The 121,896-nt window shown below is 44.0% G+C and overlaps 2 protein-coding genes across 2 annotated transcripts; both read right to left on the bottom strand.

The window, feature by feature from the left end:
- Window positions 1-43,717: 43,717 nt before the first annotated feature.
- Window positions 43,718-114,228, bottom strand: MAP3K9 (mitogen-activated protein kinase kinase kinase 9). The gene is made up of 10 exons (XM_077820254.1): window positions 113,955-114,228; window positions 83,433-83,613; window positions 73,296-73,444; window positions 66,076-66,251; window positions 58,448-58,688; window positions 57,050-57,172; window positions 55,870-56,023; window positions 48,374-48,486; window positions 46,434-47,231; window positions 43,718-44,733 (listed from the first exon to the last, which is right to left on the bottom strand). Exons 1-10 carry the CDS (start codon window positions 114,184-114,186, stop codon window positions 44,252-44,254), a joined length of 2,649 nt encoding a protein of 882 aa, XP_077676380.1. The 5' UTR covers window positions 114,187-114,228; the 3' UTR covers window positions 43,718-44,251.
- A 1,878-nt stretch (window positions 114,229-116,106) lies between these two features.
- LOC144266541 (mitogen-activated protein kinase kinase kinase 9-like) lies at window positions 116,107-121,312 on the bottom strand. Its single transcript, XM_077819975.1, has 2 exons — window positions 120,961-121,312; window positions 116,107-116,151 (listed from the first exon to the last, which is right to left on the bottom strand). Exons 1-2 carry the CDS (start codon window positions 121,310-121,312, stop codon window positions 116,126-116,128), a joined length of 378 nt encoding a protein of 125 aa, XP_077676101.1. The 3' UTR covers window positions 116,107-116,125.
- Between the last annotated feature and the right edge of the window lie 584 nt (window positions 121,313-121,896).

Below are 121,896 nucleotides of genomic sequence, written 5' to 3' on the forward strand. Positions count from 1 at the left end.
TATTTCCACTAACAGGAGGTTTTGTGGGAGGGCGGAGAGTGGCCCCATGTGGGATGCCTCGGGTGGTGCTCCCTGTCATCAAGAGCCCATCCATTGCTTCAGAGTTCATTAGCAAAGCTATTACTATCATCACAGGCTTAATGTTACTCTATGAGGCTCATGTTTGTGTCACTGCAACCAACGTTAGATCCTAAAGAAATGCCCGTTTGGATTCTCTTAGGGTTCCTAGGTTTCTAAATGCTCTGGGTTATGTAAGGTCTGGCACATTAGGTTCTGCAGGCTTGTCCTTACCTGGGTGATGGTGGTGAAAAGAGAGGTCACCTTCCTGTCTGCATGAATCCCTGCAAATCTGCAACTTAAGCCAGGTGAATTCATAGCGGCTTGATAAGAATATAGTACCCAGTCATCAAGCACAGTGGGGCCACTCAGGACTCTGTAGAGAAAGTGGGGAAAGACCTCAGAACCAAAACGCTTCCAGAACCAGAGGCTCTTGTCACTTGAGCTAAAAGAGACTCTTCTTCAGCTGTTGCAGTAATGGGCCCACCCAGCTGAGTATTTCAGATTCAGTCCAACTGTAGGCAGTGGTACATACAAACATCCTTTCATTACAGTGATGGTTGTGGAGAGAGGATTCCTTTGGTGTGGAAGCAAGATACAACTGTGCACCAACAAGGAAATTAATTGGTTGGCCTAGTTTGTCTTATCCTCACTCTTGGCTGCCTGCATTCCCTGGCTTAGGGAAAAATTGTGCCCTGCATTGCACAGGTGAGCTGGGGGGGGAAGGGTATAGCAAACTGATTCCCTTCCTCACCCCACCAGCGCCTTGCACAACTGCATGGGAGCAGAGACTGATACACTGAACACTCCCAAGCATTGATTGCTAGACTGGGGACCCAGCTAACAGGCTTGCTGGTCTTCCACAGACTGGAGCAAAGAAGCAGGGCCTCCAGATTTCCTCCGTCCATACAGCAATGAGTAGCAGGCAGTAGGGCTATGGAGCAGTGCTCACTGCAGAGTGCCTTGCCTCAGGACCTCTGCCATGCTAGCAGGATGTTTACTGGAGCTAAAGCCAGGCTACTACAGCTCTGCTACCCTTGTCCCCTGAGCATGCCTTTGGTGAGTTGGGGCAGGATCTAAGGAAGAGAGCTCCAATCCACGCTCAGAGGCTAGTGCGAGGCTGCATGTTTTCCATGCAGCAAAGTGGCTCTGCTGAATGCAGGTTAGAAGGGAACAAAGAAAAGTACCAGGTGGCTGCCTGTTCGATGTGCTGTAGCCTAGGGAGTGAGGGTGCATTACAGGAAGGGAAGACTTCATAGGAACTATTCCCAGCATTCCTTGTTCCCTGGGCATCAGCCAAGCTTTACAGATGGTAGCAACTCTGCAATAACCAGAATTATCCAATAAGCCTGCTGCTTCCCCCCTGCCCCTACTGATTCTCACTAGTTTCCTGAGTCTGCCTGGGAAGGGCTGAATCTTGGCCAGCTACCCAGCCCTTCTGACAACCGCTATAGGTGGGGAAATGGAGCGTACCATTGGAGCAGCACAGGGTATTTTGGGAGGCAGAGTGTGATACTTGAATTGGAACTTGTCCAGGATATTGGGCTTAGCAACCATCCTCATGTGAAAAGTACCAATGGATCTTCAATGACCACAAGTGGCCAGGACCTTGGTTTTATATCTCATTTGAAGCTCAGTGCCCCCCTAGCACCATGCTCGTGCACTGGTGCAGGACTGACTCAGAGGGAAGAGTGAATCACCAGTGTCACTCCCTGTATTCTCCTTGAGAGCTGAGTGAGGCCAAATATATGTTGCCTTGTGTCTTGTCAGCTCCACTATTCACAATCACGCCTCATGACGAGTTGGCTGTTACTCACGTTAGACCCAAATTTACCTCAGGCCATGCAGACTGGTATTTATTACTGTGAAATTTCAACATCAGAAATGCAAAATCTGGACACAGAGATCATAGAAAACTTCATACACATCTGAAGGATTCTGTCAAGATAAAACTCCTATAGTTAATAAACCTGATCTAGGTTATGATTACCATAAACTGGAATTAAAATGGAAACCACTTTAACTGGCTGTTCTGTTTCATCATTTATGGCAGTGTTCCCTACCTTGTGTGTGCGCGTGCACCAAACAATTCCATGAGGATGCCGGGGTGAGAAGAAGGGGAGTGGGAGGCCCATTCTCTACAGCCGCAGGTAAAGCAGCAGGTGACTGTTTGACTGCCTCCTGTCATCTCTCCCGGCTCCTGAAAGGGTCCCCAACGCAGCTGACCCTCAGGAAGCATCCTGCTGAGCCAGGCATCTTTCTGCCCCTGCAGCACAGAGCCCCCATACTCCCACTCAGCACACTGGTCTCACAAGCTGCAGTTGGATGCACCACCTGGAGCAGCTGTGTGGCGAGCAGGGAGGAAGAGCTTCCAGCCGGGAGGCAGAAAAACAAGAAAGACCAAGCACGAATCCAATAAAACTGACCATGGGGAGAAGAGGAAAAGAAAACAGACAGAAAAGGCCAGGAGAGAGAAAGAGAATGTGCAAAATAAGGGAAGTGACAACTATAGGTATTGGGGGGTGAGGCAGGAGGATCGGCTGCAGAGTGGGATCAACCATCTGCCAATTCCTTGTCAGGGGAGGCTCAAACAAAAAAAAAGGGGGGGGTTGGTAATTAATTGATTTACGCTGTTTGTTTATTTTTTGCCTTTCACTCAGCTTGGACAGTGAAACTAGCCTGGTCAGTTCGCTTTGTATTTATGGCCAATTTCAGTTTTCATGCATTAGTCAGTGCTCTAGTGCCTGAGTTTTTGAAATAACAGGACTAGGTTTACATCCAGTAATCCAACAGTTTGCACTGAAATTAACTGAGAGAAACTATATGAACCCATTTCTGTTCATACTGAGTTTTGTTTAAAAAAAATAACCCCACCACACATCTTTGGAGGTGGGGACTAAACTACTTGATCATGTCCCTTCATAGAAAAAAGCTCACCCCCTCTTCCAAATGACCTGAGCTGTCTGATATTAAACATACACATTTGTTTGCCTGTCCCACTTTAAAAAGGCCAATATTACATATTTGAATCTTGGGGATTTGCAAGCCATGATGAAATCTCAATAGCTTGATCATAAGCAGCTTCGCTTTCACTGTCTGTTTCACTCACACACACATTCTTGACATGAACAGACCTCAGAAGAGTAGAAAAGGCCTCCTCTCTCTCCACCTGGCATGACAACATTTTAGATACAAAAGGCAGCAAGAAGAAAAATCCCACACTCTAACTGGAAGGATACTGAATGTATTAAAAATCTCAACAGGACTGTGCTTTTGCTATTTGTAATTACTGTTGATGGAGAAGAAAGAGCACCTGCAAACGTGAAATGATTTTGTCTACTTCAGCTGAACTGACAGGTAGAAATTCCTTGCTAGGGACCTTCATTTTGTGTGTGTGTTTGCACATACTGCAGGCTGGAAACTTAGCCTCACTGGCTTGCCAGAGGTAAATGGAAAATCATTTTTGCTGCGAAAAGGAGGGGAGCTGCCTCTGAAGGGCTGGGGAGCCTGTTTAGCACTTAACCAATGTAGTGTCAGACCCTGCAAGGTGAGGAGCACCCTCAATTCCCATTGATTTGAATGAAATTAAGGGCACGTCATGCTGGATTTACACTGCTTCAACAGGGTTTCTATCTAGAACAAGAGGTACAGGTCCCACTGCAGAAGAGGAAGAGTAGAACTATAATGTGGGTTTGAACGGCTGCTGAAACTACATCAGGTCACTTACGCTGCTTCATGCAGAGAGGGCTGAAGGGGAGCAGTGCACAAGACATGATTGGGCTTGTCAATAAGAACAAGAGTGAAGGTGATACACTGAAAATTAGGGCTGGGCAGATGGCTAGTTACTGATGTACTGGGTCTCCCAAGGTTTAATTTTTGTATGGCAATCAAGCTGCACTGGGCACAAATGTGTTATTTAAAATGGGGCTCTCTGTTTGGGGTTGGTTTTTTGTTTTTTGGTTTAGTGTTAAAATGTTTTCAAACTGCATGTTGAAATTTCAATCTGCTCATCAATGAAACAAGGAGAAAACCAAAGGGGAACATGAGTATCTAAGAACCTGAAAACCAGCATCTCTGCCTGGCTCAGGTGAAGGAGAGACAATGGGCATGGGGCTTGCTGAACATGTGTGAGAGACATAGCAGAGGAGGTGCCTCTATGGGCTAGAGAGGAGTCTTAAGGAGCCAATCCTTGGAGCGGGGGTGGGGAGAGAGAGAGAGAGTGATGTTTGCTGCCCTGAAAGCTAGGGAGAGGCTAATGGCAGTGTCATGAGAGCCCTTGTGGGAAGAGGGAGAGGTGGTCTGGGAGGTACTGAGCAAAGAAGATATGGTAGGAGGGTAAGAAAGATGGAGGAGCCACCACCTGATCTGTTTCTGGGCCCCAGCTTCTAGCTTTTTCTGGATGACTCAGCCATCTAGGGCATTTGTGCTACATCTAAGGGTCAAAATGTAGGAGGGAGTAGTCAGACAGACAGCTGCCTCCTTAGGGGAATGGGGGAGATCAGCTGGAGGAGGTAATAGGCTGCTAAGTTTCTGCCCCAGGAAGAATTATTACAGCAAGTAAATATGGGTAGAGTAACAGTTTGGTCCCAGCCATCTCTTCCAGGAAGGAAGGGTTGTGCAGGTAGGTATGTAACAAAGCTGAAGTAAATTTGGACAATAAGACATTTCTGGTCTGCCACTGGTGATTGACTGTTTAGGGTGGGGGTGACCTGTAACATTTTTGGAGCGGACTTTCCCCTTCCTAGTCTGGATAAGCAGCTAAGCTTGGTTTGCTTTATCTGAACCAAACCTTTGAGTATAGTTTTTTTCTGTGCTTATACATCCCTTTGCCTATTTTGCTGCTTTTTATTTCTGTCAACACACACACCAATTAGCATACTGGACTATTTTTAACCCAACAGCCAGCTGCAGGAGATCACCAATAGGGATATAGAGCTTTTCCCTGTACTGTGGGTCATCAATTTGAATCCAGAGCAGGTGGTGGGAAGTGACAGGGGAGCTTTTAGCACCTGTTTTTCTGGTGGCTGTTTGGGGGTCTACAGGAAATGAGCTGCTGGGTCTCAGTCCGGTTCCCAGGAGTGAGAAGGGAGTTTAGTCTCCTTGATCAATTCAAATTGCCACCACAGGGAACAATTAGTGCCAAGTGTGGGGGTTGGTTTTGGCGATGGGGATGCTTATCCTCAAGGAAGTGACCCAATGCAGTTTGAGCAGCTGTTCAAACCCACATTATAGTTCTACTCTTCCTCTTCTGCAGTGGGACCCGTACCTCTGGTTCTAGATAGAAACCCTGTTGATATTTCCATGTGGGCTGCTGGGGAGAGCTATGAGACACTACTCTTATACATGTAGCTTAATTGCTGGTAGATTTTTGGTGTTCTCTAGCTTACCCAGAAAGAAACATATTGACAAACAGGGCTAGCTCTTGGATTTTTGCCGCCCCAAGCAAAAAAATGTTTGGCTGTCCCCGCTTTTTTTTCCATGCCCCGCCCCAGGCTCCACCCCAACTCCGCCCCTTCCCAATCCCTTCCCCAAATATCCAGCCCCGCCTCCTCCCCCGGGCATGCCACATTTACCCCCCCCATTGCTTCCTGTGGCTTCCCCCCCCGCAACCCCCTGCCCTAGCTCACCTCCGCTCCACTTCTCCCCCCCTCCCTCTCAGGCGAGGGAGAGGCAGCGCGTTCAGGGGAGCAGGCGGAGTGGAGGTGGGGGGGGGAGCGCAGGAAGTAACGGGGGGGAGGGTAGAGGAACCGCTCCCCGCCCCAGCTCACCTCCGCTCCACCACCACCGCCGCCTCCCATGAGCGTGCCGCTGCTCGGCTTCTCCCGCCTCCCTCCCATCCAGGCTTGCCACGCCAAACAGCTGTTTGGCGTGCGGCAAACCTGGGAGGGAGGGGGGAGAGGCGGAGCGGCGGCGGCGTGCTCAGGGGAGCAGGTGGAGGCGAGCTGGGGCACATTTCTAGGGACGGCATGGCCGGCGCCGGAATGCCGCTGCCCCTAGAAATGTGCCGCCCCAAGCACCTGCTTGTTTTGCTGGTGCCTAGAGCCGGCCCTGTGGACAAAGCTCTCCTCGGACTTTGCAAAGCAAAGCCAGCTGTGGGCTTTGCAGTGGGGAAGTAGCTGCTGAGCGCACACATTTTCTCATCTTTCAAGCAACATTGGCTGGACTGCAACTGATTTGTCAGCCAGTCTTATCCCTCGCTGGGTTCTGACAACCTGAGCCAGGCAGCTGGCTGGATAAATTGTTGCAAGCAGCTCAGGAAACCCTCATGGAAGTAAAGATTTAGCATTGCTTCACACAGCCCCATAGCACTGGGTTACAGTGAAGCTTGCTGCAGATTATGAAAACCTTAGTATTACATCACAAAGTACTTTACCTCCTGCCCAGAGCTGCTCCCTGTGGATGTTCATAGGAATTTAAGCACTTCCATGCCTGATTAGTCCAATAATCCATCTAGTGGAGTCCTCTCTGCACCTTGTTGTCATGAGCCAGGGAGTTCACAGAGGCCCATGCCTTGAAATCAGCCTAGCAAGCTACAGCTGCTGAGCCCTTTCCCAGGATCCTGCCCCATGTCATCAGCTAAGCAATGATGCTGAGCCGGTCCCATGGCAAAGGCCAGCGCCTTGGCACCAGCGGAGCAAGCAGGGAACGGTGACTCACAAAGACTTGTATGCTGATTTCAGCTGAACGTGTCGGCGTTGCCACCTCTCCCCATGGCATCGCATTGTGATATTCGGTGCTTTGCTTAAAGCCTTGGCTGCTGGAATCCAGTTGTTACCCCCCCAAAAAGTCAGCGTCTAGCCCTCATGGAATGTGAAGGAAAACTTTAAAATGTGACCCTTGAACATGCCAACATCAGGAGGCCAATGACCAGAAGGAAAAACGTTCTTTTTACCATCTTCTGATTTTTGGAATTGGGGGAGTTTGCTCATGATGTTTGAATGTTGGGGCTGGCAGCGCTGCATGCTGACGCATCTGAGCTAGTGATCTCACAGGTCTGTGCCTTGCATCCACCCTGAAAACCGGAGTACCGAGCCAGTCACCTGCTGTGCCCTGGCTTCAGCCCAACAAGCTAGAGGCTCTGACCAAGAGACTGCACCAAAGCCTGTGCTGCTCAGACCCCATCACACCAACGTAAAGGTGCTGAGGCAACAACATCACAAAGGCCCACCCTTGAAATCGCCCTAGCAAGCTGGAGGTGCTCAGCAAGTGATCTCACAGTGGACTGTCCTCTGACAGACCAACAAACTTCAGTCACTGAGTCAATAAGCTCATAAGGCTGGTCTCTTGACATCAGATCAGCAAGCTGAGCTAGTGAGCTCACAAGGCCTGTATTTAGGCATCATCCCATGGCATTACTACTTTTTACCCTTGCTAGCCCTGCAGAGTCACCATACCTTTGGGAGAGCTCTATCTATTTTATTTTGACTTGGCATCAATATCGTTGTTTCAGGGACAAGAGAATGGGATTTCCCAGGTGTAAATGAGGGTAGAACATGGACTGCAGATTGCAAACAATAATGCAGCTTGACTCAGCCCTGAAGTTGAGTTTGTGTTGCTGTCAGTTAGAAAAGTCATCTTTTTCACTTGGAGTGTGAGCACATCTGAATGAGAATCAGTTAGAAAATAAGCAAGGAGTCCCACCATGCCATTTTTTATAGAGTCACGTTGCAAAGCAGAATCTTGGTTTGCCTGCTCAAGAAAGGGAGCTTTCTCTAACTAGGATTCAGGCAGTCCTAGGCAAAACGTGTCTCAGTTTTGGTTATCAGGGACACAGCTACCCTTTCTGGTTTCACCAGTGACTCACTGCGTGACTTTAGCATGTCATTGAATTTCTCTGAGTTTCCTCATGTGTATGTGGGCATAACAATAGTAGCATAATTCACAGGTGCATTGAAGAATTTAGTAACAAATGTTTGCAGAGTACTTTTGAAGGATTATATGAACATAAGGTACTAGTACTGTCAAAGTCAAGAACGCAATCTGCTGCTGAATAATTCATTTGATGTGAGAAACAACCAACAAGTTGTTGAAGAAAATTGCTGTACAATGAAACATAATTGCAAAGTGGCTACAGAGAGTGGGATACAGATGGAGCTTTCAGACTGGCTGCTACTGATGTCATAGCCAGAACAATAATGCCAAGTGAATGCGTCTGTTTTCATACTTTGTATTCAATACAATTATAATGCTGTGCCCTTCGCTAGCCTTTCATCTGAGAATCTTAGTGCACTTTACAGATGTTAATTACACTTCACAACACACCTGCAAAATTGGTATTGTAATTCCCATTTTACAGATAAGTAAACTGATGAATAGAGAAATTAGGTGATTGGCCCAAGGCCACATAGGTGAGTCAGTGGCTGGGAACAGAACTCCAGATTCTGGCTTCTAGTCTCTTGGTCTAACAAGAGAACACACCTTCCTCCCTTCCATGGCAGCAGTTAGATCACCTTAAGCCACTATGAACTTCTAGAAGATGACTGCACATTGTAATCATTTGCCCTCTGCCTCGGGTCTTACAACACACATGGCAGGTTATAGTCATCCAAAAGCTGCTATACCCTGCTGCTTCAGCACGCAGTGAATTTAGTACTTTGAATGAGAGCTCGTTGAAAGCCATAACATCTGAAGTCCTCTGTTTATGCACCGAAGTAGTACGGCTTGAGCAGCAGCAACATCCGCTTCCTCTTCTCAGTTCCACTGGTGTGACTCAGTCCTGACCGAGAGGGGCCATCTCTCAGGACGAGAGAGGATTTCAGACTCCATGGTCTATTTAGTCCTTAACCTCTCTGATGAGCCTGCCAAGAGAGGAACTAATTAGTGCTGACTGTGGTGTGATGTTACTTAGGTAGTAAGCTCTTTGAAGCACAGCTGAAATGCTAAGGACTGTTTAATGGCTTTGGTAATGGTATTGATCTCCCATCCTTTTAAAAAGGGACTGGAAGCTTAATCTGATCTGTAAGAGAGTGTCTCTTATTATTTACTTTGCCAAAGAAGATGATTAGATATCAAGAGGAACAGAAGGTACTATAGAAGCATGTGTTTGCACTGCAGGATAAATGCACATCCACTTAGGTAGCCATAAATATGTTTAAAAGAGAACAATTCCCAAGAACTCTCCAGGAGGTTTTGGTTTAAAGAAATAAGACAACAGCAATAAATAAAGGGGAACCCAGTGATACAGTGAACTGGCTTTTAACCTCTAGAGACACTAGTTCAGATCAACAACAATATTTTCACCTAAATTCCACCTGCAGAATCTTTATTACGTGTTACAGCATACGAGGCAGATTGAACAAATTTTCACAGCCTCGGTTGGATCTGTAGGGCTAGGAGAAAAATTAATTTTTACTTGTAAGCTGAGCAAACATGAGCTGGAAAAGTCACTGAGAAAAAATAAATGAGAAACTCCATGATGGCATTTTGACAGTCACTTTTCACACCACAGAAACTGTTGGTCAGTGCTGCTTAATCTGCAATGCCCTCTTAGAAATATTCAGGTTTCTTTTTCTTGCCACTTTGAGCTATAATTTTCTCACCCATATTTCAAATGGATCATGTGAAAGTAGAATGAATTATATTGAAATTATAATTCATTAAAGAAATGCTGCTTGAAGAGTTTGTTGAAATATAGTTGTCAGGAAGAAAAACATTAAGGAGTGTGAGACAATGGGTCCTCAAACTAATTAACTTAGAGCTCCTACTTAGCTAGGAGATTGGTAAATGTTAGTATGCAAATAAGATATATATGTATATTTGTCAGTTTCTGCTTCCTTTTGTCTCCTATGTTAAATTGGCTTGGCTTCTGTATAAATAAGTTAGCTTGAGCTTTTGCAGGGGGCTCACATATATCTGGGTGCATTGGCAAAGCGCTTTGCTAATAAACAGAGTGGTCTGACAAATTCTGTGAGCCTTGAATCTGACTTTGACAATCACAAGGCATGCAACTTGTTTGTGAATCAGCACTTTTGAAGCAATGTTAGCACAACTCAGGGATTGGAGAGTTTGTTAGCCAAGGTATGCTGGCTTTGCAATAGGAGTGAACAAAACATTGCAGGCTGACCAGTGACTTTTCTGGGTGATTTTTTTTTTTTAATGTTTCAGCATCTCTTACAAATCAGCAATACCTTCAGGGCTACATATACATACACACAGAATTGATGTAATGAATAATCTGTGTGTATTCAGCTTGCAGAAAATACCTAAAATGGCCACTGTAATTCCATTCAAACTGCATTCTAAGACTGCCCCACTATTTCTGCCTCAAAGTCCCACCATAGTACAAAAGGAAAGTTCCAGAAGCCACTGACTTGCATATGTCCCAATCACTGGGTGCCTCCTTCCCATTGTTCCTTCCAATAACTGTTTGTTCAAAAAAATCTTTTCTTTTGAAGTCAGTCTTTCTTGAATTAATATTTATCCATGTCAGACAATACTGCCATCCTCTCTGTCAACCCTGATCTGGAGCTGCAGTTGGTCAGAGGTTTGCAACTGCCCTGCTAGTTTTGCAGAGATAATTATGGTACATTGTCTTGGGTCTGGAGGTTTCTGGTCAGCCCCTCCTCAAATGTCCTGTTCTGAAATGAGGAAGAATCTAAGAAGGGATTAATCCCTCCATTTTCTATCTTTAAATACTCTTCCCTAACATGCCAGATGGGCAGCAGGGTGAAGCTCACTCTAGCCATTATGTGGGAAATTTTCATTTTGGATTTCAAATTATATGCATCAGGGGTTGGTGTGAGAGAGTTCAGGGACACAAGGTGGGTGAGTCATAGCTTTTATTGGACTCACTCCTGCTGGTGCGAGAGACAGGCTTTTGAGCTTACCCAGCCCTGAAGAAGAGATCTGGGTAAGTTTGAAAGCTCATCTCTCTCACCAACAGAGGTGGGTCCAATAAAAGCTATGACTTCACCCACCTTGTCTCTCTCTAAGAGCCTGGGCCAACCCAGCTCCAACAACATTGCAGCCAGAGCTCAGGAAATTAGACAGCCCTTTAGACTGTTTAGAAAGCTACAGCGCAGTTGTAAGAGAAGCCTGAGAGCAGCTGTTGTGGCTGTAGCTTGTGGATTTACAGAGTGATCCCAGACTGACTCCAAGACCCCAAGGCTGGCACTTGGGGAGGGGGGAATATCCCAACTTGTAAAACAAGCAGATTTCACCCAGAAATCATTGAAAGACAATAAACATAGCAGCCTGCAATGCCATGTTTACAGTTCCTATTAAGTAGGGGACAGCAGTGGAAGGATATTATTTATTACTGATATGCTGCAGTGTAAGTATTGTAGTTTCGTGTTAGAGGCTGGGTACTGAGAAATGACTCTGGGTATTCATAAAGAGAGGAAAGTAAGGGATTCACCTACAATCCTGGGTGTATTCAGGAGGCTTCTACCTTTGCTGTTCTGATGCAGATGCTGAAGGCAATTGGCAAACTGAGGCAGGCAGCTACTTTGAACGTATTTGCTGGTTGCAACAGTCCCCAGTGAAGAGCAGCTTGATCTAATAAGAGAACTTTCCTCTAACATGCAACCACTGATTTAATAAAATAAGTGAGGGGCTGCCGAGAAATTGGCTTGTCATCAGTTGCAATAAAAAGAATCTATAGTTGATTGTAACTTGGCCACTCCTGCTGTGACTGCCGCCCACAGGCCCAAGAGCAGAGAACAAAACAGCTCCTTTCCCACGCTGCTGTTGGTTTGCCCACAGACATTTTGATTATCTGATATATTTTTTCCTTCAAGGTCAGAATCCTTCTCTTCCTCTGAGGCAAAACCTTCCAGGGCTTTGTCTGGAATTCCCCTTGCAGAGTTGAAAGTGTTTCTAAAAGGACTCCATCAGCTTTATACAGTGTTTGTGAGCCCTCATAGTAGTTAGTGTCGTCTATGTTGCTAACACTTTTGACTATGAAAACTGAAAGCAATTTAGAAGTCTAGTTTTCAGTATTTATGTTATTTTCCTAACTGGGGAGAGTGGGGCTGGTTATTTGTTCTCAGCTCTATAGCAAGCTGTCCCAGATAAGGAGTAAACCCATCACTTTTTGTTCCGATCTTGGTGACTAATGAGAATAATGGATCCCTGTTCTCTTTCTAGCATCCCTTTCTTCATCTGCAGACAGGTACGTCTCCCCCTCAGACATCTTTTCTCCATACCAACCCTTCCCAGCTCTCTTGGCCGTACTCCTTGGTTTCAAACTCTTTATCATTTTGTCCCTCTCTGCTGTACTCTTCAGTTTGTCCGTGTCTCGGAGTGAAGCCCAGAATGGCTGTGGTATTGAAACTAGGACCTAACCCCCGTCAAGCAGGGTGGAATATCACTTCCTTTGCTTACTGTGGACAGTCCTGTCGATGCCACGTCACACAGTAAATCCCCTTTTTTTTTGCATTAGTATTGCTCTGTTAATTCATATTCATCACTCACTTTAGCCCTAGATCCTTCACTGCAGTTCAGCTACCCAATCAGTATTCCCCCAGTCTTTAACATGCCTTTGTTTATTCGTTCCAGTATGAATCAATCCAGCTTTATTAAGCATGGCATCTTTCACAGCAACTGAATCCCCAAATGGCTAATAGCAGACCATGAACATTATCTGGGATAAATGACTGCAAAGAGTAAATACACTGCAGAGTGAATGCATTCAGTCACTTAATATTTGTCTTTACTAAATCTCATGTCATTGATTCCAGCTTCCCGAGCTCATACTGCATATCCTTCTCCTCCTCCACACTATCGCTGATTCCCTCCCACCTTTCTCTCATCTGCAGCTCTGATTAACACAGTCTCCCCTGCATCCTCTTGATCTGCTCATGAAAATATGAAATAGGTTGCACTTGTGACAGATACTCTGAGAGGCCCCACTAGGCAGCTCTATACATAACAGTGCATCCATCTCATTAGTTCCACCTAATTATTATTTGTCCTGCAGTAGTGACTAGCGACAACATGCGACGTGCTACACAAACACAGAACCAAAGGAATGTCCCTTCCCAAAAGATCTTACACTCTATGTCCAGATTTCGCTAGCTTTCCTACACGAGTATCATGTGGAGAAGGGCCAAATTGTCCTCTTTTTTCCAGGGGTGGAAGGAGGGGATGAAAAACCTGTGGTTGCCCTGCTGGGGAGCACAAAAGGGAGGAAGAATGTTTCTATAGCATTCTTCTACAGAAGTCCCTCCTTGAGCAATGGTTCCATGCATGGGGGAGATATACATCCTCTTCCTACCACCCCTGGAATAAACACTGCTACAGTGTCAGTATTAACTTTTCCGCAGAGAGCTCCTTGGTACTGTTGAACCTTCTTCTGAAGGCAGGGTGGGGAGAGGGAAGAAAGTAAGGGGAGTAGTTGGCAGGGGAATGTGTTGCATGAGGATTCAGTTGGATCTGTACTGCCAGGAAACCAGGATGGACTGCAGGGGGCAAGAGGATAAAGGGGAATGTGGAGGACCCAGCTTTCCTTCCCTCTCCTTGCAAAGAGCAGAGGGAGAGATCCCTTCCTCGTCCTTCTCCCTAGCTTCTGGAAAGCAGAGCTCCAACACATCCTGTCCCCCAAACCATGAAGTAGGCATCTGTGAGTTCAACCCCACTTCTTCAATGAGAAGGAGAAACACCTTGCTGCCCTCTGGTGGAAGAAGAGAGAGAAAACTCTGTAAGGGGAAGCTCATCTGGTTTCCTGTCCCTGAATAAAGTTTCCCATATAATGGCCTGCTTAGGCCTTAGTCGCTTATGTTCAGATAGAAGAACATGCAATAGACATGGCCTAGCAGACATAGATACTTATTTGAAGACTGCAAATCTTGATGAAGGGAAATGCTTTTGCCCTTCTGTGCCCACCCAATCCTCCACCACCTCCATTTTATCCTTCCCCATGAAATTAACAATGAGCAGATCAAGGGCTGCTCTGGATACACTGAAATGCTTTTTCAGGAACTATTAAAAGAAAAACAAAAAGGCCCTTGGCAGCTTTCACAAGTAATTCTTCTTCCTAATGAACCATTAAAGGGCTGGCTCTTTTGGTGCATTGCTTACTCCGTAACTTGCCATGGGATTCTACATTTTCCTGGTAGTGCTGCTCTTACGGGAACCTTGTGTTTTTCTCCATTGATCTCTAGCCAGGAACAGCTACTTTGTTTTAATGTCATTATCTGTGCTAACAATTGCGTTTAACTCTCCAAGAGTTAGCTGATGTATACATGGATCAGGTCTGAGTCTGGACATGTGGCCAGAGGAGGGGATTAGGAAGTAAGAGTCTTACTAGCTTCTAGTCCCAGCTCTGGTCGTCAGTTTGTACCTTGCAAAAGTAATTTCTGTGCCTCAGTTTGTTTGTAAAAGGAGTCTGATAATAAGAGTGAGCAGTCCTGCAGGTTTGTTAAGAGAACTAATTGGTGTTTGTAAAGTGCCATAGAACCCTTGGAGGTACAAGGGGCAACAGGACGCAAGGGCAAAGCGAGCCTGTATTTCACAGGGCTGCCCTTTCCACTGCCCCCTCACAATTTGTTGATGCAAGACTATCAGATTGTTTCACTGAAACATGTTTTTACCAGCTGGTGACCAAACACTCGTTGTATCCAAACGTTCTCACTTTTTGATGGAAAAGCTGTTTTGACCCCATATTTTGAGGTTTGGATAAATTTTCGATTGTCAGATTTTTTTTTCCCCTGGAAACATGTTTTTGTCCCAAATGTTTCTCTCTCTCTCTCTCTCCACCCTTTCTTTTGATGGCCACTTTCAGGGCCTGATCCTCTAAAAAGCAAGTTTCAATATGCAGCCAGTAAACATTTATGAGCAAGAGAGGGAGCACAGAGGAACCAGATCTTCCCCTAACACCCCACCCTCTATTTTTACCCTGAGCAGTTACAAACACTCCTGCCACTTTCTACCACTCAGTGTGGTCACCATAGGGCTTAGCTTTACTTGCAGTCATACAGAGCCTCCATTCACGCTTGCACTGGAGCACAACAAATGTTTGCACCATGCAAGAACATGCAGGATCCAAAGTTCAGTCTTCATTTTAATAAATACACAATGAGGAAAACTGACTTCCCTGAAAGAAGATGGATCATCTGAGCACCCCACACTCTCACCTGGCTCCCTGTTTGTTTCCAAATTCAAATCAAGGTCCTTGCCTCTGTGACTTTCAGCCCAGACTACCCAGAGGCCAACTCACCATCCACGACCCGCCAAGATATCCTCCATGAGTGAAGTTGTGGAAACTAGAAGTCTCCAGGTGAAATTTTGGAGCGACGAAGACCGAGCATCCGGGGTAAACACCAGGGATGGTGAAGAGCTATTTAAGCTAACAGGCAATGCTGGACAGGAACAAATGGGTATGAACTAGCCGTGAGTAAAGTTACCAGGGTGGGATTAGAAAAAGGTTTGTTACCATCAGAGAGTTGAGGTGCTAGAACAGCCTCCTGGGAAGGACAGTGGGGACTAGAAACCCAACTGGTTTTATAGTGGCTCTTGATAAGCTTATGAACAGGATTATATGACATGTGACTGTGATAGTAGGGGACTGGACTCAATGACCCAGGAGGTCCTTTCCAGTGCTACATTCTTATGTTCATTCTCAATGCTGAATCTTAAAGCATGGTACTCACTGCCAGATAGACTGACCCTGAGCCGTTTCAGAGCCTGGCGCAAAACCCATCCCTCCACCAAAGCCTACTAGCAATAGCAGAAACAGAAAGGAGAAACAATTAGGAGGACAAGGCATCCCAAAGGCAAATTTAAGCAGATGAACCCGAAAATGACAAGAGCTGAGTCCAATTCAATGACTATTGTTTGCTGATCTTCATTTAATATTGTGACAGGTTTCAAAGTGGTAGCCGTGTTAGTCTGTATCAGCAAACATAATGAGGAGGCGTTGTGGCACCTTAGCAACTAACAAATTTATTTGGGCATAAACTTTTGTGGGCTATAACCCATTTCATCAGATGCATGGAGTGAAAAATACAGTAGGCAGGTATAAATATACAGCACATGAAAAGATGCGGGTTACCTTACCAAGTTGGGGGTCGTGCTAACAAGGCCAATTCAATCAGGATGGATGTGGCCCATTCCCAACAGCTGACAAGAAGGTGTGAGTATCAACAGAGGGAAAATTACTTTTTGTAGTGACCCAGCCACTCCCAGTCTAATTGTATGCTTCAGTGCTATTCTTGTAAATACATAACTTGGCAGATGCTACAAAATCTGATTAACTGATCTATGAGAAAATGTAGAAAAGGACACACAGTAGGAGAGAGCAGGGCAAAGAGAAACTGAGTGGCAGTAGGTGGGATATGTGGAAGTGAGTAAGAAATTGACAGGAACACAAGCAATCAGGCATGAACAAGGAAATAGAGTGGGAGCAGGTGGCTAGAGAGGACAAAAGCAGAAATGGATGGAATATGGGCATACAGAGCATGTGGGACAGCAGGGAGACGAGACTGGCTAACTCATGGAATTGGTAGTGCAACATGAAGCATTTCCTGATCACCAGATTAGCCCTGGTGGAAAGTCTTTACCATCTAACGACTGTTGGCCTCTGTGAAATGACTTTTGTCATCTCCATCTAGTTCCTCATGTGCAGGTGTCCACCTCCTAAAACCACCATGGCAACGAGCAGTCTCAGCCCAGAGGCCAAGGTCTGAATGAGCCATGGAGACTGAACTGCCTTCTGGGTCAAGATTGAAGCACAGAGGGGAAAGCTTCCACTGCCTTTACTTGTGCTATACCTGTTTTGTGAGCACTCCATTCATTGTGAGAGGAAAGATCAGTCAGGGGATCTGCACTGTATTCCTGTAACAGGTCTAGTCAGTAAGCCACCCATCAGTTGATGCAGGGTCCGAAATAGGTTTAAGCTCCCAAAACCTGTTTATCACTAGCAAATTAATCTGCGGCTGCTACCTGGCTTTCTGTACAAAGCTGATAGGACATTTTCCTTGAGATGGGATGCGATGGCTTAGGGAAGTTGATTTGGGTGAAAGAACATGGAAGTTCAGCACCCAGAGAATAGCTATTAGCCAGGATGGGCAGGGATGGTGTCCTAGCCTCTGTTTGCCAGAAGCTGGGAATGGGCGACAGGGGATGGATCACTTGATGATTACCTGTTCTGTTCATTCCCTCTGAAGCACCTGGTATTGGCCACTGTTGGAAGCCAGGATACTGGGCTAGATGGATCATAGATCTGACCCAATATGGCCGTTCTTATGTTCTAAACCCCACTAGCAAGCTGACAAGTTGTGGCTTGTCTCAGGACAGATGCAGGCAGTGGTTGGGTGCTGGCACACTGCCTAATGCCCATTCTACAATTCAAGCCCCACGTCCTCAGCAAAATCAAATTTTCACACAGGTTGCATGCTTGATGTGAAGGCAGAAAGCCACTGAATTCCATTAGAAAGAAAGTGCACACCCATTTCCTGTGCACCTGGTAACTCCAGGTCCCTGTAGAGTGATAAAGTCCACAGAGCACAGTTGATTTGCCCCACAATTGAATTCTGAATAACGTAATTTCTTTCTCTCCTGCTCCACAGGATCCAGAATCCCTGCATATTCTCCCTTCAATCCACACAAACACTTATCTTTCAGCTACCTGAGACAACTCTGGGTACCTTCAGGGAATCCTAATTAAATGCTCAGCATGCCCCTTTATCAGCCAGGGATATTGTCATCCCCCTTATCAGACTGCACACAGCTGTGGACGTGTTGACCCTTTGCAGAATTCAGTCCTCACTCAGGGTAACCTGCCCTCCAAGGTATGTTACAGAGGGGCAAAAAAAAAAATCACAAAACCAGCTGATCTTTTGTTTTCAGGTTGTTGCCTGGTCTGTCAGCGCAGAAATAGAGACACCTTTTTGCCCACTCTCTCAGACAAGGGGCATGGGGGTGGGGTGAGAGGTGGAGAGTGCTTTTTGACTTCATGATTTATATCATGCTAACAGTATAACTCCCATCTCCCCTTGATCTGCATGGGATCAGCACCATGTGCTGACACCATTAAGAGATTCTCACTGAGCATTGCTAAGAACCATGCAGGAAAACCTGGTTTTCTATTAAAAAAGGCTGCATACATTTTTTAAAAGACCCTCAAAAATAAAAAAGGCTAATCCAAAACCAAAACAAAGTCCTATCTGGCATCTTTAGCTATAAACTGCAGAGCATGCAGTCCTATCAGCTGGGGGCCACGGTGTTACACTCATGTCTTTTGTGCCATCAGATTTTTTGCAGTGAATTTATTGCTGACTAAAAGCCCTGGGGCAGGACACCCAATATCCCCAGAACAGGTACAACGTGGGCAGCAGCAGAGCAAGCACCTGCAATGCTGCCCTGCCAATATGTCTCAATTCTGCCTGGGGCTCATACAACTGCACTGAGGTGACTAGCCCTGAGAAGAGCGTTCATTCTTCAGTCTTGACTCCCCTCCCTGCCCCCCTTTTAAACTCCCAGCAAATGGAGCCAGTTCACAGATTCATCAATTCCAAGGCCAGAAGGGACCATCGGGGTCTGACCTCTTGTGCAACACAGGCCATCCACACAGGACTTCCCCCAAAACAATTCCTTTTGAACCGGAGTTATCATAATTCTTTGCTCTTATAAAACATCTTTCATCCCAGGATTTTAAAATGCTTTATAAATAATGCATTACCCAGCACAGTACTCCTGGGTGGGTAATAGTAATATCCCTGTTTTACAGATTGGACTACTGAGGGACAAAAGGGTAACTGATTTACCCAGAGTCACAGGAAAATCTGGGACAGAATTGGGAGTAGAACCCAGGAATCCCCCAATTCTAACACCTAGATACAATCCCCTCCAATGGTGTGACAGGTCTAAAATGTACTGTCAAATGAGATAGGCCAGAGCACAAAAGCCTACTAGGAACCATACTGAAACCAACTCCCCCTAATTCTTAGCCACTCAGCAGCTGCCACATGCTCGTGGTGACCACTGCCCTAGAGCAGAATCAGGCAGGTGAAATCTATGAAAGGCTTCCTGTCCTCATTACCAACTGCCTATTTAACAGCATGTGCTGTTTCCATTTGTATTCATCTCAATAGCTTAGTGACACCACTTCCTGATGAACCACTCCCTGACAGAGAAACTTCAGTGCTATGGTGTGGAGGCAAGATGAGCAGGTGAAAAGGAAACAACCCTTGCAGCAAATTTTGTCCTTCTAGACTGTTCAAAACAGCACATGGAACATCAGGGCACTGACAAACAACAAATTTGTGCTCTCCACCCATGCCAGGTATTTCAGTGGAATCATTCTACAACCTCCTATGGCACAGAGCTGCTAGTGATCAGTGATTCTTTTGCACTGATAGGTATGGGTCCTGCAGCTGGAGACCAGGAGCAGCTCCTCCTTGGTCATCAGAAGAAGCTGCAATGAGAGACTACCATCTGGCGTCAGATACTGAATACCACGCTCAGTAAAAGAACTGTTCCTGGCTGCTGTGGCATTACTTTGGTCACAAACCTTTATTCCCAAAAGGAAATTATTGTGGCAACACAGACATTCTGGGAGATCTGGTGCCAAATCTTGTCCACTGGTCATGGACTTTAAATTGACCCATCCCAGCACTACTGAGAAGACAAAAGAGCTGCGTCCCATACAAGTTTCACATATGCCATTACCTCCTGTGGTGAAATCAAGGCATTTCACCTGCACTTACAATTAAAATACACCTTATAGTGCACATCAGCCTAACTCAGTGGTTCCCAAACGTTTGAAGTCAGCCCCTGCCTTACTCTTAATGTAATCTGCCCATGGCCCCCCTCCCCCCAGGCACTGGGGTTGAGAGCAGGGCCATGGTTGGGGGTGCAGGTGAGACCTGGGGACCATGGCCGGGGGTGAGGCCACACTAGAGGCCAAGGCCAGTGCTGGAGCGGAGCTTAGGGCAGAGCAGGGCTGGGTGGAGCTTCCTCCATACTCCCTGTTGTGACTGGCCCAGGTCCCACTGTGCCCCTGAATATTCCTCTGCACTCCTCTGTGGGGGGTTGTACCTCACAGTTTGGGGACCCCTGGCCTAACTCCAGCCTGACACCAAGACACAGATGAGTGCCTTCTACACTCATACTGCTGAGCATCAAGCAAGTGGTGCATTCACTGAGCTGTGTAAAAATGAAGGTAGACACACATCTGTAACATGCTGATGAATGGGATCCTTAAGGGTAGGTGTGGGAGAGTGACAGACAAAGAGACAGAGAATCAGCAAAGGAGAATTGTCAGGTCTCTGATCAATCTGGAGAGTGATAGCTAATCTCTTCTGAACACTTGCATGGACCTAGGTTCAGACCTCAGAGTAATTTCAGTTCATTGCTTTCCAGATCAGAATACGGGACAGGGTCCAGAGCCCCAGACACACATTGCATGTGTTAATGCTACAGCAGCAAATTGCTTTTACTGTAAGTTGCTAATAATCACCAGGAGATCATTACATTATACACAATACAAGCCTACCCACGCACCAAGGCTGGCTGTAAGCGTACACAAAGGAAATAGCTTCTTGTGCCCTGCTCATTTGGAGCACCACATCTCTTGCAAGTTCTGCACCCTATGTGCTCATCTCAGAAGGGCCGGAAGCATAGCCTGATTAAGGTACAGGACTGGGAAAGCGAAGATGTAGCCTCTGCTCCTGGCTCTGCTGCAGACTCACTGTATGATCGTAGACAAGGCAGTTAACATCCCTCTCCCTCTATTTCCCCATCTGTAAAATGGGGATCAAACTTCTCCGCATCATGATGTTCCAAGACCTATTCATGTTCACCGATTTATGGGAGCAGCTCAGGTTCTATGGTGGTGTGTGCCACACAAATTCCAATAAATGAACTAGACACTACTACAAGGGCCAAAGGGTGAGGTCTGTACGTAGTGAGGTTGTCCCGACATACCAACTGTGAAGACCTGCGAAAGGATTCTTCTCACTCCCAATAGGATGAGTGTGACAAGCTGTTTAAAGGTATAACAGGGGAATAGTTTTATTCTGGTTAGACGCTTACAAGGAAAAAGTTCCAATACTGAGCTCCATGTGAACAAGGTGGGAATCTAGGAGCTCACAGCACAGCCTGAAACCCTCACCATAATCTGCAAAAGGCTAATTACCTTTTAGCTCCCCCTAGTGGTATGTTGCATAACAGAATTACCTGCCCAAAGAATAAATCTTTGATGATGCCCATGCAGTTATGGCATTGATATCATAGGGCAAATTTGAGACTTCACTGCATATTTACAGGAAATAACCTTTCCAAGGGACTATGGCATGATTGCCATCTCCTAGTAGTCAAGGCAGAGCTTGCATCTGACTGCTCAGGGTGCCCATTTATTAACAGTGTGTTTAGTCTTGTACAAGACACAATCCTTGCCTGCAAGCGCTTACCCTCTAAACACCAGACAGATAAGACATGCTGCGAGACCCAGGGTCTTCATATGGTGTTTAAAAATCATTTTATTCTTTTTTATTGATTAGATTCTTCTTCTTTACTTTAAAATTGGCTGTTGCAGAAATGTCCCGAGGCATTTCCTTCTTAAACTATTTAGACAAAGAGTGAATTTAGTTGGACTTATTCAAAATCCACTGAAATTTAGATCCACTTGATGGTCTAAGATGTTTGATTTGTAAGACTCTTATGGAAAAGTCACATAGAAAATTATAGCCTTATAGGTATTTTGAAGTAGCCTTTAGAATGTAATAGATAATTATATCCCTGTTATAGAATTCCTTAGGATGCTGCAAAAAACTTATGGAAAGCATATATTTCTCTATAGAACGTAATAGTTGTTTCTTTTTTGAGGAATGTTAGACTGATTCAAGTCCTTCCTTACAGCAAACATCTTCCAATAGCCTATCAACCTTAGTATTTCCGTGAAAAAGGTCAGAACAGAAGAAAAACCATCTAAATACTATTTTGTTTTATCCCATCCTTCATCTGTCCATTGTTTATTTAGATACTAACCTCTTTGGGGCAAGGAATGTCTTCTTACTTTTACTGTAAAAGGGCCAAGAGCACATGTGACACAATAATCAATAATAAAAGGTGCAGTGGGTTAGTATACTAGCCTTTCACCTGTGTGGATCCGAGTTTAGAATATTTATATTTTACCTAGGAGTCAGAGTGGGGGATCCTTCAAGGTTAGTAATACTAGAGATTTATGCAGGTTAGAGAACCATCATACAGTTCAGTTTTGATATGCAGTCTGCTCAGTAGAAGCCCAGGATTGAAACAACATGACAGTGTCAAGATTGACAGCACTGACAGAATCATGGGGGAGCCAGGACTAGAATACCAGGGACACTATTGGTCAGGATCAAAGGCTATGCATTTGTAGAGGGCAGGGGAGCTGGCTCCAGACTAGAATAGTAGGGATTGGTGCAGATCAGGATTCAGGTGCTCTGCCAGAGAACAGTGACAAAATTAGACTAGCTGAGGATACTGCAAACTGAAGAACAATGCCATAGGTGTGCAGGGGCTTAGGACTGAAACAGTCTGTTTTGGGGGTTGACTGCAATTCAGGACAGAAGTGCACTGGCGGAGCTGTGTAGGGAACTGAGTGATGGAACTGTCCGATAGTGTTGCAGACGCAGTAGAATCTTGAAGGGGGGGAAAGGCGGCATATACATTTAGAGAGTAGTTTGCTCAATGAAACAGTCTTTTCTCATTCTAAAGTCAGTATCAAAAACACTTCAGAGGTGAGAGGAAGTGACAGCTACACTGTAAGAGAGGAGAGTTCAGAGACTATCGCTAAATACACTACACGGAGACTATCAGTTTTGCTATGTAATAGTAACAATAGTGCACCCATATCTCCTTCTAAACCTCAGTCTTCAGTTTTCCAAAACAATGGTAGAAAGGAAAGCATATAGTGTTGATGGGTTTGGGGGAAGCACTATTAAGAAGCTTCAGAAATTGATTCCCTATGTTGCTAGGACAGAGCAGGACAGCCCCTGTCACAGTCACCACAGGTAAGATTCCCACCTCCGTCAAGACAGGAGAAAGAGTTTATGTGGTAGCACCATCATACATTCATTGCAAATAAATGAACGTCTGACTCCCGCAGTCCACGCTGACAGATTTTATCATCTCTCAAGATACAGTCAATACAGAAACAAATTGCTGCTTCTTTAACTGCCAAGGGAGAGAAGCACCAGACTGTCCTTCATGTCAACTTACTAAATTAACATTTTAGACGCTTAAGCAAGATACAAAAAAGTGAAAATGTCATATGATCTGCATGACATTCCCTCCCACTAATAGAGGAAATTTAAAAGAAAGAAGGCTAATGGAGATGGAACATCTTCTTACATATCTGTTGAGAAGCAGACATGTAATTAGGATAAACATCCTATATACCAAGGTTACGATTCACATTTCAAACTATTCCCAGCGGTTTATTTAGTTACTTAAAAATGAAAATAACTTCAATAAGTACAAGATGTACAAGATTATTGGACTAAGTACTGTATCATGAAGCCATTTGAAAAGATGGGCCTCCCTCTGATTTCATGTATTTACTACTACTATTGGTCAGTGAGACCAATGGTATACTGTACCTACTTGGAATTTGGAGATGGGAGTTGTAAGGAAAGACAGACCTTGAGGTTTGACGCTGACAGCCCATTAACCCATTTTAAATCTCCACACAAGCAACATTGTGCTAAGGATACCAAGGTATCCTAATGTATTTCAAAAAGTCATTTCCTGTACTAAAAGTACAATACTTAGACCTACCAATAGAAGGTATTTCTGACAGGAGGAGCTAAATTTATCCATGACAGAACTCAAAGTTACAGCTGGAATGAACTAAGTCAAAAGTACACACATTACGAGTTTGAAGACAAGGATTTATTGTTTTTCATAAAAGATGTGTGATACCCAGGTAGGGGGTAACATGCTCTGATCAAAGATAAAAAGATCTGATGAAATAAGTTTGTAGAATAACAGAAACAAAGAACAATGAACGTGTCATTAAACACATCTGGTAAATCAAAATGTGTGTGTCTGCACACAGCTGTTTTAATAATAAATTACATTACTAGGACACCTTTCATCCTTAAGGAGCCAAAGTGGTCTATAAACTATATTATATATAGGAATCACTTCACCCGTCACTAGAATACAGCTGCTTGGAGTGGGATGTGACAAACAGCACACAAACACTAAAAAACAGTTTAGGACAGAAAATGAAGAATCCCATACCTAATGAAAACTGCAGGGGGAATCAGAACGCAATTTCCTGCACTGGAATTTTGCTGGGTGACTGGGGTTAAACCCCCTACTGATGTGAAAAGCGCTATGAGATTTCAGCTCAATGTCTCAGCCAAGGGAGCATATCATAGAATCATAGAATATCAGGGTTGAAAGGGACCTCAGGAGGTCATCTAGTCCAACCCCTGCTCAAAGCAGGACCAATCCCCAATTAAATCATCCCAGCCAGGGCTTTGTCTAGCCTGACCTTAAAAACGTCTAAGGAAGGAGATTCTACCACCTCCCTAGGAAACGCATTCCAGTGTTTCACCACCCTCCTAGTGAAAAAGTTTTTCCTAATATCCAACCTAAACCTCCCCCACTGCAACTTGAGACCATTACTCCTTGTCCTGTCCTCTTCTACCACTGAGAATAGTCTACAACCATCCTCTCTGGAACCACGTCTCAGGTAGTTGAAAGCAGCTATCAAATCCCCCCTCATTCTTCTCTTCTGCAGATTAAACAATCCCATTTCCCTCAGCCTCTCCTCATAAGTCATGTGTTCCAGACCCCTAATCATTTTTGTTGCCCTTCTCTGGACTCTCTCCAATTTATCCACATCCTTCTTGTAGCGTGGGGCCCAAAACTGGACACAGTACTCCAGATGAGGCCTCACCAATGTTGAATAGAGGGGAACGATCACGTCCCTCGATCTGCTGGCAATGCCCCTACTTATACATCCCAAAATGCCATTGGCCTTCTTTGTAGCAAGGGCACACTGCTGACTCATATCCAGCTTCTCGTCCACTGCCACCCCTAGCTCCTTTTCCACAGAACTGCTGCCTAGCCATTCGGTCCCTAGTCTGTAGCGGTGCATTGGGTTCTTCCGTCCTAAGTGCAGGACCCTACACTTATCCTTATTGAACCTCATCAGATTTCTTTTGGCCCAATCCTCCAATTTGTCTAGGTCCCTCTGTATCCTATCCCTGCCCTCCAGCGTATCTACCACTCCTCCTAGTTTAGTATCATCTGCAAATTTGCTGAGAGTGCAATCCACACCATCCTCCAGATCATTTATGAAGATATTGAACAAAACCGAATATTGAATATCTCCTCTGCATTTTTTCTTAACTGGTGGAGAGCAGCACTACAAACTGAATCACTACCTAGAGAGGTTTCTAAATAGTCTCCCATCCAAGTACTGACCCAGCCCAGTCCATTTTACTTTGTGAGAACTGACAGAATTACTGGACACAATCTATATCAACAGCTAACCATCCCATGGTGAGTGCTTCAATTAGGTGGTATTCCCATTGTACTACCCTGGCGCCCCATATTCACCACTGTCACATAATTGATGTGTTTTGGACAAGTATTCTAAAAGTCTTGATCTGCGAGACATTAATATCTCGTTGGATTGTATGTGCTATCGTCATACATGAAGTTATGAAGTTTGGCTGTGTATGTGTTACTGAAACATGTTGTGAGGTTGAAAGGCTGCCCACAAGCAGCCTTTCAGGTACAACAGTAAAAAGGCCAAACAATGTTAATGGCTTATTGAGGAAATGCACACAAACACAAGGATTACCCCAGGAATTGTGTACAAGAGAAACCTCTCAGAGATAGCACTACACAATGGGAACTGTTTGACCCAGGTCACAACAGCAAAAGCGCTTTCCAGCAAGTGGGAAGAAGATATACAAGGGGGACAATGACATCATGATGGTACCTCACTCTCCTCATAACTACACACCTGAAAGTACTAGAGGAAAAAGACTGAACTGGGGATTGGGGGTGGGAGGGGAAGAATACTGGTCCCAGGCCAAAGGGATTTTTAGCCTGTGTATGGAAACCTGGTGGACTGCTTGTATCATCAGCCAGCGTGAGAAATTGTTAATTCATATCCAATTTTTCTAATATCTTTGGCTTAGTTTGCAGTTTTGTTTATTTACTAAATCATCTCCTTTGATCTGTTTGCTATCACTTAAAAGTGATCTTTCTGTTGTTAATAAATTTATTTTAGATTTTATCTAAAACACTATGTATTGTTTGAAGTGCAAAGGGGATAAATCTCAGCTCATGAATAAGAGTTGATGCATGTCCACTTTCCTTTGTAGAAGTGGTGGACTGAGTAATACATTCATACTGGTTGGGTTTTGACCAGGGCAGGACGGTACAGCTCTGGGGTCTTAGGCTGGGGAGCTGGGGGTATTTTAGCTGTAGCCTCTCTATTGTGGGTTCATGAGTGGCTGGCCAGAGCATTCATGAATACAGCTGGGTATGGTCCCTGACTGTGGATGTTGGTGTGAGTGCTAGCTTGGAGGGCTTTGCAGCTTGTCACAACGTCCTGGAGCAAGAAGGAACCCAGATTGCTGAGACAGAGGGTTCAGCTGTACCTCAGTTCCAGGTGGCACCCATCACCTAATAATGTCTTCATAATCCTTAGTACTCTTTGAGGACATTGGCTTCAGTGGGGATGCAGAGTAGCTTGCAGGAGAAGCCCTGCAGGCTGATAGTCAGCAGCAGATGCTAAGACTGAAAGCTCATCTGCACCTGCAGGATCCAAAGACAGAAAGAGTAGTGTGCCGAGATCCTGCTCATGTCAAGAAAGGACAGCATCTCATTAGGCCTCTGTTTCCTGGGCCAGGTCCAGCTCAGGTCTGTTCGTCTGTTTTCCATTTCTCACAAGGCCCTCATATATTCTCCCAGCATGTATGCCAACACAGCTTTCAAGCAAAGCCTGTTCAGAGAGCCCTGAGCATCTCTGAAAAAACACAGCTCAGCAGCCACCAATGTGTTTTCAGCCACTATTTCCTTTTTTAAATTGCATTTTGTTGCCATAATGAATTACAGAAATAGACAAAATAATAGCTAAACAGGAGAGATTTACATCAGGAGCTCTGTTGAGAACAGCTAAAAAATTGTACGCCAGATCCTGAACTTGTTATTTACTGAAATGGTAGCAAGATGGGACCCTTCAGAAATCTGTGTGTGTGTGTGTAAGTATGTACACACACAATTTTATTTTACCAATTAACATAGCAACAAGTTCAGTCTTAGTAAAAATTAGACATCGTAAACCAACAAAAACATTTACTCATGTCTGTATGTGATTTGCTAGCAACTTTAGAAGTATGAAAGCAATAATTATGGCATTAAAGAGGAAGGTAGCCTTTCATCGTGAGTAACTCCAAATTTCAAATGACATTTAAATGTTGACTCAAAGGATAGTATTGAACTGTCACAGAAATTAAGAAATGTTCACATAAATAATAAATGAGAACAAGAGCAAAGTAAATAAGAATCAAATGAAACTAGCACAGCAGAAGATTGTTGAGAAAGCCCTTCACAAATCATCATAATCATCAGTTTTTGCCGACTAGCAAAAAAAAACCATGGTAGGACAACCAGACCCCTAAACAATTATATTCACCTTGTTTATCACTCAGGAGTGGTAGCAGGTGCCCAAAATAACTGATGGGGCTGCTCCCCACATTGCCTCCTTTCCCTCTTTGTGACACCGCCTTCCCCATCACCCTCTCTCAGCAGCCTGACCAAATGGCAGGAGGAAAGAATTTATCCCTTTGTGGCCACTTGGCTGTTCTCTCCCCCTCTGGCCTTTACTCTCTCCCTCACCCACCAGGCTATCCCTACTCTCTGCACATCCTCATTCTCTCACTAGAATTTCACCCCCCAACTCCCAGTCATTCCATTCTATCCTACTCTCACGTGCACTTGCTTCCATACTCACCAGTGTTCATCCCACATTCAGCCTTGCCAACCCAAACCTTCCTCCTCCCTGTTCAGAACCTCTTGGTTCCCTCCAACCCAACCTCCCCAGCAAGCAACCCTTCCCCAGCTCAGAATCCCCCTTCCCACAGTTCTGCAGCCTATCCCCCTTCCATCCTATATACCCAGCCTGGTTCAGAAATCCTCCCACTCTCATTCCTACCCCCTCCAGGCACATATTCAGAAACATTCCTCCTCCCCTCCCCAACAGCTGAGAAGTTTCCCTTACCTGTTGGTTGGTTGCACCTTGAAAAATAGCGATAGGGCAAGCGGGGAGGGGGACCGGGGGGGAGGGATACATGGATGCAGGGAGTCCCATACCTTGTTTCTGGGCGGCTAATATAAGTTACAAGCACATGAATGGCTATGCTTTGTTCTGTGCCTGCTCCTTTTGTTCTATAAGGGTGCCTGGTGGGGCTGGGGTCCCCTGGGTGGCAGGTAGGTGTGTTTCAGCCACTATAACCACCAGGGGATGTAGAAGCTCCAGACCCATCAGGAGCAACCCAGTGGTAGCAAGTGGTACTGCACAATGGAGAACACTAAAGACTATACACATAGTGGTCCTGATTTTCCATTTTCTTGCACCTTTGTGTAGTCATGTACACTTGTGCAAAGCTGGTGTAAAATGCTGCCAACTCAGGATGGTAGTATTTTATTCCCATGTAGCACGAGCATGAATGTTACCAACACCACATAGGATTGATTGCCATTTGACCTGTCCATTCCATATTTGGGTTCAGAATATCTGATAACACAATAGTTAATTGATGCGAAAGTTATTAAACTTGCTATGTCATCATAAGATATGGAAAATTGGCCACATTCTTGACTTCAATGGGAGTACTCACATCAGTAGAGAAAGCAGGTTAGGCCCCACATCTCTGCCTTAAACTGTCTCACAAACAGTTCTCTGTCAGCAGTAATCCTTCATCGAAAGTATGGAGGGATTCCAGTGAAATTTATGTAATAATTTGGTACCTGGCTCATCTAGTGCTCATGTGTGGGACTTATTAACTTCATTGGGAGCGCCACACATGGAGGGCTTGCAGAATCAGGTCCTTAAAACTGAAACCCGTTTTAATCTTGCTTTTTTGGTAGCTTGCTATTCCTTAGGCCCCGATCCTGCAAATACTATGGGCATGTCTACATTACAGCTGCTTCAATGGAACAGCTACAGCGCTGCAGTTGTGCTGCTGTGGGTGCCTTAAGGTAGATGCTTCCTACATCATCCGAAGGGGTTTTTCCACCAATGTAGTTAGTCCATCTCTCCAAGAGACAGTAACTAGGTCAATGGAAGTAGCCTTCCTTCCTTCAACCTAGTCGTGTCTACTCCAGCACTCAGGGAGCAAAATTTTTCACAGTCCTCAGCAACATAACTGGGTCAATCTAATCTTTAAGTGTAGACCAGACCTTGCACATGTCCCCAACTTTACACACACAGAGTAATCCCACTGAAGTCAGTGGAAATACAGTGTAACAAATGAAACAAGGTTTTGCTGTATTAGGGCCTTCATTTGTTCTGTGTCTACATTCTTATAAGGGCATTTAGCATCACGTACCTGAGCGGTTCCTATGAGTTCCCACAGGGTTTGTGCCTATTTTGTTTTAAAACTGGACAGAAACTATTATTTAGCTCAGTATATCTATGAAGGAAAAAGTGATTCTTTTTTTCTGATTTACCAGTAACATAGCACAGTGACTGTATAGAAGAGGTGGATCCGTTATATGTCATACTTTCAAAATTATACATTAGAATAATATTTTCCAAGACATTTAAAGTAACATTTTAAAGCTGATTTGAAAGATCTTGAGCAACCCTTCATGGTACACATCACCAGTGACTCGTGTCTGCACACATTCAGACTTTCCAAATGACAAAACCCAATTCCATCTCCATTTTCTGGTATCTCCAAGAAAGGGAAGTTACAGGAATTCTTTGGATTAATTTTACACCTTGGACCCTGTGGAGAGAGAGATTAAGTGGTTAAGCAAACAACAATGTAGTTTACCTTTTTGTCCTGTTTGTGTCGTGAGTCCACAGAAATGCTGCATCTTCTGCCCTTGCCACTTTACTTTCCTGCCTACTTCCTCCCTATCTGTCTCTTCATTCTGTGGCTTCCCCACGAGGGGCACTTCAGCAGATTCTAAGTTTCTGCTTCCTGCTCTACTGCCTTTAAAAGGATGAAGTGGAAGGCAGCGAGAGGAAGATCATTCCAGACTGAAGACAGCAGCAAGGAACAATCCACTCACTCAGGCCTCTCAGAGATGAAGTCTTTGATTAGTTTGATCATGCAGGCTGTGCTAAAGGGAAGCACCCAGCTTCTTAAATCGCACCACTCCTGGTGTTAGGAGGAGAAGCTGTCAGTGTCTGGCTGGGGGAACAGGACTGCCAGTGACAAAAGAGGCTGCAGCTCTTGAGGAGAGGGGGATGCCTACAGGAGGTGGTAATTGCCACGGGAACCTCTGTGAAGGGTCTACTCACTGCAGGTGGTGCCTCCTTGTGGTTGCTCTGGGGATCAGCTCTCACCCAATATGGCACCCCTTCCCATCAGTTACTCAGCCTGTCACTGCTCTCTTTCTCTCTTCACAACTTGGGGTGCTCCCTCTTCAGGACTCAGCCCTCCAGCCAGGGCACTATATAGTCCTCCTCTTCCAGGGTAACAAAGTCCCTCCAGACAAGCTGTCAATTGGCGTCTCCAACAATCTTGTCCCACTTCTCAGTGGCTGGTAGGGGAACCCAGGCCCACCATCTACAGAGGGTATCAGCCCAAGAACCCTATAAAGTGCAGCCAAGGTCTGCTCAGTCCTACTCCTTGCAGCTGTTTTCCTGGGCTTCTTCCTATTCAGCTCTCTCTTTCCCCACAATTCCTCTGGGGTGGACCCTTCTTCCAGGGCTAGGATCCCAGGGCTTATTCTCCCTCTTCAGTTGTCTCCTCTCCTCCCCACTGCCAGAGACTGCAGACTCACCCTGCAACCTCCTTCTGCTCTCAACTTCCTGGCTTTATACTAACCAGCCTGCTCCTGCCTAGCTGGGCTTCATGTTCAGTTAAGTCTAGCTCTCCCTCCAGATGCAGCCAGATACCATAATTGGCCTCTCAGGCCCACAACCCTTCAGAGCCTGTTTGTGGTGCATACCCTATCACCATTCCTAAAACCCTTGATCGTAGGACTCTGCTCCCATAAATTGCTGTATAATTTCCAGTTTGATGCATAATTCAGTATTGCTCTGCTGCCTAAATCAGGAGGCCTATCTGCATAACTTGTGTCTTGCATGTCACATGGTACATAGCTTTATTTCTCTCCAACCATCTGCATTATACTGATATCATATCGACATTCAGCTCTGTTATATTTGGGGCCATTGCACAGCGGGATCATATTCCACAGCAACAATACCCCAAAACTGCAGCAGCAATTCATAAATTCCAAAGCTACATGAACTTATTCTGTTACTATGAGATTCTCTTTGTTCCCACCTCCCAAGCCCCACCCAAAACATGTACTTACTGGAGCTCATACTTGGAAATACTCACAGATTTAAAATTAATCTGTGATTATTTTTTGAAGGTGGGTTTTTTGTTATGCTTTTCAGACAGCTCAGCTCCACTCCCCTAGTCTCTGCATCCATAGTGCTGTCCAGGCAGCCTAGCTCAGAATTTCCTTCCTCTTATTTGCGCTAGGCAAAGAGAGAGCCTGTAACTGGCATTAATGGTGTCATTCCTCAGATGAATATGCCTCAGCTTCTGTGTTGTTCTCTAGGCTGCCTAGTTTATACTTCTGACTCCCTCAATCCCCACTCCCTGGCTGCAAGCTGGACTGCCGCTCTGGTTCCCTGACCCTGATCCCTGCTGCCCAGCTCTATCGAACACTGCTGGAAGCATGCTCTGTTATCCTATCCAAATAACTGCACGCTGTGAGAAAAGCTAGAGACTGAGCATGACTGAGGCAGCTCAGGTCCCAGGAGGTCAGGGAGCCAGAAAACAAAATGCTGCATCAAAATGGTGAATTCTTTGATGATAGAAATGCTAAATTCTGTGGCATTCTGGAAAAATGCCACAGAATTTAGCATGCTCACTAACTCACAGCCACTGTCTCACAAGATCCACAGCTGTGCAAATTGAGATGAATGTGATATTCGTAGCAGTTAGAGCTATGAGCACAGGTTAGCTGCCGTCTCAGATGCAACACTATCAATTTACACTTTGTTTGCATATTCAAGGTTATTCTGGCAACCATAAGGGATAGAAACTTGGTTTTAAAATGAGAGCTGAGATTCTGGAGCATAATTTTTGTGGCAAGGGGTGAATTCCACAGCAAATACATGGGGCTCTGGGTATACTTAATAGTGGTAGTTTAGTCTTTTTCTCTCTTGTATTTATGTTAGAGTGCCATCTTTGATCCCACCACCTTTCACTGCACTTGGATATTTTGTTGAAGGATTTGTTCTTTGTTAATTAAGGAGGATTTAAATGCACTAATCATATGTGATATAGTAAAGCTCCAGATTAAGCCGTTTTAAGAGGTAGTCTGTATGCCAGAATCTCATAGAAAGTCTCCATGGAATATGTAGAAACCTGTGAGTCAAAAATATAACCAACTACCCATTCTTCTCTCTGTAAGCTGGTTACAGCTTCAACCCACCAGCCAACTGAACTGTAGTTTCCTTTGAGACTGCAATACTTTCTGCTCTGGCAGATTAAGGGGGTCCACACCAGAGAGGGAACAAACTGATTGTAATAAAACAACAACCCAAACCTGCCCAAAACAAACCCAAAATTCTTACAGGTTTGGAAAAATTAAGGTAACTTTTTGTCCCCAAACCAAAACCTGCGATGCAAACAACCCTGAGAAATTTGTGGCAATTCAGATCAGGATTCTAACTTTCCAGCTCAGGATTATCTCTAATTTTCAGACACTGTCACAGTTCTGGGTCCCAGCCAGGACCAAAAGTGTCTATGTTCAATGACAAAGGCTATTCCACCCAGTGTTTCCCTCCCAGATGGAAATCTGAAGTATCAGCATATCACACACAAGAGGGCCCATTCTCAATTTCCAGCCCAGGCCAATTTATCAGGAAGTCAAGATGGGGTTCAGATAAATTTCCAAACTTCTGAATGCTTAACTGAACCATTTGCAGTTTTATCTATCACTAGCTACAATCTTACCTCTGTCTCACATTTTCCCTACTGCCATAGCTAAGCCTATCACCAGATAATCACACTTTCAGTTGCCTCAGTGTGGCAGTGAGCCCTGCTTAAACTACAGTAACATTTGTTCAGCTGCACATTCACTCCAGCGCTTTCACTAAAGTCTGCAAACTCCCTAAAACGACTATGTCAATTTACTAGCCAGCAGCAAGAACTTCCAAGCAAACCTATCATTATGCAACCAATTAGATTTCTGCTAAGCACAGTGGGTGCTTTACTGATATTGCCTTTCTCCACTTCCCTTATATTTAAGAAGAGCTAAGCAAGTAAACATTTACTTAAAAAGGCAGGAGATTAATGTTATTTTATTAGCTGAAGCTGGATCAGATGGAGAAGTCTGGGCTCTTTCTCCTTAATCTGCCTAGAAAGCTGCTAGGAGTTTCCTCAAAGAAATATATTCTTCTGGTAAAAAAAAAAAAAAAAGATAATTAAATGAGCTGTTCTAGCATGTGCCATCTGCTGGCTGCTCCAATGCTTTAGTAAATCAAAGCTTCCAAGGGAACTAGGTAAACATAGTACATGTTCACCTCTACACCTGATCTTGTATAAAGCACAGAGACCGCATAAGAAGCTGTACTCCAGAATGTGTCCACCTTCCTTTTATAGGCAGAAAAATAATTATATTACTCAGCCACAAAGTAACTCCCTAGGTTCCTCTTTCTGTGTATAATTCAGCCTTAGTGCCCCCACTCATGCTGCCTCTTAATCTGAGATGCATACTCAGTAACAGATCATCCCCTCAAGGACCCTTCGTCTACTAGAGCTGATCAGAAAATGGACGCCAACACCAAGGAATTTTGAGTTTTTGCTGCTGCTATGCCATATACTCCCATTCTTCTCTATAGGCTGTGTTCCCTAGTCTGAATGCTTCTGCTATGCTGCACCATGGCCTGGCCTCTTGGTGAGGGGAAGCGGTGCTTCCTGGCAGTCGAATTGCCATTGTGCATCATGGGAGATTATGGAGCAGGCTGCCCAGATAGACTCTGAGGGGAATGGGAGCATAAGATACCCGAGCTACAACTCCCATGAGGCACCCCGTAGCAGCATTTCAAAATGGAAATATTTTGGGGTTTGGGCATTCACATTTTTGATGGAAAACATCAAAAGTTTCCACAGGATGGCTTTTTGTGAACATTTTCATTTATCTGAACTGAATCAGAATTTTGTTTTAATTTTAGACAAAATTCAATTTTCCATCTAAAAACTGTTGCAACAGAAAACTTTCAACTAGCCTTACTCCATTCATTCCTGGGCTATATAACATCCCCTCTATTCCTCATGCATTACTCAACCACCCAGCATTTCTTTTTACTTTTGGTGGAGAGATCCACCCAATTTTATCCCCTTTCCGGCACACCCTAATGTTATAAAATCCTCCTTCTCAAAGGGGGCTGGATAACTTGCCTGCCCATAGGGCCATCAGTGCAGCTCCCCTAATTTAGTAGAGGAGGCTGCCTGACAGGTGTATGAGGTCCCTCCTTCCACTAGGAGAAGAGTATGCTGCCAGTCTGGAGATAAACCCAGGATTGAAACTCAGATCCCTACACATTTCCATCTGCCATCACAAGAGCAGAGTAAAGATTCTGAAAAGGCCTCTGCCACACAGCAGTCTGACAGGTTCAGTGAAATGGTAGGAAGACCAAAGAAAGTTGTCATTAAAATTTAAAAAGTCATCTGCTAAATGTCATGACTCATGAGCCAAGTGGGTTACTGCATTAGCCTTTCGACTCTGGACAGCTGTAGTCACATTTTCGCTTCGTCATATGTAGAATAAGGAGAAGGATAGTCTTAGCTAATTCCTATATGAACATTACCCTTAATAAAAACCAATATACAATTAAACAGCCTGTTCAAAGGCGGTCCAGGACTAGGTTAGCAGGGGGTCTTGAAGGTCAGAATTGAGAGGCAAAGGCAAAGCTGTACTAAGTACCAGGAATGGAACAGCAGTGGTGGTACTCGTCAGCACGGAGGCGGATTTGCAGAACTGTGTGGAGGTCCAAGGCTGGAACAGCAGGGATGCTGCAGGTCTGAATTGAGGTGCACTGGCAGAGCTACATAGGGCGAGATTGTAGATGCATGCTCGGCTTTAGGAAAGACCATCAGTTTTCTGCAGTCACTGTCACAATTATCAAAGCCTGCTCAAAAATACTTGAAAAATGGAACAAAAACTCAAAACCTAAAGTACATGACGCAACAGTTTTATTCAAGTCTCTGTTGTCTGTGTTGAGACAAGGCCTAGATCAGCATTATACTGTAATACAATAATAATTTTAGCCATTGAACCAAGCCTGCTTGGCATCCTTGGTTTACAATTTACAGGACATCCAAAAAAAGGCAGAGAAATGAACAAAAAACCTGACAACATTAATTAGCTCTTTGCTTCATTTAAATATTATTCTATAACAAAAGAACTTAATACAAAAATAACTGAAATCCAAGATACACACAGTACATTGACACGGAACTGAGGAAAGAGATACAGTAGATTATACACAAGAGTAATCAGCTGATGTGTTAGCTACAGTGAAACAAACCAGACTGATGTAATTTAACTACTTTTTTAAGCCCTAATGGGTCAGAGGCAACAGCTGTGTCACAAATAAAGCTTTTTAAAAAATGAATTCAGTCTTATTTTCCCCATAGTCTTGCTGCTGAGCAGAAGCTAAAGGAAGCCTCCAACGAATCACTTCATTTAACAATAAGTCATCACACACACAAATAAGGAAAGAGTGGCCTCAATTATTTTATTTAACTTACAGGAGGAAATTAGCATTTGCAGTTTTGACCACTTTGCTGTTGACAAATATACTGTGTACTTTGGGCAAAGAACACCTTCCAGTAATGCTTCCTATCATGACAAATTTGTGAAGACCCTAGACAGGAGAGAGAAGCCACACTGCAAACTGAGGTAATTAGCAGGTCATAATAAAGGCCCACTCCTGCAGAATGCATGGTGCTTATGAGGTGTCCAGCACCCTTTACTCCTAACTGACTTCAAGAGGAGCAGAAAGAGTTCTGCACCTCAAAAGACTGAGCATAAGGGCACAGTCAAACACCACTGAAATCTGTTTGCCTGATTCTGTTCCAGTTACACCAGTTTAATGGTGTGAATCCATAATTACAGCGTTGTAATACAGCAGAATTAGGTCAATGGGATTTTTGCCATTGACTTTAATGAGAGCAAGATCAGCTTCACAGCTAGTAGATAAGGCAAACAGAGGAGAAATATACTGCATAAAAAGAGCAGAAAATACATCCCTGGCTGAGATGATAATGACCTTTCAGATACACAGAACAGTTAGTATTTAAAAGGACAGTGATTTCCCTGACCTACTCCTTAGATATAAACCACTCAACACGTAGCTCAGACCAAACATCTCGGATGCACCAGAAACATCCCCACATTTACAGTGAACACATTATACACATCAGCAAATACTGTGCTGGACCAGCAACAAGTAGCTGAAGGTGGCACAAGAGACTGTTGCTGGGCTTGGCAATTGTAGCCAAGACAGAACACTATCCTGAGTGTGTATTCTGCAAGGGGGTAGGGGAAATAAATTGGAGAAAAGGCATCAGGGTTACTGACACTTCTGTCCCCTCACCCACCCACGCCCCTTCACAGCTCACAACCAGTCCACATGGAAACAGTGCCTCCACTTTTGGCAAGAGAAACTTCCAAACTTCTGAAAGTGCCTATTCAAAGTATAAGAGCTAACATCACAACAGCAGTCAGCAGATACAAGCACACACAAGCTGGCATTTTCTTAAAGCCTTGTTGAAGAACTGGAGGAAGGAGTCACCTGTCAAGTGACAATCATACACTGCCATTCCTCTAAGGTTATGTCTACACTGCAATTCAAAACCCACGGCTGGTCCATGACAGCTGACTGAGGCTAAAGGGTTGTTTAACTGCAGTGTAGACATCCAGGCTCAGGCTGGGGTGCGGACTCTAGAACCCTGCAAGGTGGGAGGGTCCGAAAGCTCAGCTCAGGATGCAGCTGGAGCATCTACATTACAATTAAACAGCTCCACAGCCTGAGCCCTCTGAGCCTGAGTCAGCTGGCACGGGCCAGCCACAGGTATCTAATCGCAGTTTAGATGTATCCTAAGAAGAACAGCCTGGTTAGAACATATAGGAGCACAACCCTCCACTTTAGCACAGAAGAGCTCTAAGGCACCATTTCAGCAAAGCACTTCAGTTCCATTGACTTTACTGGAACTTGAACGTGTGCTTAAGTGGTTTGCTGAATGGGAATGGATGTATGTGCTCAAGTGTTTTGCAGGAACAGGGTCTAAAAGGGTCCATTCATTTCCTTAGTGTGTGTATAGCCAATAGGTAGCAGAACCAGAGGAACCACATCTTTTCTACCTAGATGCTCTCCACTTAAAATCATTTGCCATTGGGACGGTTCCTCTCTGAATTAAACAATGGCCTACTCTCACCCTAAACTAAACTGATCCACTGGTGAATCTGCGCTGGAGTTCCAGATGCTCAGCCAAAATAACTCTTGCATTAGAAAACTCATCATCCAACCCCAAGATTTAACACATTTTAGTGTTCGATTTACATAGACCTTTAGTGTATTTTCAACTTCTGAATAAGGTGCTCAATCCTGAGATGCAGAGACATCTATTGACTTCAGTGGGAGCTGTAGTTGCTCAACATCCTTTTTCCACTCGGCAACCTAACCCCTCCCCCCGATGGATCCATTTTAAAAAGGAACACCTTTCCATCTCTGCAAAGCAGAGCTCAAATTCAACTGGTACATGGCAGTATGCAATAGTGGCACCTCTGTCACGCTGCTATTTTATTCTCCAGAGTCTAAGATGTAAAAAGGGGAAACGTCTACCTGTTATGGTTGCTGAGATAGCCTTGAAAATGTGACCAGAGCATTACTGATGCAGCGACGTCTGCTGTGTTTAAGAGCCCAAAACAACAGTTCTAGGAGGTATTAACTATCCCATGCAAATACTCAGTGGTAACAGTGCTTAAAACACTGGCTATTTCACGTCTCAAAGCATGTAGGAAAGGGGGAGAACCATATCATGAAGATCTCCACAATTTACTCTGTGACAGTTCATTCTTGTGCCACGAATGACTGGACTTGAGAGCTACTGCCATGCTTTCCCACTTCCATCAAGAAACCAAACCCAAGATGCTCACTAGAGCATCTAAGATCCCCTAAATGGAGAATCAAGTTCAAGAAGCCCAGTAGGGATATGAGCCTTATTGAGGAGAAGTCAAGAACAAAGACATGGGTGTTTTGGGACCTCAGTGAGGAGCAGCCAAGCCCAAGGATCCCAGGGAACAGATGTGATCATATTCTGATCATCTGGTATGAGTGGCATTTCATTTGAGTGGAGTTTGGAATAGTTCTGCCACTTCACTCCCAACCCCATTTTCTTCCTTTACTGCAAAGAAGCAGACTTTGGAAGGGAAAAGGATATGGTCGGGGCAGGCCTATACCCCCACTCCAGCTCTCCCTCTTCCTGCCTTAAAATGGGAAGCAGTTAAATCTTCCCAGACTTCTTAATCTGTTCTTGGGAAAGTCCCAACGAGAAGATTAGGACATCTGCAGGTAAGCAAGCTGCACAAAGGGAGGAGAGGTTTCAACTATTCCCAAATGGGATACACAAAACACTTAACCTGGTCTATGCTGGCATTTTGGCCATCAGTGTAAATATATCCCTTTAAAACTGTGACAAAGGTGCACCAGTGCAAATTGTGTTGCACTGGTATATATTGTGTACACTAGGAGTCTGAACTAGTGCAGCTACAGTGGTGGCTAAAATCCCAAACTGGGCAAGGCCTTACAAAAGCATTTCTAGATGGTGACGGGGTATTTGTCCCAACATGAGACTGTATCTCGCAAAGAATCAAAATAAGCATGCCCCACTGGGTTATCCTCAAACTTACGTCAGGTCCTCATTTGCTATTTGTTTGTCCAGTTGAATCATCAACTCCAGAGCTAACAGTGTAATTAAGCAAGAGTCCACATCTAGCCAACATTATAATTCCCAGGAGGCACTGTGGCAGCATTTCAAAATGGAAATATTTTGGGGTTTGGGCATTCAAATTTTTGATGAAAAATGTCACAAGTTTCCATAAGAAGTCTTGTTGTGAAGAAATTTCTTTTATCTGAACTGATTTAGAATTTTGTTTCAATTTTAGATGAAACTCAATTTTCCATCCAAAAACTGTGAAACAGAAAATTTTCAACGATCCCTACTCCCTGCATTCCTGGACAATATAACATCCCCTCAACTCCTCATGTATTACTCAACCATCCAGCATTTCTTTACATTTTGGGTGGAGAGGTGAAGCTTTTAATAATATTCACTGCTTTGGGCACTAAGAATACATCATGCTTTCCTAATAGTTGCTGCCCTGGACTAACTGCTAGATACTAACACTCAGATATTAAGGTGATGAGTGCATTAGATATAGATAGATTAAAGGACCAGTATTGTAACTAGAGAAATGCATCATGGTAATGTGCAGTTCTACTTTAAAATACATAGGATGGCATTTTTTTAATCTGCATGTTTATGTATCTGTATTGTTAACAGTAGTAAAAGCCAATACGTCTTGCAGCTAATGACTGGTTGGACTGAGGGCAAACAACTACGCAGGTCATAAACTGCCAAGAAACATGCTGATTATTTGAGACTCCAGCAATGGAAAAATAAGCAGAATCTTTTAAATAAAGCACATACATTCTATCTTATTTTACATCATATATTTGAATATCTGAGACCCAACACAATAAGTGTTATCACACTGATTTCTACCTTTGCTGTGCCAGCTCATAGCTCACTAATCCAATATTCACTCAAAAAATCTTTGTGCCTTCCCCACATTCTGATCCCTATGAATGGGTGGAGCTTCCTGTAAAAAAGCACAAAGCCGCTACACTGATCTCCTTCAAATTCCTTCTTTTATACTCACCTTTGCTGTGATACTCACAAACCTCTCAACAATGATTAGGCACATGATATCTTGTGACTGCTTCTTACTGTACTAAACACAAATCATTTCACTGTTGCCTGGTCCATCCCCCCAGCTCCCCCACTGCCTCCATCTTTGTTTTTCTCCATTTGTTGACTCTTTTTTATGCCTAAATTATGAGCTTCTTTAGGACCTGGCACTACCTATTGTGTGTGTGCGCAATTTCCTGATCCAAATTTGGACCCTAAGGCACTACCACAATTAAAATAAATAAATAAATAAATAATGAATAATAAACTGATGAAGATCGCGGGGACGGAGCAAGTCATTGAAAGTAGAGATTTAGAACAATAACTGAGAGAAGGCAACTGCTTGCTTATTTTTACCCCAGTAACAGAGAAGATTCTGTGAATGTTTCAGTTAATGGGAAGATATAAATTCTGTAAGTCAGGTGTTTGATCTGACATGCTATGAAGCATACTACAGTACTGAAAGCCACAGTGTGGTCCTTTCAAAAGAAACAAAACCCCAGAGAGCAGACATGAAATATAAAGGAACCTAGGATGCCAGAAAAACCCCACCTAATTATTAAGGTAGTTAAACTCTGGACTAGGCTTCCAAAGGAGGTTGTGCAATCCCCATCACTGGAGGTTTTTAAGGACAGGTGAGACAGTCAGGGATGATCCAGATATACTTGGTCCTGCCGCAGAGCACGAGCTAGACTAGATGACCTCGAGGTCCCTACATTTCTATGATTCTTTGTACCTAAAATACATAGCATTTGTTCTATGCAGCTCACAAATCAATCCAAGGAACCCACATTCAGTAGGACAATGATGCTCCCAGGCATCTGGAACCGAAAGAGTGAGAAATCTCTTCCTCATTCTTGGCAGGAGTTGAACTTCTCTTCTCCATGTAGAGAGCTGCTGTGGCAGAGAAGCTTCCCCAGAAGGGAAAAGAAGGAATCTTATTCTTTATTCTAAGGAAGTGGTATGGTTTTCAGGTGGCTGCAGCCGCCCCACCCGATCAGTGGCAAAAATTTACCTTGAAACCTCATATACATGTTTTCAGGCTGGGAGGGATTATTTAAAACAAAAACCCAATGTAGTTCATTTTCTAAAAAGCTATATTCATCTCTCAAAGGAATGGCAAAAAGGCTAAAAACAGACAATCACAAGATAAAGCAGAACCTAAATGCACATCATGGTTGCAGCAGATTTGTATCACTGTGCAATATTTTACTGCTGGTCATTATATTTCCTAAAAAAGGTATGCGTTTTTAGATTATCTCCAACATTTATGAGCAAGTAGTGAGCATCTTTTTCTGGAAAAAGAAGCTCTGAAAAACCCAGGAAACATCAAGATTTCAGAGCTGGTCTTGATTATTCAAGAAAGTGGCAGGATGTCACGTGAGCCTTGGGATGCAATACTAGGCTTGATTCCTGAATCTTTGTCATGTATCTAATGTTGCCTTTGACTACAAATATAAATACTAACATGGGGGTGGGGATTCACACTACAAATGGAAGCTAGGTAATGTAAATAAGTTTTCAAAAGGACTTTTTTTTTTTTTAAATAAAATGCTCTGAATAGCAATAAACTTTTGAGTTCAATGTTTATTCTTTCAACTACCTTAAGATGTCAAACAGCAAACACCTGGATAGAGTGAGAGGTTATCCAGTTTCTCTGTATGCTCTTTATGGGTCTTAACAACAGACTAAGATCTCCACTATGAATGCTATACTGCCCCTATTGATCACAAGAAGATCCCGCAACTGTACCCTGGGGGAGGAGGCAACTATTCCTATACTTCTACATCTATAGCAATGAAAGGATATTACCTTCACTAAGTTTTGCTAAATCATAACACTTTTTTCCCCACACTGATGCCAATAGATTAATCTCTTAAAAGTGCTAACCTGCATGGGCAGCTACTCTCAAAAGAAACTATACACTGAGACTCCCTGTCCCATACACAGCACCCACCTGAGGCAACAATAGTACACTGAAAAAAAAAAACCCTAAGAAAAATAATATTGTACTATTGATGTGGAACTCAGGGAGATGGGATGGGATCTCTGATGGCAGAGCAGGATCATCTAACGGGTCTGGGAAGAGGCTGCAGCTACTGCCATTCTGGTTTCTTACATAAAGGTCATATCTGCAATAAAGTTTTTCAGTCTACCAGAGATTAATCAAAAGAGACCTGTGGTTCTTCGGTTTTGGTTGTTCTGGTTGTACAGGATGAACAAGGAGAAACAAAGGAGAACCAAAATCTTCAAGGCTTCATATTATAAGGGCCTGAGGGAGTTTTTTGATTTCCCAATTCAGCATCTCACATTGTAAATTAAAGTAACATAAAATAGAATGAACTGATGGGACTGGGTAAGAACAGAAACAAAAGAAGAAAAGATCCACAAAGACAAATGTGGGAGTTACTATGAAAATGTTATTTATTCATTTCCTAGATAGCAGTTTTTAAAAAGAATGGAGTTTCTCAGATGTAACTATCTTAGCACCACTCTATTTGCTGCTGTTATAGCACATACCAACATTTGTCATTCCACCCCTCTTCTTGGAAACTATTTTTAAACTTTAAACCTTTTACCCCAGTCTTTTGCCATTATTTCTTGGTCAACTCAAGTGAAACTCCAGTCACGCGCTTTCCCTTCCTTGCTTGGCAAATGGCACATGAATTATTCAGATACCAAAGAACTAATATATTTACCTGAATGGTGGTTTTCCCATAATGAATTTACACTGCCCACCTTCCCCTCCTCAAGAATGTTTGGTTAGAGCGACACATTAATTATTACATTGAATACTGGGACTGATCTGAGATTTCTCCATTTGGCAACATGTGGTCAAAAGTAGCAATGGGGATTTGTGCTCTTCCAATTGGCTCTCAGCTTCCTAGCTCCTAGTGAATTGTATCTAAGAATTCTATTGGAGATTTGGAGCATCCCAGCTACTGACAACAGGACAGAAGAAAAGAGATTAAAGTAGGAAAGACATTAACCCAGGATAAAAAATGTAGGAGTAGGAATAGGATAGGATAAAGAATGGAAGTGGTTAGGACCTTTGCTTAATCCAGATACATGTTTTCTTCATGATATGAGGCCTCAGTGCCAGATCTGGCTCCCACTGATTTCAATGGAAGCAGGCCATGAGTATTATATGCCTGATTTTCCGAGCATTGACAGGGTGAGTAAGAACCTCACTACTGAATACATTGAGTTCTTTCTGCAAGACAAATATACCTGTCTGATTCCTAATGCTGTTGGCTTTGTTATACAACATCAGTGTGGAGAGCTTGCATTTGAGGTCACACAGAACTCAACAGAAAGAGTGAATTACTGTTCTAGCTACAGGTCCACTCACACAAAGGGACTACATTATATTATATATATATATATATATATATATATATATATATATATATATATATATATATATATATATATGATAGATTTGATTAGATGGAATGTGTCAGAATTCCAGATGAAAACTGCATCTGAGGAGCATTTAACAAAGAAATTTATTAGAGCCCATAAAATCCAAACATATGTGGGCCAGGTGCTTCTGCCAGGGTAGCGGGTAGATACCAGACCAACCCTGCCATAAGAATGGCATTCAGTGGAGCAAATCTCCAAATATTTGCCATTTCTCCCACTTGGACAGCCTTGGGAAAATACCAAACACCGGTACCTGATATAGTGTAATACTTGGGATCTCAGGATCAAGGTTAATACTGGGATATATACCAATATACAACATTTGTCAAGCTCTGTGAGGTCAAAACCAGAGACTTTGATACGATCATTTTTGCTTATTGCAGTTTCAAACTGCAAAGACAAGATAAGGAAGACTACATAAAATCCCCACAGCAAAAGTCAGCAGCTTTCAGTCGCGCAGTTACATCCAACTGCAGACAAAAATCAGGCAGTCAGACAACATATTTTCAGTAGAGGCAGCACCATTATATGATCTCAGTAGCATCCCTCCATTTTATCCATCTTCAAAGTGCATTCTTAGTGCAAGTAGTATGATTGACTCTAAAGCGGCTTACCGCCCCCTAACGGATTTCATGCTAAGACCAGAACTCTTGTTTCAGTTCATACGCTGCAGGTTTGGTTGTTTTAAGTTCAGTTCTGCATAGTGGAACCGTGCTGTCCTGGCTCTGACCCTCAACATCTATGTCCAATAGCATCTGCTCCACTACAGGAACACCCACCTGGAAAGGAAGCAGAGCAGAAAGTCCTGGCCTCTCCTCTACAGTGCTGCTGCTACTAGCAAAGCAGGAGTCCAGATTGCTTGGGGTGTCAGTACTTGAACTGTTGGCAGAGGATTCACCCCTGGCTTGGCTGGGCGACACAAACCACCAGGGATCAAGCCGCTGCCGGTTGGCTGAAGGGCGTGGCCTCGGCAAAAACTCCAAGGTCTTAGGTCTTTCCAGTGTGGAGTCCTGATGTGCATTCCAGCGTCTTGGAGTTGGAGGAAAGACAAGGTTGGGGTCTGGCAGGCGAGGGACCTCATTTGGATCTCGACTTGGGCTGGGAGTTTTTAATACACCTATCCAAAAAAAAGAGAAGGAGAGGGAGAGAGAGAGAGAAGACCTATCAATTAAGTTGGAGCTATTTAAGGCATCTATCTGACCTTACTGCCCAGATACACTAAAGGCATGTGCAAAAATAAAATTATATATTCAAAATTCAGAACCCCCCTAGTTTTCATCTGAAACACTATATGTGAGGTAGACCACTGGGAGTTTTGATCCTTTCCGCCAGAAAATGTTTGCATTGCATTAATAAATACAGGAAACATTGAGTTCAGAATAGAAGTTCCTGTGTGGACAAATTATTAAAAAGGGACAAATATAGTTCTCCAAAAAACAAAGAAGTCTATGCCCCCGTTGTACTGATTTGAGATGAGGGACTGTCCACCGGCTCCTGGGCTGTTCTGGACACACTAGTGAGATACAGCTGCTCCAATGCTATAAAATCAGATCACTTAAAGCTCATGTAGGAAACCTTAATCTTTTCACTCAGTGGCTCTGGGATACTTTACTCTAGCATCTTAATGTTCATTAAATGTATTTTAATAGAATATACATAATAAGCACAATATCTCATCATAGGAATTTGTATGTGGCGAAGAATTCCAAAGCAGAATTTATTGTTCAGTAAATGAAGTTTTCACTGAAGCTATTTTTATGAGCATAAATGACTATGTTAACTTGTATCTCAGTACAGACCCTGATACAATAGAACAACTGCAGCCTGACAGGACAGTGGCCTAAATAGCTACAGCCACTTAGATCAGAGAACAATTACAGTGTTCCCCCCCATACTGGTAAGGAATTTGGGATGTTGTGGAGACTCAGTCCCAGGTAAACGTTTGGAGGCAGAGAACACCTTGTACTCCCCAACAGGAACTCTCCGGCCAATGAACAGAAAGTGGCACTGGCTCAGTCCAAAAGACCTCACGTCCTTTTTTTGTTGGCTTTCAGAGTAGACGTTGCCTTGAAAGCATAGGAGGGACTTAAGGAAGGACAAAGGCTGAAAGTGGAATCCTCAGGAATGAACAACAGAAATGACATTATATTTGGATAGTGCCTTCTGTCTAAGAAACTAATGTAGTAAGCCTCATAATACCCCTTGATGAGGAAACAGAGACAGAGAGGTTATGTGAGTTGCCCGAAGTTGCACAGTGAATCAGTGGTGACACCAGGCCCCAACTGATTAGAGCAGGGGTTCTCAAACTTCATTGCACTTCAACCCCCTTCTGACAACAAAAAACAACACACAACCCCAGGAGGGGGAACCAAAGCCTGAGTCCACCTGAGCTCCGCTGCCCCAGGTGGGGGGCCAAAGCCAAAGCCCCAGGGGTTCAGCCCTAGACAAGGGGTCTGTAACCTGAGCCCCGGCACCCAGGGCTGAAACCCTCGGGTTTCAGCTTTGGCCCTGGGCAGTGGGGCTTTGGCTTCAGCCCTGTGCCCCAGCAAGTCTAAGCCAGCCCTGGCGACCCCATTAAAATGCGGTCCCGACCCACAGTTTGAGAACCGCTGGATTAGAGTATTATTTTATTTATTATTAGCATAAAGGTAATGCCTCAGAGCCTTTGCCACAGACCATTGTGCTAGGCACTATATAAACACAGAGTACTTACTCTCTTAATGAACAAAGGCACAAGAGGGAGGAATAGGAGAACCACTGCACCAATTGTCTGGCCTTCATTCTGAAGGCTGAGAAAGAGGAGGAGGGGAAACTTACCTGTGCCCAGTGCACCAGTTAGACAGCTACTGGGAGAGCACCCATTAGCAACCAGTTCAGCCACTTTGATGGCTCCATCAGAAGGAGTTCGCCTGTGCCCCCTTTGCTGGGCATGGGAAGAGAGAGTCACATGTGTGGGAGTCAGGGATTGGTTGGGATCCTGCTTGAACCTCTCAATGCGTACATTAACCAGCGGGTTGGTAACTACTGGCAAAGGAGCCTTGACTGTCACAGGGCTGACGGGCATCTCATACACCACAATCTCATCACTGTCTGAGCGCAGCAGGGAGCGGGTGGAGTTACATTCAGAAATGGAAGACAGGGAAAGGAGGGTCAGTGAGGTGGATGGCTCGCTCAGCAGCAACAAGGGGTCCTCTTTCTTGAAGAGCTTCCGGGAAGGTGGGCTGGTGCTTCTGCGTGGTCGCCCAGCCCGCTGGAAAATACTGTCGCGCTTCTTCTTCTCCTCCTTGGGTGGATCCAGCTCATCCTGGGTCAGCAACTGGCACTTGCCTGCCTCCAACAGATCAAAGCCCAGGCCTGCAGCAGCCAGCACTGCCCCGCAACCGAGCAAGGCAACCTCCCACCGCTTATGCTGGGAGCCACCCCGCTTAAGGCTATTGGTGGGCGTGAGCTGAGGGGTGCTTGTAGCAGAATTCATGGGAGTGGACTCCTCATTGGCATCACAGGGTGGGCCATCCAAGTCTCCGCTCTTCTGAAATGGGATGCAGAGGTACGATGGGGTGCGCCCAGGTGAAGGGTGCACTTTGTCTCCATTAAGACACTCGCTGTCTTCATCCTCTGTAAAGCAAATGAAACATACTTTGCATTGGCATAACATTTTCATCAGAGAATCACCACAAATATGAATGGATTACAAATATACCTTACAAATATGAATGGATTAACCTTCACAAAGCATGCAAAGGAGGAAATGCCTTCATCTAAGCACTAACTGTTTAACCATAGTCAAATGTGAATAGGCTCTTCTGTCCAAGCTAGGCAATCCAAGACTGCACAAAAGACTGGCTGGTGAATCTTGCCCATATGCTCAGGGTTTAGCTGATCGCTATATTTGGGGTCGGGAAGGAATTTTCCTCCAGGGCGGACTGGAAGAGGCCCTGGAGGTTTTTCGCCTTCCTCTGTAGCATGGGTCACTTGCTGGAGGATTCTCTGCTCCTTGAAGTCTTTAAACCACGATTTGAGGACTTCAATAGCTCAGGCATAGGTGAGAGGTTTTTCACAGGAGTGGGTGGGTGAGATTCTGTGGCCTGCCTTGTGCAGGAGGTCAGACTAGATGATCATAATGGTCCCTTCTGACCTTCGTATCTAGGAAAAAAAAAAAAAAGCTGGCCCTTGGGTGTGAATCCAGCACTCAAAGCTGATGCAGGCTGGGAGCACTGAAAAGGTAAAGAAAAGATAAATCACATGTTCAGCTGTGATCCCTACTGGCTGACCAAGAGTAGCATTTCTGAAAAGAGCTCTTGACAGCCCTCCCAGTTGCAGCAGATTTACACCTGATAAGGGCATGAATAGAAAGATAGGGAAGGAAACAAGAACCACTCCCATAGTACTTCCTATAAGTGCAGGTGTGATCTATCCCAGCACCCAAATATCCTTTCCCAACAGCATTATTAACAAGAAAGATCACAAAGTTTCTAAGGAGTGCAGAGCTACCACAGAGAGCTGGACAGTTGTTTTGAGAGGTGAGAACTGGTGAGCTGCAGAGTGAGAGAGACTGAGCATGGAGAGATGGGAGGGGAATGAACACACAGATAAAATCCAAAAGGAGCGATGAGAAAGAGGGCATTCCTTGGGGAAATTAAGGTGAAATAGTGAGCCACCAAAGTGAAGACATTGGAGTAAGATGCCTTGGATGAATAGAATTGCTCACTCAGGGATGCGTGCACGTGTGTGAAATGAAGTACGTGGTCTGCCCTTACCCATCTCTGCTAGGCTGGTGAATCCCGGCAAGGCAGGAGTAGTTCTCTGGACCCTCCCTAGGTTTGGAGTACTAGATGACCATTGTTTATATCCATCTAACAGAGACTTCAGGCTGGAGGAGGAAAAGACAAGGGAAAAATATGTATTACACAAGACTAATATAACTGAGTTCAAAAAAGAATTAAATAAGTTAATAGAGGATGGCTAATAGCCATTGATGAACCGAAGATAATCAGGGATGCATCCTCATGCTCTGGGCATCCCTGAACCTCTGACTGCTAGAACCTGAGACTGGGCAACTTGATGAATTGGTTCTGTTCTGTACACTCCCTCTGAAGCATCTGCCACCAGTCACTGTCAGAAGACAGGATACTAAGCTAGATGGACCATTGGTCTGACCTAGTATGGCCATTCTTATGACTCTTCCCCCCTACATTTCCAAATAGTACTATTGTGTTTAGGACTGCAAGCCCGGGCCAATTAATCTCATAGACTCATAGACTTTAAGGTCAGAAGGGACCATTATGACCATCTAGTCTGACCTCCTGCACAACGCAGGCCACAGAATCTCACCCACCCAGTAAGACATTTTGCAACAATGACGTTTCCACCACTAAAGAAAAAAACGAAAAAGCATCTCTCCTACTGGACTATAATGTGGCAAGCACAGGGATGTCTGCTGAGAGTCAATGATGTGTGTGGGTCCAGAACTTTACAAAATACCATTTTAGCAGAACATGCAGAGGCAATTATAGAAGGTACAGAAACTAAGCAAAACTCAGTTCTTTTACCAAAATGTTGCAACTCCCATCTTAAGGCAGGTGCAACAATATATCGTGAGCAAAGAAAATTAATCTCCAAGAATATTTCAGCATAAAACACAAGCAATAATGAAAGCTGAAAATCATTGCAGGGAATGGGATGTGCCAAGGTCATGCCTTGTATATCTAACCCTGTCCAAAAAACAATTTTAGAGCAACCAGTTAACAGTGGTAATAGTCAAACGTGTAACACCAGTACACCTTGGAATGACTTTATTTTAGACACAACAGTCAATGCAGCCATATCATTGTATCATTAATTTTCTTCTAAATATGGGCCAGAACTAAAAGCTCTAATCCAAACTCAAACTTTAGAGGAGTTAGGATCTGCAGCTGAACTTTTTGTGGCCCAGATGGATCCTTACTTTCCATCCACACAAGTGTGTTACCATCACATTGTTTACTTCCTGGGGCCACTGTCAAGCCACTGCGAATGTCAGAACTTTCAGTGGTGCAACTTTTTGGCACATCAGCGATCAGCAAGGATATCAGCACCCATTCATTGTCTTGTAATATCTGGCAGATTTGAAATGACTTCCTTCAAACTCCTGAAGTTATAGCTCTTCACCTAAGCTGTGAAGTGTAAGACCCAGCTAAGAGAGTCAGAAGCTGAGAGAGAGGAGATCTAACCATGCCGATAAGTCAATGTCAGAATCTCGCTGTACTATGGATGTGTACAAATTACCTCAATGGGCTGGGAAAGAGCATGTTTAGTGGTCAGAGAATGAGAGTGCAAATCAGGAGATCTGGGTTATATTCCTAGCTGTGTTGTTGACTTGTGTGATCTTGGGGAAGTCATAAAATTCTCCTGTGCTTTGTTTCACAAATCTATAAAATGTGAATGATACTGACCTCCTCCCAGGGTTCTCATGAAGTTTAATTCATTACTGGAGGCACTCTGCACTTTTTAGTGCCTTTCACCTATGATCTGGATCTCAGAGTATTATTATTACAGATTCCACTTTGTGGGTACTGATTTCCTTTACTCTTTAATTAAGGTGCTCCTATAGCTCACTGGACAGAGGACTATCTTTTTGCAGCAAGGTTGCAAAGTCTACACTTGATTTTGCACATGATCAGTTGGCTGATGACTGTTATATTTGTATTACCCTGGAACCACAAATATTATTTTCAACTTAGGGGCATAATTTTAGATTACATTAAAAGCGTTCTGTTCTCATCTGTCTTGAGATATTATCATTCTTCCACATTAATCACTCCCACTAAAGTTTGTGCAATATCCTGCCATGTGTTTGAATCCAGTCAGCGCAATGTTGATCTTATGCCCCAATGGAAGGCGTCCATGTGACTTAGCAACAAGAGTGTGATTGATGGGGTGACCTTTACAAGGACAAAATTCTATGTCACAATTTATTCATCCCAAGATGTGCTGTAACTATGTGATAAAATAACCTGGTAGCTTTAGTTACATTTAAGCATCCCACCTATATATACCTGGACAAATAAACACAGAAAAGGAGACATTAAGGAATGTATAGATGGTGAATGTAAGCAAAAAGAAGAGGGGGCAATGTGCTCACCTCAAGGGTAAATGCCAAGGCCTTTGATAAGACGATTAGTATGGAGTCTTTCTCCATGGAGTTGGAAGGGTATGTACTAGGTTCTCAATGTATACAGACAGTAAACAGCAAAACAGTGAATAATGCACAACTATTGTCAGTCTAGCCTTCACCTTCGTCCTGATATCCCTGAAGATTACAGGGGTGTTCTGGGCTGCCCTTTGTGGCACAGCACGACACATCAACTTCTTCTGCTTCTCTATGCCTCCTTCTAGACACAGCTTCCTTCATAAAAAAGCAGAGGTCGAAGATTCATTGGCACTGAAAGTGAGCCTTACTTTGAATATGAAGACTAGGAGTGATCAGAATAATTCCAAGACTTTGCTGAAGTTGACTAATTATTATTTTCACCTCATTCTTACATATCACTCCCATCCAAATTACAAACATTGCTACCCACAGTCCCTGCAGGCCTGACAAGGAGACTGCTGCACAACATACATGCCACTAGGGTGCGCTTGAAAGCAGTTCAACATATAAATTCCACTTGCTAAAGCACATCATCTCTGGAACAGTACTAGCTGACAGCACTAGCAGCTAAACTACCTACTTCTCCCCCGCCCCCCACCTTGGCACCCTTTTTTATTTTATTTATTTTTTTTTTTTTGGCTAGGTTTAGATTTTTTCAGTAGCCTATTTGGGTGGGAAAGTTGATCGGGTATTCATATATTTATGTTATGAGAAAGTAGTAACTACATTTGTCTTCCCTTCCCACTAGAAAACCCATTATCCCTCTCCTTGGGAATTCCTACAAGCTCCTTCTTTAGCCTGAGTGTTGATTAGATGTCATTTGGTCAGTAAATTGCCAAATGTGTAATGGGATCCTTAATAATGTCTAATCTGAAAGAGAGAGTCTTCAGCAGTACACTGTCCTTTAAACACCATGATGGGGCATTGGTACAGTACTGACTCAGAGAAAAGTGTGTCTGCTACTGAATTTCAAACACCACTTTTTGCAGCAAATGGGTTTTCTTTGAAAGTCCCTCATCTATGTATTGATCAGATTATGTCCTGCTTAGCTGGCGAGATCTGAAAGGGATCACAGCTCAAGGACCAATAGCTATGTCAAGGTTCCTCCCCCATTCTGAACTCTAGGGTACAGAAGTGGGGACCTGCATGAAAACCTCCTAAGCTTACTTTTACCAGCTTAGGTTAAAACTTCCCCAAGGTACAAACTATTTTAGCCTTTGCCCTTGGACTTCCACTGCCACCACCGAATGTTTATCTGGGTTTACTAGGAAAGCATTGTTTGGAAACGTCTTTCCCCCCAAAATCCTCCCAACCCTTGCACCCCACTTCCTGGGGAAGGTTTGGTAAAATCCTCACCAATTTGCCTAGGTGACCACAGACCCAAACCCTTGGATCTTAAGAACAATGAAAAAGCATTCAGTTTCTGAAAAGAAGGATTTTAATAGAAGTAAAAAGTAAAAAAGAATCACCTCTGTAAAATCAGGATGATAAATACCTTACCGGGTAATTAGATTCAAAACATAGAGAATCCCTCTAGGCAAAACCTTAAGTTACAAAAAGACACACAGACAGGAATATCCATTCTATTCAGCACAGCTTAATTTCTCAGCCATTTAAAGAAATCATAATCTAATGCCTATCTAGCTAGATTACTTACTAAGTTCTAAGACTCCATTCCTGTTCTGTCCCTGGCAAAAGCATCACACAGACAGACCCTTTGTTTTTTCCTCCCCTCAGCTTTTGAAAGTATCTTGTCTCCTCATTGGTCATTTTGGTCAGGTGCCAGCGAGGTTATCCTAGCTTCTTAACCCTTTACAGGTGAGAGGATTTTTCCTCTGGCCAGGAGCGATTTTAAAGGGGTTTACCCTTCCCTTTATATTTATGACAAGCTACCATAAATCCATAAATGTCACCTTCAGTCCAACAGAACATTAAAATCACATAAACACTGACAACCCAACTGCTTGTGTGAAAAAGCTGAAAGTGTCTATCCCTAGGCAGAACAAAAATCTCCCATGTCACAACAGCAGGCTGAGGCCAGATCACTCTATCAGCTGACTTGAGCATTACTAGGGGTAGTGGAGCTCAGAATTAGGAGTCTAAGGGTTTCCATCAGACACCCTAAAGTAAATATCACAAAGTCACAATGTAAATGTCATGGCACTGTTCCAAGTTATGTTCAACCTTAATCAGTCTCTGCCAGTTCAGCATATCAGCCTGTTATCAGAAATGCATATCTCTGCAGTTCATCGACAAACTTTAAAAAGGATAAAAATAATCAAAATGTTTTTGTTTTTTTTAAGAGCTCTGGCTATCAGCCCCAGGTAGCTGAGGCTCGTGTAAAAGGGATGTGCACACCCAGGAGGTGGGGATAAAAGGTACAGCCAGAGCCCCACCACCCAGGCTCAGGCTCTCCTTCCCCCTCCCTCAATCTCTGACTGGGAAGCAGCCCAGCCTTGGGCTCTCCCCTCACCAATATCTCACAGGGAGGCAGCCTGGGCTCTCCTTCCTCCCCACACCCAATCCCTCACCTGGAGGCACCGGGGCTCCAGCTGTCAGCCCTGGGGTGGCAGCAGCAGCACAGAAGTAAGGGTGGCAATGATGCGCTAAGTCTGCTGTGAAAAGTGATACGGACGAATATCACTTTTTACATTGCCATCCTTACTTCTCTGCTGCTGCTTGCGTAGTGCTGCCTTCAGAGCTGAGCACCAGTGAGCAGCCGCTGCTCTCCACTCTCTTCAGAGCTGGATGGCAGTATATGTATGGGGGGGGAGAGGAGGGAAGAGTGTAAAGGATTACAGATACACAGAACGGGGGCCCAATCAAATAAGTTTAAGAACCACTGATCTAGTCTGACCTTTGGTATAACAAAGCCCACAGAACTTGTTTGAAAAAATTCCTAGAGGATATCTTAGAAAACCATCCAATCTTGATTTAAAAGTTGCCAGTGACTGAGAATCCACCACAACCCTTAGTAAATTTTCCAATGGTTAACCACTCTCACTGTTAAAAATTTATGCTTCTCCCCACACACTCTGAATTTGCCTAGTTTCAACTTCCAGCCATTGGATTGTGTTATATCTTTCGCTGATAAATTGAAGAGCTCGTTATCAAATATTTGTTCACCACGTAAGTACTTCTATTGAACTCAAGTCATCCCATAACCTTCTCTTTGTTAAGCTAAACAGATTGAGCTCCTCAAGTCCATCACTATAATACAGGTCTTTTAATCCTTTAATCATTCTCGTGGCTCTTCCCTGATCCCTCTCCAATTTATCAACTTACTGTAACTTATGTGGTTGTTTTTTTTAAATCCCTGTTGGAAAAGACATGGCAAAGGATAAAGGAGATAAGGATTCAAGATGACTTGGCAGAGAGCTATGTAGGCAACTAAAATGACAAGAATGTTGCTAGCCAGGATTAAAGAGCACTGGCACAGCTCTGTGGGAAAAGCTTGCAAGGGGATTTTTCACCCATGTCTGGCACTTAAGTGAGTGAGCCTTAAAATTTACCTTTAACTAACCAAAAAGAAAATAAAAATGGGTAGTGTGCCTCAGAGTGACTGCATCTTATTGCAGCTCTGTTTGCATTGAACAGCCTCTCAGTCTGGCATGATTTAAATCAGCAGCAAGGGCTCATCATATATTCACTGCATTGCCCATTCAGCAAAATAGTCGCCATGTTCCAGATGCTGCTCTGTATGATGCTGTGACCTTACTGAGTTCATCTGTAAGAGACAAAAAGTCAATCACAGAGATAGCATCTCAGTTTTGCAGGGAACAGGATTAAGTTAATTTCAGCCACTCTTAGCAAACTGGCAAATCCCATCCTCCTAGCTCCCTGTGCACAATAGATGCTTCACCCTTTCCAGCTGTTGTTTTGCAGGGGAAGAAGTGGAAGAGATGAAGAGGCTTTCTCTCAGAGTTCCAACAAAAGGCTTCTGGACTTCAAGGCAGAAGTATTTTTCTACCATCAACATTTTTTCCTCCCCCTTTTAAATTTAATGCTGGTGAAAGGCATGGGACTATGTGATAAATAAAGGAATTAATTCTCAAGAGTTATCTACAGAACAGACACAGCCTGAGCAGTGGCCATGCAAGCTCTCTCCACACTGTCCTGCTAATATGCCTCAAAAGCCTGGGCTAGAAAGACCACCGTTTAAGGGAGATTGTAATGTAATTTCCATGGACCATTCAATCCTTGGCTTTTCTGAGGAGGGCAATCAATGCCAATTTTGGTGGGCAGGTTTATTATATGGACACTTGTCTTCCAGGAATTTGGCAAACTGACAAACACCAGACTCATTTCAGATAGGCTACTGACCAGCTATCAGACTAGCAACCTAGGGGTGAAAGGTTCTTTATCCAACCTTCAAACCTATGAGGCATCCAGTCACCTCAAATTTTTTTTAATCATATCATTAAAAATAAATACTAATCTTTTAAGCAGCATCACAAAAATGCTGAGGTTTGAATCCTGGTATACTGTCTTCAGGTAAGACTGGAACCACAGAGTAGAAATCAACAGCAGCAGACTTGGCACAACATCTCTACAAGTATACACATACTTTTTAAAAAGGTTGAAAAAATACCTATCTGGCTTCTCCAGTCCCAGTTAAATAATACTACACATGAGAAGGAAAATACGTATTTGAAGGGTGTAAATATGAAGGATGGAGAAGAATATTTCAGGGTAGTCCAAAGGGGGTATAATTAGAAGCTGGAGGATATCGAGTTACAGAAAATTTAGACTGAATATCAGGAAACGACACCTAATATCTGAGAGTTATTAGCTGTGCAATAGTCTCCGAAGCAAAATCGAAGAAGTCCCACCACTTTAAAACTACACTGGATAAAGTTCTGGAAAGCACACTGAAAATAACAATCCTGCACTGGACCTCTGAGGATGGATTAGATGTGACTTTACCTCTTTCTTCTATCTCTAATGTCTATGAGACTATGGATAAATAATTATTTCAGCCGAAAAGTGTGGCAGCTCTGCAGGACAGACCTGGAGTTTTACCAGGCAGCCCTTCTGAGAACCAAGTGCTCATAAGCAGCTTTAAAGTTCAGAAAACTTTGGCCATTCACACTTCCCCCTGGACCCAGTCCTGTTTGTTCTTACCCATCTTCTCCTGCAGCTGTCTCCCTATGACAAAGAGAACTTGGTCCCCAGGTACGCCCTTTCTTCTTCTGGCTTCTCTTCTCTTCCTCCTCTTCTTCCTCCTTCTGTAGAACTGAGTTGCAGCCCCAGGCTTTGCTGCTTTCTCCAGGTGTCACTATGGAAACCAATAAGGGGGAGGGAGGGAAAGGATGGGCATGTGGGGCAGGAAAAACACAAAATGCTGCCTGCACCTCCTGAGTGGCAATGTACCACTCTTCAGCACTGGTGAAAACAGAAGTAAGGCACAATGCTACAGACCCTGAAGGAAATGTATTAACACCACTTAACCAACTACCTGAAGAGCGTGAAGTGCTCACCAACATCAAACGATTTAGCCACACAACACTCACATGATACAGATAGATTTGTTTTAATCCTTATTTTAGAGATGGAGAAACTGGCACAGAGGTTAAGTAGCTTGCCTAGGGGTCACACTGGAAATCTGTGGCAAAGCAGGGAATAAAACACAAATCCAAAAGGGGTATGGAAAAGGCAAAGGCTATGAAATCCTCCCTCATCATGCCTCAACCCTGAGCCGGAAAAAGCACCCAGAGAGGCCTTCATAGCCTATTTAATCCTTGGGTTCTCTTCTAAAACTGCCAACAAGAGAATAGAAATCCAACTCTCAAGATGCTGAGACCCACGCTAATCACTAGACAACACTACCGTCATATTGCTCTTCAAAATGTACTTGTGTCCCCTGTAAGGTCTCCACTTCCCGGCTGCTTGTTATGACAGGGCCACATTCCCACACCAATTGCTTTCATTTTTCTTGAAATGTTTTTACTAAACAATTTCCATTCCTTTGCCACACACTTCTCTTTCAGCCTATCCATCTGATCCACCTCAAGAATACATTCTGAACTTGCAAATATAAATTCCATAAATTCAGTTATAGCAAGCAGGCTGTATCCCTGAGAAATATACTTCCAGTACAATCAATCAGCAAGTGCCCAGAAACACAAACAAGTGAGGTTCAATTTCTGGGAGAAGGAACATTCCCCACCACCACTCCCCACAGTTACGCTTCATTCAGGAAGTTTCACCGTCTTTTCCTAAACAAGACCCAAAAATCCCCACTGCAGTGCCTGCTAGGCATATTATATTCTTCCCATGTTCAATGCTATAGCAAGCTCCTTACACTGTATGGCCCTGAGTCTGGGAATAATGGTAGGACTTGCAGGAGGACTGGAACAACTACTGATCAAACTTTTCCTTTTGTCCATGGTTGGAGATGCCTGCACAGTGAACTTGTGCTGGAAATCTGTTAAAAAAAACAGTCACAATTAAAATACTCATTCATGAAACACAACAAAGATTATTAATTCTTTCTCGTACCTTTGCAGAATGGCACCAGTGTTTCAGTGCATTTTTGCAGGCACATAAACTCCCAATTTGCACACACCCCTAATGCAGCCTGAAGATTAGTGCTTTGCATCTGGACATACAGCTGCAAAGGAGCAGCATATAAATGTGTCTAGTTGGGGACTGACATTCCTACCCATATGTACCTGCATAATTTTTTAGGTAAAAACCTTTTCATCTCATTTCCCAAAGAGACTTCTGGGGCAAGCAAAAATTCATGAAACAAATGTTTACAAGATGGTTATTATTAAAAATATAATCTACCACCACCACTCTCCCCAACTCTCAGTCTCCCTTGAGAGACAGGGTTAACAGTGCAGTACATGTTAAGAACCATCTATAACATGGCTGCCAACTCTGGGTGAATTATATAATCAAACACACGCAGCTTTCTGTTTCTTGCCAGTTTGGAACTCCAAGCAATTTGCACATTCGGTACCCTCTCTTATCACAATGGACTCACTTCCATCGACAGCCATCCTCATTTTCCCACCCACTTTCCCAATTGTTGACCAACCAAGTGACATTTTCCATCCAGTCTTGAGGGAATGAAGCAACAGTCTAATTCTGTATTTATTTGCTAAATAGTAATGCTGAGAAGTTGAGTGCTGTAGTCTTCATAATCTTCCCTTAGCTACCCAACATGACTCAAGAGTCCCAACGTCATTTCCCACACCAGCAGTGCAACGGGCTATGGTTGCTGTTCTGATATCAAACATACCCACATCAGCTTTATTTAACAATAAGACGACTCCAGAATAGACACTTCCACCATTTTCAGGTAATACCTTCAATGAAAGTGTGCATTTGGGGTGTTGTTGAACTAAATGTTGCATTGATAGTTAAAATTAAGATTTTGCTTTAAAAGTGAACTTCCTGATACCAGCTGCAGACTAGTAATACGTGCTACAAACACTCAAACATTCAACATTCCTCTTCACTCATATCCTTACCCTTTGGACAATGTTAGTCACAGTGCACCCTATTGCTACCATTTCCTGTGTTTTTCCCTACAACCACTGACCTTTAATTTCTTGATGCCAAAGAGGCTAGGATTTCTTAAGGCACATCTTGTGACCATTCTATGATTGCAGGCACAAAGCAGCAACATTTAACAGAAACTCATTTGGCACAAGAGGACCCCCCTACAACCCAGCACTGCAGCATCACTGACCTGAAGGGAGGCTGATGCGATTGCCATCTTTCAACTTAAGACGGTTTTTCTTGAACTTGCCCATGCGCTTCTTCACCTGAGGCTTCTCCTGGCACAGCTGGTGGATAATGATGTTGAGCTCCCTTTCCAGGATGTCAATCTCACGTTCTGCCAACTCCTGCTCCCGCCGCCGCAGCAGCTCCTCGTGGTTCTTCTGCTGGAGTGCAGCACGGGTCAGCTCCTCCTCCCATGTGCGCAGCTCCTGCAGGGAGGAAAGAGAGGAGAATTCTATAGATTACAAGTATGACATATGAGTTCTGAAATTATTCTATCTACTAGAGGAGCAAATCCAAAGATGGCTGGAGTTCATTACTGGCCTGGTTCACACGCTCAGCAAGGAGGCCAAGGAGTGAAGTGACAGAGACTGAACTCCACTCTCCCCCTGCAAAGCTGTCCCTGCAGCTCAGGGTTGAGGCGCCTTGATAGGGCAATGTGGGAGAAGCTTATTCTGCTGCTGGTCATGATGTGTCTGATCTGTTATTCAGTCTCTACAGAGGTAAGCCAGGCACCTTTCAAACACTATACTGACTGTAAAAATAAAATAAACAGTTGAACCTGGAAGCTTGTTTTCCAGGTATTTGAGAGAGTGGGAAGGGGAAAGACATGGGACATGGCAGCTTATTTTTGAAGGATTTGTTCAGAATTTCCAACTGTTAACTCCCCCTTGTTTTCCTGCCTAAATCAGCATCTACATTAATTTGTTTAAATTGACTTCAAAGCAGTCTAAAAATTAAATGTTCCCATCTAGCGCATCATAAGACAGAAAACAAAACAAAAAACCTAGCTCCAACATAAGGCAACCAAATGGAGCAACTAGAATTACTGGTGCAGGAAGTGAAACAAGATATAACAGGGATAACAGAAACATGGTGGAATAGTAGTCATGACTGGAGTACAGGTACTGAAGGGTATGTGCTGTTGAGGAAAGACAGAAATAAAAGGTATAGGCAGTGGAGTAGCATTGCATATTAATCACAAGGCAGACTATAAAGAAATTAGAAGAGATGGAATGGAAAGACAGAATTTGTTGGGGACCAAAATCACTTTGGGGAAGAAAAGTAACAGAGGCTCCAATGAGATAGTGCTTGGGATATGCTGCAGCCCCAAAGGATCCTATTTGGACATGGATAGAGACAACTAATATCTTTAATGAAATAAGTACTAGTAGGAATTGTGTGATTATGGGAGGCTTTAATTTCTAAGATATAGATTGAAGGACAAGTGCTACTAATAACAGTTGGGCCCAGATATTGCTCGATGTGATGGCTGAAAGTTTTCTCCACCAAATAGTCACCAAACCAACAAGAGATGACGCCATTTTAAATTTGGTATTGGTAAGCAACAAGCACCTCACAGAAGAACTGGCTATAAAGGACAACTTTGGATCAAGTGATCATAAACTAATTTAGTTGACACTAAATGGAAGGATAAACAAAAATAGGTCTGCAAGTAGGATCTTTGATTTCAAAAGGGTAAACTTTAAAAAAAAATTAAGGGAAGTAGTTAGGGAAGTGGACTGGACTGAAGAACTTAAGGATCTGAATGTGAAGGAGGCTTGGAATTACTTTAAGTCGAAGTTGCAGACGCTGTCTGAAGCCTGCATCCCAAGCAAGGGGAAAAAATTCATAGGGAAGGGTTGCAGACCAAACTGGATGAACAAGCATCCCAGTCATCTTATTAAGAGAAAGCAGAAAGCCTACAAGGAATGGATCAACAAGGAAAGCTACCTCTTGTATGTCCCAAAGTATAGGAGAAAAGTGAGAACTGCCGAAAGCTAAGCAGAGTTGGAACTTCCAAAGGAAATTAAAAACAATCATAAAAGATTACTTAGCCATTTAAATAAAAAGGAAATATGGAAAGAAGGGGGACCACTAAGCACTGAGGGTGGAGTGGAGATGAAAGATAATCTAGGCATAGTCCAACACCTAAATGAATACCTTGCCTCGGTTTTAATAAAGGTAATGAGGATCTGAGGGGGTAGTGGCAGGGTGGCTAATGATAACAAGCTTACGGAAGTAGAAATCATATGAGGTGGAAGCTTATAGGACCAAAAGTTTATAGGACCAAATTGGCGGGCCTGGATGATCTCCATCCAAGAATATTAATGGAACTGGCACATGAAATTGCCAGCCCTACAGCAAAGGATTTTTAATGAATCCATAAACTTGGGGGTTGCACACTGTGACTGGAATATTGCTAATATAGCACCTATTTTTAAGAAAGGAAGCCACAGGCCCATTAGTTTGGCCTCAGTTGTATGCAAGGTCTTGGAACAAATTTTGAAAAATGAAGTAGTTAAGGACAGAGGTAAATGGTAACTGGTATAAAATACAACATTGTTTTACAAAAGGTAGATTGTGGCAGACCAACGTGATCTCTTTCTTTGAGAAGATCACAAATTTTCTTGACAAAGGAAATGCAGTAGATCTAATCTACCTGGATTTCAGTAAGGCATTTGATACAGTTCTACATGGGAAATTATTAGTTAAATTTGAGAATACGGGGATTGATACGAGAATTGAAAGGTGGATAAAGAACTGGTTAAAAGGGAGACTATACTGGGTCATATTGAAAGGTGAACTGTCAGGTGGAGAGATGATACTAGTGGAGTTCCTCAGGTATCCGGCTTGGGACTAATCTTATTTAACATTTTCATTCATCACCTTGGCACAAAAGTGGCCAATAAAGTGGACTAAAAAAAAAAGTGGACTAATAAAATTTGCAGATAACTCAAAGTTGGGAGGTATTGTCAATATGGAGGAGTAGAGGCGGGTTAAGGTTTCGTGGGGCCCTGGGCCAGACCAAGTGGGGGCCCCTCTTCACCCCTCCTTCCACCCACAGTCCCACCCACAGTCCCACCCCAATCTGTCCCTCCCTGCACCGCTCTGCTGTGTTCCACACACAGTCAGCCCTATTCTGCTCCTCTCCCCCAGGAGCTCCACAACCTTGTTCCTTTCTGTCCCTCAATCCCCCCACTGCAGCCCCAACACCAGAGAAGCTCTGTGCCCTTCCCCCCTGCCATGGCCCCAGACCACACCTGGGAGTGAGAGCTCCCCTGGCTCTGAGGCCCGCAGCAGGGAGCTGGAGCTCCTCCAGTCCCAGGGCTATAGTTGTAGTTTGACTGCTATATTTGGGGGGGTGGGGGTAGGGGGGCAAAGCGCGCCCATACACACGCACACATGCACGCTGAAGCCAGTCCCCTTGGTTCACTGGCTCTCGCTTTCCGCCTACAGTGCTACCTGGGCTGCTGGTGCTGGGGGGGGACAGGATGGCGTAACAGGGGAAGCCCCAGCTGCTGCTGGCAATCACTCCTGCATCGGCAGCTGCAGCAATGTCCCTGTTCTGGTGTTGCTGCGGTTGCCTCCCTGCTGGAGCTGCTGGTGGCCCAGAGAATGCCACATGCTGGGCTCCTACTTCCCCCCACCCATTCCTGTATCCCCTTCTCTTCCCCATCTCCTTCCTCTCTCCTTCCCTTCCCCTCACCCCACCTCCCTTGCTCTGCATCCCTCCTACCTCTCCGCAGGCACTCACGGTTGTAGAGGAAACAGGCTAGCAGTAGGACCCAGGAGGTGGTGTCCAGCTGCTAAGGCAGGACCCAGAGCATAAGGGAAAAGCTGCTCCGTCCACTCCCTGTGAGCTGAAACATGCCGGGGAGCAGGGTTGGGTTGCAGGGGCACCCATTTTTCCAGAGTCCCCCAGTTGGCCAGGGCCCTGGGGCCCATCGGCCCAGTGGCTAATCCGCCACTGTGGAGGAGGACCGGAATATTCTACAAAATGACCCTGAAAACTGGAATAATAGAAATGAGATGAAATTTAATAGTGCAGAGTGCAAGGACATGCCTTTATGGACTAACTGCAAGAATTTTTGCTATTAGCAGGGGATCTATCAGTTGGAAGTGACAGAGGAAGAGAAAGACCTGGGTCTACTGGTCGATCACAAGATGACTAAGAGTCACCAATGTGATGTGGCTGTGAAAAAGGCTAATGCAATCCTAGGATGCATCAGGCGAGGTATTTCCAACAGAGACAGGGAAGTGTTAGTATCATTGTACAAAACACTGGTGAGACGTCATCTGGAATACTCTGTGCACAGTTCCAGTCTCCCATGGTTGAGATAGATGAATTCAAATTGGAACTGGTGCAGAGAAGGGCTACTAGGATGATCAGAGGAATGGAAAACCTATCTTATGAGAGGAGACTCAAGGAGCTTGGTTTGTTTAGCCTAACAAAACAAAGGCTGAGGGGAGATATGGTTGCTCGCTATAGATACATTAGGAGGGATAAACACAAAAGAGAGGAGTTATTGAAGTTAAGGGCCAATGTTGGCACCAGAACAAATGGATATAAACTGGCAATCAACAAGTTTAGGCTTGAAATTAGATGAAGGTTCCTAATCATCAGTGGAGTGAAGATCTGGAACAGTCTTTCAAGGGAAACAGCAGGGACAAAAAACCCAAATGGTTTCAAGACTGAGGTTGGTAAGTTTGTCGAGGGGATGGTATGATGAGATAGGCTACATGCCATCGTAGACAATCTGCAACTGCTAGAAGTAAATCTCTCCAATAGCCAGAGATGAGACAATAGATAGGGAGGGCTCTGAATTACTACAGTAAATTATTTCCCAGATATCTGGTTGGTGGGTCTCATTGATACACTCAGGGTCTAACTGACTGCCATATTTGAGGTTGGGAAGGAATTTTCCCCCAGGTCAAGTAGGCAATAGAGCCCCACGGTCTCTGCCATTCTCTGATGCTTGGGTCACTTGCTCTTTGAATTAGAGTAAATGGTGAATTCTCTGTAACTTGAAGTCTTTAAATCATTATTTGAGGACTTCAGTAACTCAGCTGAGATTATGGGTTTATTGCAGGAATGGGTGAGTGAGGTTCTGCGGCCTGTAATGTGCAGGACATCAGATTAGATGATCACGATGGTTTCTTCTGGCCTTAAAGACTGAGTCTATGAGCTCTAACACAAATCTATACAATAACATTATCAAGAGAGATGAAGTGAGGTTTATTGGTTTCCTTTTAAATGTTCATTATATAGAGGTCGTTCCTATCAATTCATGGTAGGGTGCAGCATCCCTGTGAACATGGAGGACTTTAAAGTTAACTTTTCACCTTGCCCTTTGTTGATGAAATGGATCAATTGGAATTAATTGTTCCTGAGATCTCTAAATCCTTTGCTCTCCCCATTACATTCCTTCCTTCTCACCACAAGGACAAAAGGTTTCAGAAAATCACAGAATAATTATCTCCAGTTGGTCAATTTCACTGCAGAGGTAAAAGTTGAAGAGTTCAACTTTAATTCCTTTTGGTTTGGAAGCATACTGTTAAATTTTAAACACACTTTTAAACTGATTTTCTCTCTCTCTCTCTTTCCTTCTCTTTCTTTTCTTCTGTCTTTTTTTTTGGTAACCTCACTGTTATCTGTAATACCGTCCTACAAGCTTGATAATAAGCTTTATTAAAAAGAAAAACACACTCGTTGTCAAAGTAAGTATTCTTCAAAATGTCCTTTTCTAAATGCTATAGATGATTCACATTTTTCCTTCTATAATAGTAGCACCAGAAGCTCCAATTGGGATTGGGGACCCACTGTGCTATGCACTGTACAAACAGACGGTTCCTGATCTGAAAAATTTAAGAAAAACTACACATTTAAATAATTTTAAAATTTAATTCTCACAATTGATGGTTTTGTTTACTGTTTGCAGATCACTAAGACTGGACACTGAACTTGGACTAATTAGAGCGGATTCATTTTCTGCCTCTAAAGCACTAACATAATCCTGTTGTACCACGTGTACCAACGGACACCACCACCACATGTAATTTAAAAAAAGTTCTTAACACTTTCCTAGTTACATAAAGGTTTTTTTTTTTTTTTTTTTTTTTGGCTGGTTTAAAAAACACAAAACAACAGAGAGCCCCTTCTCACTCAACCCCTAAATTAACATTTGAGCCTAAAGCAAATTGACCTTTAAGTGACAATTTCATTATAGATAAGCTCATCATTCCCTTAACTTTGGTTAGGCATATATCCACCAGCCCAACTGGTGGACATATTAAGTCACTCCATTGTAATACACTGATGGAGACTTCGTCCCCCCTTTTTATATTGACCATAGTAAGCAGATGTTCTACAAGGGCAGTAACAGAGCTGCTGCAGTTTATGTTCACTTTTCTGACAGTACATGAGAACTCCACCCCCATTCACTGAGCATCCTTCATTTTTGGTGACGGATATCCCCTTGTCCTTACTATCCTCTAATAGCTGTCTCCACTTAGTCAGCTGCCACACTCAATCACCCAGCGTTTCTCTTACACTTACTAGAGAGCTCAATGCTACTACGGAGAAGGGGAAGGCGGAAAAGGGAAGGCAAAGGGACCTGCTGGTGCATTCCAGGAAAACAGAGGAAACGGGGTAGGGAGTAGCCGGGCGACAGCTGCTTCAGTGACTCCAATGACTATTTGTAGCAGAGACCATAAAGTATATGGAAGGCAGATAGCTTTTAAGTGAGCCAGCCACCAGCTGTGTTTCTTTTCCCCTGGCCTTGCATCAGTTCCAGACACACTGAGAACTCCTGCAATGGGGAGGGGGCAAATCAGGGTACAACAGCTCTATCTATTTGAGCTTCTCTTCTCACTGATCCATCCTCTGAAGCTATTTTCATTTTGTCTTTACTGTTGCTCTTGCCTGTTGACAATCCCTATGGTCTCAAGATCAGAGCCTGGAGAGGACAGAGATTAGAGGCTCCATGTGTCACAATCTGGTCACTGATACTGCAGGCCATATGGTGCAGGCCAAATCCAGTACATTTTAAGTGTACGTGTGTAATTGACACCTAGAACAGCACTGCAAAATTTAGTGCCATACCAACTAAATCAATTAAGTGGGAAACTTGTATGATTGGTGATAGAAAGAGGTCAATACCATTACTAGCATGATTATGTCAAGAGACCCCTAAAAACACAGGCATACTGACATTTCTAAAAGCTTCCCGATTACATGATGAGCTGACCTAATTCCCTACAAAGAATCAAATTGGGCTGACAGATGTACCTTGTGCTCCAGTATCTGAAATATAATTTTTTTTAAAAATGTAAGTCTCTAGCCCTTGTGGTTGTGACCAAAACCTTGAAAAGATGACCATCGTGTAACCAATACTGATGTTTGCTTGAATTTTCAGGCAGCTTGAAACAATAGCTCTGAGAATGTGAACTGCCTCTTCCATATTATTTGGGTGTTGACATATAAGCCTAATGATAATGCATTTGTCATGATTGTTAACAATTTCACTGCCAGGTGACACATGGAAAAATGGAGAGGAACTACCATATTATGGAAAATCTTCAGTATTTGTGACTGGACTCTCATTTTGATGTCACAAGCAGACAAGGTTTAGATATGGACACAGCATGGAAGAGTACTACAACCTATTTTGTTCCCATTCCAACCCCTTTATGTACATATTAAAAATGCCAGTAAAAGAAACCAACACACAAAGATGATACTGTTTAGGCTGTGAAACTAGACAAGATCACAGTCCAAGATCACATGAGAGTGGAATGTTTTTCCCTGTTTACCTTCTCTTTGGCCCTGAGCTGATCAAACATCTCCTGGATCTCATGTTTCCAGTCTTCCTGCAAGGAGTGGAAGGAATCTTTGGGCATTTCAAAGAAGCCAGACTCCTCTATGGTAGTGAGCTGGTCTAGTATATTGGCGAAAGATGGTCGTGAGTGTGGGTCAGAATTCCAACAGTCTAAAACAGGACAAAAGCAAGCAAGTTGTTAAACATCAGAATAAGGAGGTTAGAGACTAAGCAGGTGGCAAGTTGTGTTTACTCCTTCTGACTGGCTAAGAATTGTGCATTATCACATTTTTGTTACCCTGCCTCTCCCATCCCCCAACCTCATCCTCATGTCTTCTCTTGTAGACTACGCTCTTTGGGGCAGGGACTGCCATTTTAAATATGTCCTGATTTGGTGGCTTCTAAATGCTACTGAAATATAAATATTAAATAAATAAAATACCGTTAGAGACTGACTCAGTTAATAGATAACTACACTACGAAGCTTGTTAAAAACCACACAGCATAAATATTTTCCCCAAATACTTTGCTTAAAACTCTAAGTGGTTATGGAACAGAGACTGATTTTGCTGTTGAGAGCATAGCTCGGCATAGAGAAGCAAGGGTTAGTACAAGCTTCTTCTGCACTTTACTGCAGAGTTAATTGGGTGAATGGTACTTAAATTAGCCTAGACTGGGGTGAGCAGCCACAATACAAAGCCATACCCAAGTTACTGTGTCCTCATTGGTGCTGTGCTCCCCCATTTGTGCTGCTAGGACTTAGAATCATAGAATATCAGGGTTGGAAGGGACCTCAGGAGGTCAACTAGTCCAACCCCCTGCTCAAAACAGGACCAATCCCCAATTTTTGCCCCATATCCCTAAATGGCCCCCTCAAGGATTGAACTCACAACCCTGGGTTTAGCAGGCCAAAGCTCAAACCACTGAGCTATCTCTCCCCCCAAGAAATGCAATTAGCACGTAAGGCCCTCACCAGGGGGGCCCCTGCCACCAGGTATTAATATCTGTCTCCAGCCTCTCTGTGACTTCTGTGAGAATGTCTCATAGCTCTTTTTGCTGCAGTTAGCAGAGCACAGATTCTTTTCCAGTGAATTGTAGGAGAACTTATCTGCCCTCCTGCACACAGAAGGAATTGTGAGAAGGCTTGAAGGACTATCAGCACTCTTGTGATTTAGCCTGCAACCTCACTGCAAAGTGAGCAGGTTACCAGTTTGAGTGAAAGCAAAGCTGGGCTCTAACCTATACCCCCAGATACGCCAGCTAGTTGAGGTTGAAAGAACCACTTAACTCAGCTAAGAGGGCTGAGTGTGGATGAAAGGGAGGTGAGGGGCAACAACTGAGTAAGATCCTGAGCTAACCTTGCAGTGAAAAATATATCCTATAGATCTTCAATTCTCATCTGCAATATACATGACACAGTCGGTCATTGACACCAAGTTGTGCGGTGTTTGTTTGTTTTACATGAGCAAAGAACAAGCAACGTTTCCCACTTAATCTAAACCAGATTTGAGCTGCCACGTTTCAAAACGTGAACTCAAAATGCAGTAACTTGTTCTATTATATAGCTCCCAAAATACAGAATTTAAGGCACCATCTTACCACAACATGTACAATTCTTAGCAGCTCCTAACAGGCAACAGTATAAAAAAGATGCTCAGGTACTATAGCAATGTGGGCCAGAGAGATTAAATAGAGAATGGTGTATAATAAAATCCCAAACTCTTAAATTACCAAGATCCTGCTTTTAAAGATACCATCATGTTAAGTGGAGGATCTGAAACTCTCATGATGAGGAAAATCCCAATCATTCCACCCCCTCACCTCAAATGTAGGCCCCCTTTCTCAGCAAATGTTAGTTGCTCATTCTACATTTTGTCTCCTAGTGCAGTCTTCATAGATTCCTGCCTGAGTCATACACTTATTCCCTTTAATGCTAGAATTCCTTCATGCCAAGCCCCAACAAAAAGTCAGATAGGAAAGGCCTATCACATGACCATAGTCCCAGATGTGGCGGAGTACAACAACCTCAATCCCCCAGTTGCAGATACAGATGCTGTAATGCAGGGGGCCTTCCCAATGTGTAAATGTAACCATCCCTTCTAACCAGTACCTGCAGGGGCTGAAGCACAGGCTTCCCACATGACCAAGAGAAGTTGTGCAAGAAAGTGGGATATTGCCTGCTTTTTTTTTCTCCCCCATAAAAAGGGAAGTTTAGAACATTCTAAGAACATTAACATTCTACTGATGCTTTATAATTTTAAAATTGCCAGTTAGATTAGAAGACATCATGAGCCAAATTCATCCCTGCAATAATTCTATTCATTTAACAGTTACACCAGGGATTAGTCTGAACTCCTATTTCTTATCCCTTTTGACTCTGCTGGGATCCTGATTTTGTATTTTTTTTATTTTGAAATTATTGCAATTCTCCATTTGGGAATTTTGATACAGTAACTCCTTGCTTAACATTGTAGTTATGTTCCTGAAAAAATGTGACTTTAAGCAAAACGATGTTAAGCAATTGTAATGTATCCAATTTCCCCATAAGAATTAATGTAAACAGGGGGGTTAGGACAAAAGACTATATATTATATACACACACTGTGATAGACCCAGGCCAGTTGGGTACAGCAAAGTAGCCTTATTGGGATCCAGGAAGTGGGCGGGCAAAGCCCACCCACTGCTAAAGGATCAGCCCCCAGCCTAAGGTGGGGGTCTCCACAGGACCTGGAAAACCAAGTAATTACGGGGGACAACTAATGAACAACAGGGACAGGAGTGCGGTCAAAGGGTCAAACGAAGGGAACCAGACGGGGACACCGAGCAGAGGACCCTGGACAGCGCCCACTACAGCAAAGTAGCAGAAGGCAGATATACTGGCCACTGGATTAACAGTTTTCTGTTCCCTGACTGACCAGAGCAGGGGCTGCTCCAGGCTAATAAGAACACCTGACTCCAATTAACCTGCAAAGAGTCAGGTGAGGCCATTAGGCTAATGTGACCACCTGACTAATTAAGGCCCCTCTGATACTGTAAAAGGGCTCACTCCAGTCAGGCAGAGGAGAGCAAGTGCCGATGAAGCGCTGGTTAATGAAGACACTCTCAAGTCATTGGTAAGGGAAAAGTAGGAGAGCTGTGGGGAAGTGACCCAGGGAAATGCAGCAACTCTGGCAGTGAAAGATTGGCTGCCAACAGCTACTACCATTAGGGCCCCTGGCCTGGAACCTGGAGTAGAGGGTGGGCCCCGGTTCCCCCTCAACCCGCCATTACAGAAACACCTCCTGGGAGGGGAAAACAGGCCCCTGTCAGGAGAGGAGGCTAAACTGTTTTGGTATAAGGCCGTAGGAGCAACAGAAACTGTGGGAATTCTCTCACCAGCCTCCTTGCTGGCTTATGATGAAAAGGGCTCAGTAGTCTGTATCCCCTGGTGCTAGAGAGAGAAGGGCTATGTGGAGGGTTGCAGTGAGCCTCTGAAGCTAGCATAAACTGCCTGGAAGCGTGGGACCCATGGGGACAAGGTCGGAGCTCTGCCACAACGCATACACACAGTATAAGTTTTAAACAAAATTTAATACTGGTACACAGCGATGGTGATTGACGCTTGGTTGAGGTGGTGAAGTCAGAGGGTAGGATATTTCCCCAGAGGATGCCTTACTGCTAAATGATGAACTAGCAATTGGCTGAGCCCTCAAGGGTTAACTGATTGTTGTTAATGTAGCCTCACACTCTACAAGGCAGCACAAATGGAGGGAGGGGAGACAGAGACACACCCCATGTGTGTGAGAGAGACACGCATTGCTCCTTTAAGTAAGCTGACTCTTAAGTACTCTGCCTTTTTACGTTAATCAGCAAGATGAGATGGCAGCTGCTGCCAGGAAGCTCTTCCCCCCCATCCTGAGCCCTGTCGTGCATCCCCCTGCTCTGTGGAAGATGGGGTAAGTGGGGTGCAGGAGCAGGGGGGATACCCTGACGTTAGCCCCCCCCCCCCCCGCACAGCAAGCAGGAGTCTGGGGGAGCAGATCCAAGGCAGAGGGCAGGAGCAACACATGGCAGTTGGGGAGGGACTGCTGAACTACCAGCAATTGATAGCCTGCTAGGCAGCTGCCGCACAGGGAACTTAGGGGAACGGGGAGCTGATGGGGGGCTACCGGTTCACCCTGGTTCCAAGCCCCCACGAGCTAGCTGCAACAGGCTCCTCTTCCTGCAAGCAGTGGACAAAGCAGGCGGCTGCCAAACGACTTTATAAGGGAGAATTGCACAACTTTAAACAAGCATGTTCTTTAATTGATCAGCAATGTGACAACGTTAACTGGGACGACTAAGTGAGGAGTTATTGTACTGAGATTCTGTGCATCAGGATGCTGTTCTTCAGACATCTGGGTCCCAAAAGCAACACAGAATGAAAATTTTTGTTTTTATGGCTCACAAGATGCCTCTTATATCTATGTGCAGAATCAGGGATGTCCAAAACTGCGTCGAAGCTTCCCTGATGCTGACCAATTAGTGATGATGGGTAATATAGAAAAATTGTCAAGGGCATAATTTGTCAAGGGCATAAAGTGCCCCTCTATCCCACTTTTTAAGCATAGCAAAGCAAACATGACTCAGTGTAAAACAAAGCACTGCAACCAGCCAAGTGCATGAGTGAGTGAGCTTGATAACTATGTAGGTGGTCTATGGCTTTTATTTTCCCAGCCCTAGAACTGTCATTATCTGCACTAATGAGGACAGTTGTAACTTGCCCTCTTCAGAGAAAAGATTTGTAAGTTCAGGTTTGTCATCTCAGTAAAGACCACCAGGGCAGTAACTCAAAAGCAAAATCAGCATTAGAGGAACCAGAGTTCACCAAGAAGGGAAATGGTGTTTTTGACAAACCATTCTGACGGGGGAGGAAAGTGATTGCTTTCTTATTCCCTTATTCTATGGTATTGGGTTGAAATATTTCACACCTCCCAATGTTTTCCACCCCACCAACACCCATGTTTGATTTTAAGAAACTCTGAATCCTTCTCCTAAGAAACACTGTCAGTATAAAATGCACTGAAACTATGACTGCTCGATGCTGTCATTAGCTCTTTTAGACTGAGCTTGTTGCATTGCATTCTTTGCGATGTACTTAAATTCACTGGCATACTATCAGATTCCCATTGATCCCATAGCATGTCCTGTGTATCTGACCAGGGGAATCTCAGTGAACAAGTTACATTGTTTCCATCCTTAGTGGCTACTATACTTTCAAGTGTGCATTTACAGTGGTTTTTTGGTAATCCCATCCACCCGACAAGTTGGTTACCCAATTTCGTAACCGGACTGTCACTTAAGGTCATAGTTGTAGTAATGCAGATGTATGTACTGTAGCTGCACTTCCATTGAAAGTAATCCTATGGCTTATGGTTTTAGCAAAACAGAACACAGAATTCTAGATTTTTAATTGAACTGTGTTTGTAATCTGTATCAAAGGACAGAGAAACAAAAGTATTCCAGAAGCAGACAAACCTCTCAGTGACACCTATTTAAGTAAAAGGCAAGTCTATCCCACTAACAGGGGGAGTCAGATACTCTGGATTTATTGCCAGCCCTGCCACTAACTCATTGGGTGACACTGAACAAGTCACTTCACCTCTCTATGCCTCAGTTTTCCCAAATCTGTAAAGTGGGGGTAATACTACCAGACTCACAGGAGGGTTGTGAGGTTTAATTCTGTAACAGTTGTAAAGCGCTATGAGAGCCTCAGCTGTAAGGCACAATATAGAAGTTCTAAGCATTCTTCTAGAATTCTATATACATATTTCGATAAAAATTAAGAATTGGTCTGGAGTGGATGGCTCAGGGGACATTTGCAGAGTTAAAATAGCCAGAGAACCCATCGGGGCCATCACCTGAATTGCACCCTACAAAAGATTTTATTCCTTCCTTTGGTACTATATTCATACTATAACTCACCTCTGGAAACTAATTTTTTTTTTAAACAAACCTTCAACCACCTGGGGCTTTTCAGCGTGTCAGTCATGCTTAAATCCCCCCACCCCCCCAAATTTGAGTATGACATTACCAGATCGAGGGGGACACAGATGATGATTAGCACGAGAACTATATACACATTAAGCCTCACAACCCTCCTTTGTGAGATAAGTGACCCATCAAAAGTCACATACCAGGCCCACTTCACCACTGGTGTACTGCAAGTATGCATTCATTTCAATTATTGTGTCAATACTGTAAGCAGGTACTATTCCATTGATTACAAAATACATTAATGTGGCCCACCAAGTCAACAGCACAGCAGGAATAGAACTCTGACCTTCTGATCCCCAGCCAAGAGTTCAATCCACTAGACCAGTGGTCCGCAAACTTTTTACCTCGCACCCCCCCTTACTCCTATCTGTGCCCCCAACCGCATGGAGCTGGGAGTGGGGCTGTGGTTCTGGGGGGGGGGGGGTGAGGGGTGGGAGAAACACTGACAGGGGCAAGGGGACAGAGGCTGGGGCCGCATCTGGGGTCAGGAGCGGACCCTTGGCCAGGGGCAGAGGCTTACAGCTGCGGCTGGGTGCAGAGCCCCGGGACCTTGAGCAGAGGGCTGGCAGCTGTGGCTGGCGGCAAATCCCTGGGCGTGTGGCCAGGGAGTCACTCCCTCCCTGTGGGGGTTGGTGAGGGCCCCAGCCGTGCCCCTCTAGGGCAGTGCACCCCAGAGATTTAAGACCTCTGCACTAGACCATTCTGATTATAGAATAGTGATAATAGTATTAGCTAGCAATAGGCTCAAGCTGCAAAATTTGGAAGTAGACTTAGATTTCAAATACTCTAAATCTCCCCACTGTATTTTCCACAGAATGCATCTGAGGAAGTGAGCTGTAGCTCACGAAAGCTTATGCTCAAATAAATGTTAAGTCTCTAAGGTGCCACAAGTACTCCTTTTCTTTTTTCTCAATGTGGTGGTATTTGGATCTGGGGGTTTGGTGTAAGCTCATCACCCACAATCAAGACACAAACATCCCCTTCCCCTCTTCACAAAGGCTTTTATTTCTGTAGCCTAGAGGTCTTCTGATACAGTAACTGTCATAGCAGACAGTCTGGCTTCTGTAATAACATGGTCCACTGAGTAAAACCATCTAATTCTGTGGTCTGAGCTACTGAAACTTACAAAAACGGGCACTCATCAAAAGCACTCGAGAAAAATATATTAACATTCTCTCTCCCACTGCAATTGGCTCTTACCTTCCATGAGTTTGGCAAAAGGTTCCGGGCACGTGGATGGGATCGGAAGGGCAAGTTTATTCATGGCAACTCCATATGCTACTGCTAGACCATCAATTCCTCGGAATGGTACCTCCCCAGTTAGCAGTTCCCAAAGGAGCACACCATAACTATTGGGAGAGAGACAGAAAGTGTGTGTTTGGCTATAACAAACACTTTAATAAACCTCAAGCAGAAACAGGGCATATGGCTCTCATTTATCAAGACTGCCCCACACATAAAGGATACTAAATAAATACATTTACAAACAAAGAAAAAATTTAAATGGACTAGTACACATCTGTAGACAGACCACCTGATTTTGTCGGATGTTTGCCCAGAATTAATCTGTGCAGCCCCCTCTTCCTGAATTTAGCTGTTCTGTTTTGGCATCCTCCCTTTCCCCTGAGGATGTGACAGGGCTCCTGATTTGTCAAAGTTTACAGAAGCACAGTCAATCTAGCAACAATTTGGGTTTCACTCTTTTTAAATGAACAGTTTACCCTTTTCATTTTGAGCAGTAAATATTTTTTTTTAATTGTGCAAAAGTTTCTTAATTCCACCATCTAAACTTTCTAAGACTATTTTGCTACATGCTCTATTTTATGTGGATCTGTACAAAGACTGGACATTTTTTTCTTTGGACAGAATTTAGTCTTCCAAGTATTTTTACTGTGCTCATTACTATAGTTTTCAAGTACTTAAATTCCAAATCACACCTTGATGGATTTCTGCACCTCTCCATCCCCCAAAAGGAAATAGCTTTTATATGCTTGTATTGATTTGGGATGGCTAGGTCAAAGAAGTGGCTAGGCTATACTTTTTGCTCTGAAGGCAGAGCAATTTGTGGTCTTTCTGATCAAGCCTGTAGAAGTAACTTCTGTGGCAATTTAACGATATGGACTGATTTATGATTAAATGTGGTGCTCCAGAAATAAGTATTTTGTTATACCACTCTTGCAAAATACTTGAGTACTGATTATTTGGGGGATGAGTGGGAGGGATGCTAGCTCTTTCCTGTAATATGCTACTGAACCTTAAAGAAGGATGTGTAGTGACACCCAACAACCTAACTGGGGAGAGGGGGTAATAAACCTGCCAAATTATGTTTTTGCATAAATTTCATATAACTGCATACACTCAGGTACAAAACTTCAAAACCAGATGCCACTCCATTTTAAAGTTATGCTGTTACAAAAATGCAATGTGGAGAGCTGATTGTTTTATGGGGAGCAGAGGGCTAGCTAGGTGTCATGTATATAAATCTAAAAATAAGTATGTACATTGACATGCCAGCCTTTCAGTATTAGTCCTGTTCTCTTTTTCATGACAATAAGCCCCATGCAATGGGAAGGAGGAATGCCCATTAGTACTACCCTAGTTTAAGGATTTCATTAACCCTGAAAATAATTTCCATAAGAAATGCAGAAAGTCAAGCAGTTTTCAACAATACTGTGTTCTTAGACACCAATAATTACATCTTAAGGTCTTAGACTTGAGTCTGGAATTTAAAAAAAAAATAAATAAAAGCCATTACCATTTATTCCTGCTAAGAAGTGTTTGTTTTCTGACAAAAATTCCAGCATGGTCCCTAGTAGTCGGCCTAACAAATCTCAGAATGCAATGTGGATAGCTCAGAAATGTGAGGGGGTTTTCAGAAAAAGGGGAGAAAAATATTTTCTTTGAATTAAGTCTTGTGAGAGAGTCTGGGTAATCTACATCTGGATCCTTTAAATTATGAGAGAAGTTAGGGAAACAGAAGAGGAGGACTTTAAAAACACTATCAGGCCCTGCCTTCTTTGTTGTTTTAAATACAAATGATTTTCTGATTTCCTATGAAATCCTTCTGCAATAAACCTTGAAACAGGTATCGGGGGGGTGGGGGGGGGAAAGCAGGTCTAGTAGTAGAAAGGGCAATATGGCAGTGGAAAGAGGGGAAAATAGACCTGGCAGGTCTGTAGGGGTGTGAGGGAGTGTTCATCACACACCCTAGTGATTAATAGAGGCCTTGGGGGCCTGCCACACCTCCTCCCAGAAAGAAGCAGGGGAGGTGAGTCCTCCTAGCAGCCTAGGGAAGCTGCACAGGAAGCAGCCAATTGGAGGGAGACTGCATGGAGCAGCCAATCGGGGTTCAGACAGCTAGTACCAAAGGAATATAGGGCAGAGAAGAGTGAGTTACTGAGGGGAGCCCAAGGAGTGAGAACTGTGTTCCCAGCAAGATGCAACAAAGGTAGCACCTTGGACAGAACAGTCGCTGGCAGGGACCAGGGGAACAAGGAGATTCTGGCTGGCTGCTGAGACTTACTGGCTGAATGCCCTGAGAAGAGGGAGAAGGTGCTGGGGCCAAGGGGAAGTGGTCCATGGAAATGAAGCACCACTGAAGGAAGTTAAGGAGACCCAGTTGGGGGCTGCTATCTGCAGGGTCCCTGGGTCAGGACCCAGCGTATTAGGTGGGCTCAGGTCCCCTAATTAACCTCATTCCACTGGGGAAATGGCTGAACAGTAGTACCCATCCTGGAAGGAGGAAATACAGATGGCCGAGTCATGAAGAGGACTTGGACTGAGGCAGGTCTGCAGGCAGAGAAGATGACGGGAGAGGCAATCACCTGGAGAGGGTGCACTGGCTGGCAGAACTAATCCCCATGATGGTCAGCAGGAGGCACCACTGTAGTCAGTGGACCTCGTCACAGGGGGTCTGAAAAATCTGACTTAGCAGCAGCTGTACTGGGTTTTGAACATTAACCATTATCTATGATGTTACCACAAGAACGAGTACTCCCACAAGAGGCACTTCTGCCAGCAGTGGTGACATATCAGCTAACCAGTGTTTGATGCTGCAACTTTATTTATGGAAGTTCAGCTTTTAGAGGTTTTTTCCCATTCTGTGGTTAAGGAAAGGCTTGGCAGTGAAACACCATCCCAGACCTTATCCCCAGGCGAGCTGGCACCCATGTTTGGAAAAACCTGAAGTGTCTTGAACCAAGTAGATGTGTCTGTACTGGACATCTGTTGACACTAAAGAGCATGTCATACAACTAGGTCCTACTGTACATGAACTGATGTACCATTCATAATTTACTGTTTATTTAACATTCATTCAGAAACATCCCACAGCACTTTTCAAATTATAGCTATTACTTCATCTACTACTGAAATACCTCTGGAATGAAAGAGGGCAGCCACTTATCGCTGACAGCAACACAAAAGAAGGGAAGGAAGCACCAAATCTGATTTAAGCCATAAGGGAAATTTTTAAGTGATGTGAAGTTGGAATATGAATCATGTCCTGCTTTTTATTTAGCAACTGATGTGACATAATACATTAGAAGGCAATATCAACCCAACATACCATACACTGTTCTGTCATGTCATTCAGTCTTATGAGACAGATGCAGAGGTTTAAGGTGATAGTATCAAGGGGTTCAACAGGACATTGTCTAAGAAGTAGTCTGTCTCTCTTGTATCTCTGAAGAAGCAGCTCCAGCAACAGATCATACATTGGTCTTTTTTCCTCATCCAGGAGTAGCAGCAGAATGAAATTTACCAGGTCCCTCAACAGTCTCATTCTGCAGCCGCTGCTTCTATGAGTGCTGCAGGGCAAGCATTATGAACATGATACTCCCTCTGCAGGGAAGTTTCAAAAAGCAGAGGGGATGGGCAAATATGGGATTCCAGCAATCTGGTGCTGAGTTTAAATGCTTGCAGGAGACATGATTTTGATTCCTGCTCCCAATCCTGTCACCATTTCTTCTGTAGGGTGCTCAGAATTCTCCGGAGATAATGTTCTCAGCCCCAAATGGTAAGGGAAAGCTGCACTTTTCCAACCAATTAAGAAGTGATAATGACAGATATTGAACACACAGTGTCTTTCAGCCCTTCTCATGCAGAAGGTTGGTGGTCACAAAACAGAAACCAGAGGGTGGGAGAAGTTAACACACTGAAAGGAAAAACAGCAGGAGAGACTCTCTATCCCCACTAAGGAGATAGAGAAGGAGATGAGGCCCAGATCTTTTTACAGCATTCTGGAGTGTTGTTTGGACTTTAATTACAAGAGGAACCACATGATACTGACTGTACACCCAAGTGAACCAACATTTGTATGAATAATTAATCATCTCCTAGTAATCCAGTAATCCTTTAAGACATTCAACATCAAGTTCAATCCTATTCAGTGGATTTTCAGAGAGTTGGAGGGGCTATGTGATACTGCCACCTTCCCTGACGTCTCTGAACTTATTCAAAGGTCTTAATTCCCTCTCTGGTTTTTATTTTTAAATGTCAGTAGTGCTCTGTTTTCCCTCTCTGCCTCCCTCAAGGGTCTGCACTTAACATGAAAAAGGAATTTCCCCCCCTCCCAACAAGTAACAGCAAAGTCAGACAGGGGATCCAAAGGATGGAACCCCACAGCCAAGTTCCTTCACCTTCCTAATGTAAAACCCACCTGGAGAACAAATCATTTCTATCAAGAATGAAATCTTACTTCATTTTTAAAAAGTACTGATTATAATTTAGTGCTGACAAATAGTACTGGACTGAGTCCGGGAGACTGTTTATCCTCAGAACAGGTATAGCATGAAGTGCTAGCTTCCCCCTCCCAACCCTATGCTGACCTGGAGGGACCACCACTGAGGCTGAAAGGGGAGTTTAACTTCACTACTGAATTCTAGGCTTTTCTGTTAAGAATGCAAACAGAGGATAATTAGTGATTTTGAGACAGTAGCTGGTCAGTGTTCATGAGATAAGCACCTATCAATTGGGATAGGAACTGCCTACCACGAACTCATTTCACCTAGATCATTGCATGGTCTGTTTCAGTCACAACAGACTCGGCTGGATTCAAATTAGCATTCTAAAACGTAAGAATAAGAATAATCTATATCCAATACCAGACTCTGAATCCTCTCAATCTGCTCGTCAGACACATCTAAATGGTTCCACTACTCTATTTCCACAGATGAAAATTTTAAAATTCTGGGCAGATAATTGGTCTGAAGGTGCATCTTGTACACATTTAATTAAAGAGGCTAGGTGATATTGTGACATCACTTCCTGCATTATGGTAGTATCACTGACACAGATAAAGAAAAAATTTATTGTAAAAAGTGTAAATGTATCAAAGTAAAGTACACACAGCGGTTAGAAGTTTCCATGAGAAAATGGAAAAAACCTTGTTACACCCCATATGGCCTGCTGGTCCTGCACTTCTCCTCACTAATAAAATGGCTCTCTAGGAAGCGTTTACTTTGAGATTCCTCCCTTCCCCCACCAAAACCCATTTTTGGATGTTTCCAAAAAACAACTGAGCATTCCAGAAGCTGGGAGAAAGGAAAATGTACAGAGGAATAAATAGGGGTAATGTCCTATAAAACAAGATTTGAATATTGAAGTAATTTGCTGGGCATGCCCCTTCCCAGGTGAGCTACATCCATGGATGAAAGGTGCTATACAAAAGCAAGGTATTCTAGATATCAGCAGAAACCACATCTACAAATAGAAAGGTATGGACATCCATTTTTAAAGTTTTAGGAGTAGCGATGTTTGGTGTGTGGCAAACAACAGACAGGAATCACAGTTAAGTAGTTACAGGACCCAGCTGATATCTACTTACTGTGCGACCATGTACAAGTTGCAATCTCTGCACTTCATTTTCACCCTTTGCAAAGTGGAAATAAATACCTATTTTACCTGACAGGGCTGTTGTAAGAATTAAGTGTCTATAAAGTACATTGAGAGCCTCAGCTGGAGAGACTGTTCGTTATGTGTTTGTACAGCACTGTCTATGACTGGGGCTCCTAGGTGCTACTGCAACATAAAAAAATAAAGTGAGACTATTAAGGCATGCATTCTAGATAAGTGCAAATTATTGTTTACCAGCAGGCCTAACTAGGGCACTGGTGGCAGAAACCACTCCTCAGAATATTGCTGTGGCCTATAATAAGCATCTTCTCCAACAGCTACCCGTGCATTTGTACATCAAGGAGATGAGCTAGATAAGACCTCTGTCAAAAGACTAGGACCCCCATTCAGACAGGAGCTCTTCCAATAAATTGAGAGACTTTTTGGGAAAGGTGTTGGGATAAAAGAGTTTGCATACCTCAGGAAGGGAGACAGCTAATTGTTGTTGTTCTTATAGAGATTAATTGTAAGGATGCTTATCAGCCAAATTCCAGTCTGGCTGTGATTAGCCAGGAGAGTGGTGTGGGGGAGAGACAGGTCTAAGAAGATAAAAAAAGTCTATCCAGTCAAGGATTTGAACTGCATGCTTAGGTGGGAGGAGGAGTCTTTAACTGTGTCTGTTTGTGAAGAGGCTAATGCTCTCAAATGATAATATTGCCTGTGTGGCAATATTTGCTCCTCCATATGCGTATCTCAGACACCATGTAGCCAGGGCCCAATGCCTAAGTGGACCATGCTCTATCCAACACACCTCAGTTGTGATCCTGCAAGTGCCAGTATCTTGTTGTCAGGGCTACGAATACCACAGAAGCAACAAATATTTCAGACCTGGGGAGAGGCAGAACATCGTGGCTCTCTCACCAGCAAATCTCTCCAACTAAAGAACACCACAGATGGCTTCAAAGGGAGATTCATTCTGCTCTCTGGGAGAAGGCTGGTAGCCAGAAGACAGGACTTTGTAGTTGAGAGATGTGAAACAAGGAAAATGGGGAGGGGACTCACAGGAGGATTATAATACTGTGCATAGATATTATAGGTTCTCAACATGCTATGCACATTCATTAAAGCCTTGTCTACACTGAGCTTTTTTTACTCCTGAGGGAATTCTGCAACACTGTGCAAGTGCAGAATTAATGCCTCCCCACAGAATAATTGATTCATGCACTCCTCCCAGGAAACACTCCTGAACAAGGTCTAGTTCAGACATCAGGAGCAGCGTTGGGAGACATGAATCACCACCTCAGGGGCTGTGGCTGGGCATGCAAGACTCTGTCCCGCTTGCATCCTCTCGCAGTGCGCCTAGAGTCAGGGAGGGGCAGGACTGGGGATGTCTTGGCCAGTGGCTCCCATGGTGCAACAGGCTCCAGCTGCTAGTTCCGGCTGGGCTGGGTAAGGGGACAGGACTTCCTCTTCTGCTGCATGGGTCACACCCATCCCCAGGAACCTCCCTCAGCTGCAGGAAGCTCTGCACACACCCCTGCTGCTTCCAGCACCCATTGCTTCCTAGCCGCAGGGGAGGGATAATTAAATAAGGAGCTGCCACGCCATCCGCCCAACCCCTGTGCATCTGCCACCCTCACACACACACACACACACACAGACTTCTCGCCGAGCCCTACCCCCTGTATCCAGACACCACTCCTGCACGCAGACCACCTCCCTGGATCCAGACCCTACCCCTACTGAGTCTCCCACATCTGAACCCCCACCCAGCCACACCCCACACCTGGACCACCATACTGAGCCCCTCCCTCTTGCTCACTATCGCAGTGTGCCCAGAGTTGATGGGTATGGTCCTGGGGTGTTCCTGGGACAGGCCTGTCCCTTCTGCTGTGTCAGGGTGAGGCGCAGCATTACCGCCGCATCCACGTCCCAGGGAGGGGTGCGGGCTGCAGGATGATCCCCCACCTCCATGCAGCCAGTGGCCTGCACTCTGCACTGCTGTGCTGGAGCCTCCACTCCCATTGCCCTTCTAATCTATTGTCTGCAGCAATTTCAGTTCTAGACCAGTGGCTGTACGGTGACATGTTGAGTACTGCTTAGCTATGCCATTCAGTAAGGTGCCAATCTGGCAAAGCATCAGTTTCAGTGGGGATACTTTATGCACATATTTAAGTGCTGTGTCAGATCATGGCCTAACTTCACTCCTAAGACCATGTACTGCCCTTTAGGATATGTTTACACAGCAAAGAAAAGCCCATGGCTGGCCTGTGCGAGCCACCTTGGGCTCACAGGCCTTGCCGTGCGGAGCTGTTTCATTGCTGTGTAGACTTCCAGACTGGGGTTGGAGCAGAGGCTCTAGGACAGGGGTTTAGTGGGATCCTAGAGCTCCGGCTCTAGTCTGAGCCCAGATGTCTGCATAGCAATGAAAACAGCCCTGCAGCCTGAGCCCTGAGAGGCCAAGTTGGATGAGCAGACATATCATTAAAGTCTTCTGTGCTTGACATACAAGGAAATATTAGTATTGCCATCTGCTCTGTGGAGTAGGAAAATCTACTGGTCAAAAAACACGTCCTGAATCTTTTTTGTTTTCTGTATTGTTACCTGTCAGCAAGTATATCTATTTTGAAATAAATTACCAAAATAATTGAAAGGGGTGTGATTATATTGTGTTATTTAGAGAAAAAAACATGCAGAATTTTGCGGCGCAGACTTCCCCCAAGAGTATTTTTTGCACAGGTTTAGTGGGGTTTGGTGCAAAACCCCTCGTACAGATTTGCTACACCAAGGTAATGAGTATTGCCACACTGCTGCAAGTCACTTTTTACATTGGTGCAACACATGTATTCTAAAGGCATGCACCGGTGCACCAACATCAAAAAGTCTTTGTACTGATAAGTTCTAAACTTCATAACAACATTATATAGATGAGGAAACTGAGGAACAAAAAGTTGAAGTGATTTGCATTAAATATGCAACACTGAAAACTAGCAAAGTGCATGTAATCATGTTCCTTCATTGCTGTAAATAAACAGCAGGCTCTTATCATTGATGCAGAGCAAGCAAACAGAGTTACTCCTTTAGCTCAGGTGGCAGTAGTTTTGGGGTCTGGTGATAAAAGGTCCCGGTTTTCAACACTATCTACAAGAGTGACTATATGCATGAAACCCAAATCCATTACCCATGGCCACCCAGCAAGTCTTTGGCACACACGTAAGGAAAATCAAGAATCCTCCCAACATGTCTCCTCTAACAGCTAGACCATTCTTCCTCTCATGTACAGAGCAGAGTTTTACCCCTTCACTTTCCTGAATTACTTCACAAAAATAATCACATAATTCACCACATGTGAAGAGGGGGGCTGCCAACTAATTGTGAATAACAGGACTTTATAATAATAAGGTCCAGTTACAGCAGTGTTAGGATTTCAGGAACCTTCTTTCCACAGAAAAAATAAATCCAAACACAATATGTCTAAAACCTGCCCTCAAATACAGTAATGCATGAAGAGAAACACCTCTGCTCATTCAAATCACTCCAGCTGCAATTCAGCATAAGGCCAGCTGTGAATACAAAACAATAGCAAGCTGCTTTAGTCTAATGAACCAAGTGGGGGACATTCACCTTTGTACAGACATGAGAAAATCTCACTTGCTATCCCAAAGCACTGACTCTATGTAATTTCCCAAATACACACCCCACCATCCTGGGACTACCTCCTGGACACTGAATTTACTGATTGTATCACAAGAAAAGCACACATACGAACACACACAAAATATTGGCCATTTGGCATTATCGTAATCATTTACTTTTCCATATCAGCTTCCATTCAGAAGAATCCCAGTGATTTATTAAAGTGTCAAGTAAGTGTACAGCATTATCTATAGTTTGCATATCTCACAGCCAATATTTCACCTACCATTGAAATGTATCCACCTCCTAGAATACCGGAAAAGACACTGTATCACACCAATTTAGGAATGAAAATAAGGAATACCATGTCCAGGTAAAACTCCCCCTGCAGTTTAGAGAGACAGAATGTAATACCAGAGCTGGAATACTGCCAGAACATCAGCTGAATCCCTTACACTTTCAAAAATTAACTCTTTAATAATCACAAGTGGATAGGACCTTGGTTTTGTGTCTTATTCAAAAGACAATTGTTAAAATAAGTGCACAGATTTTGTTTTATATACTGCAGCGGAGTGAGGGTAATAGAGATTGGAAAAGCACATGTCCGAACCCATAAAGCAACAGGGATTTGGAGGGCTGCAGAAGTTGGCTGGCCACTTTGAAAAGCCTGTGTTCTGGATTCCTAACCCTCAAAGGAGGGTGATGATACAACAGGATGAAAAGCTAGGGGACACAGAGCTTTAGTTAAACAGGAGTTTGGGGATTTGATTAACCAGGATTCGTACTGTATTAAGCATACAGTAGGTTGCCTGGCAGTCCCCAGCACTTAAATGTTTAGTATCCAAGTACTCAGTGCCAAATCAATACCTCCACACATCGCTGCCTTTGGAGAACATGGAGGAGCGGATGACCTCAGGAGCCATCCAGGCATATGTCCCAGCTGCACTCATTTTGGTGGTTTTATGCCATTCTCTGGCCAAGCCGAAATCCGTGATCTTCAATATCTTGTTGCTCAGGTCTCCATTTTCCACCTTCTCGAGTATCAATACTGGAGGAAAGGGGAGAAGGGGGAAATGAAACGCATGCACAGTGAGGCTAGGATTTATCCACAAAGATCCCCTCTCACCCCCCAAGAGAAGCCATTTCCCAAATTTAAGTCTTGCCTTGACTTTTAGCTAATCTCTGCTTCTGAATGCTTTACACATTATCTTGCCTTGTAAAAGAGGTCTCAAACTGCTCCCTCAATCTGACAAAATCAAACTGTCTAATTAATGAGTCCATTCCCACAATTAATAAACATTAATTGCAGTCAAGACATGAAACAAGGATTTCAGAAGCAGAATTGGCCAAATCCTGAAATCCTTGCTCAGTTTTTAATCAGTCCTTACTAGAACACAATTCAGGATATAAGGTTATAGCATCATATATGCACTTCTAGGATGCTGGAGACATGTGGCCTTTGGTTTTTAATGCATCAGGATATCCAAGGTATAGGTAAATAGGACATAAGAACCATTTGGCGTACTGTGTACTGTTATTCTATATAAACAATCCTCTGGTAAAGGGAAGTGAACCACTGTAACTTCTAGAAATCCAAAAAAGGGGAGATGCCTTGTATATAATTTCCTAATTAATCCTTTCTGAGCAAAGCAACTATCACATCTTTCTCACATACTGCTTAAAAGGAGAACAACCCCATAAGGGTGGATGTACACTTATATTTAAAAACACATTAAAGTGAAAATGGCCATTCGATAAACTCATCTTCAGGTCAGGATTTTCAAAAGTCGCAGTGATTTTGTGTGCCCGATTTGACCCACCTTAAAAGGGCTTGATTTTCAGAGAATGGATGCTCAGCACTTCCTGAAAATCAGGCTCCTTTAAACTGCCTCAGTTGGGAACACCAAAATTGAGGCACCCAAAAAATCACTAGGCACTTTTGTAAATCTTGGCCAAGTGAGTAAGTTGCATGTGATGTGTCACAGTGGAGTGCAGGGAAGGAAGAGGGTTGAGGCAGGAGCAAAGAGAAACATAAGTAGTAACAAGACTGCTACCAGTTAAACTGAGCAAACAGATGAAATGTGTTAATGGTATTACAGTTCTACTCCAGTATGAAATCAAATTGAAATCCGCCTTGGCCATTATCTATGGACAGGGCTCAGAGTGTGCAGAATCCAGACATGGATGTATACTCTAGATTCTTAACTTTTTAAAAATTTACAAGTCTAGTTCTTATGGTAGCAACAAAAAACTTAAAGCCAACCAAATGTAAACCAACATAATGTTGTCTTTCTGAGTCTGCAGACAGCCTGAAATAGCTTAAACAGATGTCTGAACCACTTCATTCATCTTAATGAGTTAACACTGAAATTTAAAGATGACAGTTTAAGTGAAACCGTTAAATGCTGACATTGCTGATAATTTTAGCACAAAAATCCAGCTAGTGTGATTATTCTACAATTCAAGACCCCCTTCAACAGCTTCCTAGGTGTCAACTGGACACTTTCTCATGTGCCAAAACCTTCATCTTCTATTCTAGCAACTTTTAAGATGTAATTATGCATTGTCTGCACAAAAATCTGTAACATATTTAAAACAAATGGTACGAACAGCAAAAACTACATTGGATTTAATATAAAAAATGAGCACCACAGGGGCTATTGTACTAATTTTATTAATCATTTTCTTATTTAACTTTACAGCACCTCCTTTTTTATTTTTAATAAAGCTGCCACCGTTCCTAGTCTGTTGCAACATGATACAGCAATAAAAGGAGTCTTTGCCACAGAATTAATCTGAGTTTACCATAGAGTACAAGAATCCTTGTCTATAAGCATGATGCCTGTTTCTCCATTGCCTTGCACCTTATGCTGTCATTTACACCACTATAAAGTGAATGCAAAGTGGATTTAAAACACTACCATTCAGCTTTAGTAACACTTTAATGTTAAATGTCCAAGTTTTCTTAGGAGCTAAATATGTAATACTTAAGTCTGTGTTATAGAAAAAGATAGGAGAGAGGCTAGAATAAGATTCAAGGAAATAGGCAGGCATATACAGTAACTTTACATCCAAATGCAAACCCTGTAAAACAAGGAGCACAACCACCAAATAACCTACCTGTAACTATAGCACATGAGCAGCAGTATCATTAACAATAACTATATTCAATGGAATGGTGCATAGGAGGAGTGCTGGGTTTGTATTACTTAGGATTCACTGCATATGAGATTTTTTTTGTTCTTGACCCAGAACAAGTATTCATTTATACAACTTTATCAGCCCCAAAAAAGGGCACATTTTTGTCCTGCCATTTTTTTTTTGCACGCTTTAGAATCCCTTCACCTGTGTGGGATTGGTTGGCTCAAGAAGTTAGTAATGGGATATTGTGCCTTATATGGCTTCTGTAGACTACAGGTTTATACAGAATGAGGTTGTGATTACTTTTCAGTCAGAACCAATCAGACAGCTTTTCATTTATGCAGGACAAATAAATTGGAGCTCTCAATCTAATTCCAGTAGATACGTGTCCATACAAAAAGTCTTTGCACACAATCCCAGAATGGCAGACTAAGAGCCATGAAGAAAGGCTTCTCAGGGAGGGGGCATTAGTTCAGGGTTGAGACATGGTGGCCAGACAGCGAATTTCTAAACCTTATGAAGGCAACAGTAACTTGTGCGGTGTAACTTGTCAGCTGGGGAAAATATGACGGCCATTTCCTCCAACAGCCGGATCAACAGAAGCCACATTTACTGTATGGGGGGGCAGGGGGAAATCAGACTTTTAAATGTATAGTCACAGGGCATCTGTATTATGACTGAAGCCTAGGAAAACCATACTTGGGAGAATTTAAGATTTCCACACCACCACCAAGTGGGACTGGTGTGGTTCTCCAGGCTTGAGGGCTGCACACAGCAGCCAGTCTTTAAATCACTATGGGTGGGGAACTGTGTGTTCAGTTTAGCCTGCTCTCCCAGTCCAACAGTAAAGGCAGCTTACAAGGCCATCTGCAATTGGTGGGAGGCATACTTACTGCCAATCAAGCACCAGGAATAAGCTCCCTCCAAGTGCATTGAAAGTCATGGCATTAGCACAAAAACAGGCTAAAACCCCCTACAAACTGCTTCTGTATTATTAGCAGACAGCATGGTTAGAGGTAGAGCATCAACACTCTGGCTCTTTGGAGCTACTCATTACTCCAATCAAGCATAGATTCATCAATTAATAGTGCATTCTCCACAAACTGGTCCAGCTCCAGAGCAGAGATCAAGGCAATCCTAGTAATCAAAGAGACTTTTCAGACCTCAGCCTAAAAACACAGCTCTTTTCTGAAGACAGGAAAAACTTCCTTTCATATTCCACAGAGATACAAGAAGTCTCAACTTCTAGGTTGATATTCGTTTGGGAAAATAGTGTGTTAAGTATCAAGTGCTTGGGTTGGGTGGAGAAGGCCTTCAATTATTCGAAAGTTTAAATTTAACGGGGGTGCTTAACCTCATTGACTTTCTCCCATACGAATACAACAGAAACTCCGGCAAAAGCAATTCTGCTAAAAGTAACTTTTCAAGCACCCTAAGCCACAGGCGCCCCTTCACCATTTAAGAAATCTTCAGATTTGTTTGGGAGTTTTTTGGTTGATTTTATTTGTGGCACTTTCCTCCAGTTCCCAAAAGTACCCAATCCTGGCTAATTGCTACCAAAAAAAGACACTGATGGAGGAACAGCCGAGTTAGTCTGTATTCGCAAAAAGAAAAGGAGTACTAGTGGCACCTTAGAGACTAACCAATTTATTTGAGCATAAGCTTTTGAGCTGTAGCTCATGAAAGCTTATGCTCAAATAAATTGGTTAGTCTCTAAGGTGCCACTAGTACTCCTTTTCTTTTTGATGGAGGAAGGTAGCTTGGAGATGGAATTTTGCCTGCTGCCTAGCTAACTAAATGAATACACACATCTTCCATTGCTTCTCTGCTCAATTCAGTGACTCGGAGCAAGGAAGAGATCCTAAACTGAACTGTAAAAAGGTTTTGAGGACAGCTAGTCAGGAATCAAAATTTCCATTTTGCAGGAAATTCTGACATTTTTTAAAAAAAAACCAAAACACTGTTCCAACTGAACAAAAAAGCCAAAATTTTGAGATTTAACACACACACACACACACACCCCCTCAGATTTCTGATTCAGGACCATCAAAACTCTCATTTCAACTTTTTCCAATTTGATTCATTTTGTTTAGACTTTTATAATATTTGTCGGGTGATATATTAGATTTTTATGCATCTTATAGTTAATATAATATAAAAGTCAAAGCAAAACATTGACTCCCCCCCAAATTTGTGTCAAAGATTGATATTTATGTGAAACATTTCAATTTTGACAAAAGTGCATTTTTCTACAGAATGTTGTTCAGTTCAAGTTTTTTTGACCAGCTCTGGTTGTGGGTAATGGGAGCCAGAGGATGACCACCTCGTTTTCGGTACTTTAGAAAGTTCTTGAATCAATAAAAATAACGGACAGGGTGGGAGGTGATGAACTTGAAATTCCCTCCATAAAGTCGCCTTACTAATTGTAATGATGCTGGTTCTGGTGGGAACCAACTGAGAGTGCCAATTCAGGACAATTTGCTTAAAGCAGGGCAGTTACAGCCCAAGGCTGGGGTTTCTATGCACACCAAGGCAAACCAACCCAGCCAAACAGAGAAGATTTCCGTTTTACCACTGGCTAACCCATAAGTCATACAAGCAATTCCCTTAGACACTCCAGTTTCCCAGTATCACCACCACTTCCACTCGTTATGGGGACAAATGGTTATGAAAACCAATACCCCAGTAAAAGAAAAGAGGTTCTCTCAACCCCAAAGGACCAAGCCCCAGACGCAGGTCAATATACAAATCAGATCTTGCCCACAAATCATGCTGTTGCCAATCCTTTAGAATCTAAAATCTAAAGATTTATTCATAAAAGGAAAAAGATACAGATGAGAGCTAGAATTGGTTAAATGGAATCAATTACATACAGTAATGGCAAAGTTCTTGGTTCCGGCTTGTAGCAGTGATAGAATAAACTGCAAGTTCAAATAAAAGTATCTGGAGTACATCCACAGCTGGGATGGGTCATTCAGTCCTTTGTTCAAAGCTTCAGTTTGTAGCAAAGTCCCTCCAGAGGTCAGAAGCAGGACTGAAGACAAGATGGAGATCAGGCAGCTGCCTTTTATAGTCTCTTCCAGGTGTAAGAACACCTCTTTGTTCTTACTAAGGAAAATTACCACAAAATGGAGTTTGGAGTCACATGGGTGAGTCACATGTCCATGCATGACTTAGTTCTTTACAGGTGGCAGCCATTGCCTGCATGCCATCTTGAACGTCCCCAGAAAGACTTGTGGATTGGAGTCTCCCAAGGTCTATTGTCAGTTAAGTGTTTCTTGATTGGGCACTTAACTTGCAAATTCCTTTCTCGAGAAGCTGACCAAATGCTTTACTAAGGCATCCAATGAAGTGAGCTGTAGCTCACGAAAGCTTATGCTCAAATAAATTTGTTAGTCTCTAAGGTGCCACAAGTACTCCTTTTCTTTTTAAGGCTACTTAGAATCAAAACACATTGAGATACAAGTACATAACCAATATTCATAAATTCAACTATAAAAATGGTACACACACACAGATAGCATAATCATAATTAGTAAATCATAACCTTTCCATAGATACCTTACACAACAACCTTTGTACAATATTTGCTGCAAATATATAACAGTGGTTGCAATAATGATTTATAAGGTTCCAGGTTACGTCAGTAATGTCACACTAATGCCACTGAATGCCCCATTTCCTCCATGCTTATATTCTGAAGAGGAGAGAAAGGAAAGGCTGGAGCCCTAATAAAGTACTGCCTGGCTCCCTCCCACCGAGCTTCATTGAAGGAGCACTAGCTAACACGCAGCTGAACAGGACTAAAACTTCCCTCTCTTATCTCTGCTGCGTATGGGAGTAGAGCAAAGCTACTCCCTGGTGTGGAGCTAAGAATGTATAATCCATCTCCCTGAGAATGGAAATACATGTTGCTGGAGCCACAATCTGCAGCACAGCAAAGCAACTGAGGCATTCTCAGAGAGGCTTATCCTTGGTGCCCCTGAGCAGTGCCCAGCTCCCAGCTGACCTAAGCTGAGGGACAGGAGCCCTACCAGCTGGATAAGCACCACCCTACCAGCTGGATAATCTACGTATTTATTCTTCTGGGAAGAAAGTTCCCAGAGAATAAATACATAGATCCCTTATGAACTCCTGGAGTGCATCTTCTATCTGGTTCATTTTTATGGCATATACCATTTCTAGCTCCCCCGTAAAAGCTCAACCCAGAACAATCAAACTGAACTTAAAATGTGAAACCAGTTATACCTGGGTCTCAAAATAGAACTGAAGTGGATTTCTGAAGAGGAAAATCAAATTGATTTGGCAAGTGCTGTTGCAAAGCTTTGCAGAAAGGTATGACGCTCCCTTGCAGCTGCTGGAAGCAGAACAACTGTCAGGCTCTTTGGAAGGAGGATCATATCCCTGTGTCTGTGATTAACAGGTCTCGTTCACCACATCGCAGCAAGGGAAAGGTAAGAGACATTTTTAGGGTCCGCAGTCCATCCTGGGCAAGAGATCATCTAAATCTGGTTGCTTAATTTACAATGTGTTCAGAAAGTTAGCTTTCTTTGTATTAAGGTCTAACAAAAGAATTTGTGCTCACTTATATTTATTTAAGTCCTTGTTTCACATACAGACTAAGCCAATGAGACACAGTCCCATGACAAAGTCCACAGAGGAAGACCACGTAAAAGCGGACATTATAAATTCCCCATTTATATATTTAAGTCATTGAACTACACTCTTTCCTCACTAGAACTGCTGTGCTTCATGCTACTGCAGCCCAAGCTTGAATCATTGATTTTTACCATGCATCCCCCTCTTCTTATAATAGCTAGTCACATTTCACAGAGCAGTGTCATAGGTCCATCCATCTCTTAATAGCACTAGTCGGTATGCTCAAGATAGAACCTATAGCAAGGAGGTGAGCCAGCTGAAGTGAGATCCAGAAGAAACTGCTTTGCCTGCAAAGGGGAAGCTTTATTTTCTTAAGTGTTGTCTAATAAAACTATGGGGGAAGTATAGGAATAGGGCACCCATACAACCCATCCTCCCCCAAACCCATCCGTTAACAGGAAAATTTACCTCCTGCAGGTCTATTAATTCAGCAGGATGAAAAAGAAAAATGAGGGCAGGGGTCAAGGTGTAAACATCTTTTAAAGTGTCACTCCCATCTTTAAAAAAGGAACTGGTTGGCAGCCAAGATGCAGGGCCTGGTCTTCAACTACACTGCGCACAAGGAGGGCTGATTCAGCAGGAACATCCAGACTGTTAGCTTGTTAGTCATCAATCACTGCTAGCCTGCTCTAACCTGGTCTATGCAAAAATCTATTCCTGTGCGTACAGACAGTACCACTTCCCTTCCCCTCCCCGCCCTGCACAGTGGAAAAGATAAACTGTAGATATGCAAATATGGGTGGTGAAGTGGATTAAATATTAATTACAAATAAAAATACATGAAAAGAACATTAAGGTCACAGAGTAAGATTTTTTGGATGTAATTTGTTAGGTTTTTATAAAAGCAAACTGAAAAGCCCCCAGAAAATTTCATCATGTGAAATATATGGACACCACATGGGTCATGAGCAGAGTTCGAATCCTTCTATCCACAGCCCATCGCTCTTCCACTTGAGCAGAGTATTTGATAGTAGGTTTGTCATCCTCTGTGAGCCAGCCACTAGAGGAGGACAACAATGCTTTGGTAGGTTTCAGAGTAGCAGCCATGTTAGTCTGTATTTGCAAAAGAAAAGGAGTACTTGTGGCACCTTAGAGACTAACAAATTTATTTGAGCATAAGCTTTCGTGAGCTACAGCTCACTTCATCGGATTTGTTAGTCTCTAAGGTGCCACAAGTACACCTTTTCTTTTTGCGAATGCTTTGGTACTGGGTTTCACAGCTATTTGCTGACACTGGGATCTTGAGTTCCATTCTGGGTTCTGAAGGAGGGTGTTCCAGTGACAAGATCCTTTTGCTCACGTTCCCTGCAAACCTGACACCATCAGTCCCTGTCCCTATCCCATCTCCATTCTAATCTTGTTTACTCTCTCACCCGTCTCCTTGTCTGCCACCCACAATTCCCATCTCCTTGTCCTATTCACAGACTCCACACCAAGGCAGTCCCAGTCTCCAGCCTGCCAGGCTCCTCATCCCAGTCACAGTCTACCGCCCCTCCTCATACTCATTAGGTCCAGTTTCCTCCTCCTGGGTCCTCAATTTCATTCTTCCCACCCCTCCCCCAGCTCTTTGTCCCAATCTATTCCCCATCCCCTGGTCCAGCTCATCACCTCTGAGTTCAAGTCAGGCAAAGTCCTTCTTATCCCTGGATTGAGCAAGCGCAGTGGCTCTGTGGGACTGGCATCTGCACAGTTCAGACAGCACAAAGGAACTGAGGGCCTGGAGTGGAGATGTAGTCTTCAGAGAATTTCACTGCCCAACTCCACATTCTACAAACAACATTCCTGTAGCCTACCAGCACACAAATATTGACTACCAAAAAGGAACAGGAGAAAAATTGGTTCTTGGCTCTTGATTCTCATTCTGTCATTATACAATCCAAAAAGAATTTTTAAAAAATATATCAAGCAAGAACTGGAGCACAGGGTGGGGAGTCAGGAAATTGTGGTTCTGTCAAAAATTTCCTGTATGTCCCTGATCAACTTGCTTACCTTCTTGGTATCTTAGCCTTCCATCTATAAAAACAGAAAGATGGGTGTAGAGTGCTTTGAGGTTTGGGGACAAATGGAAACATCAACTATTACAAAAATATCTTGGTTCAGTGTCAGTGAGTCAGTGCTAAATGGTGGTAGGAAGTAACAGTTGTCCAAGTTACTGAACGATAAATTGTTAATTTTCTATTCACAAAGTATCAGTCTTCCCCGCATCATTCCTGGTTATTTAAAAAAGTAATTCTAATTCCACCTTTTCTTACCCATATTGATCACAACCAAGAAAATTCCCACTGAATTTAGACTACCTTATTTAAAGGCCTGATCCTGCCAGGTGCCAAGCACTGAACTCCCAGTGAAGTCAACAGGAGCTGAGGGCACCCAACAGCGTACAGGGCCACACAGAGCACAGCCCCGGGCCTTACAGACTCAATAACTGATTTAGAGTTAATACCCCTTTACCCAGGAAACCCAAAAGATCTTCTGTACATTTTGAGTATAGGGTTTTCAGCTGATGAATAGATACTTTGCAGAGTATTTGAAAACTTCCACTTTAGAAGTAGTGGACTCAGTTTGACAACTTTTGCTTTTAACCTTCTGCCTTCCAAGATAATGCAGGATAACAGACTTCTTCCACACCCATTAAAGCACATGGGATGGGATGGGATGAGATGGGTGGGGTGGAAACAGATCTGCAGGAAGAGACAGCTTGGACATCAGAAATTCTCCAGCACTATCACCACAGTGCACATTCTTTCTGCATGACCAGGTTTCAGGTTGCTGATACACAAGGGATATTGCAAGTAAGTATTTGCCACACAAAACAATCTTACAAGTATAAAAATCCCATTAATTTAGGAATAGGTAAAAATAATGGAAGTAAGTTGTTTGAAGAGTTTAATTGTTCAATTTTTGCCACATCCTCTCACTATCCTGTAAATTTTAAGCTACTTTTTTTTAAAGTGTAAGTTAATCATTTTTGCCATTCCAAGGGAAGCTACCAAAATGGAAGCCAACTGTTACCTGAACTGTGCAGAAAGTTATGTCCAGGCCCACAATAGTGGCTGGAGGTTGGAAGTCATTGCTTCACACCCCATTCACCTTACTGATGTAAACTAATTCAAACTGTATGTAATAACTTTAAAATAAATTAATGCAAAAACAAACAAAACAAAACAAAAAACAATTACGGCAGAAGGCCTAGTTCTCAGCAATTAAGCAACATCATTTTTGCTATTTGCGAACAATTACTCTGAATGTACATGCTAGATACTTACATGCACAACTAGTAAATTATAGCCATACTTGGACTTTTGTATGAATATAAATTTACACAACTGTGCATACATTTATATGTACAACTCCATGCTTACTTTTTCAGAAAGCAGGCCCTTAATGCAGCCAGATTGCACATGTACACAACATATAAGAATATAACGACATTCACAGTGTGGAAGATTGTTCAAATGTAAGAAGGCATTGTGAGACTGATGGAGAAGAAACTAACATTCACTGAAGTATAATCTATGAAATTTATATTCTAGTATGCATAAAATAGCAATATAAGAGCTACAGAAGGACTAAGTTCCATTTTTAATAGTACAAAGTTGTTAAGGAGCACGTTCACCAACAGCCTTCACTAATAATTTCCAAACTGTGTTTAACCCTTGCAATTATAACACTCTTTCACAGCTATGTTGATAAACAAGGAATAAGATTACCACAATAAGAATTTGGTTTGGGAATATCCTTATTTCTACAATAATTGTGGTGTGTGTGTGTGTGTATATATATATATTAGTGGCAGCCAAAGTGACAGGAAGAGCAATGAGTTGTGCATGAGGCACTCTGTTACTATGGTAATGCAGGCCATTATAAAAAACTAAACCGACACTCTGGAGGGGTTATACATGTACAGGAGTGAATGCAGAGGAGCAAGTGGCAATATGTGCATTCTGCTATGGAAAGTGTTACATCTGCTGCAGACAGAGAAGGAAGTAATAACTGCTCTTCATCATTCCATATTAACTGGTAGCTTTAGAAAGGTTTCCCTCTTTTTTTGGCCTTCTAGTCTCCTTCCCATCATGCTCTGAATTGCAATGCAGAGTACTTACAAGTTGTTCATGGATCAGAAACACTGGTAACACTTTGAGCTTGAACACAGGGATACGTCAATTTGGGCATAGCCATTCAGGCCTTACCAGCTACTCAAGATGGTACAGGGCATTACTGGACAGAGCAGGAGGCCTCCAGACTTGGAAGTGTGGCTGTTCCATATGGAGAGTGGTGGGGAGGGAGAGACTCCCTCCCCTCCTAGCCACTATGCATAAAGTTTTATTGGATGTTAGATGTGTTCAGAGTAGGTTTGGTGGATGGGGGATCACGGCAAGTGGAAAGGGACCTCAACAGCTGGATGAACTCCTGTAATAGCAGGGAAGTCTCAAAAGAAAAGTTATTAGTCCAGGTGCAGCGAGAAGAAACAGGCTTTTAAGGAAAAAACCACTTTTCTTTGCTCCTATATCCTCTTCATACACTTCTACTGGAGCTGGAAACCTGATATTTCAGCCACCACCAGTGGGCATTTAAAACACCACCTAGAAGCATGAGGCAGGCTTTCTACTATCAGTCACAAGGGCAGCCTCATCACTTGCAAAGCCAAAAGTCTTTGGAGAGGAAGATCAGATAGAAAATTGCATCTCCACTTCACAATAATCTCACTGCCTTGACCAGGCAGGGAAATGGGCACAGCAGGAAAGGGTTCAAACCACACTGACCTTCTGCTGGCCTCTTCCTTCTTACTGGCAGTAAGGTGGAAGATTGTTCCTCATCTGATTGCCAGAGCAATGCTGGAAGGCAGCATAACGTGGTGAAGTGCTGCCTCTTTTTCTAGTCCCACTGCTCAAGGAAGACACGGCATCTTCCTGTGAGCAAGAATCCCGAATGGGACCTCAAAGCAGCCCCTTGCCTTGTCCATGCTGAAAGCTGTGCATAGCTTCTTGCAAAGACAGAGTGAAGAAAGGAGGGAGCATCCCAAATTGATTATTCAGAGTAAAACACCTTGTCATTAGCATCTTCCCCACCCTTATGTGCAGTTTCCATCCGACAAAATACAGAACTAACTGCCGGTCATGGTAGCACCTCCTGGTTTGGGTGGCTTCAGCTCTTTCTAGTGGCCTTATATTTGGCAGCTCTGAATTAATTCATAGTGCACTATAAAATTTATGCCCAATAAATTTGTTAGTCTCTAAGGTCCCACAAGTACTCCTTGTTCTTTTTATAAAATAACTGAAGACTAAATTATATTTTCCGACTTTGAGGTGGAAAAGCTCACTGACAAAGCACCTTATCAAAACAGCTAATCCGATTGTAAGCACCCTTGTTTTCACCCAGGGTCACTCTGTTTCTGAGTACATCGCACTACTGCTAAATTTACTAACCACTGAAGATCTTCTCTGTAAAGTGTTGCATTAACCCTATCAGATGCCATCTGTCACGTGAGAGCAAAATAGCCCCTTTCCAGAGGGAAGTAGCTAGCTAAGAATTGCACCGACACCACACTGCCATCACCAATACCAGGGCTCAGTGTTTAATTTCCCAGACTTCCTCAAGAAGTATACCTTATTAAATCAGAGCTTATACATCTGTCTGAGGTTATTCCTAGAGAATGTTTCAATATAGGCTTTTTTCTCCTTGACCCCTTATCTCTTTAGTCAGGTAATTTCCCATAGATGCACACCAGTAGAAGGCAGTCCAACTTTCCACAACCCATTCAAGAAGTGTTTAGGCTTTCTTTCAGGAATGAGAATATTTAATTGACAAAATCTGTTTTAATTAAATGGCTTGTGTTTCAGGATGGAACATTTCTAACAATGTCTAAAGGGAAAAGAACAGGAAAAGTAGAACACACAGAAACACATGTGAACACCAGCAGTGCAAGCCTGAATTGGTGAGGGAAAGAGATTGGAAAAATGGAGGTTCCTATAATGCAGCAACACTTGTGGGAACGGGGGAAACAGACCACAGTGGGGAGATGTGTAAAGCAAGGGGAAATGTGATGCTGCAGCACAAGTCAGGGCTGGTAAGAGTTGAGAAAGTAAGCAAGCCAGCCCTATAGAAGAGGTCTGGATCAGATACTCAGATAAATGTGTTTTCTCAATCTTTTCAGAATGTTCTTATTCAGGATAAATCTCAAACTTTTATGTCACTGACAGCGTTAGCATTTGGCTCCTGTACCATCTGAGCACTGTTTTACAAATACAAGCCCTTGGCTCCCCTAAGCAGTTTCTACACCTATCCCACAAGCTCATTGCATTTTGGAGGGAGGTGAAGAGGCTGGAAAGAAACAAAATTATGTTCAACAGCCCTATATTTCAAATGTATAGTCCTACATTCCTATTAAGAACTATGGACCAACATTTTCATATACACCCGAATAGCAAGGATGGCCGTTACTTCATAGGATCACCACATTGCTTAGCAACTCCCCCGCACCTTCATGTCAGCAGCTAGATCAGCGTTCCCTATCCTCTCTGCCTGGAATGTACATTCTCTCACAAGCAGGCGAGAGATGGCAGAAAATCCTGCAAGACGGTTAGTTTCTAGCACTCTCCAGCTTACACTTCACCACACCTCATCAGCCTATGCATGATGCTGCTAAATGAGTCTGGCACATGAGGACCAGAAACCTATTTGCTAATGCAGTTCAAACATGCATTCATCTGGGACTAGCTAGCAAGTATCAAATAACGGCACAGTGTGCATTGTGATGTCAGCAGAGGGAATGCACTAAAAAGGATGGGAAATTGCAAGGTACAGGAGAGCAACTAATAGTTTCACACGTGGACTTGCCTATTCCTCTTTTAGCATTCCCTTTTGGGTTGCTGCCATTGCTTCTGGGGCTATGGGATGGGTTCCTAATCCCTACCCCTGACAAAAGTGTATTCTACTTGGTGTGTGTTAACTGCTGGCCAGGACATGAAAATCAGTACAACAGGCATGAGCTTGAAGAAGCTGACCTTCACCAAACACTAGTGAGATGTGATTAAGCTATGGGCCCTGGAAACCGTTAGAATTTACATAGCACCTTCTATAGTAGGAACTCAAAGCACTGTACAGGACTGGGCTTACTAATTATTGTATTACTACCATTTTAGAGATAAGGAAATGGGGGTTAAGTTACTTGCCCAAAACAAGTCACTGCTGGAGTCAGAACCAGAATCCAATCACCACTCCTAGCCATTAGACCAGGGGTCTCAAACTCAATTTACCTTAGGGCCAGTACCAGTCCTCAAATCTTCCCAGCGGGCCAGTAATGTCACTCATGCCACCCAGAACCCGTCCCCCGACTGCCTAGGCTCTGGGAGGGCATTTGGGTCAGGGGAGGAGGTCTGGGGTAGGAGACTGGGGTGCAGGCTGTGGGAGGGAGTTTGGATCCTGGGTGCAGGCTCTGGGCTGGGGCAGGGGGTGCAGGTTCTGGGAGGGAGTCTGGGGGCAGGAGGTGGGGTGTGGGAAAGGGGTGGAGGTGCAGGCTCTGGGAGGAGGTCGGGGGTGTAGCGCTTACCTGGGGCTCCTAGGCAGGGCAAGCCTTCAGTGTGCTGCTGCCCCCAAGCACTGCCCCTGCAGCTTCCCCATTGGCCGCAGGGGTGCTCGGGACAGGGGGCAGCGCGCAGAGGCACAGCCCTGTCCCGCCCCAGGGCAGGGCCGGCAGCCACTGGAGCGAGCAAGCAGATGCTGCTCAGCTCTGCTGTGCTGCTGGGGCCCCTGGGGGGAGCACCCGGGGGCAGCAGATGAGGCCAAGGGAGAGAGCAGGCCTCAAAACTGCTGGAGTCCTGCGGCATATAAAATGGGGAGGTTTGCGGGCCACAGATGGCCCGCAGGCCGGGAGTTTGAGACCCCTGCATTAGACCATGCTGCCTCAGACATTTTTATGGAGCTGTACAGCTTAAAAGAACCCTCTTTCTTAAAGGGAATCAATATGAAGTCAAATAGATGCTGAAGATTAGGAGATGGCCTCAGAGCTGTTATCTGCAGCACAGCAAGAAAAACCTTCCACACGTAAGGCCAGATCTTCATTACAAAACTTTGTTGACCTAGATTATGTCAGCATACAGCCACTGCAGTTATTAAATCACTTGTGTGTGCACACTTGGCTCCTTGTGTCAGTGGTATGCATCCTCACCAGGAGCACTTGTATTGATTGTATTGTCAGTGTGGGGCACTGTGGGACAGCTCCTGGAGGCCAGTAACAGTCAACATAAGCAATGCAGCATCTACACAGACACTGTCAATTTCATTACATTGACCACGACTCTACGCCGTTTAGGGCGGTGGTGTTACTAAGGGTATGTCTACACTACGGAATAAGGTCAAATTTATAGAAGTCGGTTTTTTAGAAATCGGTTTTATATATTCGAGTGTGTGTGTCCCCACAGAAAATGCTCTAAGTGCATTAACTCGGCGGAGTGCTTCCACAGTACCGAGGCTAGAGTCGACTTCCGGAGAGTTGCACTGTGGGTAGCTATCCCACAGTTCCCGCAGTCTCCGCTGCCCATTGGAATTCTGGGTTGAGATCCCAATGTCTGATGGGGCTAAAACATTGTCGCGGGTGGTTCTGGGTACATATCGTCAGGCCCCCGTTCCCTCCCTCCCTCCGTGAAAGCAAGGGCAGACAATCGTTTCGCGCCTTTTTTCCTGAGTTACCTGTGCAGACGCCATACCACGGCAAGCATGGAGCCTGCTCAGGTAACCGTCACCCTATGACTCCTGGGTGCTGGCAGATGCGGTACGGCATTGCTACACAGTAGCAGCAACCCCTTGCCTTGTGGCAGCAGACGGTGCAGTACGACTGGTAGCTGTCATCGTCATGTCCGAGGTGCTCCTGGCCACGTCGGCTGGGAGCGCCTGGACAGACATGGGCGCAGGGACTAAATTTGGAGCGACTTGACCAGGTCATTCTCTTTAGTCCTGCAGTCAGTCCTATTGAACCGTCTTATGGTGAGCGGGCAGGCGATACGGACTGCTAGCAGTCGTACTGTACCATCTTCTGCCAGGCAGGCAGGAGATAAGGATTGCTAGCGGTCGTATTGTACCATCTTCTGCCAGGCAGGCAAGAGATGAGGATGGCTAGCAGTCGTACTGTACCATCTTCTGCCGAGCAGCCATGAGATGTGGATGTCATGCAGTCCTTCTGCACCGTCTGCTGCCAGCCAAAGATGTAAAAGATAGATGGAGTGGATCAAAACAAGAAATAGACCAGATTTGTTCTGTATTCATTTGCTTCCCCCTCTCCCCCGTCTAGGGGACTCATTCTTCTAGGTCACACTGCAGTCACTCACAGAGAAGGTGCAGCGAGATAAATCTAGCCATGTATCAATCAGAGGCCAGGCTAACCTTCCTGTTCCAATAAGAACGATAACTTAGGTGCACCATTTCCTATTGGACCCCTCCGTGAAGTCCTGCCTGAAATACTCCTTGATGTAAAGACACCCCCTTTGTTGATTTTAGCTCCCTGAAGCCAACCCTGTAAGCTGTGTCCTCAGTCGCCCCTCCCTGCATCAGAGCAACGGCAAACAATCGGGCATCTGAGAGTGCTGTCCAGAGCACTCATAATGGAGCACTCTGATGGGGCTAAAACATTGTCGCGGGTGGTTCTGGGTACGTATCGTCAGGCCCCCGTTCCCTCCCTCCGTGAAAGCAAGGGCAGACAATCGTTTCGCGCCTTTTTTCCTGAGTTACCTGTGCAGACGCCATACCACGGCAAGCATGGAGCCCGCTCAGGTAACCGTCACCCTATGTCTCCTGGGCGCTGGCAGACGCGGTACGGCTTTGCTACACAGTAGCAGCAACCCCTTGCCTTGTGGCAGCAGACGGTGCAATACGACTGGTAGTCGTCCTCGTCGTGTCCGAGGTGCTCCTGGCCACGTCGGCTGGGAGCGCCTGGACAGACATGGGCGCAGGGACTAAATTTGGAGTGACTTGACCAGGTCATTCTCTTTAGTCCTGCAGTCAGTCCTATTGAACCGTCTTATGGTGAGCGGGCAGGCGATATGGACTGCTAGCAGTCGTACTGTACCATCTTCTGCCAGGCAGGCAGGAGATGAGGATTGCTAGCGGTCGTATTGTACCATCTTCTGCCAGGCAGGCAAGAGATGAGGATGGCTAGCAGTCGTACTGTACCATCTTCTGCCGAGCAGCCATGAGATGTGGATGGCATGCAGTCCTTCTGCACCGTCTGCTGCCAGCCAAAGATGTAAAAGATAGATGGAGTGGGTCAAAACAAGTAATAGACCAAATTTGTTTTGTACTCATTTGCCTCCTCCCCTGTCTAGGGGACTCATTCCTCTAGATCACACTGCAGTCACTCACAGAGAAGGTGCAGCGAGGTAAATCTAGCCATGTATCAATCAGAGGCCAGGCTAACCTCCTTGTTCCAATAAGAACGATAATTTAGGTGCACCATTTCTTATTGGAACCCTCCGTGAAGTCCTGCCTGAAATACTCCTTGATGTAACGACACCCCCTTTGTTGATTTTAGCTCCCTGAAGCCAACCCTGTAAGCCGTGTCGTCAGTCGCCCCTCCCTCCGTCAGAGCAACGGCAGACAATCGTTCCGCGCCTTTTTTCTGTGCGGACGCCATACCAAGGCAAGCATGAAGGCCGCTCAGCTCACTTTGGCAATTAGGAGCACATTAAACACCACACGCATTATCCAGCAGTATATGCAGCACCAGAACCTGGCAAAGCGATACCGAGCGAGGAGGCGACGTCAGCGCGGTCACGTGAGTGATCAGGACATGGACACAGATTTCTCTGAAAGCATGGGCCCTGCCAATGCATGCATCATGGTGCTAATGGGGCAGGTTCATGCTGTGGAACGCCGATTCTGGGCTCGGGAAACAAGCACAGACTGGTGGGACCGCATAGTGTTGCAGGTCTGGGACGATTCCCAGTGGTTGCGAAACTTTCGCATGCGTAAGGGCACTTTCATGGAACTTTGTGACTTGCTTTCCCCTGCCCTGAGGCGCATGAATACCAAGATGAGAGCAGCCCTCACAGTTGAGAAGCGAGTGGCGATAGCCCTGTGGAAGCTTGCAACGCCAGACAGCTACCGGTCAGTTGGGAATCAATTTGGAGTGGGCAAATCTACTGTGGGGGCTGCTGTGATGCAAGTAGCCTACGCAATCAAAGATCTGCTGATATCAAGGGTAGTGACCCTGGGAAATGTGCAGGTCATAGTGGATGGCTTTGCTTCAATGGGATTCCCTAACTGTGGTGGGGCCATAGACGGAACCCATATCCCTATCTTGGCACCGGAGCACCAAGCCGCCGAGTACATAAACCGCAAGGGGTACTTTTCGATAGTGCTGCAAGCTCTGGTGGATCACAAGGGACGTTTCACCAACATCAACGTGGGATGGCCGGGAAAGGTGCATGATGCTCGCATCTTCAGGAACTCTGGTCTGTTTCAAAAGCTGCAGGAAGGGACTTTATTCCCAGACCAGAAAATAACTGTTGGGGATGTTGAAATGCCTATATGTATCCTTGGGGACCCAGCCTACCCCTTAATGCCATGGCTCATGAAGCCGTACACAGGCAGCCTGGACAGTAGTCAGGAGCTGTTCAACTACAGGCTGAGCAAGTGCAGAATGGTGGTAGAATGTGCATTTGGACATTTAAAGGTGCGCTGGCGCAGTTTACTGACTTGCTTAGACCTCAGCGAAACCAATATTCCCACTGTTATTACTGCTTGCTGTGTGCTCCACAATATCTGTGAGAGTAAGGGGGAGACGTTTATGGCGGGGTGGGAGGTTGAGGCAAATCGCCTGGCTGCTGGTTACACGCAGCCAGACACCAGGGCGGTTAGAAGAGCACAGGAGGGCGCGGTACGCATCAGAGAAGCTTTGAAAACCAGTTTCATGACTGGCCAGGCTACGGTGTGAAAGTTCTGTTTGTTTCTCCTTGATGAAACCCCCCGCCCCTTGGTTCACTCTACTTCCCTGTAAGCTAACCACCCGCCCCTCCTCCCTTCAATCACCGCTTGCAGGGGCAATAAAGTCATTGTTGCTTCACATTCATGCATTCTTTATTCATTCATCACACAAATAGGGGGATGACTACCAAGGTAGCCCAGGAGGGGTGGTGGAGGAGGGAAGGAAAATGCCGCACAGCACTTTAAAAGTTTACAACTTTAAAATTTATTGAATGACAGCCTTCTTTTTTTTGGGCAATCCTCTGTGGTGGAGTGGCTGGTTGGCCGGAGGCCCCCCCACCGCGTTCTTGGGTGTCTGGGTGCGGAGGCTATGGAACTTGGGGAGGAGGGCGGTTGGTTACAGAGGGGCTGCAGTGGCAGTCTGTGCTCCAGCTGCCTTTGCTGCAGCTCAACCATACACTGGAGCATACTGGTTTGGTCCTGCAGCAGCCTCAGCATTGAATCCTGCCTCCTCTCATCACGCTGCCGCCACATTTGAGCTTCAGCCCTGTCTTCAGCCCGCCACTTACTCTCTTCAGCCGCCACCTCTCCTCCCGGTCATTTTGTGCTTTCCTGCACTCTGACATTATTTGCCTCCACGCATTCATCTGTGCTCTGTCAGTGTGGGAGGACAGCATGAGCTCGGAGAACATTTCATCGCGAGTGTGTTTTTTTTCCTTTCTAAGCTTCACTAGCCTCTGGGAAGGAGAAGATCCTGTGATCATTGAAACACATGCAGCTGGTGGAGAAAAAAAAAGGGACAGCGGTATTTAAAAAGACACATTTTATAAAACAGTGGCTACACTCTTTCAGGGTAAACCTTGCTGTTAACATTACATACATAGCACATGTGCTTTCGTTTCCAGGTCGCATTTTGCCTCCCCCCACCGCGTGACTACCCCCTCAACCTTCCCCCCTCCCTGTGGCTAACAGCGGGGAACATTTCTGTTTAGCCACAGGCAAACAGCCCAGCAGGAATGGGCTCCTCTGAGTGTCCCCTGAAAAAAAGCACTCTATTTCAACCAGGTGACCATGAATTATATCTCACTCTCCTGAGGATAACACAGAGAGATAAAGAACGGATGTTGTTTGAATGCCAGCAAACATACACTGCAATGCTTTGTTGTACAATGATTCTCGAGTACGTGTTACTGGCCTGGAGTGGTAAAGTGTCCTACCATGAAGGACGCAATAAGGCTGCCCTCCCCAGAAACCTTTTGCAAAGGCTTTAGGACTACATCTAAGAGAACCGCAAATGCCAGGGCAAAGTAATCCTTTCACATGCTTGCTTTTAAACCATGTATAGTATTTTAAAAGGTACACTCACCAGAGGTCCCTTCTCCGCCTGCTGGGTCCAGGAGGCAGCCTTGGGTGGGTTCGGGGGGTACTGGCTCCAGGTCCAGGGTGAGAAACAGTTCCTGGCTGTTGGGAAAACCGGTTTCTCCACTTGCTTGCTGTGAGCTATCATCTTCTTCTTCGTCCCCAAAACCTGCTTCCGTATTGCCTCCATCTCCATTGAAGGAGTCAAACAACACGGCTGGAGTAGTGGTGGCTGAACCCCCTAAAATGGCATGCAGTTCATCATAGAAGCGGCATGTTTGGGGCTCTGACCCGGAGCGGCCGTTCGCCTCTCTGGTTTTCTGGTAGGCTTGCCTCAGCTCCTTCAGTTTCACGCGGCACTGCTTCGGGTCCCTGTTATGGCCTCTGTCCTTCATGCCCTGGGAGATTTTGACAAAGGTTTTGGCATTTCGAAAACTGGAACGGAGTTCTGATAGCACCAGATTCCTCTCCCTATACAGCGATCAGATCCCGTACCTCCCGTTCGGTCCATGCTGGAGCTCTTTTGCGATTCTGGGACTTCATCATGGTCACCTGTGCTGATGAGCTCTGCATGGTCACCTGCAGCTTGCCACGCTGGCCAAACAGGAAATGCGATTCAAAAGTTCGCGGTTCTTTTCCTGTCTACCTGGCCAGTGCATCTGAGTTGAGAGTGCTGTCCAGAGTGGTCACAATGGAGCACTCTGGGATAGCTCCCGGAGGCCAATACCATCAAATTGTGTCCACAGTACCCCAAATTCGAGCCGGCAACGTCGATTTAAGCGCTAATCCACTTGTCAGGGGTGGAGTAAGGAAATTGATTTTAAGAGCCCTTTAAGTCGAAACAAAGGGCTTCATTGTGTGGACGGGTGCAGGTTTACATCAATTTAATGCTGCTAAATTCAACCTAAAGTCCTAGTGTAGACCAGGGCTAAAGCAGTGTGGAGAGGCACTTATTTTAGCAGGAGCCAAAATTAAGTGAAAACACTTCCACAGATAAGTTGACATAAACTGCTTTGTGTCAACCTAACCATGTAGTGTAGACCAGGCCTAAAAGGGTACACCATATATACATACCTTTATTTAAGCATTATATAGCTTAATATTTTCAGATTCTTACTAATTGTAACACCTTTAGTATATTAGAAAATGGTGAATGATATATCACTATTTACTAGATAAGTAACTTTTTGTTCATGATTTGTGTCAAGCTGCATAGGATGGTAACTGGAATTTAAACAGCATATAAAATGTATTTTTATTAAATAAAACAACCTTCCATGTTTTGTATACATAAACTTCTCATCAAAACACGTTTCACTGGTTTACTGAAATAAACTTCATCCCTACTCCAATTTTCAAGTACTCAGCCTACATAATTCTGCTTCATGAATGACTGAGTCACTTCCTTGTGCAATTTGTTCTTGGTGATCCTGCATTTAGGAAAGAAATTCTTTCAACTACTGTACTTGAAGTGAGTAACAGACTTGCATATGGACTAGGTTTGGGCTTCCCTACACACTATATGCATACTCCCCCTCATTACATGATTATAGGCCCTGTCATCACCTGCTGTGCTGGATACTTTGCCACTAGTTCAGGGGGACTGTGTCTTCTTACACCAGGTGTGAATTTAGCCCCACAAGTTAAGCATTTTAAAAGATTCTGTAGCAAGGACTTCATTGGCCACCCTTGAAATTCCACAATTTGGAAAGAAAAATCACAATGTGAATGCTGATTCTGCTAACAAGCAGATATTCTCCCACACCCAACCCTATCCAGCATCAGCTATATTAAAAGGGGGAACATATTTGCCTACATCGTGGAAGCAAAAGCATTTTAATTATCAGATGTGTGTGAGTCCAGCAAAGCTCGCCAGCTGTCCCAGTCTATCAATCTGGAGGATGTGATGAATGTGACAGCTTCCTGGAGTTTAAGATGTACTGTACAGTAACACTAAAGAGCTAATGCTTAATGGGGGAAGGGGAAGGCCTCCAGAGCCATGATAAATTTAGAATTGATATATTTCACTTAGCTAGGGTGAAGTAAGTTTTTTTGTTTTAGTGTAAAAACATCTTGAATGTTTGGGGCGGGGGGAGGGGGGGAAGAAGAGAACCCTGGAAAAAAGTGTAGTTTCTCCTTTGTGGATTGAGATTCAATTCCTGCCAATTGCTTCGTTTAGAGCACCTTTCTTTTTTAGGCTTGAATTAACCTGCACTTTATAATCATTTAAGTGTTCCATGGGAAATAATTAAGTCTAGAAGCCAGCTCAGTTTTCTCAAATCACATCAACTTGAAAGTTTGGGGATAAAGGGACTTCCTGGAATCAAGACAGCAAAATCAAGAAACATCAGCAATGTCATGGGAGTATCAGGCAGGAATCACATTAATGACATTTTCTGAATTAGGTCCACTAAGATTTTTGAAAGTATAGGTCTATTATAATAGTGTCTATATATATTTATTACAGTATATTTGACAAAGCTTCAGCAGGAGCCATCTCCAGCTGGAAATATAAAGGTAAAGTGGAATAGATTTGTTGCTACATTTGCCATCACGTTTCCACTTTGTGCAGTTTTCTTTTAGTTATATGCAGCGTGAGATCTCTCTCGTTATCCTCCTTCCCTCACCGCAGCACAGCTCCACAGTAACTGGGGGGCAGTATATCCCCATAGCTATGAGTAGGGCTCTACCAAATTCGTGGCCATGAAAAACACGTCATGGACCGTGAAATCTGGTCTTTTGTGTGCTTTTACTCTATACTACACAGATTTCACCGGGGGAGACCAGTGTTTCTCATATTGGGGATCCTGACCCAAAAGGGAGTTGCCGGGGGGGGTCACAAGGTTATTTTAGGAGGGTCACGGTATTGCCGCCCTTACGTCTGTGCTGCCTTCAGAGCTGGGAGGGTGGAGAGCGGCGGCTGTTGGCCGGACACCCACTCCGAAGCCAGCACCCTGCCAGCAGTAGCACAGAATTAAGGGTGGCAATAGCATACAATGCCACTTTTACTTCTGTGCTGCTGCCTTTTACTTCTGTGCTGCTAAGAGTGGCGGCTGCTGAGTGAGGACCCAGCTCTGCAGTCAGCAGCACAGAAATAAGGGTGGCAATACCATGTCATGCCATCCTTACTTCTGTGCAGTTGCTCATGGTGGCTCTGCCTTCAGAGCTGGGCTCCCAGCCAGCAGCTGCCGCTTTCCAGCTGCCCAGCTCTGAAGGCAGAGCCGCCAGCAGCAGCTGTGCAGAAGTATGGGTAGTAGTACCACAACTCTCCCTACAATAACCTTGCGACCTCCCCACAACTCCTTTTGGGTCAGGACCCCTACAGCTACAACACCATGAAATTTCAGATTTAAATAGCTGAAATCATGAAATTTATGATTTTTAAAATCCCATGACTGTGAAATTGACCAAAATGGACCATGAATTTCGTTGGGCCCTAGGTATCAGTATAAGTGCAGTACCTTAGAAGTTGATGTTTAATATCTAAATCTAACTTCGATTTTAACAGAAAATGGAACTAACTCCATGCTTCTAAACAGTGGCTACAGAGAGGCTCACAGATCCATGATGGATTGCAAACTACAGCTGACAGTACTATTAGCATCACAACCTGACTGTGTGCTACAATTAAAACAAAAAAACACTCAAATCCCAAGACAGGAGAGGCAGCAACCTGATGGGAGTGCACAGAGTTGATCCTACCTATTACCAGGAAACAAATGAGGTTCTGGAAGGTAAAAGGCTTCCTGCTACAATGCAGTCAGTTCCCCCTTAAAGGTTAGTCTGTCTCCTCCCTTTCATACCACAAGCACACTCAATAAAGAGAACCAATAGGAAGCCCTGTAATACAGAAGAGGTGGTAAGGTGAATCACCTAGTTCCCCCACCCCAAACAGTATTATATCTATATCTCATGTGGTCTCACTACACAGCAATTAGATTATGATTTAATGATATCAACAGTTATTATACAGCAGAATCTCAGACCCTGCAGCAATCAGTTATTAACCAGGTTTAAAAATACAACCTTGTTTAATATGAATGGAATTTTGACTCTTCCAGTAGGTAATTCTATTTCTGCCCAAAGAAATAAGAACTTCTGTTTGTTCAGTTTTGTCTTAATAATATTTGGTGGTTTTATTCAGACTGGTCTCATGGGTATCAAATACCCCATATGGTCTCTGCATTTTGAGCATGTGACTTAGAATTGGTATAATGTAATATTTATTAAAATACTGAACCAAAAGACTTTTCAAAATGAAAGTAACAGCCCCCCCTTAGATCACAGAATTAGAGTAACAACTGCCTTCAAAGTTGTATAATTGAAAACAAGAAAGTATCTATATAATCTCCTTAAGAAAAAAGAGTGCCATTAATTTAAACCAGTTAAGAAAAACAAAGAACTAAGGTAGGGGCCTAACTAAAACTTTCCCACTCTCTTGAAAGTCTTAATGAATGGATTTTCCAATATATCAGTAGCAAAAATAAAAAGTTAGCACCAGCATATAATTGCATGCAGACAGGGAAATAACTCCTCAGGCCCAATAACCAATGTTGTGACTGATGAGTGGGCAGTAAGTGAGAGACTTCTTTTTGGCAGAGAATAATGCAGGAGTAGAGAGCTCAACACATCCTGTAGATTTCTAGTACCATTGTAAAATGTATCCACAAAGACTGGCAAACTGACAAAGGACAGAACCTCGAAAGGTCAGTCTACAATATTCCTCAAGTTGGTCACAGGTCTCCAGAAGTATATATTCTTGCTCACCTTTATGATCTTAAAAAAATACAGAACTAATTAGTGCTGCCTGCACTCCCCACTGAACCTACATGTATGTGTGTAAAATTAGCATACCAGTTTACAGTGTGTGTGTGGGGGGGGGAGGTGGGTGAGAAAACCTGGATTTGTGCTGGAAATGGCCCAGCTTGATTATCATACACATTGTAAGGAGAGTGATCACTTTAGATAAGCTATTACCAGCAGGAGAGTGGGGTAGGAGGAGGTATTTTTTCATGCTTTGTGTGTATATAATAAGATCTTCTAAACTTTCCACAGCATGCATCCGATGAAGTGAGCTGTAGCTCACGAAAGCTTACGCTCAAATAAATTGGTTAGTCTCTAAGGTGCCACAAGTACTCCTTTTCTTCATACCAGTTTATCGGCTAGAAAGTGACAATGCTCCCATCTCTCACCCTCGTATTGGTGGGGAGGCACCAATCTCTACGCCTAAGAACAAATAACTCTGATTACCTCATAAAACAGCCTCCCTCACCTTATATAGAAATCTTACCTTTTTAAAGAAAGTAGTGTTGGTGAGCAAGTTCAATTCTGATGGAAGATGCCAGACTGAAAGTCTGGGAGAGTTTAGTCAGCGGTTTACACACACACACTGCAGACTTCCATGCTGCCCTGCCAGTGCACCTTAACCTTGCCCTGAATGGATCCAACTCTGGGATTGTGGCAGTTGGGGGTGGGAAGAGAGGAGAGAAAGGCAGTGGTTTCATATCCACTCAGTTTTTCCCTCTGATGAGACTGTCAGGAAGAGGGTCAGTTGTAACTGGGCTATGCTATACCTAGAAAATTAATTGAGGCCACCATTTCATACAGACCTATCAAACAGTAACAAATTTCAGTCACTATTACCCTTGAGCTGGATTTAAGATACTTACCTGGAAATAAAGGTTAAATGCGCTACACCTATTTTTTTAAAATCAATTAATATTATGAATTGCTGGGTCAGCTGTTCAGATTCATGCTGAAGTTAGTTGTATTTGGGAGTTGTTGGAAAGGAGGTTTCACAGTTTTACAGAATGGGGAGCCAAAAGCACGGCACTGATGGGAAGTCATTAGAAAGCAGCAGCTTTGAAGTATCGATATGGATATTTTGTACTTTACATGATACACCAAAAACTGCAATACCTTTTAGATTCAATGTGTTAGAAAGGAAGGATATATTAAAAACACAAGATTGGAATCAGAACTCCTGGGTTTTATTCTCAGCTCTGCCCTTACCACACTATATCACCTTGACCATGTCACTTAATTGCCCTGCGCTTCAGTTTCACTTTTTGTAAAATAGAGACTGCCTTTTGTAAAGTGCTTTTAAGATCTTGGATGAGTAATATCTGAAAAATAACCCCACAATATATTGCAAAAAATAACCATATTTTACTGAACCAACCAAGTATCCCTTGCTGGCTGGCTCCTTGCAGCATCAGTTAATTGGCATTATTCCTGTGCGGCCATCTCTAAGATTGATGCATGAGAGAAGTAAACAAGAAAAGCTATGTTACTTCCTTTATCCCACTAGAAGCACAAAAAGGGGTAGAAGTCAGAGATGGGGAGTGCTCAGTATCTGAAAGTCTTGGCCAATTTGTTTAATTCCTTATGCTGGATAAATTCTGAGCCTATCAAACACTATGCAATACAAAGGGAAACCATATTAATAACATACTAGAGGGAAAAAAACACCTTTCTCCATTTTTTTTTTTAAAGGAGAAAAGGCATTGTGCGGGGGATAAATCCCAAAACAGCTGCTGTACTTACACAGTCACATAATAGGAATTATACACCCCATTGAAGGAACCATTAGAAAGCTTGCCTAACAGATTCTAAGTCTGTCCATTACAATACAATTCATAGAATATCAGGGTTGGAAGGGACCTCAGGAGGTCATCTAGTCCAACCCCCTGCTCAAAACAGGACCAATCCCCAACTAAATCATCCCAGCCAGGGCTTTATCAAGCCTGACCTTGAAAACCTCTAAGGAAGGAGATTCCACCACTTCCCTAGGTAACCCATTCTAGCGCTTCACCACCCTCCTAGTGAAATTTTTTTTCCTAACATCCAACCTAAACCTCCTCCACTGCAACTTGAGACCATTACTCCTTGTTCTGTCATCTAGTACCACTGAGAACAGTCTAGATCCATTCTCTTTGGAACCCCCCTTCAGGTAGTTGAAAGCAGCCATCAAATCCCCCCTCATTATTCTCTTCTGCAAAGACAAAACAATCCCAGTTCCCTTGTAAGTCACGTGCTCCAGCCCCCAATCATTTTTGTTACCCTCCGCTGGACTCTTTCCAATTTTTCCACATCATTCTTGTAGCGTGGGGCCCAAAACTGGACACAGTATTCCAGATGAGGCCTCACCAATGTCAAATAGAGAGGAACGATCTTGTCCCTCAAACTGCTGGCAATGCCCCTACTTTACAGCCCAAAATGCCGTTCGCCTTCTTGGCAACAAGGGCACACTGTTGACTCATATCCAGCTTCTCATCCACTGTAATCCCTAGGTCCTTTTCTGCAGAACTGCAGCCTAGCCATTCGGTCCCTCGTCTGTAGTAGTGCATGGGATTCTTCTGTCCTAAGTGTTGTCCTTGTTGGAAGTCACTTGGCAGCAAAATATCATTATGCACCCTAAAGTACGGCACAGACCTCTCAAAAGTCATGAGTGCAGGGTCAGCCATCTTTAAGGATTACATTTGTTTTCTGACACTGTCCACGAAACAACCAAACCCGTCGTATCAGATCCTCAGAGCTCCCAATCACAGGAGCCAGCCTCCCTCCTGCAACACTGCTCAATCCTCCTCCAGACAATTTATCTGGGAGTTACCCTTCTACAGGACCTACCATAGGCGCCAACTGTCCTTCTGCAGTTTCCTCTCCCAACTGAGCTCTCACAGCTCTTTTGTAGGCAGCCCATGACCCCTTCTTAGTTAGGTCTAATAATTAGGCTAGTTATCAGATGGCCCTATCAGAATCAGCTGGGAGGGTAGCTGATCTGTCACAGGCAAGGCTGGCCCAATACCCCTTAGAAGAGGGTCAGCCAACCTGTGACATCTTCCCAAAGAACAAGTCCAAGCCCATTATTTTCAAAACCTTTGGAAGATATAGAAATAGGATTCTACTTTGAAAGACACAGCTTCTCCAGTACCTGCCAATTAAACCGTTCAGTCCCTCAAAAATATTCCATATTTTTTTTTCAAAACTCTTGTTTGTTAATATTTATACAGAGTATACATTCAAACATGAACTCTTTCTAAACTCTGAGGCTCTGAAGGTCATACATCATGCACCACAGGAAAATAAAGTTTACAACTTGATTTGTGTCCTCAATGCCAAAATAATCTGGGAATTTAAGTATTTCATAGATATAGACACTCTCTTCTGGATGTAAAACAATAAAAACAAAGTCACTCATTGCAGTTATATAGTTTGACAGATAAACTTTAAAAAAACTGAGCAATCAAGCATCTATACTATGCTGAGTCCATAGTTGTAGTACCAACTAGATTGCTTCCATATTTGCAAACTGTGGGAGACAGATTATCTATAATAAGATTCCATTATTTTAACACCCCTTCCTCTACTACCAACCTTGGTATTTAGCTTGTTTACTGTCCTGCTGCTTTCTGCAGCTCTTGCTGGGTTAGAGCAGAAACTTTTCCCCTTCCAATGTTCCTGGTTTTTTTTTTTTTTTCTGATAACATCTTTAACTCACAGTCCTCGATGGAGTGCTGCTGGGCAGGCCTAAATGGCACAGCTGCACAGCATTGATGCAAAAAATTCTCAGCCTTTCCCCTCTCAACAAGAGAGGCCTCTGGACTTGAAAAATAATTCTCATATTCTCTTTGCCTTTACCTCATCCAGGCACTCACTCATTCTGCCCCCCCCCCCTTAATACTTAACGTACTGTTTCCTCCCAAATCGGGTTGGGTGGGATTTTTGAAAAATTATCTCACGTCTTAGTTGGCCTGACTTCATCTGCAGTGGAGCAGGCACCACCAATTTACTTTGTCAACATTTACTGTTGCTCTTCACAGAACAGATGGTATGGATAAGCTATAACATTTTGCTTCTCTATCCCTCTGATGTTGACCAAAACTCTGTGATTTGCTGAGGTACTTAACTTATCATGCAGCTTGCAATGCTCTACATTTTTAAGACTCAACGAATTCAAAATGAAATGTACAGACAAAAGGAATTTTAAAAATAAGTTTTATGTTTTATGGTACCTTTCACTGAATAATTCAAAATGTTCTGAGAGTGTTAATGAATGAAGTCTCACAGCCTCCTTATGAAATAGGCAAATAAATGTTTTCTTACAGATGGAGAAAACAGGCACAACAATTCACGAATAGGTCAGCATCAGAGCTAGGACCTACTCTGGTCAACTCTTCACTTTAGCGCATTTACTAATATGCCTTTAACACATCCACAACACAGAAGGGAAATGAAAATGTTTAGGATTCTGGGAAAAACTCTCCTATGAAGACATTTAAAAACCGCGATTATTTACTTTAGAAAAGAGATGAATAAAAGGAGCAATGACAGCAGCATGTAAGAATTAATGTTATGGAGAAAGTTGGTTGAGAACTTCTGTGCTCCCTGTCTTGAAACACAAGACCAGAGGGACATTCAATTGATTAAAAATGTAACAAAGACTAAACACTTTTTCCATACAACTCATAATTCATCTATGAAATTTATAGCCACAGAATTTCCCTGAGGTCAAAAACTTAAGATTCAAAAAGGGATTGAACATTTACAGGGATGAGGATATCTAAAGTTATAACAGTTAATGCTAACAAATTTGAAAGCAACATTATGCTTCAGATCTTAATCCCAATCTCTAATTATAAGGGATCGGGGGGGAGACCTAACAATGAGAGCAGATCATTCCACATCTGCCAAATGTAAGGTCTCTTGTACTTTTTTCTGCAGCATCTGGTACTGGCCACTGTTAGAAACAGCAAACTCAACCACATCTGGACCACTGGCCTGATCCAGTATGACAATTCTTATGTTCCTAATATTAAGTATTACTTACATTTACCTCAGGTTTAACGAGGCTCATTATCCTACCAAAGGATAATGCAAATTTACATTTTAAATTCAGTGGTACTTTCCTACATACTGATATATGTTCAAGTGACTCAATTCAACTTCTTTTGAGATCTCAGGAGTATTGGTTGTTTGTAAATAAGTATGTATATTAGCTCACTGTACAAATATGCTTCCTATTGGGGAAATATTGTCCTTTACTGCATGCAAGCAACTTGGTTACCTCTGCAAAGTACACGACTGACACTGTGAAATTAACACTTGCTCTAACTCTTTGTCTATAAGATGCTTACCACCATATTGCTGAGAACTTAGCTTCCTTGCAACACTCAGTTTTCTTACCTCCAATGGATTGCATTAGAAGATACAGTGGTTCACAACACAGGATTTAAATTAACAATATTCCTCCTCCTTTAGCGCTCCCTTTCAAAACCCAATCCCAACCCCGGCCACATAATGCATAGTACTTACTGTTGCTGGACTTGAGGTCACGGTGGATAATAGGAACAATCGCTTCATCATGCAGGTAATTCATTCCCCTGACAATCTGGACAGCCCAGTTGACTAGTATGTCTGGGGGGATCCTTTTACCTGACAGCACCCTATTTAGCGACCCACCACGGGCAAACTCCATGATCAGGCAGAGGGTAGGTTCCTTCAGACACACTCCCCTGAGGGCAATGATGTTGGGATGCTTTAACATAGCAAAGAGCTTGGCCTCTTGGCGGACATTCTCAATGGTCTGGCTGATATCCTCATCAGGGTCATAACGAGCTGCCTTGACAGCAACTTCGTCTCCTTCCCAAACAGCTCGATAGACTTTTCCAAAGCCTCCTATGCCAATGATTTCCTCCAGAGACAGCTCTGAGAAGTCAATCTCCAGTACTATGGAGAGAGAAAAATAAATGTTAAACTGTTCTTAAGAATTACCCAACCACTAGTTCATACGTGGAAAAGTCTGTGATGCCCAATGCCATCCTTACAAAATAAGTCAATCTCTAATAGAAGCCATAAGTGAACTACTTACTAGACTCCCCTTTAAACAGTAGGAATGAAAAAGATAGCTCTGTGCCTCTCTACTGTGATCTGAGAGATCTTCTGGGGGCGGGCAAATTTTTATAAATACTTTGTAAAACCCATGGTGAAAATTACTCCTGGGGGAATTCTGCATTGCTGCGCATGTGCAGAATTCAGGTCCCCCTGCAGATTTCTTTGCTTCCCTGCCAAAAAAAAAAACAAAAAAAAACTTTGATGGGGAAGCAAAGGGAAGCCATAAAAGCAGTCACGCGACACCCCCCCCCCCCCGCCTCAGCAGTATGTTTTGGGTGCCCAGGGCAGCCAGCAGAGACTTAAATCACTGTGGGGAAGGGGGCAGGACTGGGGAAGACCAAACTGGTGGCTCCTACCCTGCGACAGGCTCAGCTGCTACTCCTGGCTGGGCTGGGGAAGACAGGACTTCCTCTTCCCCTGCACAGCATCCGGGGCTGGATCAGACCCACCCCCAGATTTTTCCCCAGGCTGCAGGAAGCTCTGCAAACTACCCGTGCCCCGCTTCCTGCGCACATCACTCCTCAGCTGCAGGGGGAGGGACCACTGTATGGGGAACTGCTCCCCCATCCATTCAACCCCCATGCATCCAGACCACCTCATACCCACTGAGCCACCCCCCACAGCACTCTGAACCTTGCCCCCCCAATGAACCCCTCTGCACCCACCAAGCCCCACTCCCCCAGCAACCCCCCCAGTAAACCCCCTTAACCATACCCCCCTGCTGAGCTCTATCCCCCCCACACCCCGCTGAGTCCCATTACAGTTGCACCCAGAATCACCCATCAAGCCCCTGTGCATCCAGATACTCCCTGCACTCGGATCCCCCACTGAGCCGCCCACACCCAGACACCTCTCAACTCACATCTGGATCCCCCCCACACTAAGCCCTTCCATACTTGGATCCTGCTGGGCTGAGCCTGCCTGCCCACACCTGGTATGGAGGGGCAAGGCCCTGGGGTGTTTCTGGGGCAGGTCCAGTACTTGTGCTGTGTCAGGGTTGGGTGCAGCCTCACCACTGAGTCCATGTCCCAGGGCGCGATTTGCAGAGTGATCTCCCACCTCTGTACAGCCAGTGGCCTGTGCTCCCCAATGCCATGCTGGAGCCTCCACATTTATTTGACAAATTAAATTTACAGAATTTTGCAGAATTTTAAGATATTGTGCGCAGAATTTTTAATTTTTTGGTGCAGAATGCCCTCAGGAGTACAAAATGTTCTTCATCCGCACATAAGTTCATTGAACTTTATCTTCAGGCTGTGTGTTTAGTTTGTGATGCACCTTTATTAAAACAGCCACAGTTTGACACAAATAAATGCTGTTAAAATACTATTTTTTTTATTTCCTGACCCCATCACATGATGTGTCAGGATTATACTCTATTCACATAGTAGCCACTGCTACAGACTTAGTCAAAAGCAAACAAAAATTGCATTTGCTCCTTCTGTGTCTATGCTTATTCAACTGCTACAAAACATGTTTTCACTACTGTTTGGCTGTATAGGCTGCAGGGCTGTCTGCCGAACAGGTCAACAGAATTGTCAGCAGAGTTCTGATGTCACTGACATTATTTGACAGAGAGCACAGCTGGATTTTCAGACTTCACGCTGAGGTTGCAGAACTGATAAAAAGAGAAGTCATCTTTAGACCAACACATAATGTGTCTTTGATAAGGAAATATTTAATATGGAAAACCAGAGGGTCATCATTTTAAAGATTTATTTAAACACATCCAAACACAACACAACAGAACCTTGAACTGTATATACTGGCTCATCAGACTGGTGATTGCACAAAATTAAGTTTGTTTGTAATTTTCGTTGACTTGTTTCTGACCAAGATCAAGAAAACATGGATTAGACACAAGCAAGACTGAGATGCTATAATTAGGCTTGGAAGGATTAGATTTTTAATCAGCGAATGTCAGTAAACATCAATTTCACCAAACACACACAAATCCACAAGAAAATAATTCCATCAATAATACTCAAACTTTACAGATAGGCAAAGTAAGAAAAATGCTGCTTGAGAATTTAGAGACTGATTTAAGGGTATTTGCTTCGTATATTTTCATGTGCTGTTGATAATGTGTTTTAATAATCATAAACTTATAACTTTTTGAATCTCAACATTTCATTAAATAATGGTCTGACCCACACCCAAATTTCCCACAACTGAAAATTTAAACTGAAAAGAATGCTTTAAAAGATCAATATGCATCAAAATTGTTACTAAAAATCAAATTCTGCCAACGTTAGCTATAAAGTTTCCTCACACAATAGCATCAGCGCAACAGAATTCTCATCTTCAACACCTCAACTATTTCATCTATCATTACACTGCCTTCCTTCAGCACCAGGAGTTTTCAACCCATACAGCTTTCTTGACTCCTATGACTCTTTCAATACAAGAGGGAAAAGTCCTTTGTAGTCCAAAAGACCAAAAAAAAAAAAAAAAAAAAAAAGAAAGAAAGAAAAAAGAAAGCCTAAAACAGGGGAGCCCAGGTTACACTTGTCAATCATTCCGAAGATCTATTTTTCTTCATGTAACCACCCTGTCGAACAGAGCTGGAAAGCTAATGGTACACAGCCTTTTTCTCCTACACAAGAAGACAGTGTCACTCCTACAGTAATGGCACTTTGGTGTTCTAACACTGGTTATCTACATGACTGCAGAAATCACAGTACCAGTTTCTGACCAAAAATATTAGTGATATTTTAAATCAAGCCTTTCTAAGACAAGAGCAATAACTGACATGAGCCAATTATTTTGGCACTGAAAGCATCTAAGAGGCATTATTACAGTTGTGTTGAGGCCCTCCAGTGCAAGGACTAGCCCTGGTATCTCTTGCTAGAAGAAGATTCAAAACAGGAAACAGTGCCCCTCTTCTACTTTTTGAATCTTTCAGCTGAATTCCAGCAGTTGCACAGTTTCCCTATAGCCTGCTTCTATAGAGAAAAAGGGAAGTTAAAATGTACTTTATGTGCAGATACACAACTACAAAACTAGCTTTATGGATCCAACAATCTACCCTCTGAAAATGCTTTAGAGAGGCTGTTGATCATAGGATTTTCCCATATGTACTTTAGCTAATAAGCTAAAAAGGTAGAGGAAAGGAGTGCAGAAAAGTGATGAATCAGTGCTGGCCTGATGTTAGAGAAACTTGAGACATATAGCAAAATCTTTACACCCAGATTTGATATCAACCTACACACTCCAGTGAAAAGAGTCCAGTGACCCCAGGGGTGCTGAATGGACAGTTCCTCTAGCAATGCATCTTGTTTAGTTAATGGCTCAAAAGCTGGGGAAGGAACAGAAGTGACTCTGGATGTAGTAATAAAATTCTTCCAGACGCTCTGCTCCATTACAAAAGCTTACCCTAAAAACTGACATACAAAGGAAACACAGAAAATGTAGAAGGCAGTGCTGGGGATGGAAGGAAGAAATGGCTTATTAAAAAGAAAGCCAAAGCATGACGGATTCTCCACAAGGAAGGGGAGAGACAGAACTGCCATGTTTGTATCTTGTAATTCTAGCCTGATTTGCAAGTTATACTGTCATGCTGGAAACAGAATGTGGTTTTATGCCCAGTGATTATTTGAGTCTTTGTTCCTCCACACATAAGCTTGCGTCTCACAGCAAAACTTCATTTGTAGTTAGAATAAGAAAGTACTTGTGAACTTAAAAGTTTGTTTTTGGTTTCATTTTCCGTTTGTATGTTGCTTTCAGGTAAATTGGGATAGCAACCTCACAATCTTCCTTCACCCACGGACAGTCTAATCAAGAAAATCTAAGGGAATAACTAGGAGTTTACCTTTGGAGAAATCAACAAAATAAAAGACAATCACAGAATCACAGAACTGGAAGGGACCTCGAGAGGTCATCTAGTCCAGTCCCCTGCACTCAAAGCAGGTCTAAGTATTATGACTGACTAGATTCTCATTCTTCATAAAGATAGTTATAAAAATCCACTGACTGAGATGTATGAGTTGGTCTACTGTAGTGCAAGGATGTAGACGTGCACAAAAAACTACTTGTTTTAGAAATCCTCATTTTTCTTCACCTTGCTGGAAGTACTAACTCACTTTCTAATTTCAAATGTAATGTGTAAAAATTAAGAGAAAGAATATTTTAACAATACTTAAATCCCAAAACAGTAACATTACTAAGAATTAACAGAGAAATCAAATAAACTGAAGTAGATTAAAGGTATACGGATTCCTCAATCAAAAAACTGGTAATAAGCTGCAGAGCCTGTAGATCACTGGTTCACACCCAAACTAAGTTGAACGTGAGCATAAATTACCATTTCATCAACGATTATTTCACTTGCTAGTGGACAAGAATCCACAACACATATTGGTATTCACAGTCCTTCAGCACCCCTGCTGGCAGCCTCAAAAAAGAGGCCATGGATTAACAGAGCATGGAACCCTGACCTATCCTTTCACCTCTTGAGGTAATCCGTCCAAGTTAGGAGTGAGGCACATTGGCTGAGTGGTGGAAGAGAATGTCCTGCTACTGCCCAAGCTATTCCATCTATCTGCATGAACGAAGTTGCCAGGACTTTCAGTCCAGCACCTTTCACAAGCATTGAAGTAAAAACCGAATTCAACAGCAGCCACACACACAACAGATGAGTATACAGCTTGATCAAATTCCATCACTTCTTAGTAGCAAGACACTAGGGCACACAAAACCCCTAATGCACAGAGGCAAATCCTATAAGCAGGAAGTGCAAAGAGGCCTTATACAGCAGAGGCACTACAGTTCTGCTGTACACGTACAGGATTTGGGGCTCCTGGAAGGGGTGTACTCTATAGCAGCTCTCGGAGCACCAATGCACAGGGAATGGAACAGGGTTGGAGAATCCATTGCTATGTACATTTCCCCTGCACTCCCAATAAAAAGTTAGGGCCACAGGATCTTGGGCAGTCTCAGGGAAGCAGAAATGGCTCTGTGATGGAGGGATTCCTTTCCACGCCTCCCTCAGAGCTATCTAGCATACCACTAAATATTTGGGCTGTTCCCTGAATGGAAAGATTGGACCATACAACTGCTAAGCAGAGGAGGGCAGAATCATTGCTCCAACACTCAGCTTTAACGATCTGAACAATGTCTGTTTCTTGGTGCTCATAAACCAGGATTCTCCCATAGGCAACATGATTTACTATTTAATCCCAGTTACATACTTTTGTGCATACAGGGAGCCAGAGAGAAAGACATTAAGTGACATTTCACTGGTCTTCCTTGAAGGAGTTTACTGTCCTATATGAGCATTTTTGTATACTCTATCACTGCTTTAAACAAAATAAGCTTATTCAAAAAATAAAATCTTAATTTTGGGTTTAAATTCCCAGCATTAATGGAAAAAGATATTAACAGAGAAGACAGAAACATATTCTAGATGCAGACATTCTAGAATGTTTTGCTTTCCACAACTGTAACTGGAATATACGGGATAAGTAGCAGTAGTACACTGACATGTCTAATTAAGAATTAACTGGTCTCTTTCCAAACAACCCTTCCCTAAGTGTATTGGGAGAAACACAAAACTACACAAACAATCTTGGGAGCTTTAACCCTGAAATTTTTATCATCATGCATGACCATACCATCTTGAAAACAGGTTAGTTTAGCAAAAAGTGATAGATATTCAGGTTAATGAAACAACAATGAGATGACCTACACCTATAATATAGGAGATGTAGTCCTCTGGAAATTAGAGAAGGATGTGGAAAAGGAAGAAATGTGTGTTAGGATAAGGAGAACAGTGACATTTGGTGGAACAGGATATGTAATGTACTAGTAAAGAAACTGATTTTTTTTTTTTTTTTACAGGGATCCCTGCACCTCTCAGACAGGACATGATGGATTGTATACAGTACTTCATCTGCATCAAATCCTTTCATGAGCTATTGCTAAGTAAGGATCCTAGAACCTTGACTTCTAGCTTGCAAGCTCCCTGTTGCAAGTGACAGGATAAATAGGAGGAAAAAGCTGCGTCTGGGACCTCAAACCCTGTACCAGATTGACAGTGTGCCCCACTTGGCCTAGATAATTCCACACCAATACCAAAATCCATGGGGTGGGTGAGGAGTCAGTGTAGACACTTTAAGGACAAGGTCATGATAAATCATACACTTGAGCAGCAGAAGCCTGGCACTGCCTGACCAAGCAGCCCTACCGCGGCTGAGGAGCTGCCTCCCAACCCACCCCTTGCAGGCTCCTCAGCACAGAGGAAGCAACTCCTTGATGTCACTTACTGGCTAAAATTAAGAGACAAGAAATGGTGACAGGCTAGGCCGCCAATGGGCCGCCCCCGCCCCTTTCCGCCCCAGTGCGACCGGACCCGGGCCCACCGATGGGGGTCTCCAGCCCCTCAATAATACCCATCCCGCCCCCCGCCAATGGCCCGCTGCTCCCTTACGGTGTATGGCCGGGGGCGGCGGGTAGTGGGGTCGCAGCTCCTGGGCGCCGCCCTGGCGGCGGCTGTGCGCGCTGCTGCTCACGTAGTTGCTGGGGAAGATGCCGACGCGTTGGTCGATCCGCCCCGTCCACCAGCCCTCGTCCCCAGACACAAGCGCGTCCCGGGACAGCACCTGCACCACGTCCCCCGGCCGCAGGCTCAACTCGTCGTCGCCGCACGCCTCGTACTCGAACACTGCGGTCCAGAGCGGCCCGCCCGGAGAGGGCTCCTCTCCAGGGCTGCTGCTGCTGCCGGCGCCGTCGGCCCCCGCCTCCGGCTGCGGACTGGTGCTGCGCGCTGTGAAGGGCTCCATGGAGCGGCTGCTCCATAGGGGGAGGCGCCCGCAGAAGCCGGGCGCCGCCGCGTCCACTGCTCATGCAGCCGGACCCAGGGGCGCCTCCAGGCAGCGCATCAGGTACGGGCGGCGGTCAGCGGGGGCTTCCTTAGCCCAGTCTAGGGACAGGCACGGGCAAGCGCCGGGCACTCCTAAGCCGCCGCCGCATCCCCCGCCTCTGACTGCCGTACATCCTCAGCCACCTGACTCTCCTCTCCCGCAGCTTCTGCTCGGGAGCGCGGGCCCTGCCCTCCTCTCCCAGATATCATCTCTATTGGCTGATGAGGTTGTCCATCAGGACCTCCCCTACCTGATTGAAGATACTCAGCCGCGCCCCTCTCAGGAAAATCCCCACCCACCCGTTCCTGATGTCTCGCGCTTACCGGCAGGGGACAGTTGGCCCCACGCCCCATCAGTGGTGGTTTTTCATTGGCCTGACGGCCTACGTCAGTTAAACCGCCAGAGCACCGCCCCTTCTGCCTCTTTGCGGTGGAGGAGTCTATTCTCTGTGTTACTCCTTTCATTGGCTCGGAGGATGTGGGCGTGAACCATGAAATTAAACG

The sequence above is a fragment of the Eretmochelys imbricata genome, chromosome 6 (assembly GCF_965152235.1).
Source record: "Eretmochelys imbricata isolate rEreImb1 chromosome 6, rEreImb1.hap1, whole genome shotgun sequence".
Lineage (NCBI taxonomy): Eukaryota > Metazoa > Chordata > Testudines > Cheloniidae > Eretmochelys > Eretmochelys imbricata.

What these genes read in the sequence shown, in the direction of transcription:
- LOC144266541 (XM_077819975.1), bottom strand. Translation starts at nt 121,312, where the DNA reads ATGGAGCCCTTCACAGCGCGCAGCACCAGTCCGCAGCCGGAGGCGGGG. An exon ending in GCCGCCCCCGGCCATACACC is followed by an intron (nt 116,152 to 120,960) that starts GTAAGGGAGCAG and finishes TCTTTTTATCAG; the next exon opens with TTCTGCAACCTCAGCGTGAA.
- MAP3K9 (XM_077820254.1), bottom strand. Translation starts at nt 114,186, where the DNA reads ATGTTAAAGCATCCCAACATCATTGCCCTCAGGGGAGTGTGTCTGAAG. An exon ending in TTTTGCCAAACTCATGGAAG is followed by an intron (nt 66,252 to 73,295) that starts GTAAGAGCCAAT and finishes GTCCTGTTTTAG; the next exon opens with ACTGTTGGAATTCTGACCCA. An exon ending in TCGCATCAGCCTCCCTTCAG is followed by an intron (nt 57,173 to 58,447) that starts GTCAGTGATGCT and finishes TTTTTTTAACAG; the next exon opens with ATTTCCAGCACAAGTTCACT.